General features: G+C 40.5%; 1 protein-coding gene across 2 annotated transcripts; it reads left to right on the top strand.

Annotated features, from left to right (window-relative positions):
- Window positions 1-22,465: 22,465 nt before the first annotated feature.
- On the top strand, window positions 22,466-87,784 carry PRMT8 (protein arginine methyltransferase 8). Of its 2 annotated transcripts, XM_049822164.1 has the most exons (11): window positions 22,466-23,113; window positions 24,021-24,182; window positions 55,295-55,480; window positions 57,628-57,783; window positions 63,783-63,846; window positions 67,481-67,623; window positions 68,016-68,103; window positions 71,695-71,810; window positions 78,673-78,823; window positions 84,241-84,362; window positions 86,193-87,784. In XM_049822164.1, exons 1-11 carry the CDS (start codon window positions 23,039-23,041, stop codon window positions 86,274-86,276), a joined length of 1,347 nt encoding a protein of 448 aa, XP_049678121.1. In that variant the 5' UTR covers window positions 22,466-23,038; the 3' UTR covers window positions 86,277-87,784. The 2 variants fall into 2 exon arrangements, with proteins under 2 accessions (XP_049678121.1, XP_049678122.1); XM_049822165.1 differs by lacking the exon at window positions 24,021-24,182 and having other exon boundaries at window positions 22,467-23,113.
- Window positions 87,785-101,880: the final 14,096 nt, after the last annotated feature.

Here is a 101,880-nt window from a genome sequence, read left to right as displayed (position 1 = left end):
GCTATAAATTGGACAAATATTAAAGTGCTGTATTTTAAGTGTTACAAAGAGATAAGGAATTGGAGCACATCTTTTAGTACTAGTACTGGTTTTGACCACTTTTGACCATTTTGTGGGGAAATGCCAGTTTGTCCGTAATTAAAGTGGAAGCTAACCTAAACCTGATTTTCATCTGCAGTGAAGTTTGTCTAGTTCTTTGGACTGATGATGCTATTAAGCGATTTGTAAGGACAGGAGCTGTGTCAGACATTGTCGTACAAGTATCACAAGAGTGTTACGAGAACTGCCACCTTTCTTTAGACAGTTTCTCAGCAAGTCTCCTTCCCCTTGATACACCAACCGGAACATCATTTGCTTGCCAATTTCCTTGCTATTTGTCTTGTATCTGACTGGCAGATGCATGCACATGAGCATCATTCTCCCTGCTGAATTCTCATCTTATCTCTAAAATGTATTTGTAGTTGCAGAGACATAAATTTATGTAGCGGATAACCTCAGGTAAACATATCTCTAATCACCTGTTTTTATTAATGTCTCAGAAAAAAATTACCTGCAGTAATGATCCTGATCTGGAGACTGCTATACATTGAGGAGTTAGTGATCCACATAACAGTTACCTGAATAGGCACAGGTTTGTGCTGTGCTGTGCTGCAAGTACAGTGTGGCCTTCAGGCTTGTGTTATACTGCACTAATTCCTTCAACACAGGATAAACTTAATACTGGCTACTATGCCACCTGAATGGCCTTTCTTTTATCTAAATGTACAGCAAGAAGTTCTCATGTGAACATCCTTCAGGAATATAGTTGTTTTCTTTGAAGAAAATATGTAATAGCTTGAAAGACCAAACCGGAGGAATCGCTCTCAACAGATGTTATCTGAGTAGCATGCCATGGGGAAGAAATCCATCTGCGGTTTGTCTGATGCTGTATGAATACAGGATGTCCGGCATCTGAAGGGATGCAAGATATACTTGCTATCTATATTCCTCTTCATATTCCATCTTATGTAAACTGTGGTTTTAGTAAGCCATTTGCTGTTGGGTCTTTCTTACTGAGATCCAGAAAGAACCATCTCTTTTGCTCTTCACTGCCCCACAGGGGCAGAACGCCTGCCTTGCTAATCATATATTATAAAAAAAGAACCATTCCTAAAAATCATGAATTTCAAACGCAACAACAGCTTTTCTGTAATTTTTCAGCATCTCCCAGTTACATGGTCTACTTTTCCTCTTGGACCTGTGTTTTGTTATCTTTTGTGTCACTAGTAAAAGGTAGTGAACAACATTTATTTTTAGCCTAGCATGTTTCAGCTATTTTTATAAGCACAAAAATAATCTATGAGATATACAGGGTGACTGGAAGTACCCTCAATCAGTTACACCTTCTGAGAGGAGTGGGGATTTGCAGAAATATCCTGCAGAATTAGGCTCTTAGAATTTTGGGGATCCTCTGAATATTCATTAACTTGGTCTTTGTGAGATCACTTTCTCACTGGAGTGTCTACCATCATGGTCCACATCAAATAACATCAGCAGTCCAATTTTAGTTGTTTGTAAAAAACTTTGGAGTGAATCATAAAGGTTAAGATATATTAAATACAATTGCTAGTCAGACACTGTTGAAATATTTCATAGATCTTTTGTATGCTTATTTATTTGAAATCTTACCACATAAGTATGTGTTCTTTCTCACAAGACCTAGAGTTTGAAGTTCTGCCTCTCATGCCTCTCATATAGTCAGTCCAAAAAGATAAGCACAAAAAGTACTTTCCTTTTATACTTCATTGCACTGTTCTCTTTGTGAAACCTGACTTTGGTCTAAATTGATCCAGTCTAAATACTGCCAATAACAAGAGTATTTTTGCCTCCAGACCTTTGGTAAAAACTTTCTTTGAAATCAATTACTGCCAATCCTGTGATTTTACTTTAGGAAAAACAGAGCGCCTCGTCAGTTCCCATTGGCCAGATCCCAACTAGTTATTCAGCTCAAGGTACTCTGAAAAGACAGAATCCAGTGTCACAAAAATTCTTGTTACTTCCTTTAATTAGTCTTGCTTTTATACTTTCAATAAATAAATCATGATTCTTATTTTTAAAAAAAGCCAGTAACTAATATAAAATAACAGAAATTAAATTGGTTTGACATTATGTTTTGCTTACCAGAAGCATGATTTATGGCAAGTCAAATGTGAATAACCATTTCAATATCTGAGTAAAAATTGGAAGGAAAAAACTGAAGAAGTTGCTGAAGGAAAAAAAAAAAGACGTTTGGAGAAAGTTCTTCTTAAAAATTATTGACTTGCTAGAGCTTTATGGAATTACATGAAGATGGAAGAGCTTGGGTTTTGATGCATTGACTTTGGCAAGGATTGCATAAGCTCAGACACTTTCCAGAAACTTTCGAGGCAGCCCAGAGAACAGCTTCCTTCAAATGCACTGAGACCTAAATGACAAGTAATATTCTGTCTATCCCTTTAGACAAGCAGGAAAAGTTAGATATGTCATTCTGTCACTTTTTAAGATCATTAGTTATGTATGATTACATAAGTTTGTGTTAATTAATGAGTGTATAAGACCAAATGCCTAATTTCCAAATAGAAGTGCTTAATGAAAGACTTAGATTATATGTATTTTCTAACTGGGATTATTGGCACAGCACTTTGATTAGATGTTTTTACTTCTGGATATCAATACATTAACATATTTCTAGCACTTCTTGCTCCTAGATATCAAAGATTGTCCTTAAAGTAAAAGATTTTTGACTCTTAATCCAGAATTTTATTACCTGTGGGGGAGAAATTTTGGTGCATCTCAAAAAGAAATTTTAAAAGATAATGGCTTCAGAATTGCTAAAGGCATCAAAATTGAATCTGTAAAAAGAAATAATAGCAAAAACCAAAACCCCCAAATATGGGGTAGAGACTCAACTAATGAAGATAACATCAGAGGCTTCTCACAGTAGAGAGTGTTCTTCAGTTAAACAGTTGCTCGCTTCTTGATGATACTTTCACATTCCTAACAAAACTGGAGGAACTATAAAAATTAAAAATGGGGTCCTTAGCCTCATTTTCTTTCCTGTCCTCATGCTCATATCAAACATGCATATGACAGTAACCCTGACACTTGATGCATTACAGAAAAAGAACTGACGAACAAACTATGTGGGAATGCTGAATGCCAAGATAAAATCTATAGCTAATATGTGTAATGCAGCGTACCAAAAGGACTCCTATACAAAGCCAATAATTATCCCAACATATTTATTGTAAGTGCGGAGAATGGAGACAAGTTGAAAAGAAGACTGTGTGCCTTTAATGAAAAAACCGACATTTTAGTGTAGTGCAAGGCAATACTGAATAACTGTTAAAATGGATGTCACAGTGAACAAAATGCTTCTCGTCGGTTTTCCCTAGTGAGAGACACTTTACAAAGTAGGTGTCAAAAAAAGCATAGGAGGTTTTATATATCAGATTAATTGTGTCTCTTAATTATGAGACTCCCTCAGAACTCTTGGCAAGTCAAGCAAAAGCATGCTGGCTATTTTAAGTGGAATTTAGGGTTTGGTCAGATAGTGGCCTGATAGCTCTGGAGGCTGAAATCTTTCAATAGTGAAGAAGGAAGCAGCTGTGCAGACTTTCCTACCTCCCTCCTGCAAAAGTGTCTTGTTTCTTTTCTGTCAGAGCTCTCTCAAGATACTTCTGTTTACTCTCTGAGCCTGTTTCATCCAAGGCCTTTCTGATAACTGCTCAAGGTTTAGTCCTGCCACTACACAGAGTCATGCTGCACTTAAGCACATGACTTAAGTAGGAAGTAGGGAGTGCTAAATTTGCTGCTGAGATAATCGAGTTCTTGTAAATAAAGCAATAAGCAATTTCTGAAAATACACAAATGTGTTTTGATCTGCTTTTACCCTGTGAGTGATTACTGTTTGAAACTTAGATAAGAATCATGACTTAAATTTAAATGTAGTCTATGCTCCTGTGAAAACACTGGATTCCAGCTCAGAATTTGTGTCCCCACAGATTTATCAGGGGTCTGCAAATGGAATTTTATTGGCCTTTTTCCAGCTTCCCAAAGAAAGCTTAAAGTGATTCTTAATTTTAAACAGGTTCAACCAATTGGAACATGGTTTTTCTATCTAGCATTGCTGGTGATCCACAGATAGAAATGGTCCAATCTATTTCATATAAGAATTGCAACATCGGCATAAATAAGCTCACATAAATCACCTTTGTAAATACCTTAGTGAGATCTGTAAGAGAAGACTGTTTCACCTCGTTTTGCAGAATAGAATAAATTAAATCCAGATAAATGAAACAACTCATTTTGAGTGTGTCTAAAATATCTGGAAGGAGGAAACTTTGATTCACATGATACTGTTCATTTTGTACTGTTTAGCTACTTTCTTCTATAAGGATGGTTTCTTCCTAGGTTTGTATAATATAGGCCTTTCTTTCACTAGCTAAGAAGACACATTGTCTCCGTAAATTTGCTAAAGCAATCACGCATTAAAACGTGACTGTTAAAGCACTCAGATCAGATTCTTACTTTTGTCATTTTTCCTGTGTTCAGAAATGGTGAATTTCTTATTTGGTAGATGAAAAACCTTCTTATTCATCATATATGTTAAGCAGCATTTTGAAAAGAAACGAAATTCAACTCAAAATTCAAAGAAAGGATTTTAATTGATTTTATGCTTGAGTGAAGCTGCTGTAAAGATGTTAGCTATATAAGAATAAAATAGTTTACCAAATTACCTGCGCTGAAAAGGAATCCTTTAGTAAGAGAGATAACTATTAACTATAGTTACAGAATAGAAATGCATTGATTTGTATCACTATGCCTGACCTAATGGAAAATCAAAAATAGGTATGTTTTGGAGTTGGTTTTTTTTTGAACAACATCTGTCAGGTTTTCCATTTTGGATAAATCAAGCATTAAGAAGCCCCAAATGAACCAACTCAAATTAAGTGACTATTCTTTCTGTATCTAGAGGATACAGAACTAGTTGCCAAAGGCAACTGATGGATTGATGGGAACAGGAGAAACCTGAACAGAAGACAGTGAGACACATTGTCAGTTGTTGTGTTCTACACATAATCTGATCATCACTGGCTTTGATGGATTTTTATGAGGTTGTGAGAAGCTCTATCTCATTTTAAAACATTCATAAGTAGAACATAACACTCGTGAAGAATGATTTAATTTCAGAGTTTATTTTTAGGGGCAAATTCTCAGAGTAAATCTGGAAAAATTATGATCAAAGCTTAATTTGCCTGGTTACATCTGAAGAGAAAATATGTTTTCCAATGGCATTGAAAGCCAAACATTATTTGGATTATAAAATCTCAACCTCTTTTTTTTCCTGAGGGAATCCTAATATTTAACTTACGGCTTAACTTTTTACATTTAAGAGAGTTACATTTTCAGAGATGCACGCATAGCCAATAGCAAAAGTTCCTTTTGTCAGAAAAAGAGCCCATCCCAACATATTTTCCCAAGAAAAGTGATTTTCAATCGATGTCTTTTTTTTCTCAAAAAAAAAAAAGTTTCTCTGATTCACATTAGTTAATGCCTGCACATTTGGAGTCACAATCAGTGACTAACAACAGTAGTTCTCCAGGTAACAAAGTGCTTAGATTTATGACTGGCAGTATATTCTGGGATTAGTCTTTTTAAAGCAAAGGAGTACATGCATATGAAAAGGCCATCCTTTCTGAATAAGTACAGAACTTGGCATTATATGAGATTAAATACTCTGCAAACTAGTTTTTGTGGAGTCTAAGACCTCTGACAGACAAATCTGCTGACTATTGTTTTGTCAGTTCAAGAGATTCCAGTCAGTAACTCACCCTCTTGGCCACCACCCTACTAGCATCTGTTGTGGGAGTAAGGGTGTTGAAAGGGAACATAAGCCTTCACATTAACCACTTCAGTGGATAACCTTGTAGCTTAGCATAGTCTGCCAAGGAAAGTGGTTTGGTCTAAAATGTGCTGTGAACTGGAGAGTTTTAGAAACTGACATATGTTGTCTTCTTTTTATTCAGTGGTTCAATGAAAAGTTTCTAGCAGCAAGGACAGAAGGCAACTGGGTAATGCTATATACTCCTTTAGAAAGGAAACACCAGAGACTGCTTATGAAGACCCAGGTTTTTATTAAGTTGTCACCAGATGTCTCTGCATTGTGAGGTTCTGCAGTGACTTGAAAAAGTAATCTATTATGGTATGGTCTAGCTTCTCCTTTTCCTTAGCTGATTATTTTAATGGCATGTAGTTAATAAATTTTATTATTTGCTGGGTGTTTAATACTGTAGATTGCACTTCTGTTCTTTCAACAGAACTCAGACAAATAAAGCTGTGATCAGTGGTTTTGAAACCAAAGAAATATATACTTGGAGTAGGAACAAGCAGTGTTTTGAAATTTTTCTAAGACTTACGTATGATGAAGTAGTGTGTGTCTAATTTGTTTAGCTCATTTGCTGTGTTAATAAATTGCTGTTTCTTTGGGGTCATGTGTTTTCTCTTATGATCTGATGAAAACTTGTACTCTTGAAAAAGACCATAATAAATTGCATCTCCAAAAGAAAGGTTGTGTTCAATCACTGGCTGTAGAAGACATCCCATTGACAGTGATGCACAAACCACGTTTGTGTTCACAATGCTCACACAGACTCCAAAAGTATGATTCTCTCCACAAAAAAAAGCTTTGTTTCAGATATTCTTTAGCATATTTGCTTAGATTAAAAACTAAGTGAGTTTTGGTGGGTTGGCCTGTTTTTTCTTTCAGAACGAAGAATTTAAATTTCACCTTGAAATCAAAGATGCAAATTTACAATAACGCTGAAGTTATATTGGGGTTTAGTTGGGTTTAAAATAGCTCAGAGCACTAATGATTCTTTCTGTTACAGAGGCTAGAAGGGTCTCAGGAGTTGAGAATCTGGTAGTCTCCTGTGTGCTTTGTATTTTGTATCTGTGCCTTATGTATCATGGGCCCATTCTTTCCTGCAACATTCTCAAGAAGAATATGCTGCATAAGAGCCATTTTTCAATAGCCATTTCTAAAGCAGAACTGCATATTAATTTCTTCTTTAAAATTCCTCTTTGCTTACTCACCTGCAGTGAGTGATGATTTCTGACAGTTAAGTAAAATACCATTACTTACTTTTCATTTTCTTTTTTCCATGGAAAAAGGGAGGGGAGTGGGGTTTGTCCCAACCTAGAGCATTCCATGTGTGCTTAAAGTGAGACAGCAGTGAGACCCTTCTACGTGCACTGCAAAGCTAGTATTCAAACTGTGGGAAGAAAAAGCTCTCTAGCTCTCTTTAGCACCTAGCAAAGAGTGATAGTATTGGCTAACTTCTTCTGTTGAAATCATAAAGTCAGATCTACAAGTTACAAGGTTCAAAGACCAGGGAAGAGCAACCGCCAATATGTCATCTCACTCCCGTGAAAGCACAGACATTGAGAAAAGTTTCATTTGTAGCTTCCCAGCTCATTGGACTAGCATTGGTTGCCAAAACTTTATCATTAGCAGTAGAGTGTAAAACCCTTAGAGTCCAGAATTCTTCTCTGCTGTGTCTGTATTTTCCTTTTGGGGCAGATTTTTCTGCACGGTTCTTATTTAAGAAGCAAATCTCCATTCAAATAGACATTAAGATATAAAAAGGAAGTACTAAAATAGTGTGGGAAGGTAACATAAGAGGCTCTGAAATGAAACGTGATAAAGTTAAGGATCACTAAGGAGTCTCAGAGTTGCTTAGTTTTCATTACTGTGGTTATATTTTTCATTATCCTTGATTATGTTTGTAGGAAAGTTTTAAAAAGTAAGTCTATTTTATGAGGTGTTGCAAAACATCCTTACATAACCAATATTCACTGCCTAAAAGACTGCATTAAGATGTATAATCTGGAAATGGAGTAAGCATTCTCACCATCCTCTAGTGGAGGGCTTTTGTAGCCCTACCTCTTATTAGCTCCAATGGTAGCAATCCCTCAGAAGTGGTGTATGTGAAACATTCTGGTGCTCTCTGGCCTGTGCTTTCTACCTTTAGCTCAAGGGATCTGAGAATCAGGCCCTTCATGTTTAATTAGGATTTCTGCATTTGTCTTTATTTACAGTTGATTGTTAAAATCAACATTTATTTTTGATTGAAGTAGCTAATCTTTAATTTCTGTTCAAGGTCAGCCTACCCACACTTACCTGCCTTTGGACCAGAAATTGTAGTAGGTGATAGAGGTTTTGCATGGAACGAGGGGAGCTTGTAGAAAGGAAGGGAGCAGATGCTGACACTAAGCAGAAAGTACCTAGCAGGTCTTAAAGAGAAGTGGCAGGGCTGAAGGGAGTCAAAATGGAGCTGCATCAACATTTAGCAATTAAAACCGTATTCTACTGGCTTAGATTTAATCAAGAAAAAGATCATGGTAATACAATTAACACAAATAATGCGATTTTACATGGTACAGCTCTACTTTGTAGTCCATGTGGCATGATGAGCAGTTAATTTTTCATTGCTTTTGGGAATGTGATGTTCCCTTGTTAAGGTGCAAACCGACTTGTCATCACTTCTGTGATTGGATTCGGCTATAGTGGTCTAGTATTATTCCCTGGGGTAAATATACAGTGACATTACTTAACATACATTGACAACAGAGTGTGCCTAGTTGTGAAAATGCAAATCCTGAGTTTAAAGACCTCAATATGGAATATCAACTGCAACCTGGCAAAGAAAAATCCTAAATCTAAATTAGTGAGATTGGCAGATTTATTATTCTGTCATAGGAACTGATTACTCTTTTCACTTGGAAACCTTTGAAACTGAAATCTTCTACAACAAAAAGCCAAATTTTAAAATATTTTGTGTCAAGAAACCAAAGAAGATAAAATATAGTTAAGAGTAATTGGAGTCTCTCTCTTTATTAGCCATATTTTAACAGATACTCTCCGGGGTATTCTATAGCACATTGTTAGATGAACAGAACAGTTTGAAACATATGTTTCATTCCACTGTCCATACTTTTCTCTTTACCTACATTCTGCAGTTCGCTGTATGTGGACAGTAAGACAAAAATTATTTACTTAATCGGCCTTGTGGTCAGTGGATCTGATGCTCGCTAGTGTCTCACTAACAAACCTGTTACATCATTCTTACATCATGATAGGTTGGGAGAAGATCAAGCCCATATTCTTTAACTGTTTTTTTAAGCCTCAGTTCAGAAGAATCTGGCCAGGAAGTTGCTTAGGCACATAAATTAGATGAGACCAAAGCCTGATGTTAAAGTGTGTACTTAATGGTTTTTTTAGATCCCAGATATTCCTAATACTCAATGATATTAAGAAATTCATTCACATGCACACTTAAAAATGAACTATTTCCTTTTTTTTGTTTGTTTATGTCTGTTTCAGAAACACCATTTGTATATTGTACTGTCTATGAAATATGACTTTTCATGTCATACTAAGCTCAGTGGCCTAGTTAGTGTTCTTCTGTAAGGAATTTGTGATGCAAGAAAATTTTAAGCTTGAAGCCACTAATAATATTTGTTATATAATAAGATTCAGTGAAATAAAGAAACACTTAGCAGCTAATAATGCAAGAATCATAGAACCACAGAATGAGTGAATGAAATGAACTTCAGAGGTGTCTACCCCAATTTCATTATTGGAGTGGAACTGTTGCCAACACTGTATCAGGTGTCTGGCTTTGCATACCTGAATCTTGAAAATAGTCAGGGATGGAGATTACCTAGCCTCTCTGGGTGACATCTTCCAGTGCTGTCCTACTCAATGAACGTTTTTGTTTCCTGTAAGATCAAACCAGCATTTCCCAAGTTTTGGGAAATTCTCAAGCAATTGGTAGCCCTGTGGTCCTTCTTGTATCATCTATCCTAACTGAGAAGAGTTTTGTTCTCTCATCCTTCTAAACTACCCTTCACGTAATTATAAAGAAATTCAACTCCAACTATAAAATGGGCTCTAACACCCCTAGTCATTGTGTTAACCCTCCCCTAGACCAATCCAGCTTCTCCCCATCTTTCTTGGTCTGGAGGGAGAGGAGAAAAACTGGCTACAGCATTCCAAGTATATCCTCACCAGCATTTAGTGGACAGGGGTGGAAGAACAGGCCAACTCCCCTGGACCCTGCCTGGCCTCTGGGGATGGCAGGCTAAAGTAGAAGCCTGCTCCCTTCAAGGCCACCTGGTCTCCTTAACCTGGCAGGGAGGACACTCCCCTCATGGTCACTCTGCTTCCAGGGCCTAGCTGGGAGGCCTGCTCCCCTCAAGGCCACCCTTCCTTCAGGACGCAACGGGGATGCCCTATCCCCTCAAAGATACCCCGCATCCAGGGTCCAGTGGGCTGACGTAGTGCCCTGCTCCCCTCAAAGCTGCCCCATCTCCCTGGCCCAGCAGGGAGGCCTCCTTCCCTAGTGGCCACACCATCTCTAGGACCCGGGCCACTCCCTTTGAGACCACTTCACCTGTGGGGCCCAGTGTGGTGCTCCTAGGCCCTGGCCAGCAGATGTGGTTCCCTCCTGCTCTTGAGACTGCTCCACCTCTGGGACCAGGAATGCCAGTGTGGTGCCCTGCTCCCCTCAAGGTCACAGTGCCTGCTGGCCATGGAAGCTTGGCATGGTGCTCTCCTGCCCTCTGGGGTGCCTTGCCTGTGGGACCCAGTGGCCTGCGGTGGTGCCTCTCTCCCCTCAAGGCTGCTATGCAGCCTGAGCATTGTGGGCCAGCATAGTGCTCTGCTCCCATTAAGGCCATCATGTCTGCGGGGTCCAGAAGGCTATGGTTGTACCCTACTCCCCTCAAGGCTCCTCTGCCTCTGTAACCAGGTAGACCAGCATGTTGCCCCTCTCCCATTGAGGTCACTGTATCTCCTGGGCACAGTGAGCCAGCATGGTGCCCTCCTTCCCTCTAGGCTGTCCTCATTCTGGGATCTGGCAAGGAGACCTGGTTCCCTCAAGGCTTCCCACCTCCAGGGTGAGGGGGGAAGCCTGCTCCTCTCAAGGCCATCCCATCTCTTCAGCCTGGCAGGCTGGTGTAGAGCTTTACTCCAATATTGGGCACCCGGCCTCCAGGCCTTGAGGCTGCCCCACTCCTGGGACATGGCGTGGCACCTCAGTCCTCTCAAGGCAACCTTGCCTCTGTGCCCTGGTGGGGATGCCAGCTCCCATCTTGTACACCCTGCCTCTGGGGCCTTGCAGACTGGTGTGGTGCCCCACTCCCATCGAGGCTGCCCCACTTTGGGATCTGCTGAAGAGGACACTTGTGTCAAGGCCACCCCAGCTCCTGGACTAGACACACTACCCTCGATGCTTTCCTGCCTCTGGGGCCTGGGCCTTTGAGGCTAAGTGTCCTTGACCCGTCAGGGGGACCTCCAAGGCATGGTGTCCCACTCCCCTCAAGGCTGCCCTGTGCTGGAGCCCAGTGGGACAGCATGGTGCCCTGCTTGCCTTGAGGTTGCTCTGTCTCCAGGGCCCAGTGAAGAGGGCTGCTCCCCTCCAGGCCACCTGGTGTACCCAGCCTGGTGGGGGACCCACTCCCCTCTTCACTGCCCTGCCTCTGGGGTCTGGTAGGCTGGAGTGGTGTCCCGCTCCCATTGAGGTTGCCCTGCCTCGAGGTCCATCAGAGGCCTGTTGTTCTCCAAGGCACTCCAGGCTGCCCCACCTCCAGGGTCTAGCAAGGAGACCACTTCCCTCAAACCTGTTCTGCTTCTGGGGCCTGAGATGGAGGTCTGTTCCTCTTGAGGCTGCCTGGCCAACGTGGCTCAGGAGAATGCCCCACTTCCCTCGAGGCTGCCTTGCAGCCAGGACCTGGTGTGGTGCTCTGCTCCCCTCGAGGCCACCCCATCTCTGGGGCCCGAAGGGAGGCCTGTGCCCCTCGAAGCTGCTCAGTCTCCTTGGCCCGGGAGGTGGGCTGGTTCCCTTTGAGACTGCCTTGTCTTCAGGGCCAGGTGTGGTGCTCCACTCCCCTTGAGGTCATCCCTCCTCCGGAGCCCAGCAGGCTGGTGTGGTTTGCGAGTCACCCATACCTCCTAGGCCTGGGAGGCCGGCATCATGTTCCACTCCACTTGAGGCTGTCCTGCCTCCAGAGCCCAGCTGAACATTCATCCCTAGGGAGTAACCAAGATTAGGCTACTCTATTTGACAATACTCTACTTGACCATGCGCTCGATCTCTTCTCCTCTCTTCCTTTTGCAAACCACAGTCTGAGGACTTTTTGCTTTTTGGTACTGTAAATTGTAAGACTGTACTGGACAATGAAGCACATTTGGTTTGCAATGTATGGGATGATTAGTATAGTATAAGTTTGCAGTGTATGGGTGTTTACAATAATATTACAAATATCACTGTAATACCTGATGATGTCCCATTACAGTACCTGAAATGATAAACCAGGGTGTCTCTCCCATCCTTGTGTCATGTATAAGAAGTGCTTTAAATAATACTTTGTACTTAGGGACATTTTTCTATTGTCTCTAAACATGTATGTTTGTACAGCCATCAACTAATTCTCCACACCCCAAAATGCAGGCTAATATTAACTTAGATATTGGTATTAATATTATAGATTGCAAAATTCAAGATAGATACAATCATCTAGAAAATTGGGGCAGAGGTGAGATGAGAATCTAATGTTCCTAACCATGTGTGTATTTCACCCATAAGTGTTAGAAACTTCAATAAGCTTTCCCATTAAAATTGTTCTTCAAGGTTTATACTTCTGTTTGACCATAATTTGAAGGGACCATTATGGGATTCATTGTGGCTTAAGTTTGTTGGGTTTTTTTTTCATTTATCCTGACAGCAAAAGATACAGAACAGTGTGTTATTTTTGAGATCAGTATGTCTCAAATTCCTTCTGAGTTCATACTCTTACAGAATGAATGTGGCCTTTCACATACCACTTTAAAAATGTGCCTTAAATTTACTTGTAACATGAATCCTCTGTGGTTTAGACTGCTGTAGGTTTCCTTTCTCCTCCTCACCAAGCTGGTAGTCCTCTGGAAGCTGGTACACACATGGATTTACTACTTATAAAGCATCATTTTTAGGTATTTCCAGAAGGTACTAGGTGCAAGGGAGAGAATGTGCTGCTTTCTTACATTTTTTTGTCATTAAGAGATTACATATTTTGTCAAATTTCTTGAGGTCCCAAGACTGCAGTAAAGATAAGACCCTTCATTTGGAGTCGCAGTGGTTTACCCTTCTTGTTAAAACCATCCATTCTATTCTTGTTGTTTCCACACTGTAGTAGGTAGTGTTCCTAATGAAAAGGAATGGATCACACAAATTAGCTTAGTCGCAAGAAGAGTACTAATTCTGCATCACTTTTTTTCTAAATCCTCCATTTTTAATTATGTACTGTTTTGATCCAGGAGCTTGAATTTTGTTTCAAGTTTTTTCTAGCATACCAGTTCTTAGGTTGACAGACAGGAAGATCCTGTCAGCTACTGAAATACACCTGAAAACTGGATCTGGCCCAGCCCTTCTGGAATTTGTTGTATATTGCACATAATTCACTTGAGCTCTGTGGCACAAGTGTAAAGCAAGAATCAAGGAAATAGTGCTTTGCTCTCCTCTACTTAGTGGCAAACTACCAGAGCAGGATCTGAAGGGCAATACCTAGAACAATTGGGTTCTGAGCTTGAAGGGCTCCTCTAGGCCACATCTGTAACAAAAATAGCTAGTATCAAAAGCTCTTTCCTTAAGGAAGCTTTGCCTTGCCTTTAGTAGTACTATTTATGTTCTTGCTCCCCTTCTCTTTCCTTTCTGAGAAGCAGGCTTTCGCTGTCATCCAAACTGTGAACAATTCTGCTGTACTGACTTCTCTAACTTCAACAAATGATACCAAATACACCTGTATTTTTATTATATCAAGCAGGTTTCTGAACACTACAAGCAAAACCATTATGAACTGCTCATAGAATGTTTTTTTCCCTGAAAGAAAATACAAGTATACCACATATAAATTTCATGTACTTCTCAATTTTGGCTCTTTTGCTTCTACCATCTTCTATTTCCTTGAGTTTGAAGAAAGAGAGAAGATGGGCACCATTGACACCTAGGTCACACAGTTATACCTGTATTATGCAGAGTTTAGTATAAATAAGTCAATCTTCAATCTGGCAGGGACCACAGATGACCTAGCAGAATCTCTAGATTCTGCCAAAGTCCACAGCCACATCAATTGCCAAGTCTAAAACCAGACCAATAATCCAGGAGACTGAGCTCTGTTTGCAGCCAGAAAAGTCATCATCTTAGGCACCTCAGAGTGCTGACTCTACACCATAACCTGGCCAAAGCCTGACTGTATTTAATTTATTGGGGACCATCATCAGGCAACATTGTAAAGAAGTATGACCTTGCTTTCGCTAAGTTCTAGACTGGTTCTAGAAAATAAGCTACAGTGCTCTCAGCTCATGAAATAGATGCAGTACTGATCAGAATTTCTTATTTTTCATGTTTTAGTGGGAGGCAGAAGCATTTTGGCAATTTTCCTTAATGGAAGAGGAATGAAAATACCGAACTAGGAAGAAAAAAAATGCCAACCCACTATCATAGTTACAGTTGGTTGCCTGTCAACGGTGACAGCTGAACACATGTGCATGTGTTTGAAGAAAACTGTTCACAACAGGAAAAAGTGAGACACATAGCAGCGTGACTTCTGTATAAGACAGTTATGGAAGAGAAAGCAAGAAGACAGACAGCTATTTGCCAGACCTGACAGAACCACCTAAGTGATTTCATAGATCTTCCATATAAAATGCTTTACGAGAATACTCCCGAAGCCTTATGCATATCACTGAAGAAGGCAAATAAATACCTCTAGCATTTTCCAGTCTAGCAAGAAATCAATAGTCTATCCCTCAAAAAAGGTGAGAGGAAAAAAAAAAGAAAAGAAAAGGAAAAAAAAACGAAGTTTAAGAATGGGTGAAAACCAGAAAGTGACAGAAACCAAGACTACAGAGTGTCTGCCATTGGGCAAAGAAAGAAAAGAGAGGAGTAATCTCAATTGTTGCAACTTAATCTGTGGTCTAGTTAAATTCCTTTAACCCTATGTGACACAGCAATTTAAAAGTTTAAGCGCAGACTGTAGCCTAAGAAGAAAAGAAACAACTAAGATTTTATACTTACAAAGCAACAACACATCTTGTTTGAATGAATAGGAACATTTTTACTTATCTGGTCTTCACCTCGGACTTGCTAAGCATGCTATAATCTAGAAGGAGAGGGAAGCACGGCAGATGAAGCAGAAATGGGTCTTTTATTTAAATATAGAAATTCCATCTCAGATTCCAGCAAACAATATAAGGCAGAAGGTAGCGTTTTCTCAGAAAGGAAAGTTTCTTAAAAGCTATCACACAAGAGCAGAAAGTGCCAAGACAGGATGGAAGCTGGTGATTTGCATTTCATTTCAGTAAAGATGGGTTCGTGATTCTGAGAGTATTACTTCACTTTCTTTCTGATAAGCTGTGTGCCCAGATGCAATATTCTCTACCCATTGATAGTTTATGGGGGATGGCGTTATAATGAGGTTTAGCTCTTCAAACAAAATTACAAGCCTTCTCTCCTCTGAGCACTCAAGAATAGAATGCAAGCAACAGTCTTTCACTTCTGTCAGCATATTTTCCCTGTGAAAGCATTGGCTGCACTTATCAAATCATCTTAGTATGAGAGTATACATATATAATCTTCTCTTTTCAAGACTTCAGGAGTAACATGAAAGAGAAAGCAAGAAGACAGCTATTTGCCAGACCTGACAGAGCCATCTAAGTGATTTTCATAGATCTTCCAGAATCACACAGAAACACATAATCATTGAGGTTGGAAAAGACCTATGGAAATCATACAGTCCAACAGCTATTCAAAGGATTGTCAACCAGAGCAAGTTGCTTGGGGCCATTTGTAGTCAGGTTTTACATATGTTTAAGGAAGACTCCAAAATGTCCTTGGGCACCCTCACAGTAAAAAAGGATCTTTTCCTTCTGTTTTTATGTCCTGTATTTCAATTTGCGCCCATTTCCTCTTGTCCTTTTGCTGGGTACCACTGAGAAGAGTCTGGCTCTATCTTCTTTACCACCTTCCGCATCAAGCGCTCTCAGCCTATCTGTGTATGAGAGAGCTCTCCAGTTACTTAATAATTTTTGTGGCCCTTCAGTGGACTCCCTCCAGTATATCCATGTATGCCAAAATATTTTGCATAATATTTCTTAGGCTTCTCATAACTTGAAGATTACTTTGCTATCAAACTTCAGAGGTATTTTGTTGTCTGTTCTGAGTGCATGTGATTTGTAATGGTTCAAAAAGTTAGGTGGGAATTAACAAGGTTGTATTACCACTTATGCAGTCAGCATCTAACATACCATGACATTATGCCCATTTATCTCTGCCATTGGAGTAATCTCAATTCTCAATAGCCTGCTCAGCTCCTCTAATCCACAGAGGATTGCAGACCCACTTTGGTGGCCTTTATAGAAGTTGTCAGAATAGGAATTTCTTCCAGCTGACCCAGTTACAACTTTTAAAAAGTTTAGCACTCACAATGAAAAAAAAAATGGAAGGAACATTTTGGTTAAATTTAGATTACGTTTTCAGTTTTTTGACTGCAAAATAGAGTTTCTGTTGTTAAATAAAATGAAGGCTACAATCTTAGAAAAATACAAAAATTCTGGTGATGAATCTGCGAGGGACAAGATAGTTCGCTGCTGTTTCATTATCTGTAAGCATAGCTAAGGGTTCAGTTCATGACAAGGTTTCTATAATTTAACACTGAATTATCTGAGCCCTGGACATACATTCTTGGCTTGTGGTAGTGGGTATCTCAGATCAGTTTAGCTTCTGATAAACCCTTCCTCACTCAAACCTAGCATCAATGGTTGAAAAGTGCAGTGATTCCTAGGAGAAGGCTGGAATGCATTAGTGTTCATGAAGAAGGATAAGATAATGATGATACATGGGGAAAAAAAAGTTAATGAGGAAAGCTAAAGGACCAGGAAGGAACAGCATAAATAAAATAAGACATTTAAATCCACAGTGTCAGTTAGAATTCACTTCAGCATCTTCAGAATGAACATGAGCGAATTGCAGGAAATAATAGAAATAGTTGAACTGCTGGCATTTTTGAGAGATATAGTGTGGATAGAAGACGCATGAAGAGGTTGGAGAGATTGCCAAACATAATGTATGTTTTGAGGCAAAGGAAATCACTGTGACTTTCTGACCAATAATATTACCTTCAATAACAGGTAAAGAACTAACATCACTCAAAACCAGTAAATTTCTCAAAATTGCAGAAGAAAAGAAAAAAAAAAAAGAAAAAATTATGAGAACTAGTTAGCCTTGGCTCAGAAGTTATGGCAGTTTTTCACTTAAAGGGCAAAAATCACAGCTGTTATCAATTCGTATAGTGCTATTAACTTGAAAGAACAATGCAAAGTGATACTACAAAAGGATCCTGCCCCATGTCTTCTTTTCGTCATATAACAAAATTTGGTGGGGATTTTGGAGCAGGAATAGATTTTTGCTACAGTATTTTCTCATCTAACTAGGAAGTGCCCAATGGTTGCCCCCAGTCTCTGTGTAAAGACCTTGTCTACTTTTCTAAACAAACAAGAAAGAAAGGCACACAAAGCCCAGTGTTTCTGCTGAAGTCTGAGGTCAAATAGAAGGTAAGAAGTCTTTGCCAGACTGATTATGCCCTGTCTTCTTCCTTTCATCAAGATGCAATGTATTAAGAAAGGTGAAATTTCTTGGTTTAATCTTCCTTATGACCTGTGAAGAAGTGATTGGGGAAGAGGTGGACAAAGCTGCAGAAATGCAGATGGCAGGAGGGCTTGGAAGACCCAATGGAAGGACTCTGTTTTATATGACAGAACATTCCAGTGTAATAAATGTAACAGTTTAACATTGATCCAGACCATATGAATATTACCTGTGACGCAAAGTGCTATTCTATTCTACCTTCTCCTGTCTTCAGCTTTTTCATTGCTGCTTTTCTTTGCCTACCATGGCTACCCTGTGCTTCCCTATGCAGAACTTCACTACACATTTTTTCACCTTCTCTGACAGTCCTCTTCTGCCAGTCCTCCACCTCACCTCCTTCCTTATTCATATTTTCTCTTACACTCCTTATTCATGCTTATATTTCCTGTCCATTGTTTGACAGGAGCACTGGTATTGCTTCCTACTTGAAATGATGCCAAATTGTCACTGTTTGAAGCAATTCTTACCCATTTCAATTGGAATCATCACACCAGCAACTTCATTCCATCTTCTTCCCCAAATAATTACTTTTGGGAGAGAAAGTTTTTATCAGAGGGAAAAAAATGTTCTCCTGTTCATGTATGTCTTTAGCTTTATCTTTAGCAGATCCCATATTTCACTGATGTTATCCTCATGCACAGATATGCAACTGAAAAAAAAAAAAGGGGGGGGGGGTCCTTGATATATAAAGCACAAAGAAATGTTAGGCTTTTTTATGCGAAGGGGTACTTCTTTTGATAATATTGAATCTGAACTTCCCAAACCACAACTTGCAGCTATTGTCCTTTTTCATAGCATCTGACTGTACCAAGAGGAGTTTGGGTCATCTAAGTTACAATCCTTAAAGCTAGTCATAAGTCACTACTGGGCGCCCCTTGACCTCTTCACCAAAGCCCACAAGCCCAACTCTCCTCAGAGGTTAGTGCCCTAAGAGACCACAGTAGTAGTCTTTTACTAAACTTCTCCAGTGTATCCACCTCCTTCTTGAACCAGGGGGCCCAGCACTGCACACAGAATCAAAGATGCAGTCTCACCAGTGCCAATCAGAGAGAGAATCATACTTCCCTTGCTCTACTGGACACTTTCCATTTAAGGTAGATAATTATACAGTTTGCCTTTTATGCAGTGACAAAGCATGATGAGTCATATTCAACCTAGCTCCACCCCTACCCCGTAACCTCCAGATGCTTTCCAGCAGAACTGCCACACAATTTCTCAGTCTGTACCGATGCACAGGATTATCCCACCTCAGAAGCAGACATTTGGATTTCATCCAAGCTAATGACAAAGCTGGCAATAAGTCTGAATCTTCTGAGGGCCAGCACAGCATTACTGCCACACTCAGCAAGTAGCAAAGCAGCCTCAACCACAGCTGCTATTATTGGAAATCTGAAGTAATAAACACTTCCCTTTCCATTTTCTCTTCAGCACCACCCCACTCCATTTGTAATATTTTGTGACCTTCACATGTACTTATACATGATATATTTAAATTCAGAAGATGTTTTGACATCTCCTGGCTTTGTTACAAATGCATTTTTACTACCATGACATTTTCTTCACGACAGTACTCTTTTTCTTGAGATCTAACAAAACAGAAATATGTTCCCAAGCTCAGTTGCAATGGCTAACTATCACCCTTAGGTAACCACAGATGTCAGCAGGATTTTTATTCACATGTCTGAGGGCAGAATTTGTCCCCTAACCAGTATGAAAGCTCATATTCCTCAAGTTCAGTGTTCCTGTGAATTTCAGTATCAAGAGGAAATTGCACTGAGGCCTGTGTTCAAACTGAAGGACTGGCCAAGTATCTGTGTGTGCACACAGACATCTGTATGTGTAAACACACTGCTTTCAGCCTCTTAATTGCTAACTGATTCTTGCAAGGAATAACTTCTACCCATGACTGATTAAAAAAGTCCTGAAGGACAAATAATTTTCCCTTTGGAATAAAACAGATAGAGCAAATGGTGTGTGTTTTCAAAGCAGTTTCCTCAATCACATATAGAACATAAAAGGAGGAGTGGGGACACCAACCATCTGGTAGATTTCCAAAGGTGTTCAGGACCAAAACATTCATCCTTTTATGCTGGAAACCGTGAGACTGGAAGGTTTTCCTGGTATCTGTAAAGCATCAGCACCACGTTCAAGGATGAGCAGTCAAGTATCTGTGTTGACAAAGAGGTGGAGGACGACAAGAATAGGTGCCAGGACAAGTCACGCAGTATCTGAAGCTGAAGAAAGAAGGATATATTAAATCTCTGCATGCCAGTTTTGCCAGTTGCTGAGTGCTTTTGAAAATCTGATGCCTCATTTAGCTGACTAAAGAGTGATTGAGCTGTACCAGAAATACAGACCCAGCTGTCAGAGAAAACTGGAAAATATGCCCTGGAGTAGTTTTGAAAAATCTAAATCTTTTTCTCTATATAGAACACTGGTTTATTTTAAAAGATTTAATTAGGCTAAGTTTAGCTGTGTGTATCACCTGAAAATAGAGAAGACACACTAAAACTATGTAGGTTAGCCCAAATACATACTGACTAAAACTTCATGCACTCACTAACCACCAGATATTCATGACGGAGCAGAGAAAAACATTGTGACAAAGATTGCAGAGACACTAAATTTTTATTTGCAGATTATATTTTTCCCTTATCCTTCCACCTAGAAATCGAAGTACTTAATGAGAAAGAGTTCCTTAGCCCAAGACTGTGAGGGTAGCTTTGGAATACTCAAATAGCCTCTATCGGCAATGGCTATAAGGGTTTTCATGTTTGAAGGGTTTTAAGACCTTCGAGAGCTCTATAAATGTCCCAAAGAAAAGGGGAATGTCCTGCTCCCACTTCTGTCATTATTTGAGCCTCATGCCTAGAAGGTGTGAAATAAAACTCTATAAAAAAAGGAGGTGTGGATGATTATTGAAAAAATTAGCAGTGGTGTGGAGCTAATGAAAGAACTCAAGGTGTTAGATTAAATGTGAGCTGAAAGGAGTAGCAGGAAACCAGAGGCTTGTGAAAAACTGAATGATCAAACGGCTCTGCAAAGTATCTCACAGAGGTCCAGTCTCAAGCTGTATGGCATGTGTGTCTGTCTATAACACTCTCACATTCTGAAGCCTTTTCATATGGTACCATTGTGCCCTACATGGCATACTCTCATTGTCACTTGACATTTCAGCATACCACGCACCTTCTGCTTCCCTGGATTGCCTACTTCTATGTGTTTTATTACAAATACTTGAAATCTATTGCATAACTTCTGATCTGTGTCTGAAAAAGAATTTGTGAGGGTCATCCAAGTAAAAGGGAGAAATTTGCTTATTTAATTTTCTTGGCCCCACCTCCTCATCCCCATGAGGTAGGAGAATAATTTTGCTCTCTGCTCTTTAATTCACATTGTCTACCTCCATTCCCCCACCCCCAGGGATATTTCAGCCTCCTGTGTGCCCAAGGACCTCCTGTTGTTTTGGCAGTACTTCATGGTGTGTCAGTATTCCAGAGGTCAGCTGAGGATAAACTCTAATTAAAAGACATTAAAATAGGCTGCAGGGCACAAAAATTCAAACCCCCAGACCTATCATAATCTGTTACTGATGTAGCAGCTGAGCTAGCTATGTGCTTAAAATATGCATCAGAAGTAATCTTTCAAACCTCTTCTTCAGGTCTCCATTGGCACCCCCAGAGGAAATTATTTCAAACTGTTCAGAGAGCAGCAATCCTGTTCTGGTCCTTGAAATCCTTCGAGCAACACACACCTACACACTAGCATTATTTTCTCACCTCCTCCGTATAAAAACAAAACAGAAACGTGAGAACAGTGGGCTGGAGATGGAGCTGTGGAAAGTGAAGTTGGAAGGATTAATTATGTAATACGCCCCCTCTCCCGCCCTTACCCACAGCAACACGAGTGAGGTAAACCTCATCCTCCCAGCTGACAACTCAGAACTAGAAAGTGCCCGGAGGAGTGATAGCAAGATAAATGTGCGGGGAAGGTGGCAATGCACTCCCACGGCGGAAGATGTCATTAGGAAAAGGCTGAAAAGAAGTTCAAACCACCTTTGGCTCCTTCCTTCCCCAGCAAGACCTCTCCCTCCGCGCCTTCCCTCCCCACTTTCCAGCAGGAGCTGCATCCGGATCAGGACTGTATTTCTATTAGTTCCTGGCTATCTGACAGAGTGTGGATGCTGCTGAAACTTCAAGTAAAACAGAAGCTGGGAGCACACAAATGAGAAGATATATTAAGAAAGCAGGTTTGCTACTTAACTTGGAGGAAAGAAGCTGGAGCAGACTTCTTCGGTTGCTCTCTAAGAGCCTTGCCGAGAGTCCTTGCAAAGAAAAGTGTTGCTGATTCAAAAGAAGAGGAGGGATGGGGGAGAAAAAAAAATCGTGCATGCCTGTGTGAGAGGGAGACAACGTGTGTGCGCGTACGTGTGAATGCGTGCTTGTGTGTGAGAGGGTGTAGGCGACGGGGGGGGGGGGCTTGATATGATGTTTTTTTCTACGAAAAGACACGTGGATGCAATTCCGAGAGAAGGGCACCAAGCTCTACCCAAGAGCAGAAGGGGTAGGGAGGGAAGGGGAGAGGAGAGGAGGGGGAAGGGGAGGGGAAGGGGAAAAGGAGAGGGGAGGGAAGGGGAAGGGGAAAGGGAAAGGAAAGGGGAAAGGGAAGGGGGAGGAGGAGGAGGGATTGCTATTTCAGGCGACATTCATAGAAAGAGGGTGGCAAATTCTGTGACCATCTTTAAAGGAAGTTTCCTGGGACCTAGAGAGAAAGAAAGAAGCCCAAAGAAGGAAAATAAAGGGCTATGATTTCCTTGTCCTGTTGCTTTGTCTCTGGCTCCCTCTGCCTCTGGAAGAGTAGCCACAGGACACAAAGATGCCCAGCTGGTCACTGCACGCCCAAGTTCAGTTTAGCTGGTGCTTCTCTCCTGTTTAGCCCGACTGCTTTCTCTGAAGGGGAGGACTCACAGCCCGACAGCCTTTTAGTTTAACCTGAAGCGTGTGTGCCGCCTCTCTCTGCCCATCCCAAGAGCTCGCTGGAGGTGGAGGAGAGGGGAGAAAGAAGAGGACTCGAAAGTGCCCGAGGAGCTCCCAATGCTAAGAGGAGACAAACATTCCCGTGGACTACGCAGAAAGGACAAAGCTGACTGATTTATTGCTGTTTTCCGTAATTTTTTGTTCTCCCTGTCCTTTGGCGCACACCCGCGTTTGGCGATCTTTCAAAGCACAAAACGAGACACCAACCCCGAAGCCCCAACCCCTTGGCTAGCTCTTATGGGAATGAAACACTCCTCCCGCTGCCTGCTCCTGAGGAGGAAAATGGCGGAGAACGCTGCCGACAGCACCGAGGTAAGGATGCGAGGCAGAGCCCGGCGCCCGAGCTCCCCCGGCCCCCAGCAGACATCCCTCCGCAGAACCACCACGCAGCGCAGATAAAACTTTCCCGGCTCCTTCGGCTGGCCCCGGCCTCCGGCGCCGCTATGCTTTCCTGCATGCGCCTGCCCCCCCCCCCCCCCCCCCCCGCCCCGTTCCCCCTAGGCAGAGAGAGACGGTCGCAGCCCGCCCGAGCCGGCAGCCGCCGCTTCACGGCTGGTTCCCCCAGAAGCGGGCCGGGGGCCGGGCGGAGGTGAGGCGCCGTGAGGGGGCCGGGAGGACGGGGGTGGGGGGGCGGCTCTTTCTGCGTTCGAGGTGGCTGAAAGGGACAAAGACGGTCTCTTGCGACAGCGCCCTGGCCGGCTCTGAGGGCTCTTTGCCTAAAGAACGCCGGGGAGCCTTTGCTGGGGTCGTGCGGGGGGGGGGGGGGGGGGGACGTGAGGAGAATCCGCGTCTCTGCGGCACCCTGGCTATCGCCAAGCGGAGCCGTGCCCGAGGCGGGGGCGGAGGGCGGGAGGAGCGTTCCTCCCCGCGCCCGGCTGGCCGGGGCCGTGCCGGGGATGGCTTTGCATTGCCTTCGGGCCGAGAGGGCACCCTGCGAGCTCTCGGGTTTTCTGCGAGAAGCCCGTCCCCCCCCCCCCCCCCCCGCCCCCCGCCCCGGTTACCTTCGGTTTCCTCAACATTGGGGTCGAGCAGCCCTCGTTTACGTGTCTGGGGCTGTCTTGACCTCACCGAGACTTCTGAAGGGACACAGCAGTGTGGGAAGTCTCAGATCTGGAAAAGCAGAAGGATGCAGGATGCAGTCCCAGCTTCTCTGGGAGCATGTGAGAAGGAGACAGGCGAAAGTGCAAGCGTGTGCCAAACTCCCCGTTTCTATTAATAGACTGCGCCTAGCACTCTGACTGAACGCTTAACGCGTGGTGAAGCGATAGTCAGCGCGGCCGTGGACAGACCCCCGAGGACACGGCACCCCAACCAACTTCAGCGGCTTTGCCCTTACGTGCAGGGGGGGGCACTGACCCTCCTCCCCGGTTGCCCTGCGGAGGTAATAAGGACCAAAAGCACCACTTCAGTGTGAGCACATGACTGTTCTCTCCGTTTATTCTTTCCACGTCCCTGGGAAGGGGATAGATAGCCCTCCCGGTAGGCGTTCTGCTCCCTCGTGAATTCCACGTTTCTCTTACTAATAGCACTCTATCTGCTTGACCTTCATACATATGCCTCCTTTGCCATGCCAGCTGAAGAGCAGAATTTTTCTTAAATCCATGTGATGTAAGCACTACATCAAAGAACATGCTTGCTACTGCATTACAACCCCATAGAGTACTGTTTGCAGAAGAGGCATCTATAAATAGCATGAAGTCTGGCTGCACATCTGTAAACTGTCGTAGTACTGACAGCACATATTGCATTAAAGGTCCCAGGATCCTGGGCAGTATTGCAAGGAGAAATGTGCAAGCACAGCCAGTTCCTTCAAAGCTGTATTTCAATAGAAATTGTCTTTAGACAGGGAAAATAGGTAAGAAGAGCTTCCTAAATATTCCTCTTCTATTTCAGTTCGCTGTTAGTACATTTTTGTTCTTTAACGGCTTTTGTCTTCCTGCTCGTGCAATTCTGCACACACTGCAATGTCATTTTATGGAGAAGGCTTTCTTAACAACCACAGTTTCATTCCAATACTGCATACAGGTTAGGAGAATATTAAAATGCTGTGCTTCCTCTCCTCAGATTATGCATCTGAGGAGAGATTATCCAGTGACAGATCTGTGAAAATATTGCAGATGAGGCATATCCTGCTGCACTTCTACCTTAAGAAAAGGGATACATTCATAACACCTGCCAAGACATTGTCTATTTTGTTAATTTTCATATTTGTGATGTTAAGATCTGTTATGTACTGAGAGAAGTAGTCTGCGTACATGCAGACTTAGAAGTGCACCAAGCAAAATATGCCAAGACCTTTGAAGATCTTTCACTCGTCAAGCATCTATATTTAGCAAAGTCATATGATACCAGTTTGACCTTCAAACCTGTATTTCTCTAACTTTCTCCTGAAGTTAGCAAATGTTCTGTGACAGAAGGAATACAGGACAAAGCATCTCACTTTTGGGCTTACCACAGTGTCAGAGAAAATTAGGAATTGGTATAAATTTGCTTCATTTGAAAACAGTGGGGTACCAGTAATACACATGGTTTGATACTGACTAAATTTCTGAGGTACTTTGACGCCATGGTGATAGGCATGACGTAAAAAATGTCAGCTATAATGAGAGATGAAGAGGTAAAATATTTAACAAATGGTCAAAATGCCCCACTTCCAAATCATTTCAGAAACCTTCTGATTCTTACTCAGATTGATTTGAGCCAATTACTTTTGTTACAGCTTCATAGTAAATTTTTATTTTTTTGTAAATCTACCACAAATAAGAGCATTAATCAAACTTTCGGTCAAATATGGCAAGTATACTGTTTAAGTATTAGGGCAGTAATGTATTTTTAAAAAATACATTAACGCAAAGAACATGAACACTGTATAAGAAACTTGTTATTCCCTTAACTACCTTCTGATGACCATAGCGCTAGCTTATTAGCCTAAAGAGCTTAAAGAAATGATGACAACAAATACAGACAAGGGAATACCAAAGCTACAGTAAGACAATACTCACTGTTTCCTCAAGTGAGAATACAAGACGGTAGAAAAGCAATAGCTCACTAGCATTACTTTCCAGTCAAGGAAGACACCTTGTGTTATCAGGAAACTTAGTGTGCTCCCATGGTACCAGATTGTACACACATTTACATTACCAGTATCCCCATAGCCTTATATCTTGATACAAAACTTAGTTACGCGACTGGAAGTGTTGCCACGGGTGTTGTTGGATCTTGGATCAGGCTCCGAATAGTTTTGTAATTTTATTGTGCTGATATCAGCCTGTCTGCCAGAGTTTAAGTGGAACCAGTATTTTATTGTATGTGTTTATGGCAGCCTGAGGGTACACAATGCTTTGTATAAAAATAAAAGTCAAGGGGAATAAAACCATAAGTCTGCTCTATTTAGAGCCTCACTGAAGGCCATAGGGGTCCCACTAATAGGAAGCTTGCTAGAATGGTTTTGGATCCTTGTTTGGAGTGCACAGGGGAAAAAAGATTCAGAAAATCTTTATTCCCCTTGGCCATCCCATGAACTTTCAGAGAAGTTCCATTGGAACAAAAGCTGTAGCATCTCTCCTTGAGATATAAAAATGAACCTCTGTATCTTTAGTCATGAAAGAAGACTTGTCTAAGTAAAACAGGACAGACTGCATAAATAGCATCCAGAATTGAGTTCTCTGCAAATAATCAAAGGCACTCAGACAGAAAACAAAGTGAAAGAGAAACTGTTCTTTGTAGAACATACGCACGAAGATTCTGCAAAATTCAAGGTGCTGACCTGCTGCTGATTTTGGTTTCTGTGTCTTTTTATTTTAAATGTATTAAATGGGAGCCATATTAACAGTAGGCCTGGTATCAGTGATGGGAAACAAATAGAAAGAAATGAGATTTCAGAAGAAGTGTGCATGAATGTAGCTTGTGAACCTATGCCAGGTGAATGGAATGGAATCATAGAATAGTTTGGGTTGGAAGGGACCTTTAAAGGTCATCTAGTCCAACCCCCCTGCAATGAGCAGGGACATCTTCAACCAGATCAGGTTGCTCAGAGCCCCATCCAACCTGACCTTGAATGTTTCCAGGGATGGGGCATCTACCAGCTCTTTGGGTGACCTGTTCCAGTGTTTCACTGCCCTCATTGTAAAAAAGTTTCTTCCTTAAATCTAGTCTGAATCTACCCTCTTTCAGTTTACAACCATTACCCCTTGCCCTATCACAACAAGCCCTACTAAAAAGTCTGTCCCCATCTTTCTTGTAAGCCCCCTTTAAGTACTGAAAGGCTGCAATAAGCACAAAGTGCTGTAATAATACAAAGTGCCAGGGTTTATGTGCATATGCAACAGACATATACATCTACACCTAACAGGTTAGTTTCTGACTGAAACAATTCTAGAACCTGAAACTGTTGGTTTTGTACAATGGAATTGCACAGTAACTTCATAAAAGGCAATTCTTATGCTAAGATTTCGCAGTGTCTGTAGAGAGAAAAGATGCCTGTTTCATTGCTAAGAATAGAGACATTAGGTAGTTTATTAATGGTAGCAAAATAGAGTCCTTCCTGTATGTCCTATTATACAAAGCTTGGGGTTTGGTTAGAAAAATAAATTCCTTGGAAGATTTAGGCTAACAGGCATAATAGACATGCTTTCCCATGCAGAAGAGAGTAACTGGTGCAGTATCCTGAGATCCAGGTCTGTGAAAGTAACTGCTATTCGAAGTGGGGAGATTACAGTGTCCTATCTGCATGAAATCTAGCCATACCACTACTGAGGGGAGAACAGATAATAAAATCTGTTGAAATTATGAGCTTCTGTTTGTGATTCATGAGTAGGAAGAGGGGCTTCTCCTTAATAAGTTACTGAAGTACAAATGAACAGAAGCAGAGCAAGAGTGTACTAGCAGAGAACAGTGGACTGAATTTATTCAGTAAATGTAAGTTATGTTCCTGGCTATTACACTGGATGATCTTGGAGATATAATTTAATCCCTCTGAGCTTTCCCATTCATACTGTTGAATTCGGTGATTCATTGGTGAAAGGTGCTGTAGAAGATTATTATTTAGTGTTACTAAATTGCTTAGAACACCATACATGAATAAACATTAACGAGTGGGTGATGTTTACCCAAGAGAGAAGTAGCACTGCTGTGTGGTGTCCTTCTTAGGCTAGCAGAAGTCACGACAGATCTGGCATGGTGTCAGGTAGCTCGCTGAAGAAGCAGCTTATGACATATATTTCAACCTTACCGAGTGGTGTGCCACATACCTATGTCACGTAGCTTTGAACAACAAAAGTTGTGGTAGCTGGTGTGTGCGAGTAGTGTAGGTAGCTATAGAGACCAGATCAGTGGCCCATGCTCTAGATGTTTTGCGCTGCTGACAAGGCGGTCAGAAAGCTGACCCGTGATGCCAGTGAAGTATCTTTCACTCTGGGTGTAGTCAAATCATCAAGGGCTATAGAGGCTGCTCTGAGTTAAGGCCGGGAGTGTTCCACTTTACCACGTTTTGATCCTGTACAATGCTCCTACTAGTAACAAGGCAGTTCTAATACAGTCATGGGGGCTTTTTTGGTTTCTAGCCAATTCAGGAGTGGGGGAGCAGAAACACGGCTCTGAGCCATCTTCTCCTACCAACTTCAGCTGTGCAGAACATTAATTTAGCTCAGCTGAAGATCTCAGTGCAGTTAAATGCATTCCATTCGTTTCTCAAATTTAATACTAAATATTCAAGACATTGACCATAATATTTTGGCCCCATTGAAGAAATAACTTTTGGTTGGCATTAATAATATAAAAAGGATCAAAAAATGTTTATGCTTAAATAATAACAGCAATCACTCAAAGCAGAGTTTCAAGATAAAGATATCTTAGTGTGGATTATCATCTGCCAGCATAGGGTTGTTCTAGTGAACAACATTTTAGTGTCAAGAAGACTAGTATTTTTTAGAAGGGGTTCATCTTGGTGACATCATGGGCCAGATCATATTGTGTCATCGTGGCAATGCTAAAAGAGAGGTTCCCTTGCACAGAAGTTGCCCTAATGACTCTTTTTTCCAACCTCAGTTTGTGAAAAGCACCAAATTCTTCAGCGAAGAGTGCAAGAAATTCTGTAGATGACCACCTTTGTAATTGTTCTACCTCCATGCCGAAAGTGAGCTTAGCAAGACTGACTCATGTGCCTTCCAGGGCTTCACCCTTAGCCTGATTGTGAAAGATGAAGGCTTGTGCCCTGGTACAGGCAGAGCAGAGAAATACATAGAGGTAAAAAAGCATTGAGCCAAATCTTTTCATAAGATTTTCTGAGTTTGCAACAAAGTTCAGTCCATTGACAGATGAGAAGATGAACAGCTAATGGGGCCGAATGATCAAACTGGTTGCTCTGACCTCTGATTCCACACAGAATCCTGCTGCCTGATGTCCTGCTCACTACCTTTAATGCCAGCTTTATTTTGATCTAAAGTTTAGGATAAAAGGGGATTGTCTTCTCCATAATTTTCTTTCTTCTTTGAAAATAACCTCCAAGCAACAGAAACACTCATCTCAAGGAAGCAAAGAGGAAATTGCCCACTAAGTGGCTGAGTTGATGGCCACAAGGGTGTCTTCACCAAGCCAGAATGGAGCAATTGCTGACTAATCACAGCCTACTTGGCTCTTTCCTGTGATCTTGAACAGGTACTGACTGGCTCCATGGAGTCTCTTGGCGTGCTATTGCTTTCAAGCTGTTCCATGGGAGCCAAGACAACTTTCTAACTTCATAGTGACTGTGAGAGGATGGGCACTATTTTGCTCTTCGTATTTCAGTGTTCAGCTGAGGTTTAAGAGGTGTAGAAAGATGAAGGATGATGGCTTTATTTCTCATAAGCTAGGCTTTTCAGGTCTCAGCTGTGAAAAATCTATCTCAAAAAATCCAAATTTTAAAAGGTATGTAAAATTTTGTCTCTCATAACCTGCATATTTCTAAAAATATAAATTCAGTTTGAAAATCTGGAATAGAAAATCTATTTATCTTCATTTTATTGCATCAACAATTTGGAGATTTAGCAAACAGAGTTGGAAATAAGGCAGGCTCACTTGAAGAAGCACTTACTGCCAAGTTTGCTTTTCTGAAAACTCTGTTAAATGCAGAAATAAAAAATAATTTTGCTTTGTATTTTGAGTGTGAAAAGTTGGGTGATCATAAATAAAACCTCAATGTCTTCGCTTCTCAAAATGAAAAGAAATTTTCAGTAACAAAACATTTGCAAGGAAATTATGGTGGCAATAAAATGTTTAGCTAAAATTTTAGATGGAGACACAATAAAGAAGGTGAGGAGATTACTGTTCTCCCTCACTTAAAATATCCTGTCCTGCTCTTAAGTTTGCACGTATTGAGGATTGCATTGTACCTGGGCCTTTTCCTCCCAGAATAAATTATTGTTTAAAAAAGGGCATTACCACCTTTTCTAGCCATTATTCACAGAAAAAGCATTCCTTAAGCTTTTCTGAGAAAGGATGGGGAAAAAAACAACTTTGGAAAAGGGGGCATGGAGGTGTGTATTTTCTAAGGCATGGTTTTATACCACTTTCCTCCTCAGCTTTTCCTAGTGGCAAGCTTCATCATAGTGCAGTTGGCAAGCTTCACATTCAGCTTACTGTTTAGTCTGGACCATACAATTAAGTTCCTAGTGCTCTTGTCCTGTCCAAGGATCCAAGTATATCTGAACCATTCTGTCAAAGTTCCCCTCCTCTTTTTAAAAGAAAAAGTAGCATTTGCCTCTCTAGTAACAGTACAATGAAAGTAAACACACTGGTTGGGAAGCAATGGTATATAGTGGTCTCCAAGGTTTAGTGTTGAAGTGTTCCTTCAGTGCTCTCAATGCACGCTTGGGGTCACATGTGGCCTAGCAGTTCTTCTGTCCTTCTTGTCCTTTTCTGACCATACAACTTATGTTTCATCACTTCTAATAGCACCAGAAAGCTCATACCCAGTCTCAGAGCCCAGAATAATGTATGGCCAAGCCAGGGCCTTCCAACAACAGTCCACCAGTCCAAACTTATTTCTGTTGTGGACCGTAACTTCTTACTTAGACAGGAGGAAAGGAGACCCTGCCATCTGTTTCAGTTTCTAGTTGCATCCTTGTAGTATTCATCAATCCATTGCCCTGAAGCTTGACCCCAGCTTGGGATAAAGACCAGCTACCAATTTGCTTTTCCTTAGTCACAAATAGGGAAGTAATTATCTCTTCCCGTAACTCCTTTTGAACTACTTCTATTTGAGGACCATATATCTCATGATTATGCCCTGCATTAATTATCCTGTCTGAAGTACAGGATACTTGTTGTTTTTTTTTTAACTCTACTCTCAGTTACATTGGGATATATCAATCAGGATTAACACCGAGTCCTTTATAAATAGGGATCACACTCAGTGGCATTGCAGAAACACGGACATGTTGGTTAGAAAGGACTTCTATAGAGCATCTCATGCAACTTCACACTGAGTGTAGAACAGTCACCAGCATTACATCATGTTGGCCATTGCTATCTCTAGCCAAGTCTTGTAAATCTCCGAATATGGAGATTCCATTACCTTTCTAGGCAACCTCTTCCAGTGCTGCACAGACCTCTCAGTGAAAAAGTTTTTCTTATTGTCCTATCTGAACCTCGCAAATTGTGACCTTTGCACCTCATTATCTCATCTGCTGCTATTGAGAAGAGTTTGCCTTCATTTTCCTTTTAACTATCTTTCAAGTACTTGCAGGCTGCTATTAGATTATCCATAATAATATCCTTAGCCTCCTTTTCCACAAATCAAAGTTCAGGAAAGTTCAGTAACCTCTTCTTACAGGTCATCTTCTCAGGCCCATGATCACTGTATTATATAGCATCTTGCTTGCGTCCTTTTAACTAGAAGCTGTGCAGAAATGTTACAAGAATGGAAGGGAAGAATATTTTCTTAACTGAAAGAACTTTGTAGCAGAAGACTAACTCATTAAATGCACAAGGCCAGGTAGTGTCAATAAAGTGTATTCTGCAGAAGTCCCTTGTGGCTGAGCCCAGCTGTGTATCTGGCATGTTTTACTTTGGTATTTTAGGTTAGTCGTTTCTTTTTTCCCTAGAAAGAGAGAGGTCAAATTTGAAAAGCAGCATAGCTTCTTACCCACAGTTTGCATCTTGTGTAACTGTACGGGTGGAACAGCTGTTTCAGAAGGAAATCAAATGAAATAGTGTTAGCCACATCATAATATAGTTGCCTCCTTAGGAGTCACGGTGTTAGGAGTAGCTGAATTTACAGGCAGCAGGAGGTGTTCAACAATTGTTAGGGATGCTCTGCCTATTGTATTGTTGAGCCTTAAAAAAAGGTAGGGGCCGTCATTACCCTTTCAGTTCTGTTGGCTTTGATATAACTCACTAGATCCTCTGCAAACCTGAACCAGACCAAGCATTTGAAATGATAAAACTGAGGTACAAGATGGTCAGAGAAGACAAAAAAAGGGGATGTATTTTATTGTGCAAGAAAGTATGTAGCAGACTACAATTTCAGCTAAATCTTTTTCAGCTCTGTGTAAATTTGATGATCTCTTAGGTTTCTGGGATTTGGAGTGGCAAATGTGAAGTTGCCCACAAGTAAAAGCCCTGTTGTGGATAATACTATATTTAGTCATGAAACAGAATGTGCTTTGTAAATTTACTGGAGGTCAGAGGTCATAATGAAATCATTTTGTGAAACTGGAAAAGAAAAGAAAGGAGGAAAGGGAGGGAGGGAGGGTGAAAAGGAAGGGAAGAAAGGAAGGAAGAGGAGGGAGGAAGGCAGGAAGGAAAGATAGGGAAATACAATCAACATCCAGAGAAGCTGCTCATTTCCATAAAAGCAGGAACAGTAGAAATACATACTTAAATTTACTGTCAAAAAGTCACAGAATCACACTGTGACTCCTGAGTGCTGGTCTTAGCAGTAAAGAGCAAAGTGAAGAACACACTGAGTACATTGGCCTTTTCCACATGCTTTGTCACCAGGCCCCCTGCTCCATTTAGCAATGGGCCCACATTTTCCCTAGCCTCCCTTTTTGTGCCTATGTACTTGCAGAATATTTTCTTGTTGTGCTTCGTTGTCCCATTGTTGGATTCAACAAATGTTAGGAATCAAGGAGCTGTAGGTGGAGGTAGCAAGAGGCCATCAGGAGAGAATCAATTCACCCTTTTACAGCTTGTAAAAAAGGAAATAATAGGGGGGGTTGCAACAGCTGGTAAAGTCTAATGCAAACCTCAATTTCTCTGTCAGAAAGAGAGAATAAAACCAACATTGACTGTTTTTTGACTACATTAGTCAGTCATGGAATAAGAAGAAATAGAATGTAGTTCTAGTCCTGTGATTCACCCCAACCAAGCATGAATGAGGAAAGAACACAACCCAGAAAAACAGAAGACTGTTTCTAATTGCTTGTCCGGGTGTGTGTATTAAAGCTTCCTTGAAATTCTTCATAGAAATTTGCTTTTACCAGCATTGTTTCACAAATGGTTAATCAACAGTTAATCTCACAAATAACTGACTTACCATACTGTGAGAGAGAGAGAGACTGGGCAGAGAAAGCTTTTCACCCACTGTCATACCCTTGCACACATACATACTGTTTTCTGAGACCCACTCCAATCACCATTCCAATGAGTAGAGCCAGGAGAAAACGTGGCACTCCTCACGAGTCTCTGCGTCAGGATCCTGAGCAGCAGCTCAGCTCCAACCCACCACAGTTCTACCTCAGGCATCACGCTGGCTCTCACCTCACCTCACCTCATGTTTGATTGCAGTCACATTGTCACTGCTGAACTTGACATATTACTGAGAAGATCTTTTTCCTAGCTTGCTGTTTTAACTACATTATCCTTCTATTAATATCTAATCTGCTGAATCTTTATGTTCTGTTAAATCAAAAAGCTGATTGTCATTTTGAAGGCCATTTGAAGCATGTGTCCTGCTACCTATCATTTCTCATTCAGTACCAGGAGGTTCATTTAAGCCTCCAGTGCCAAACTCCATCTCACACTTCTTAGATTTTTCAAACATACTTTAATGAATTATAATACTTGTACTGTGACAGTGAGTATACAGTTTTAATGAAAGTTAGCCTAGAACTTGTAAAACTAGTCCAATTCAAAATTGGGTTTATGTTTCTGTTTTCTCTGTATTTGACATTCAATTTCTGTCCTGCTTTTCCAAGAGAATTTTTGTTTAAGCAGATAAATTTAATGGGAGACAAAGATAAGGATTTTTTAAGCAAAGAAGGTGCTTTCGCTTATTACTGTGAGATTTTCATGAAAATGTGAAACTATTCTTCTAGGATTTTTTTTCTTTTAATAGAAGACATGCTTTCTTGTAATCTCAGTACAATTATTTTATTGAAGAAAAAGGTCTCTGTGCCATCTTTCTATAGGTCTGATAGGTCTGTTCCTTTCTCAACAGAAAGCCAATAATGCTCCTTAGTGCTCAAAAAATATGTCTTTGTCACTTTTTAAAGTGGAAGGCAAAAATATTTATGCTTGCAAGGTCTATTTCCACCAGGTAAAACTGAGTATTCTAACCATGCCTACTGGAAACAAAGGCATTCTGATCTCAAGACAGGTTTACCCTCAGTAAATGCAACAGTTTCAGCAGAATTATTTGTGATTTATATAGATTCAAAACCAGCTCACATCTATATATAAAATTGTATTTAAAAGGATGAATCACCAGTGGTTTTGCTCAAGAATAGAGTTTTAGTCATTCTGTTTCATGATTGTATAACAATTTTAGGAGTATACTTTCTCATATCCCTTTCTTAACTGGGTCTGAAATAGCAAAAGCTTATTTGCTTGTTAACACGAAGCTATACAAGCCTGATTTATATCAACATGACTATCAAGAACTGCTTTTGACATGTACTATGTAGATAACTTTTCAACAGGTGTAGTTCAGAACTTCTTGGAGTTAACATAAAGTGCTGAAGATCTTTGAACACTTCAGTAAATGTTCTGTTAATAATGCAAGAAATGCTGAACACACTGCTTTGCTCATGTGTGTCAGTAGCACTCAACATGATTATTTATTGTAGAATCAAGTTACATTGACTGGCAGGATATTTAAAAACAGTCCTCATCCAGCTTGTATAATATGCAGCAAAAGTAATTCCACCGGAACAAGTGGGATTACCTGTGTTCTGAATGTTAGATACATATCCAGGTTTCTTAAATAACTGCTGAAAACACATTGAAGTCAATTGTGGTATTTGCAGCCCTCTTGAGAACAGATACGCTACCTAAGCCTGGAGTTGATGGGTTATTAATCTTAGTCTCTAACAATGAAATTTCTCAGACTAGGTAAACCAAGACCAAATAATGTTTAATGTCCAAATATGAGCTAATGTACTTCATTAGGCTATATTTACAGACCGCTTAAGGACATAGATGTTGTCCTTGCTATAAATGAGGACTAGTCAGTCTCAGAAGTATGCACATTTGCCTTTACAGTCTGAAGAAAGATTAATATTTATTTGTCCATTACTAAGCAGACTTACGAGCATCTTTCATTTGCCAGGGTTTTTTTAAACTTGGGATTTAAGTTTAATTAGCTTCTTCAATGTGGTTACAAAATACCATCACCGTTAAAAAAACATTCATATCCAGTGTAGTTCCAGAGTCTGATAATTAATGAATTGCCAACAAGATACCCAGTCACACTGACACAAGTTCCTACACTATTTCAAATCAAGGAAGTTACTCTGCTCCTCATCTTAGAACTAAAATGCAAATGCAATACACAACACTGGTTCTGAATGACCAAGACTGTTGTATTTAATAATTCAATAAATGCCTTAACATTGTGATCATTTGTCTTTTCAGCCACACAGAAAAGTATGCAGTTCCTTAAACACACATTAATATGCCTACTTACAAAATTACTTATCATGTGTATGTGTCTTTATATGTATAAACAGAATGTTTTATGTTTACATAAATTCAAAGTGCATATTATGCTGTGACTTTCGTTTCTTTGTGCACTTAGGTTGTCAGTGTTATTAAAACTATGTCAGGGAAGACATTGCTGTGCCAATGTGGGCTCATATCGTGTAAAATTATAAAATCGTGGTTAAAGTCTTATACCACATAAAATGTGTATATATCTATCTATCTCTGTTGACAGAGAAGCTCTATGTTTAAAAAGCCAGTTTCACAGAAAAGTCCTAGCTTTTCATTCCGTAACATCCTTTATATTCACTGTCTTCCTCTGTACGGGTGTTCTGACAAAATTCAGTTTAGTTGTGGAGAATTACAGGAAGATATAGCCTTCCTTTTCAAGTTAAAATAACAAGCTCACATTTCAAATATAACGCTAAAAAAGTAAGTTTAAATTCAACTAACTTGGTGAGCTGTTCGGAATTCCCAATTCAGAAAGTGAGCATTTAAAAATATTTGTCTTGTTTCAGTTTAGATTACTTCCCAGCATTCACACCTTTGATTCAGCAATTAAATATAACTGGTCTTGTTTTCTTAAATTCTGTAACACCTACATATCTCAGAGTCAGAGAATAAGAGCTCACTTGCAAGTCAGACCAATTCAATTAAAATGCATAAAATGCATGACAGAGGTCATGGATTGGAACATTTTTGCTAGTAAAAATACGTTGAGAAATAAGTGAAAGCCTGGTTCTCAAAAATATTTTTTCTTCAAAACCTCTTCAGAAATTGAGGCACCGTTACTATCATTCCCTCTGAGTCACTCTGTTCAAGCACCTTTTACCATGCCCAGAGAATCTCTTGTAGGCAGAATATATTCAACTCAAACGTACGGAGCAATTATTTATTGTCTAACATATCAAAGGCAGTTAGGATTAACAAGCTATTAGGCAAAGCACTAATATGCTTATCATTCCCAACATAAGACACGCAAAAAGTCTTTGCTGACCAGGTGATCATGAAGCAGGTGGCGAAGGGTCAGATTCTGCTGCTGCTGGGAAGGTCGGTCCCATGTTGTTTCATGTTGCTTCATGTTCATATTTCATGTTGCTGTTGCCATCTTTAGAATCCTCTAGCATGTTATTTCTCTTCACATTATCATTTTTCTTCCTGAATCCTTGAACTTTAAATTTGCATTTCACTTTGTTTTATCTTTCATGGCTCTATGCTACAGGCTTTGTCAAAGCTCCCTCTTACAATTTAGGATTTTTCTCAGGAGTCTGAGCCAGGGTTGCACATCTGTGTAAATTTCTGAACACTTCTTTGCCTACATACTGTTAAGTGATGCAAGAAGCTCGTCCCACCTCCTCCAGCCGCTCTGGCCCGGGTCCTTTCCTGCCTGGCCACTGGAGCCCAGCCTGGTGCCTGGGGACCCAGAGCCTCTGCCCAGGCTGAGGGACGTGGCTGACGCGTTCCTGGTTGCAGGTCCAACAAGTAATGAGGCTGTGCACCTATCTGCCCACACGCACACAGAGGACACCGACATGGCAAGTCACACAGGCTGCCACAGACAAGGCCTTGCCTTCAATGGCACCTACACACAGGACTCACGTAAAAGACAATCCACAGACACCCAAGCCCCCGCCTCTTCTCCGGTGGGCAGAGGACGAAGCGGGCGCTAGTGCAGGCACACATGCACGCACCACTCTCCAGGTTCACAAGCACACCCACCTTTGCAGATCCCTTGATTACCAGCACGGCCCCTCCGCCTGCCCAGCACCCCACCTGGATCCTGGGCCCCCTTACCCGCCCCACAGGGTCCCTGACTTTCCCGCTGGTCCAGCTTGGTGCTTGCTGCAAAAACACGCAGCACTCGCAGACTTGTCCCTGATGCGCTCTGCATTCACAAGTCCCCCTGGGCGTACCTGCATGGACCCCCTGCCCGGGGGACCCTGGCCTGGACCCTAGGCCCCCCCAGGTCACCAGCTAGTCCAGCTTAATGTTTGCTGGTGAATAGGCGTGCGCACCCCAGGCCCGCCGGAACTGGGGAAGACACAGAGCGTCCCCCCGCAGCCGGCACCAGGCACCCGGGCAGCTGGTTTGGGGAACTGACGCCGTTCCCGGCCCAGTGGCTGGAGGTTCGAGACCCCCACTGGCTCCAGGAGCTGACACGGAGACCCCGCTCGCTCCAGGCGCTGGCACCACAGGCCAGGGGTGCCCACCCCCCCCGGTCTGACCCCAGCAGCTGGCACCAAATTCCCCTCGTGCCCACGCAGGTCTCACCGGGAGCGGGCACCCAGTCCTCCCAGCACACGTTCACAGGGGACAGAGAGCGAGCATCCGCAGAGAGACGCTGCAGGAGAGGTTTAATAGGAAGGTACAAGACGCTTGGGCGGACTGCGTCCGTCAGGCACGGGGCTCGGCCAGACAAGTGTGCTGACCGGCCCCGTGCTCCAGCCAGCCGCCCCTCTTACGCCCCTTTCTGCCTCCCCGCTCTGTTCCCCCTGCTGCCCCTTCCCCTGTGCGTCCCCCGCCGCGTGGGTCTCTACAGCTCCGTCCATTCCCGCACTCCTCCTGGGCCGGGGTCCCGCGGTATGCAGTATTATCAGTTGCAAAGTCCAGGCTGGTCTTCCTGGAAGTGGTACCTGTGGTTTTTTGATCGCCCGTCGGTCAGTGTGCCTGCTGAGGTTTGTTTCTTGCCGTAGTCTCCACGTCTGTTCTGTCAGGTCTGTGTCTCAGCGTGTTTTGTTCGTGGTTTCCCCCTTTCCCCCTTAGTTTCCCAACGGACAGGTCCCCAGTCAGGTAACCTCGCTGGAATAAACTTTCTCACACTCTCACGTGCCCTTACCAGTTGATGTGACTGACCCGGCTTGGTTCTCGTCACTCCCTCCCTTATCATGTCGGTCAGGTTTGTGTCCTCCTATGTTCTTGCTCACGGCTTCCTCCTCTTCTTACTACTGTCCCGGTTGCACTGGAAAAGGTCCTTGACCAGATACCCTTAAGGGAGTGACACTCTCCTTCCACATACCTTTGAAATCCTGTCCCTCAGCTTAGTTATAGTGTATGCCTGTACTTGCTTAGACATTTATTCTAGTTCTGCACAGATATTTTTTATAGGTTAAATTCAGGGATTTTAAAAGGTTTACCTGGGATTATACTCCAATTGGAATGGCCAAGTGAATCCTGTAGTTTTTGAATTATGATTGTTCTGCACACCACACACATCTGTATAATTTAAACCAAGTCTGGGACTTGTAGTATAATTTAAACTTTTAGTATCATTTAAACCAAGTCTGTAGTTTATTTAAACCAGTCTGGGACTTACTGTGCATATAGTACAATAAGTTTGATGACTCACACATGTGCTGCATTTAGCACATACAAACCACAATTGTCTGTGAGCAGGTCTGACATTTCCTGAAATGTATACTATTTTTGTCCAATCATAGACAAATATGGTAGCCCTATGTTAAGTGGCTTAAGACTCTAAACCATACTGAAATACTTCAGATAATTATAGATCCACTAAGAGAATGAACGGAAGAATCAATTGTACCTTGTAGATTAACTGTGCCAAATACAGATAACGTATTATGTCATTAAAGTCTTAAAAAATAAGGTGTCTATTTTGCTTCATTTAGAATATCAGTGTAATAGTAATCATGAAGGTAGTGTTACACTCTTCATTATGTATGATCAAGACCTATCTTTCTTAGAAGCCAAAGTTATATCCCTATATAAATCTGTGACCAGTACAATCTTACAAGGACAGAAATAAATGCTACAGGTACGTAGTTATGGTGACAATTTTCAACAGGATTTAGCAATTCTGAATTGTACTGTGTGCACAGAGTACCTTTTGTATAAAGAATGAGAACAGTTGTCTAGCAGCTAGTTTCTCCTAAGTCATTAGCAATACATTTTCTTATAATATGTCATGATAATGAACATCAATATTAATCATATTCTATTAAGCACCATTTATATATTCCATGCTGTATGTTATAATTAGGGCCTCTTGACTGCATCTGACATTTTTCATTACTTGCAGACTTTTCAGAGGTGTGAAAGTCTAATCCCTATTAAAAACACAGAGGCCACTGAGGGTCAAAGTTTCTCTTAAAAGCCACTACCACTCTCAGCTCTACTAAGGGGATTGTGAGTTATAAGGGTATCAGAAGAGTCAATAACAGTGGAGAATTAATATTTTTGCCAGAAAGAGGAAATCTGGTATGTGATTCCTGTTTCTACCCATTTCCTTGTTTGTTGACCTCAAATCATGAGGAAAAATAAAACCAGAAAATAGCTCAAACACTGATTTTACATCCAAATAAATTTGAATAAGCTAATCAAGGCTGGAGAAATGGGCTGACAGGAACCTCATGAAGTTCAACAAGGCAAAGTGCAAAGTCCTGCACCTGGGGAGGAACAACCCCGGAGCCACCCGTCTGGAAAGCAGCTTGGCAGAAAAGGAGCTGGGTATCCTGGTGGCCACCAGGTTGAACAGGACCCAGCAATGTGCCCTTGCTGCAAAGAAGGCTGATGGTATCCTCAGCTGCATTAGACAGATTATTGGCAGCAGGTTGAGGAAAGTGATCCTTCCCCTTTATTCAGCACTGGGGAGGCCACGCCTGGAGTTCTGGGTCCAGTTCAGGGCTTCCCAGTACAAGAGAGACATGGACATACTGGAGAGGGTCCAACAAAGGGCCAAGAAGATGATTAAGGGTCTGGAGTATCCTTCATATGAGGAAAGGCTGAGAGAGCTGGGAATGTTTAGCCTAGAGACGAGACGGCTCAGGGATATAATCAATGTATGTAAATACCTGAAGGGAGGGTGCAGAGAGGATGGAGCCAGGCTCTTTTCTGTGGTGGTGCCCAGTGACAGGACAAGAGGCAATGGGCACAGACAGAAACACAGGAGGTTCCATCTGAACATCAGGAAAACACTTTTTTACTGTGAGGATGACTGAGCACCGGCACAGGTTGCCCAGGGAGGTTGCAGAGTCTCCCTCCTTGGAGATACTCAAAAGCCATCTGGACATTGCCCTGAGCAACTGGCCTGAGGTGTCCCTGCTTGAGCAGGGGGGGTTGGACCAGATCACCTCCAGAGGTCCCTTCCAACCTCAACTGGTCTGCGATGCTGCGATTCTGTGAAATCGAACACAAGATAGAAATAAAATTGGAAATCTAAGATCTTTCTATATATATTTTTATGCATTGCATTCTTTTTCTTTCCTTGGTTGATATTTAAGAAATCCAGTAAATTTAGGAATCTGTAACAAATGAACACAGTCCCTGGGTTTCCTCAAACATTCAGTCCTGTGAAATGCTGAGTATGTTCACATCTCTATTAACTATGTTTTCTTTTACACCTGTCAAACTGAGGTCTCAATAAAATGAAAAGGACCGATGATTTATTACAGTTGCTGGATTGTACAGTCTGCACAATCCAGAACAAAGGAAATCAAGACAATTAATTACTTAATATACTTGCCAGCATTTCTAAATTTTGCTTTTAGCACTTAGCATTAGTTTAAGTCTTTTAACTGCTGGATATGACTTCACTATCTCTGACAGCAACTAAGATCAAAATCCTACTTAATCATCTGTTTTTAGTGAGAAATCCTGTGTTGAATAAAGATGGTATTATTTATTTGGACCTTTTTAAGGAGGTAGGGGAGATGCTGTTGTCAATTTCTTTTGTTCTTCCTTCATCTTTTAATCATTTAGATCTTTCTTCACCGTATGGTCTTCAAAAGAAACCTTATTGCTTGTGATATGCAATTTGTGTCGGTCATGCTGCTGGTGGCAGAACAGTGCATTCCTCTGACTTGCATCATGCTTCAGAATTCTGCTGAAAATTACTGTGTTGTAAGTAAAAGAGAAAAATAAGCACTGGTTTTTATTTGATGCTGAAAGGTTTTACCTCCAGTAATTCAGTGTCTCAAGAAAACCCATTTTTACAAGCATTTTGCAATGCTTAAGTTTCTGAAAAGGTTAAAGAGTTATTCAACTCACTCTTTTGGGATCTTCTTGTTTTCCATGCTATTTTAAGAAATACACACAAGTCATTGGTTAGGGTCCTGATGTTCTCTATCATTGGATCAACAAATCTTTATTATTTTCTATTGTTATTATTTTACTTTAAATGAGTGAACTAGGATCTGGATTCTGCTCACATAAATTCAAATGCTTTAAAAAGGTGTCTGAGTTGGTGGGCTACTTGTCCTGTCTAATCAACAGAGACAAACACCTCTGAATGGCAGCTCTGCCTATCTCAAACCTGGATCATAGTTTGAAGAAGCCTCTTTCTTTCTATTGATCCTAGACAGAGCCTAGAGTGGCTTGGCTGCCAACCATCAGTAATACTAGCAGACCGAACACAGTGCTTTTTCATTTGTATGGCAGTTCTGAAAACATATTCCCCTGATTCATAGTCCTATAGAAAATCCCATTTTTTTCTGTGTTTTTCACATTTTCGGAATGTTCTTCCTGTCACAACTCTGTCCCTCCCTATTAATTCTGAATGCGCAGCCAGTTCAGAAGTGAGAGCTGATGCTGCTTCTCCTCTATCCCACTCAGTTGCTAATCATTGCTTGAAGAGGAGAAATGTTTAAACAGGATCCCAAGAAGTTTTTTATGTTCCAAAAAGGAAAAAAAAAAAGCATTGTTCTGTGTCAATAAAACCTTGAATCACCTTGAATCTTATTCTCCCACTCTCCATGTTAAATTATTGTAGCTTCCAACAACCAGCACTAGACAAACTGGGGAAAAGGTTTCTTTCTTGGGAATGAGGTATGAGTAGTACTGGAGTGAGCCAAATGCTGTTCTTGTGGTCCTGAGATTCATGAAAAAGATAAATCAGCTTTGGCAGATCTGAATTCAGTGACATGGCCAGCAGCAGGCTATAGGGAAACACTGGTTTTGCTTCTATTATTTTTCTCTCTTCTGTTTGGTCCCCCCCCCCCGTTTCTTAAATCATGTTAATGTTCAGAAAACTAGCAAGCAAAACATTCAGTCCTATCCTTTGACTCACAGTTATCTTTGACAATGCACAGATTTTGATGGATTATTTTTTTTTCGGCCCATCCACCAGCATGTCAAAAGGCAAGAGAAACTGAAGGCCTGTTCCACCATTGGAACACAGATGGGGTTGGTGCAATAAAGAATTTTGCATTGCTGTACATCATGCTGTGCCCTTACTGTGGCTAAGGAACAATAATGCCAACCTCCTGTGTGGAAAGGTGCTAAGACTAGCTAAAAAAAGACACTGAATTTGCGTCAATGTGTTCCTTTTATAGGCCTTTCAGCACTCGAAAACTTTTACTCGGTGTTTTCAAGGTTTCGTCACAACTATGAATAGTAAAAACCTTTCTAAAGCTGAGATTCACTGTAAGCCTTTCAGGTTAAGAAAAGTCACATGAATCAGTGAAAATCACAGGTCAGAAGCACTTCAGTCAGAGAACATCAGTCTTCGTGCTGATCAGCCTATTTACACAGCATCAGTGCAAGGCTAATTTGAACAGAAGCCCAGATCTTTCTACTGTCGGTTACATTTTCTGCTCATATTGTCTCTGGTAATTTCCTTTTTGCTCGTGAAGACACTTCTTCAGTCTGTGGTGATTCTACTGCAGTCCTTTGAATTCCTTCTCTATTACTGCATAAGTAAAGGGAAAGATGCACCACTCGTGCACGTACATGCAAATCTTGCTGCCCCTGTGCTCTTGTGAATGCACGAGGCAGACCCAAAGCTTTTCACAACAAGAAGGAAGAATCGGGACCCACGCAGATGTCAACAGAAAAGCTTGAAAGGGTGTGTGGCAGCTACAGAAATGGGGTAGCGGAATGCAGGCTGCCCCTGCGTGCCTGACACCTGCAGGAAGGATTCAGCTTCAGCTGACACTGTGTGGTGCAAGTAGCAGTTGCTTGTTGCAAAGAGGCACTGAACAGCTGTCAGGACAGTCACAGGTTGGATGTTGTGGACAAAGCATTCGACATTGTGTCCATAAATCAGGCAAGGATTTCCATTCAGTCTTAGCCAAGTGTGGGCCCACTCTCAGCACAAAATAACATATGCTGCCTTATGGATCAGCATCGATGGAAGTGCTGACTCAAAACACTCAACCCCTTATGAAAATGGCAACAGCGAGAAAGGGAAGGCGGATGGTAACAGCAAATGCCAGGATGGAGGCAGCCCCTTAATGAATAGCAATGGAGGTAGTTCAGGGTAGACCCTCAGGGATATTTTAACTAACCTGAAACCTTTCAGTATGAAATTCATACATTCTCACTCCAAGGTAAGCCCAGAGAGGGAAGAGAAGATGCACTCTTCACTGTAAATCTCGAGTGGAAGTGTCCTCCTGAACTTCCAGGTGCCCAAGAGAGAACAGAGTCAGAACTTTCCTCCCACCATACAACTTAACCATGCTTGGGAAGCAGAAAAGCTACTATTTTTGTTTTAGCAGCTGGGGCTCCTGAGCACAAGTTAAAGGCTTTCTGTCAGTTTTCTCCCCAAGGATTTGTTTACAGCTGGGCCCTTTACATCCGATAAAAATAAAGCTTTGACTGTCCTCACAAGAGTTTTATTCTAACAATTACAAATGAAAATACTAGTTGCAGATAGGTGTTAGAATCCAGTACTCTCTTGACCAGTTTCTTTTAGATATTCCATGCATGGAAGGTGTAATGTTTAATATCAAATGTCTTATTAATGTCTTATTTGACAACTGTTGATATTACATGGGATTTCTGATTTAGCAGAGTAATACAAAATACACTGCAGACACAATACAAATGGAAGTTACACTTAACAAAGTATAGGAATTGCAATTGCAGTTCAATCATTATACCAATGTGATTCCCATTACTGGTTTTTGTAATGTGTTTACTGTCATGATGCTGTGTGTCCCCAGTCACCACGAAGGAATATGTGAATTGAAGGCAGCTCAAGCCCATTGCTGTCATTGAAATTATTCTCTTAGCTGTTCAACTTTTATCCTTTATGTTGGGCTGAGCCATGTAATCACTTCCCCCACGCAAGTCTTTCTAACTCATGGAGACATTCGTGCTCTTTTAATGAAGTCAGGGGAAACATTTAAACCACCAGTTGATCCACTCAACTGTTGATTGCTGCTTATCTGAAACAAAGGCCACCATCTAATTCCCTTTGTGTTGAGACCGCTGCGGTCAGTCATGCGCTGCATTATTCCCTGAGTTTCATGGGCACATCACCCTTGCCCATCTCCAGTGACCCTTCTTCCATTTCTGGGGTTGATTCATAGAGTCTACCTCTTGGGGTTTAGTAGGTCACAAGAGGATGCAATAGGCTGATAACCCACACTAGGAGATGGCTGACTCCTTCAAGTCACACAGTGAGATGGACTTAAAATGAACACAGAGGACAAAAAAACCCGCCAGCCTGGTTATTACAGGTAATCAAAAGAAAATCTGTGCTATAACATATTAACACCCAGTGAAGTACAGCTCCAAAGGAAGCAGCAGGGTGTCTGCTCTGTGCAGGGAAACAGACTATTTTTTGCTAATTGACAAATGAAAGTGCCAAATGTGGGACTTCTGTTCAGTGTTGGTGCCCATTTGCTGGTAGTTCTGAAGTGGCACTGAACTGTGTAAGTCAGTGTGCTGATTTTCTCTGGCACTTCAACTCAGGAACTGCCATTTCTCAGTCTTGTTCTCCTTTCTGTCCTCATTTATCCTGTAGAGGTTAAAAAGTAATAACGGATAAACCTGGATACTTCTTAGGTAGAGACCTCCTCTAGAGCTGAACTACATCTAAAACTACACTGAAGTGTAGATCAAAAGCTTAGCTAGGACATGGAGTAGGTGATCAGTTGGAAATTTTTTCCTCTCCCCCATCCTAAAGCTCAGCAAAGCCTATAGTATATAATGTCTTCCTTGAACCGTTGTGAAACATCTGAAGCTCAGTGAGAGGGGAAGAGAATGACTGGGATATCAGATGCAAAGGGACTTTCAGGGATCAGTGCATTAGAAATTTGCTAAGCAGAGGAGGGCTTCCATTAAATTTTCTGCTAATTTAAGAAAATAATTTGTACAGATAGAATACTCTGGTTATTTTTGTTAATAATTAGCCTCTAAAAATAGCACAGCTCTACTTTTTCATGTGAATTTCAGCTTATTGCCTGATACTGAGAAAGGGCCTAAAAATAACTGGTTTTATAGTTGATTAGCACTTTCTGGTTCTTGTTCCTGTCACAAGAAAGTCAGTCAAGATGATGATGGGGTGGGGTGAGGTTGTCCAGTGGTACAGCTACTTCCCCTACAAGAAATGCAACATGAGCATTGATAGTGGGGCCTTTTCTCCCCCCACCTTTTCTCAACGGATTTTCATGCACTTGCCAGAGTGATGTAAAGTAGCTTTAAAGTACCAAGCTATTTTTATTTGCTTTCTATTTTGTGTCCATCTTGAGTAGTTTCTCATAAGGGACTGTATCACTTGTTATTTATTTGTACATCACTGGAACCATGATTCTGTTCAGCAAGGCAGGCACTTATGCAGCAGCAATGATAGTAGCAACCAATAAGAAAATCGCCATGGAAAGTTCACACTTCTCTAGCTTTGTGGCTTCATAACTCCTTTATGCAATGGTCTGCAACAAACTCTTCCTCTTCACTGCGTTCAACTTTGATATTTTCAGTATAGGCTCCTATAACTTCTGTTGCTATTTCTACAACAAGCTGTGCCTTGTGATGTGAGGCGTTTTAAAGTAATCTGGCACATGAATATCTCTCTTCACTTGGGGATGAATAAAAACCATCGGTCATGTTTACATTTCTGCTCACTGCTTCCAGATAACAGTAGCATGTCTTCCCTGGCTTATAGTTGATCAAAAAGTGAAAACAACTGCTAAAAAAGCTAGGGTTCCATGCCTCAGAAAATGACATTGTCCTTAATTTTTATTTCTCCCCCCACTCCCCCAAGAGCTGAATTGCCTAGTCATCCTTAAAATACAACTAACTACCATCTGTTAACAGGCCCCTAAGGTTCTGACTGTAGGTCCGTATGCACCATTCATGGCTTCATAGCCATGATGATAAATGGTCTGTAATTCAGAATTTATGTGGAGTTACCTCAGCTTACCTGGGTGACCCACCCCACATTATGGAGGCTTCTTTTATAGAGCCTTGCACATTGAATGTTGGGCTCTGCAGAGAAATGAAAGGACAGTCTTTTTATTCTCCAGTGAGAACTCTACACTGTGAGCTATACTGTAGAAGAGAAGTATTAAGGTGACACTGATGAGTCCCCTCTGATGCACATAGAAGGGAAGGGGCCATCAAACGCAGAACAGTGAGAAACCTAGATCCTCTTCCCAGCTAGTCCAACAAGTTTGTGCAAAGGCCATCCTAGAAAACTGGCTCATTATTTACTGAGCCTCACATCACAGGAAGAAAAGGAACTGAATCATGGCTTGCTAAATAACAATATAGGCTTTGAGCTACTCCCAGGGAAACATAACATGGAACAATTTCTTCGTCCTATTTGATTGCAAAGTGCCAAATCTACCTAAGCAGCAGAGAACATTACTCACCAGGAACCTTGAACTATCAGCACTCAAGTCCACACAGGAAAAACTATTACCTTGTTCCAGCTACTGCCTCACAGTACCCAGGTGCCCTAGAACTGGTGCTGGACTGACAGGGCTTGAAGACTCCATCAGACAGCCACACATAAATCTGAGGGTTTCCATCCCCTCTCAAAAAATGAGGCAAGACTGGTGCCATTTGACTACTTGTATTGCAGAATACAAGGGGAAGGGAAAGACTAACAACTGTAGTTTAAGCCAGTGCTGTTCCAGCAATATGACACCCTCGCAACTTTCTCACTCTGCCATGCCAAACCTGAATGGGAGTTGGAAGTGGTAGTGTGAGTTTGGCCCCTGAACAGCACACCATAGCTGAGTGTTACTTCTTGTTGGTATAGAAGTGCTTGCCTGATCAGGCCAGGTGGGACATTAAAATATCAGCATCAGTGCAAGTAGTAAGCATTTAATGTTAACAATTGCCACTACCAAATATAGAGGTGACTCTGCAATGAATGCCCAGGAATTAAATCAGTATGGTTTATTTTTATATTCCTTGAGTTTGTGACCAATATTTTAAAATCAGCGGGAAGACCTGATGCATTTTATTAATGCAGAGATATTTCTTCCCCTTTTGCAACTCCCTGAAAGGCAAATCAGAAATAAAATGACACTAAACTTGGAAAAGCTCTTTATTTCCCAGAGGCTATAGCCTAATTCAGATCGAATATTCTGCTATCAGCTTTTCCTCTTTGGTCACTCTTGACAATAGACTCGCAGTAGACATACCTCAGACCTTCCCTCTGAACTACCACAAAAGCTAAGCCTCTAATAGCCTTGTCAGAACAACAGGCTGTTCCCCTTCTTATGTCTATGCATCTTGATTGCTTTTGTTCTAGAGAGTTTTGGATGTAATGCTGCAAAGAGAAGAGATCTGTCAAAATTCCTGATAATGAGAAATCTCAGAAGGAAAATCTGTTGCAGGAAAACATACAAGATAGTTTAAACCTACTGGTTTTTTTCTGGGTAATTGAATGGAAGAGAAAGAAAAGTATTCCATGGTGATCAGTCAATTTAAGTGCTCCCTGGCCTTTAATAGCTATTTTAGTTATTAGGTGCACTTCAACTTTTTATAGAAGTAATACCAGTTGTGTAACACATGGCTGGTAATAACATTCTTAGCTCTCACGGTTGACCTTAGTTTTTAATTTTAAATTCCTGTGATGATATCAGAATTTCACCCAGTCAATATTCGTAGGCTGAGGACAACTCATTAAGGCACCTTTCTGTTTTTCTCTACTGTAATGGCTCAGCTTCTACCAAATGAATGGATAATGATGAAATTAAATTAAATTCTCACCTTCTTTAGTCAGAAAAGGAGAGGCTTAAATCAATAGGAAGGTAGGAAGGATTATTTTTTTTTAATAATTTGTTTTTATTTGCCTTTCATGGATCCTTAAAAGGGATGGGATGCCCCAGTGGAAAGCAGGAACATGCAGCCTTACCATGTCAGATGTAGCTGTAAATCTGTACAAGACCAGAAGCTGCAACCTGCGAGAGCCACTGGCCTTGTGAGGCTGCTGGTTGCGGTTGCGCTGCTCTCTGATCTACACGCCAGAGTCAACTTTTCAGACTGGATTCTGGAACAGGAGAAAGGCTGCTGTAACATACAACCACCAAAAAAACCATACTTCTTAGCAAGGCACCAAATTCAGAAGAGCTTTATGAGAAAGCATGCTGTTCCTAACTGTCCTGATACATGGTACTGAGCCAGAAAAAAAAGCTGAGAAGTCTGGAATGTCTGTCAGAAACACCGTAGCCCTCATGGTCTAGCCTTTATTTCTCAGCCTGCCAGATTTGCTTATAGGTGTCAATCTTGTGTCAAAATAACCAGTGTGCTTGAGTATATCCACCTCTTCCATTCCTGATTACACTGAAGAGTGGAAACAAAACCACAGAACATCTAGCCACAGAACAGCACAGCTTGCCTTCTTCATGAGTTTTAAAATTCTCCTCTATTTAATTCTCCACCTTTAGGATTCTTGACTCATGTAACAGAGACCATTACACTGTAACAAATCCATATGCTGTATATTTGGAGGGACCAGCATGGTTTTATGTGAGATTGGTTTCCAGATTATTGATTGCAGTAACGTTGTCTCTACCCCATGAAATGAAGAATGAATTTAGCCGTCTGCCAGCTGGACTTCACTTTTAGTATTATCCATCAGAGGGCGACGGTTCTAAAACATGATTCGCCCCTAAGCTGAAGCTGCGAAACTCTCTGACTTCAATAGAAGGAGGTTTGAGACTTTAGCCAGCACTAGAGAAACTCCCCCCCCACCACCACCCCTTGCAACTTAGCTCACTCCTCATGAGGCTTAAGGGGCTTCAAACAAACAGTCCACTGATAGACCATCTGCTCTACACAACAGAGTACAGGTGAAAGCACAAGGCATCTCTCCAGCTGTTCCTTGTAACAGGGATTTTGTAAATGAAGAAGGTGTTGCAGTTCAGTCTGTGACACGAAATCTAAAACAATAATACACAGTCTGTCACATGCCAAAGATAATAAAAATGCAACCTTGTCCTAAAGAAAGGTACCTCTTAGCACTTTTTAAATAATGCTTTGCTATCCTTTCATGAGGTACTTTGCAAAGAGTAAATTTCAGTTAATAGTAATATGTTTCTCATATTTCCTTCTGTTCTATGCTGAACTAGGACTGTTCATGCCCTGTACTGAACCTTCTACTCTACACACATTGCAAAATCTCCACCTTTATAAAAAGGAACACAACTTCAGTTAAATGTCAACATCTGTAACTACAATTTGTCGCTTGATTTTCACTCCTGTACCCAAGCTGCACTGTAATGTGCAGTAAGCAGTCAAGAGGGCAGGCTGGACGAAGAGCATTTTTATTACCTGCACTGGCACACAGAATGGTCTAGAACTGCTCAGACTTTTGTCACTCCCATCCATACATTCAGTCATCTCATTTCCTATCATCTCAGTCCAATTCTGTTACACAGAGCTTCAAAAGCTTTTCATTCCAGAGTCTCATGTCCTTGTATTCTTCACATAGTTTGCATTCTTTAATATCATGAAAACAGGTTTGGTTCCTATTGTGTGTACAAATCTATAACCCCAAATCTATAACTCACCCCATAATCTACACTAGGCTCAGGTTTATAAGCTTATCGTGCCATTGCCACCTGTGTCTCCTGCATAGTACAAATATAATTGTCCATGTCTTACTATCATAGAATAATATGGGTGGAAGGGACCTCCGAAGGTCATCTAGTCCAGCATCCTGCTCAGATAAAAGATAACTTTAAAGCTAGATCAGGCTGCTAAGGACCTTCTCCAGCTGAGTTTTGCAGTCTACAAGGTTGGAGACCCCACAGACCCTCTAAGCATTTATTTCAGTGCTTAACGTCTATTAGGGAGAAGAATTATTCCCTTATACCCAACTGGAAATTTGTTTGCTTAATTTGTGACCTGTCACTAAGAAGGTTCTGGCTCTTCCCCATCATAGTCCCCATTAAGAATCTTGACAGTATATAGTACCCTGGGTCAGATCCACAAAAATATCACAGTTCCTATCTTGTATTTACATGTAGATATCTAAATTCCTTTTTAGCTTTCAAACAAGTAACAGATTTGCAAACCTTTGTGATCTTTGCATTCCTTCTTGCTACTTGGTGTTACTTCTGCTGCAGCCTCAATAGGCCAACCATGTCTTTATCATATTGAAGACCTGCTTTCATCTTTCACTGACTTTTTGAGGATTTGGACACTTAGTGTATAATCAAGTTCCCTGTATGAGTGCTCAGTCTCAGTTGTTTTGGTCAGAGGCTTTATTCTAAAGCAAACAATAGAGCCTCAGGTCTCAGAACATGGCTCAGTGTTTTCACAATATTTTTACTATCACCATTACCTTAGGGATAACATGTAGCAATTGTAACGTATTCTAAGCTATACTTGTCTGTAAAGGACAATGAATTTCCTGCTGATAATATATGGACAGGTTTGTCTATGACGGGTTGATCTGGCATTGCACATATTCCATGTAGGAAGTTCAGAGTAGTGCTTGACTTTGAAGTGGCTGAAAAAGGAGTAGCTTCAAAGCAAGCAGTTTTAAGAATCAGTTCTCTCTCCCAATTTTTTTACAGTCTGGCTGGCTAGATTTGCAGTTTTAGAGTTTAGAGAGATTTGCAGTTGCATTGAACTCATAGTTATCTGGAATTTAAAATAAACCAAACCCAATTTTTATCAAGCAGAAAGTAGATTTATAGCTCCTGAGGAACTGGCTATTTCATCCTGATTTTGGGAAATATCACAACATAAAGCCTCCACTAACAAAAACAAAATCTACAATGAAAGGCAAACATTCTTTACTGGTCTTTGAAGGCCATGCTTCCTGAAAACTTGTACCTAATGCAGACTTTTTACTCTACACACCTCAGCTTTTGTCACAAAACTCCTAAGAAATGAGTTGTGCCTATTTCACCATCTTGCCTCTCTGTAGGCAGATGGATATATCTAAAAGGCTCAAATTTTCAAAATAGCCTATGATTTTTGAATACCCATTTCTCTTTTGTATTATGGGAATTGTGCATCCAGATAGCTTCGTAAGTCCATGTTGACTTAGGTCCAGTTTTCAAGAAAGAAGAGTTTCGACAGTTTCCATTGATGTACATGGGCAACTCCACATATCTGAAAGTCATATCCATCACTGAAGTGCCTATATGTGTTTTAGAAACCTATGTCAAGATGTTCAGAGGTAAGTTTTTGAGGAATGAGTAAGAGTTATGAAACTTGCCTTTTGTAAGATTTCAAAGCTTTTAAAAAAGTGGTCCTGTGCTAATACCCTTGATGCATCTGTAATCTACCAACCTTGTCCACAAAGAAAGAGGAAAAAAACTGTATTTAATTTTTAAAAGTAGGAAAATATTTCCCTAGTTTTCTTTAAGCATTGAAATGGTACAGAGCAGCAGGACCTAAGTACCATAGCAATGGTAGAAAAAGATTACTTCTCACATCCTTCAGACCTTCCAAGTATATCTTCAGTAGCAAATGTGAGATGGAAAAATAGAGGGCTGCATGTTTGGCACAGTGATGAATGGATTCTGAGGTAGCTGCTTGCATTCTTTCAGACCTCATCTGCATTAGCAGCAGCCAGTGTTCTGCAACAGTGTGCAGCTGGCTGAAATATGTATTTGTAATAAACATGGTTTATTCAGATAGAATTTGTTAGATTTTTTTCATTGATGTGAGGTTTACACCCAGCCCAGATGTTTTCCCTTTTCAGGAGTTACTCAAAAGATGAGTTGTTTCTGACAGGTAGGGTATATATGTGCTGAGCTTGTAAATCACATCAAGGGTTCTCTTCAGTTCTGGAAAGAATACAGGAAGCTGTCTTTCCTTGATAGCTTTTCTCTTGGAGGCATGTTTTCTCCTAAAGCAGTTATACCATACGCCTAAAAGCTTAGTTGTTTCTAGTTTCACAAGCACAGAACAGTACACCTGAAGACTTTATTGTTTCTGATAGAAATAATAGCTTTCATTACATTTCTTTATTTTATAATTGTCCACTGTGTTTATATGCTTTCCCCAGGTATTTGTTGTCACAGGACAGGAGTTACTCTTGACTGCAATTGTTCAGTGTCTATAGCAAATCTATGATAGAGGTATTTCCTGAGCCCCACTCACAAAATTATTCTTGTGATTGTGACTTTGCCTTGGAGTTTCAGAATTACAGTGCTACACACAGAAATTATAGTAGTGGCTATTACAGATGCTGCAAAACAAATTGCATCATTTTAATTTTTGTGTAAATATGCCTAAACCAGAAATGAAGCAGCTGATTTAAGGTCCCTGTGACAGAGTGCTGCTGGCTGAGAAGATCACCACCCCTATCCAGTTTTCTGCTACCCCTTCTGCATGAGGCTATACCTATAGCACAGGATGGACAGTGCATGACCTAATGGTGTTCACAGCCTAACATTGTCACACAACCACCATCAACACATTTTACCACAGGCTGCTTGGCTACAAGCTAAGACAGCTGAGAAGCAGACCTAATAGGCTTCTACTTCTTCTGCTACATGGGATATGTACTCTCTGGCAGAGATGTAGGTGGACGGTTGAGAGCAGTAAGTCTTCAGGTACTTTAAATAAACCTGAAAAGTACTGTGAGACAAAGGTCTAATACTGCTTCAGCAGCTTAATAAAAGTTATCTTGCCACTCCTTGGCTGTAGCAGAATTCAGCTGTCTCGCAGACTATGAGATAACAATGTTAATTCCTTTACAGCAAACAAAATCATTCAGACAGCTTTCCTAGGCTGAGTTGCTGAGTTTAGTTTTGTTCCGTATCTTTAGTCAGTATAAGCCTTGTTCTCATAACCCTGTCTAGACAAATTTATGCAGCCAGGAGCAGAACTGATACTTCCTGAGACCCAGACAGAATATCAGGATTAAATTTGGAAGAGTTGAATATTACAAGCAACACCTTGACAGAATGAGCTGTCAGGGTGTTGCTTGCAATGAACAGGCAATGAAATAGTCTCTTAAATAACTGCAAATGGACATTTTAAAACTAGACAGGACAGAAATACAAATATCAATTGGGAACAATTGTATTCTGTGTGGGAGGTGAACTGGGTGAGGTGATAAAGTCAGAAACGTCAGAAATAGAAAAGACATATAAATAAAGCATTTCTGGATCTTTGGGGATGAAAGGTGTTACAGGAACATAAAACACTAGTATTCATTTTTCACAGATGGACCAAAGAAACCATCAAAAGATGACACATTTAAATCTTCAAATGAGGAATAGAAAAAAATGTGGTGGGTTTTTTTTTTGTAGTAAAGTAAACTGAGCTAGGTTAATTGATGCTATTCAGAGAGAATACAGGGGATTGATGTCTCGCAGTATCAAGCTACAGAAGACAGAGTGAACTTTATGAAAGTAACTAGGAGAGGCTCAGGCAAATCTGGTCCCCACTGGGAAACTACTAAATCTGAAAATTAAAAAAAAGTGCAAGAGGAGGTGACACATTTTAAGTAGGATTGACCTTCCTAATATATGAAGTTGTTGACCCATAATTTGCAGGTAACTTAGTGCATATGTGAAGTTGTAGCATCTTGCTCAGTCTTTCTCAGTTTTCAGCATTTTGCTTCGTGTTAAGGATGAAAGTTGTAGATGCACTTATGGGCCAGACCATGGTTTGTGTCTCATGTTTGGAAATATTCTGGCTTCTGTCTTAGATCCTACAGGTGTCAAATCTGAGTCAAGGGGGTGTAAAAATTCTGGCTCTATTAAAAATTTGGTGTTGCAGATGCAATACGCAAGGCAAAATTAAGTGCAGTGGGCCAGGGGGTGTTGGTAACCCATAACTCCTGCATCTCCCAACAACAGGGAACTAAATTAAGGGATCACATATCCCACACAGCTCCCTACAGTGCTTTCTGGACATGCTGAGAGACTTTCAGATAGTGTCAGGGACTTTCAGATATTGTGAGCATTCTCAGACCTACCTTATCAAGACAGCCAGATACATTACCTGACAATTAAGTATCGATTGTGAATCCTGTCCTTCTTGTTGGCAACACTGTGTTCAAAATCCTTTGATTATGAGCTCTTCTTTGCAGGGGAACTATTTATTTATTACAACTTACCTCTCACAAAGCTGTGACAGTTTGACAGAAAAAGACACTAAAGGAGAAAACCTAGCTCTTAACTGCCTTGTGTCAATGTTTGGAGTCAGCCACTTCAGCCAACACCAATAATTTGCCATTACTTTACACTGACGTAGGTATCTGCAGAGGAACATTAAGGAAAAAGCCATTAAGGAAATTTTCCAAAACAGAGCAAATAAGTTAAAGAGTCAGGGACAGATGGCAGCCTAAATTTCACTTATGATACCCAAGATGTCTTTGGTCTTACTATCTCCTAGCTAGTAATAATAATATCACTATGCTAGACATAGAGAGAAATGTTTTCTTTTAATGATGCCTCTTAACAATATTCCATGTTCTCCTAGGTTTGTCCCATCCCATCCCAGCCTCCTCAGCCTACTGTTGTTCCAAAGCCAGTTCAATCTGTCATACATGTCCCATTGCAACCAAGCTGCCCAGGCCGAGGCAAGATGGCAAAGCTCATCAATCCAGAAGAGATGACATCCAGGGATTATTATTTTGATTCCTATGCTCACTTTGGAATTCATGAGGTAATATTTATTTTTATTTCAGCAATTAATAATAATCAACATCATCTTTTCTTTGATTTATTAGTTATTTATCCCCCTCCCACTTGCTCATTATTATATTCCTCTGCCTTTTCTCAGAAGATTGTATAATCTGGTTATGTGCCAAAGATATCACCCACTTCTCTAGAGACCTGTACTCAAAACCTTTGTCCCACTTAGATCCTTACGTAAGAATTCTCCACAGAGCTTATATTAGCTATTTGTACAGTGGTGATCTTCATGAGCACATCAGTTTAGTGCATTTATGAAGGTTGCAAACTAACCCAACCACACATGGAAACTACCTCATTGCTAAGTTAGGTCTTTTATTCTATTGCATATTTGAGCACAGATGCCAGCAGAACAGCTACTCAACTGACATGAGAAGCCAAGTAATTTCTTGACTCCTCACATGTTACTTGAATGCACAGGCTGCATTAATGGGAACATATAGCCCAATAGCCTCCAGTAAATACACTCCTGTAAAGAATTCAAAATACACAGTGGACCATATTTACCATCAAAAAGTTGACTGTAGACCAATTCTAAAGAAGACACCAATATCTTACATTTACATCCCCCAAAAGGATGGGATCTTAAAGACTAGGATGCAAAAAGGCCAACAATGTGATATCAGTGGCACTTCTCACAAACCACATCACAAACAGTATCTATTTCCATTACTCTAGTAATTGTTTGTGGGGCGTACACATAAACAGATGATTTCTATCTGCCAATTACATCTTGCTAGTGTCTTCAATCCAAGAATGGAAGAAGATAAACAATTGAGTGGGAAGGAGACCTAAGAGAAATATTGAAGTCACATCAGAGACATCAATTCAGATTGAGCTCCTGATGGAAGGATGCAGCTCTGTAGGTCTCAGAGAGTTCAGGGAGTACCTGGGGCCTCTTGCTGAGGCTGGAAAGTGGGAGGTTGCCTCCCTGCCTGCAGGAGGTGTGCACTAGTAGAGGATCTGTGTCAACAAGTAAAGGAGCTGCTAGAGGAGATTGGCAGACTTTGCAGCATCAGGGACATGAGGAAGAGACTGACTGCATCTTCTCCAAGATCCTGAAGGTACAAGAGCCTAAATCCCCAACTGTACTGAAAGGAGGGGCAGTCAGAGTCTCTACTTACCAGGTTTGGAAGTAGAGACTCCTCTGATGGTGAAGGCTGGAAACTTGTGACTTCTGCCAACTGGAGGAAGGCTTCTGATCCACCTGCAGATCTCTAGCTGCAGAATAGGTTCAGTGCTTTCATTGTAGATGAAGGGCAGGAAGTTCTGTCCAATGAAGCATCAGAACCAATTGGCCCTGAGCCACACAGAAGCACTGGGAGGAAGCAACAAGTGATAGTGGTGGAAGGCTCTCTCCTACAGGGGACAGAGGCCCCCATCTGCTGACCTGACCTGCTGTCTAAGCATTTAGACCTGGGACATTGTGGAGACGCTGCTGACATTTGTCCAGCCCTTAGACCAGCCTTGGATTACTACTGTTGCTCTTCCACATGAGCACCAATATGAGACCTGGAGCATATCAAGTGTGACTACACAGCTCTTAGGATGATGATCAACAGCAAGGTGTGCCAGGTGGTTTTTTTGCATCAGTTCTAACAGTGCAAATAAGGAATTGAGGAGAAGTGCTCCTGCAGGTCCACAACTGGTTGTGCAGTTGGTGTCAATGACAAGGTTTCAGCTTTTATGTCTACGGGACACTCTTTGAGGATTGAGGTCTGCTAGAAAGAGATGGAATCCACCTGCCAAACCAGGCCAAAAAGGTTCTAGGTTGTGCATGATTTAGGAGAAAGTGAAACCTTGAATTTTTGTATGGCTTCTATCTATGCCCAAAGCAGTGCTGTGGTTAGATTACATTCTGGTTGTCAATTGTAACAGCGAAGTAATATTTAGAAAAATAAAATTGCGCAAAGGACGTCATGCTTTTTCTTAATAATTCAATTCTAAGTAGCTAGCATTTTACATTTGCTTTGATGTGTGCTCCCCAAAGTACTTGAAAAACTCTTCAGGTTGTGTGTTAATAATGCTTAAATTAGAATAAGGGAATGCATTCAGCAGGAGTGTTGAATGCATATAGGCACTTCAAATAATAACACAATGGGTTTTTTTTCATCACAGGAAATGTTAAAGGATGAAGTGCGCACATTAACCTATAGAAACTCAATGTATCACAATAAACATGTTTTTAAAGATAAGATTGTCCTTGATGTTGGAAGTGGCACAGGAATCCTCTCCATGTTTGCTGCAAAGGCAGGAGCCAAGAAGGTATATGGGGTAAGAAGACTTTCTCTCATATTTTGAGTTTGTGCATTTTCATAGAATCCTAGAATGGTTTGGGTTGGAAGGTACCTTTAAAGACCATCTAGTTCCACCCCCCCTGCCATGGGCAGGGACACCTTCCACTAGACCAGGTTGCTCAAAGCCGCAGCCAACCTGGCCTTGAACGCTTCCAGGGATGGGGCATCCACAGCTTCTCTGGGCAACCTGTGCCAGTGTCTCACCACCCTCATCATAAAAAAATTCTTCCTTATATCCAATCTAAATCTACCCTCTTTCAGTTTCAATCCATTACCCCTTGTCCTATCACTACATGCCTAAGAATTTGGCTTGGTGATTTACCTTTTCTTACTTGTCTTGGTTTGAAATTCTTCTCTCCAAGCTCTTGCATGACTTGATTTACAGTGACTTCAGTGGAGTTGTGTTGCTTTCTATGACTTGCAGTAGTGTGCCTTTTCCAAATCAAGATATAATGTCTTTCCTTGTGTGGAATCTTTGGTGATCTGATACTTATTCACATTTCTTCTTGGTTGCAAAATAATGTTAAAGGGACTCACTCCTACTCAGAGGGGACAAAGGAACTATCTTGCTTTTTTAAATTCTTATGTTCTGCAACTTTGTAGTCTTGGAAACAAATTTCTTTAATACACTTTTCCCTGTACATTACAACTCAGTGAGTCATGCAAGAAAGCACGTGCCTGTTTTCTGTGCCAATAATGCTTTTCAGAGGCGGAAAGGAGTGATTACCTTAAATACATTGAGCTTTAGGAGCATGAATGTGCAGTTCTCTGCAGAGAAGTCATTAGAGAGAGCATAGGTTTGCTTCCTAAGTATATTCAAAGTTATTTGTACTGACTCTAAAATGATAAGTACATTTTCTTTTTGCTTTGGACTTCTGTTTGCCCTGCAGACACAACACAACATAGAAAAGGGGAACTAGATTCTATTTCTCTGTGTACTTCTTTGACAAACTTGTTTACTAAAACTTAGTTGGCTATATCTGTGCATTTGAAGACACCGATGTCACTGAGTATCTAAACTGTGGGTCTTTATTACTGGTAATGATACATGAAATGCAAGGACTCCCATTCAATTCTCAGGCTTATATTTTCAAAATCCAGTGTTAATTCTGAGTGCCTCACCTGAGTATCAGACTAGTGCATGGAAGTATAGATAGCTGAAATCAGAAGGTGCTGGCAAAAGTTTTGGAGTTTAAGCATGAGACTTAATATACAGAATTGTCAGCTAGAATGTTATTGCTTGTAAACTGAGCACAGAATTTATTATCTCAAAGCCTCAGGGAGAAAAAACCTGTAGCCTTCTCTGATGCAGGAATGCAGGTCTCACACAAGGATGTTGCAGTGCTGTAAAAGTATAAGCATATACAAAATGAAGATGCTGTGCTCCCACCTTCCTATCTCCCAGATCCCTGGCCATATGGTCTTCCTCCCTCCGTTGTGCTGGCACTGGTGCTTATCTGATTCCACAGTCAGCCAGCTCACTGGCAGAAAATTCACCCAGTAAAAGAAAAGTAAATACTTTTCCACAGGTTGTTGGTTTTAGAGGGCTTTTTTGCTCTGGATTACTTTACAGTTCAGACTGTACTTCAGGCATTTATAAAACTCAGTGGCACACCAGTGTCAGCTCACCCATGGACTTTTCAGCACTGAAGCTGGGGGTTGTGCTATCTGGGAAACTTAGCTCTCAAAGGAATTCATTTAAGGTGTGAAACTCCTCTGCTATAGTCTTAAGAGTTTCAACCTTCTTGTCACGTGAGCTACCTCACCATGAACCCTGTCACACAGCAAGCTGCAGACTTGTATTTGTGTTGGAAAAGCAGATATTGCAGAGATCTGGCAGTGGCAATCTTACAGTCAAATTCAGACTTTACGGTCCTATTGGCAAAGAGTGCCAACTGAAACTGTGAGTGTTCCTTTTAAAAAAGCAAACATTTGTCATGAGTTATTACATAGAGCTGAGATGTTCCAGTTTCTTCTCTACAGTTAGAAGTGATTTTTCAAATAGCATGATGTGCGAACTGTTGACAAATGCAGAGTGTTGGTTTCCTGACTATAGTGCCACTGAAATCACTCTCGTCTTTCTCACTATTTCCCTTCTTCAGGTTCAAATTCATCCACTACCCTGTCTGGTTCTTTTATCCCCTCTTACTCGCTGTTGGAACTACCTCAGTCAACTGCTAGAACCATCTCTGGGTCTTCAAGAGGCATAAATCATAGAATCACTGACTCATAGAAAGATTTAGTTTAGAAGACCTCTGGAAGTATCTAATCCAACCTCCTGCTCAAAGCAGACTTAAGTTTAAAGCTATATCAGGTTGCCGAAGGGCTTGTCCAGTCCAGTTTGGAAAATCTCCAAGGATGGAGACTCTAAATCCTCTCTCAGCACCTATTCCAGTGCTACAATCAGCAGGAATTTTCCTTGCTGCAGCTCATGATTACTGACTTCCATCCTGGCACCGTGCACTTCAGAGAAGAGTGTGACTGTTTTGTCTGAAAGCGCTTTTTAGATAGTTGAAGATAGCTATTGGATTGGGAGGATCTCTTCTTCAAGCTGAACAGAACCAGCTCCCTCAGTTTTTCTTCTTCTTTCTTCATGTGCTCTGACCCCTAACCATTGTGGGAGGATAACAGGAGATCGTGCAATGATGTTCATCTAACTGGGGAGCTGTTGTAAGACATGTAGAGACAGGATTGACGTCTGGCTGTTGGTGCTTGGGAGGGGTGAGGGAGGGAGAGAAAAACACATTCAATTATCCCTTGAAACCTTGGTTTATCTGCTGCATTTTGTCATACAAAATTCAGGACAGTCACTGCAGTAGAACCATCTGAATTCTATGGTATTTTCAGACAAATGCGACAGTGTAGGTAAGAAGGAGTTAAACAGACAGATAAAATGAAAGCACATGTCAGATGTTAGCTGATTTGGATAAAAAGGTGATGATGAGGACACAGCCCAGGGGAAAAGGAAATCTGGGAATGTGGTGACTGTTTCAGAAAAAGACCCTAGTAAGAGAGGAGACATTTGCAGCATTAGATTGAAGACTGAGAGGTAAAATGAAAGTAGAGATGAATATACACACAGAACTAGAGAGAGGTGAAGAAACTCAAGGGTCCCTCAAGGGGTCCATACTGGGACAACTAGTATTTAGTATCTTAATTAATGACATAGATAGTGGGATTGAGTTCACCTTCAGGAAGTTTGCAGATGACACAAAGCTGAGTGGTGCAGTTGATATACTTGAGGGAAAGAATGCCATCCAGAAGGACCTTGACAAGCTTGAGAAGTGGACCACTTCATGAACCTCATGAAGTTCAACAAGGCCAAATGCAAGGTCCTTCACTTGAATCAGGGCAATCTCCAATGTCAGTACAGACTGGGTGATGAATTGATTGAGAGCAGCCCGGCAGAGAAGGATTTGGGGATACTGGTTGATGGAAAATTGGATGTGAGCCAGCAATGCATGCTTACAGGTCAGAAAGCCAATTGTATCCCGAGCTGCGTAAGAAGAATGGCCAGCAGGTTGAGAAAGGTGATACTCTCCCTCTACTCTGCTCTTCTGAGACCCCACCTGGAGCACTGCATCCAGCTCTGGGTCCCCAGCACAAAAAAGACATGGACCTGTTGGAGCGGGTCCAGAGGAGGGCCACAAAAATGGCCAGAGGACTGGAACACCTCTCCTATGAAGACAGGCTGAGAGACTTGGGGTTGTTCAGCCTGGAGAGGAGAAAGCTCCATTATTGCAGCCTTTCAATATATAAAGGGTGGAGAAAGACTTTTAACCAGGGCCGATAGTGATAGGACAAGGGACAATGGTTTTAAACTGAAAGAGGGTAGATTTAGACTGGGTGTGAGCAAGAAATTTTTTATCATGAGGGTAGTGAGACACTGGCACAGGTTGGTGTGTGAGAAGCTGTGAATGCCCCATCCCTGGAAGTGTTCAAGGCCAGGTTGGATGGGGCTTGGAGCAACCTGGTCTACTGGAAGGTGTCCTGGCCCATGGCAGGGGGGTTGGACTAGTTGATCTTTAAAGGTCCCTTCCAACCCAAACCATTCTGTGATTGTAAACAGAGGTACAGACATATTGGAACACACAGTTTTTTTAAAATCCAAATGCTTTGTAAAATTGAACAGATTTGAGCAGATCACTGACTTGAAAGAGAACTTGGGAAAAAACTGACAAGACTGATTTTTTTTCCTATTTCTTCCCCTACAGAATTAAGTATTTTCTTTTTCTGAAATGAGTTGCTTTTTAAAATAAAATCGTACCACACTATGGAGTCCAAGTCAAAATAGAGACAAACAGCTTTAGCCCCCCTAAAGCAAGTTTATTTTCTGAAATATATATTCCTTCCTGGAACATCTGAGTGGTTTTTTTTTTATTATTTTGCTTTTTTGAGAATGGAGCTGATTTTTGGAAACTTGTAGTCATTCATGGAATAGAACTTTTTATTTCTTTGCATCTTTTTCTTTAGAAAGGTGGGAAAGCCACTTCCAAACACCTACATGCCCATGCTTTATTTAAAAATCACCCAAAACAACCAGAAAGAATGAGCAATGGAATTGAAAATGCCAGGCAGATGTGAATATAGACAGGAAAACTGAGTATGTTATAATGGCTGTAAATATAGACAAGGCATATAGTCTACACAGCTTACAGTAAGGGAAGAAGCAGCTGGATGGAGAAAAAGGACGGAGGTCTCCCCCAGGGATTTCTTCCCTGGACTCTCTGAACTGGCACTCTGATGTTCCTTTCTACACGCCAGTTTTGGTTTATGTTCAGGGCATTTAGTCAGATATCTTGAGGAGCGGTTTACATCCACAGGCAAGCTAAGTAGAATTAAGGCTCACGTTCCCATGGGGACAGGGATTGATATTATGACTGCTATTATGCCTAGCTGTTTCATGGGCTATATAAAAAGAATAAGGGATTTGAGTGTCCTTCCATCCGCTATCCTGCCATCTGCTAGAGCCATCACAGAGGTCAAGCACAGTTTGGCTTTTAGAGATTAAATGAAATTCACTGGACGTATTAACCACCTCATTAGAGATAATATAATTCTATTTGACATTCCAATAGGGGAGTTAGAGAGACAAAGATTATACAAAGAATTACTGGCAGTTTACTGTCAAATTTGAAGAGGTAAATTAGGAACTGATTTGGTGACTACCAGCAATTTTGGCCCTCATGATTTTAAAAGGGCACAAGAACCAGAGGGATTCATGGAATGCAGTATTTCTCTAAAAGATAGAAAAGGTCATTGCAAACATGGGCTTTTATGCTAGAACACAGATTTTAACAAATTTAAGGGCAAATCTAAAACTAGAAGGTACTTTGTAATTCCTTTCTTAGTAAAAGCACAGAACTGGTCGTAGGAAAAGACATTCAGATCTGGATGTTTTTGTAAATACAATAATTTCAGTCATCTCTTATGTGTAAAATGTCTGTATTCTTTTTTGATAGCATGCATTGCCAAAGATGATAGATTTTTCACGGAGAAAAGCAATTGTGTCTTGACATAGAGCAGTATTGGCAGAGTTTGAATTTTAACCTTATTCACAAAGTTTGAATATATTTCGTTTTAAAAAACGTGAGGAAATGTAGCACCATGCTGATTCATTCCCTTCAGCAGATTTTTTTCTGGGGGGAGGAGGCAATATTTGAAGTAGCAGGAATAAATTAAATAATATGATTAATAAATTATGTAATTTTGGAGTTAGGGTCCCTTTTTTCCACATTTCAACAATTTTAAAAACAGTCTTTTCTATATGAGCCAGTTGAACTCAAACACAGATGGCAGTTTAAATATTAAGATATCATTGATCATGATCCTGCCCACACAGGTTTGATTTACTCTTTATCAATGATTACATGCTCTGTAGAGTCTTTGCTGCCTTCAGTAGATTTTGTTTTTATTCATATAGCTGAGATCTCTAACACATAATTAGTCTTCCTCTTGCTTTTCTTTTTTTCCTAGATTGAATGCTCAAGTATATCTGACTACTCAGAAAAAATTATCAAGGCCAACCACTTGGACAACAGTAAGGCATATATAAAAATATTTTCTTCAGGAGACAGAGAAGATAACTGTTTCACTTTTTCTGATTAATTTATGTTGTGTGGTTTATATGTAAATGGTAGTTTTACTTATTTTACTTATGTAAATACAAAACTAAACACCTCATTCTAGGCACTACAATTCCTCATGGGAGACGTTACTTCTACATTTACTTCTAGGCTTACAGACAACTGAAGCAAATAGGACTCATCAGCAGGCAGTTTGATTTAGCAAAGCAGACAGAAGGCCCCATATTAGAGCTGAACTTTTCAAATTAATTCTGCCATTTGAATTCCACCTTATGTCTTAAAATAGAATCGACACACACACACTTACATTCAAATTGAAATAAGGTTCAAAGCAAAAAGTATTCCATATCAATACAGATTTTTCACTAAGAGTTTCTTCTGATTTCCAACTTAAAAAAAAATAATTAAAAAACGTATTGAAACACACACAAATGAAATTGTTCAATTCTCAGAATAAGAGTATCATAGAAAACTTCTTCTTGAAAACTGTTGACATTTCCAGGGATATGGAAACATTTCAGTTAAAAATAAAATACTAAAAATACCCCCAACCTACTGAAAACTCTTAAAAAATAATCATCTCCAACAAGCTCTATTTCATGTCTTCACTCCTTCTCCAAATCACTGCACACAAGATAGCTTCATAACAACCTAAAAAATAAGGGATTTTTTTTTAAACTGAGGCTGTGAGACAGTTCTTGTTTAAACTGGCTAGACTTTGTCATTTGCCCCCACTTTTAGCTGTGTCTGCACTGGTGCTATGCTAGCACATGGCGCAGGAATAGACTTCTGGTTTAGATCTGCTCTAATTTTTATTGCTGTCACTGGCAGCTTCTGACTTACACTGAGCTGTTTGGGAGGAGAATTTTTTGTACAGTATGCGTATTCAAGTGGTGTGGTGTGGTGGGAAAGAAACAGCAGTGACGCGGGCTATAAGAGGCCAGCCAGTGTATGCAACTTTTGGTTCAGAAAAAGAAGAAAGCAAAGGACCAGAAAATACTCTCCTCCCCAGTGGGGATAAAGCACTAAAACAATGAGGTGTTGACCTCAGCTTGGTTATGCTGCACCTTTGGTGCCGAGCCCATATATTCGCAGAACAGCCTTTCATCAAATAGGTAGGCAAACAGCGTACCACAAATCAATTCACGTTTGGATTTCCAGCAACAGGAATTGTGTGTGAAGGGACCATTGTCAGAATAAATAAGAAGGATCCGGCGTGCTCCAGAGGTTGCAGAAGGTATTTATCTCTGCTTCTTCCTCCTGTTTCTCCAAGGAGCAAGTCCTTGGAAAAAACAGTGGAGGAAGAAGCGGAGACCCCTCTCCTTTGGCAGGAGACCTGCCTGCACAGGTTCAGCAGCCTGTCCGACTGCAGCTTGGTCTCCAATAGAAACAAATTACGCAACTGAACCAACATTTACACTTACACACATTCTGCTGACCCACATTCACTTTTATTTTAATGCAACCAGGTACTGAGCCGAAGGATCTTGTTGCTCACGGAAATTTTTCTTTTTTTCCCCCTAATTGTTTAGAGAAATGCAGAGTCAGCAAAAGGGGCTGAACCAAGAGAAAACCCACTGTTTCCAGAACAGATACAATACAGCTGGGGACAGCACAATCTGTTCCCACATGATGCCTTATGAAGATGTTTCATCAAAGTGAAGGGAGGTGGGAGGAACTTGTGCTGCTGCTGCTGCTTACACTGTGACTGTTCTAGGTGTAAACAGAGGGCTTCAAAGTCTGCAGGTGTGTCACTGCCAGCTGTCAACAGTGCTAAAATTCACTCCAAAAGAATTGTGGCAGTGAAAGTTCTCGGGAGAAAAGAGAACTAAAGAGAACTCGTGGCTGGATCTGATAGACGTGAAGAGTCTTCAGTGTAACAACAGATGAACTATTGAGCTACTAACTGTGAAAGGAAGGAGATTAAAGAATGGGAAGGAGAAGAGAACTCTGCTCTTTTCCGATCAGGTTGCTCTTACCAGCTGATACTTGGTGTCACCAGTCTGAATCAGAGTGTTCCCAACTGCTTAGGGGGCCAGTCTGGATTAAAAGTTTGCTATGCAAATAAAGCGGCCACATCTAGTTAGAGCAATACTAGTACTGCATGTGTTTTGGAAGCACGAAACCTCGTTTTCCCTGGGCTGAGTTCTAAAAAATCACTCAAACCGCACTTCCACTCTTAAACAGCTAACCTAGTTGTAGCTAAATGAAAATCATCTTCCTCAAACTGAATGTTGACAACTTTCATCAATAAAAATTGTCATCAGTAAAACCTGCCATTTATTAAGAGTAATACAGTAATCTTATCAATTAGTAATGGAAAGTAAAATATTCCCTGCTCACTTTATTCCTGAATTTCAAGTGCATCAGTTACCTTGTCAAGGAAGAATCCGGAACCATGAGACTTTACCCACTGCAACCAACAATATAAATAGCAGACAAACCCAAGCTGAAAATTATTTCTCTAAAGAATTGGGACTACATTTGTAAATAGGAAATATACTTTTTAAAAAATGCAAGAACGATTGGTGAATTGTGTAGTGATCCTAAAACAAAATTATTTCTTACAACTGAACTAAACATGGACCAGCATCTAATTTTACTTTAAGCAAAATACCTGTTCTGGTATCAACCAGTTATATTAATTGATTGTTGATTTGCCTTTGCAGTGCACACTCAGTCTCCTGCAAGTAGTATACAGTATTGCCAGTAACTTAATGCGCTGTGTTGTAATAGTGTCCCTGAGGATCTGGTATTCTACCACATCAAACTTCTAGTAACCTTTTAATTTCCTTGAAACTATTTTGGTGACAAAATACCTGACAGCATTGTTTTCCAACAGTCAGTTTAGATAACTGTGGAAAGTTATGCAAGTCTACACCACATAGAAGATTCAGAGTGAGAATGCCAGTATGTTATAAAAGATTCAATCATGAAGCAGAAAGGAATGAAAAATTATTTTTTATGAGAGAACGTGTTTGTACAAACTTTCTTGTTTGTGTACTGTCAGGCTAGATCTGACTTTCTCAGTTGAGTCAGCTCCCCAGAACTCATGGAAGAAATAAGCCCTAGTTTCCTCATTGTGAAGCCAGTATAATATATTTGGAAAACAGTTGAGAATTAGATCCTAGTTCCATAAATCTCTAATATCTCAGTGGTGAGATCATGTATCTGTAACCCTACAGGGATGTTTAAAGGATTCTAGGTGGATTCTTTGCATTACTTGGTCAATGATCTAGAAATCTTCCAAATTCCAAAGGGCATGTAAAATGAGATCATGCAGGTAACCAGGTAAGGCCTGTTTTTCTGTTGTTTTTTTATATATGGGTTTTATTTGGTTTGGGTTTCGGTTTGGGGTTTGTTTCTTTTTTTTTTTTTTTCCTTTATACTGATACTAAAACTTCTGTTTATTATGCCTACTGCAAGTAGTTTTAAAATAGTGTAAAATCCATTGAGTCACACGGAATCACCCCTTATCTACAGGCATTCAAGAAGAGAATCATACTGAAAAGGTCAGCCTGACATTCACCAGTAAGGAACTTAGGTGTTTTATTATGTGAAACGTATTTCTTTGGATTCTTTTTTCAGTAATCACAATATTTAAAGGTAAAGTGGAAGAAGTTGAATTACCTGTGGATAAAGTAGACATCATCATCAGCGAGTGGATGGGTTACTGTCTGTTCTATGAGTCAATGTTAAACACAGTCATCTTCGCACGAGACAAGTGGCTGGTAGGTGTTCTGCATGTCATACTCCTTGCTGGAGCAATCATCATTTATTTTCTGACTACAAGCCTTCTCTCTCCTACTGTCACCATAACAAGACACAATTACATCTCCAGGTGTCATTTCTTAGGCTTTAACAAAAAAAGATTAACAAAGGGGATCTCTGTGAAAAAGCTTTACTTTTGATTAACTGCTGGTAAAATTTGCATAGACACTATCTAAGGACATTGCTACAGGCTGCAAGAGTTGCTGAGATTAAAGCTGATGTGACAATCTGAAGGAAAACAATGAAGGCATGCAAGGGGTGCTTGTCTGGTTTTTGTATGTGCAGTTCAAAATGTGATGTCTTTGTCAGGTGAATAGATTACGAGATCCATTTCCCCACAATTCATCAACAGAAACCTGGAGGGCTAATGTTTCCAGACCGAGCTGCTTTGTACGTGGTAGCAATTGAAGACAGACAGTACAAGGACTTCAAAATTCACTGTGAGTAAACGCCTAACAGTAACACTTTTCTATGGTTATTTCCCTAAAATATTTGATTTATAGTAGCCTACTGTAATCTCTTCACTGGCAAAGTTTTGCAAAAGCCAAGAAATCACGCTGTCCAGGCCAGAATTCAAATATAAACACGAATACTGAGAAAACTCTAGTCTGGTGATAAATTCAGGAAACTTGCAGTAGTTTAAAGGGCACAAAGGAAAGATGCATTAATAAATTGATGTAGACCTTGCTTAGATTTATACTGATACCTCTACCTGTGTTTTAAAATGTGGATTTTAGGAGATTTAGTTTTGTTGTTGTTTTGATAAATACATCATCCCACATAACTGCCATTAAAATTGGTAATATTCTTTTGCCATCCAGGTGCTGGGTTTTATTTTTAAAATAACAAGAACAGAAAAATTAGTAAGATGCAAATGAGTTGTAAATGTTAAGAAATAAGCCTAGAAAAAATGGTATCACTATGGTATCTTGTCGAGAAGAAAAAAATGCTTTTTTAACTTTTAAAACACTTTATGTGATAATTTTTAAATTAAAAATAAGGATCAGAAACTTCCATTTTACTTTGATGTGAAAAAGAAGTTTAAACTTTTTTGTTTTACTTTGTAGATGCATAAAATTGACTGTTCCTTTACATTTAAAATGGGGGGTAGGGGGGTTCCTTGAAGTTTCATTGACTAACTGGTGCTATTAGTGACCTCTGTAGGTCACCTAGTCCAGCCTCCTGCTTAAAGCAGACCAAATTTCACAGTTAAAGCAGGTCACTCAGGGCCCTGCCCTGAAGTGAAGAAGTGGGGATTCCATAGCTTCTCTGGGCACTTGTTCAATGCTGAAGCACCCTCGGGAGTAAACATGTTTCTGAATATCCAGTCAGAATTTTCTTTGCTGAAACTTGCCTTCATTGTCCCTTGTCACCTGAAGGGAATCTGCCTTTTAATTTGTTTCTGTAGCAGCAGATAGGATTTAGATCCCACCTTTAGCTTTTGCTGTCCTAGGCTAAGCAAATCCAGTTTTCTTGGACACTCCTCATATCTTAGCGTGTGGTTCACTTTCATCACCACAAGGTCATACTCCTGGTTCACATTCAACTTGTCCCCCAGGTCACCCAAGTTTGGATTTATTTGGTCATAATAGTTTTGATGAAATGAGTAAGTTCTACATCATTTCACTCTTCTTTTTTTCTTTTTTTTTTTTGGCTTTTATTTATTTTTCAGATCTGGTCAATTTCACTTAAAGGCATTTTCCATTAGGGGGAAAAAAATAAAAATCACAAAATTCCTAAGCAGTTTTATTAAGAATACATAAAAAAGCCTAGGTAAAATTAGTGGGTTCAGTCAACCTTTAAATGAAAATGCCTAATTCCTCATTCCTTGCCTCTCAGCTCCTCTCACAAAAGAAACTTTGGTTTTTCTGTCATCAAATTCAGTGCCAATACACAGAACTGCCAATGGGTCAAAACTGCCATTTTGGGTCAAAACTGCCATTTTGGGTCAAAAGCAAGCCCAGTACAGTGGGGCAGTGACAAGAAGTCTGTGTAGGTGCCAAGGAGAATTATATCTACTCCTCAAGCACAGCCTAGATTTTTCTCCTCAGTTATGTGATGACCTTGACAGCTACATTCCTTACAAAATTTACAGATTCAAAAGGATGTATGAGGCATCCATTCTGTAAAGGAATCAAACCCATTTAGGCCTAAAAAAATCCATTATGCCTTCTTTCACCTTGCTTTTGAGCCCCTTCCTTTCTAGGCCTTAAGCCTTTTTCTTTTCTCACAAACAATATACCTGTTTTCAACTCATTTATTTTTTCATCATGTAAAAAAAAAATGTTTCAGGTTCTTTTTCTCTTCTGAAATGTTGCTTTCTTTTAAGACACTTTCTTTTCTGATTTGACCTCTGATTCCGCCCCCCCCCCCCCCGTCACTTTTTATACCTCTGTGTCTTCTTCAGTTGTTTCCATCTCACTACCTATTTGCACCACCATCTTGTCTCTCTTTTCAGTTTATAAATCCTTGATGGTGTCTCCTTACATTTCCATGGTTCATCTTTCTTTTTTCTCTCATAAAGTGGATAGGGTCTTGGCTTCATATGAGATGCAGGGCTGAGCATTTCAAAGGGCACTCAGGAACCATCATATTGATTAAGAAATAATGCAATATGAAGTTTCTAAAAAAAATCTGACTTCTGATTTCTCAAACTTCATTAATGTCACGGAGTACTACTATAGTCAATTACCCTGATTTCCTGCAAAATGTGAAACATATAATTTTATCTTTTAACTCCTGCGACAGGTCTCTGTCTAATACAGACTGTGGCATCCCATGTAGGCTGAAGTACATCAAATGATGGAGGCCCCAACAACTCTGTTAATAAATTGTTCCTTCAGGGTTTCCTAGTTAATCTTTTCTGAGTAACCATGTAAAAACATATGGCTTCTATAAGTATAATCTGAAGTTCCCGCATGCTCATGATGCCTGAAACGAAAGTTTTGACCACCAGCTCCCTGAAATATTAAGCCCAATAAAGAGATGACATATCAAAGAACTGTTCATGTCCAGATTTGTTCCAATTTAGAAATACGCACATTTTTTGCTCATACTACGTTTTCAGTCATAGTCCTCTGGGAACACCAGTAGCTCAAATGCTATGCTCATATGGTCTGAAAAAACGGGACCTTTTGAACATGTTCACTATTGCTGTTTATCAGTTTACCTTGCTTGTGTTCAAACAATTTTTTAAATGTTCACAGTATTCAGTTTAGACTTTCAGATGGAGCACTGAATGGTCCTTGACTCATATGATTCATAAGACTAAGATTTCACTTTTTTGGAGGTTTTTGTTTTCATTTTGTTAAGTAATCTTAAAAGCAAAGCCAGTGTCCTATTCAATGTTTCAATGTTTTCATTTTGTTCAAGAAAAAAAAAAGGAAAAAACCCTCGGCAAATAAGAAGCATTTATCGGCACAATCAGAAGAACAGTTCAAATATAGAAGATCAGCATGGCTTTTAAATCTTTTAGAAAGTGGACATTTTGCTTTTTTGTCATGATGTACATGCAGATTAAAACTTGGATGTCCCAAATATTGAAACACACCTGTAATTCTACTCCTGTTAGTAATTCACTTGCTGAAACTAAGACTACTTAAATAATTAAAAGAGCATGCAAACTGCTGATTGAATAGCAATCTATAAAAAAGGAAATATTAACCAGAATGTAACCTTAGCAGCTATTCCCAAGTCTCAACCTGACATATTATATGATTTTGGGCAACACTCTCAAATGTCTAAAGCCATGAAAATCATTGACAAATCTCATATAACACAGTTTGGGGAACACCAAAACCAAGGGCCACTTGTTCAGAGATATACATTGAGGGGTTATTTTGCCACAATTGCATTATCTGTAAAATAGCAATGATGACATAGACAACTGGGGCAGGGAGCAAAGATCTAAAGAGGAGAGCTGAAAGTTAGGGGATGGTAGAAATCCTTTCAAATGAAAGATGCTTTAAGAAACAAAAAAAAATATTTTTATTATTACTGCTAATCTTTGACACATCCATTTGCATTGACAGGGTGGGAGAATGTGTACGGCTTTGACATGACCTGTATTAGGGATGTTGCCATGAAGGAGCCTTTGGTGGACATAGTAGATCCAAAGCAAGTGGTGACCAATGCCTGTTTAATAAAGGTTTGGTAATTCCAAATATACCTAATTATGAATGTTTACACCTAACTGTAGGATTCTTTGGAGACCTGCTGCTTATGTTTTTACTATTCTTTTTGTATGCTTCTAACTAGCTGCAGAAGCCATCATCATAGAATGCTATCACCCTAAGAAGGAAAGTTGTGCAGTTTTAAATTAGTCAGTACTAGTATGTTGCACATGCCCAATACTGTTACCTGAGCTAAGCATGAACATTGATGCCTTGATCCCTTATGGAACACTCAAAAGCAAGATGCTCCATGTGACTGTACTCATCTGGCTACTGCTCACTGGAACTTAAGACTCTTACAAATTATACATGTGATAATATTGATAAATAGAGACATGGTGTATTTAGATATGAATTTTAATTGCCCTACCTTCTTTTAAATAGAGGTTGGAAATTACTGATGGAATGCTGCTGAGGAGAAGGGGTAAATTAATTCTGTTTGCAGTAAAAAAGACAAGCATCAGTTTCAGAATTGGTCAACTCTGATGGAACAACTCTAATTTACTCCAAAGCATGAGATCAGAATTGGAACCTAATTTATTTGTATAACTTCCTAATTCTTAGCCTTATCCAGAATGTTACTGTGCTTTTCCAGCCCCAACATCTGCAGCCAGAGGTTAGCTTGTACCCTGTTCTATATATAAGACAGAATAGTCACTACTCCCTGTTCACAAGACCAGGTTAAGAATCCATAGCCTGCAGAAACACATGAAAGCTCTAAAATTCCTTCCATGTGAAGGAATCCTCCTCATGTGGGACTACTCTCATGAATAAGGCTGTCCGCTTCGATAGCAGTGGTAGGATCAGGTCAATGAATCCAAGAGTCTGCTCTTTTATCCCAAAGACTCAGGTCTAATTTTTCCCTTTCACTTTTTGCCAGTAGCAAACACAGCATTAAGTATTCCCGTATGCAAAAAGGAAAGACACACCTTTAGTCTGCAGAACGTTTACTGAAAGCAGCAAAAAGGAACAGAAGTAGAAACTCCTGTGCGAGTACTTATGCATGCACAGTCCATCTGCACTGAGCAGAACACAAGATGGTTGTGTCTGAAAAACAGCCTGAGCCAGAGCAATTTAAAATTGCAATACATACAAAATAAACAGCAATTTAGACTGCATAAAATTGGTCTAGAGAGTGAGAGATCAGGTGGCAAAATGGATTGGCTTCTTTGGAACAAAAGTTTATCAAAGCCGCACGCCCTCAAATGAAGTGCAAATCTAATGCTTTCTTTAGAAGGTCTTTGAAAGTAATTGGGTTTAAGAAGACAAAGATTTTCAAGCTGTTTCTGTTCAGGTTTTATATTTAATTCTACATGGCCTAACATCTTTTGTCCATACACTGAATGGTGCTTTACCATGTAATGGCACCTTGGGAGCAAACGACTCTCTTTTCCAGAATCTGTCCCTAATCTCACAAACTGATCACTAAAATCAAGAATGTTGTCAATGAAAGGTAGGAAAGAGGGAGGCTTTTGTTCAAGCTAGCAATATGGAAGCAGGAAAAACTGAGGCTGCATTTCTTTTTTTAATTTAATTTACTTTTGCACATGGTTTATTTATATAAAGTGCATTTCTTTGATCCTGACAATATTTGTGAATTAAGAGAATATTAGCCTAAGAAAACATCTGAGAATAAACAAAGCAATCACGTTTAATTATTCAAATGTTTTATTATAGCATTTCAAGATGGCATAGCTCACTCAGATTCACAGAGTCATTTTTCAGGGGTGTATTAAACCCAAAGCCAGCTAACTTATGGTGCCTACCAGATGTGTCTGGGTTCCTGTACATTAGTCAGTAGATGGACTAGTCGCTAGATGCATTCCTAACAGAAAAGTCAGAGCCCTGTGCTTCTGCAGTTATTTCAATTCCTGATTTAGATGCTCTGAATTGTTCTGCAAAATCAGCAAAATAAGACAACAATGCCTGCATGATATGTAACCATGACACTTATCTAGAATGCTGGAGACTTGAGTAAAATTTCCTCATTTGTACTCTTCAGGAATTGGATGTAACCCAATAGGGCACAGGCGCACTGGGGGGTGCTGCATGCAGGGAATACAGCATCTTCTCTGTTGTGGAAGCAATCCCTCTTTGAATGATCTCTTAAATATATCCCAGGGCCATAGGAATTTTCCTGGCAAGTAGGAGTCTTCTGTTTAAATTCCAAACCAAATCAGCCAGGGAGGGTAGTGGAACCAAAACATCTTCAAACCACCAGAGTCAGTAACTGACCTCAGGAAAAGTGTACAAGTGTCCTTCTGAGGGCGTACTCCTTTCAGTAACGTTGCTTGAAAAAAATGGAAAAGTTTGTTTCAAACTCAGTGAAACAGTTGTGTTTTCTTCTCTGATCCCTTTGCCCATTAGAGAAATACAAATGGGTTTGGGCTGACCCAAACCTTTTTCTCCATGTTAATTTTGATTTGGTGTCAGCACCAGAGACTACGATAACAATAAATCAATTGTTCACACAGCTGTAGAAAAGCCTGCAATGAGAGAGTGGCAAAAACTTACAACACCAAGCAGGAATGGAGAACATGCCTCATCCAGTTTATAATAAAAAATACTGTTGGACTTTCCTGAATATCTTCCCCTATCCAGCCACAGAGAAAGAACAACAAAAAAAGAAATAAATCTACTTTTATGCTCCCATTTGTCCCACACTTTCCAGAAACAGTTTAAAGCTCCTGCAGGTCAAGCACCACTTTGAGATTTCAGAGTTTAATGCTACTTAAAGCACAAACTGCCTTCCCCGCACAAAAAAAAAAAGTGCAACTTTCTTGTTTATCAGAGAACACAGCATAATAGCAAAAAAACATTGACCTATATGCTCAAATATCCAGTTCTTTGAGGAATTTCCACTCTTTTGGAAATATCATGATTCACCTGTACTGCAAAAAGGTACTGTTGCTCAGAGAGATCCATCCACACAGGTGAGGCACTTGTCTGTGAGCTCCGATGAGTCCCATGTTCTTCTCCCACAGTAATCTTCATCCATGAGATTTAGGAGAAGGCGTTCCTCATGAGACTTTTCTCTTGCTCCACTGCATCTTCAGTGAACTCCCTAATGACATTCCTTTCTCCCAGCTTCTCCTAAAGCAAAGCAAGAGGCACCTATGCCGCTCATTTTCCATCTTTCTTCAAACACTGCTATATTTTTCTTCTCTACTCTTTTCTTCACATTTCCCTTCCCTTTCCTAAGTGACTTTCCCTGTCACTCTTACCTTTCCAGCAGTTCTCCCCACAGTCTTTCCTTTCACTTTCAGCAACCTCAGATTTAACTCAAACATTCCCCCCCCCCCCAAAAAAAAAAAAAAAACAACAAAACCCAACCCAAACAAACAACACAGTAGTAATTTTCAGGCATTTCCTTCTATGCAAACAGGAAAAGATGGCAGAAGAGGGGTCCTGGCAGGAGGCTGAGGTCTCTGTTATCTAGAAGCCATAGCTACACTTGCTTCCCTGTTATTTTATCTAGTAGAAAACCAACACATGCTGCAATATCCGGTCAAAACAATAGCTCAGATACTCCATTCTTCCTTTCACTGCTCCCCCGAAACACCCAGAATTTAATGTTGTTTCTTCTCTCCCCACATTAATACTGTAGTTCTCTGCACTCTTTAAAAAAAAGAAAACAGAAAAATAATTTTCTTTTGGAAAAGTGAGCGTGGTTTGGGGGCTAACTGTTGCATTTATTGCTCTCCTCAGAACTGCATGTGTGTGTGTGCAAGTGACAATATATGTCATTTTCTCAATGCTTGTCAGAAAAGAGGGTTTGGCCCTTTCTCCTTTCCCTAGCAATTAATTTTATTTCTCAGCCTTCAGATCAATCCTTTTCCTGAACCTGGCAATACTGCTTGGACCAATGCCACCTGTCCTCCAGCTTCTACATGTATCAGTTACCTGCTATGATTAGTTCTGCCTTCACCATCACATCCTATGTTGGGGTGACCATTTCCCTCTTTGTCCAAACCAAGACAGCTGGTGCAATGAAAGAGAGGAAAGAGGGGGGGGGGAAAACCCCAACTTCAAATCCAAAACCAACCAACCAACCAACCATAAAACCCCACCAAAACCAGACACTCACTGAGGTTTGAATCTTTAACTTATCTCCATGCTCACACAATCCTAGCTAAGTAAACCGACTGGCTAGAAAGAGAATCAGAAAAGAGGTGCAATCTTAAGAGGAAGGCAATCTTAATTATGATTTGCATGAGGAAATGGGTCAGGCAAGCAAGTCGGCAATTTCCCATCAGCAAACCTGCTCAGGGCTGTTCCTCTCATTAGTTAGGTTGCCTTCAGCTGGGGTGATACCATTCAAACAAGGAATACATAGCAGCTGGCACACCGCAGCTCAGCCTCACTTCATCACCCCTGTGATTTCTAAATGATCTTCTATACATCATTTGCTCAGTCCTAAAGCAATTTGTGCCACAGGACAGCCCAAGAACGATTCTTTCTGCAGTGAATGTAAAAACTGGACCGCTGCAACAGGGACATGTAGCAGGGGATGTCTAACGTTCTTTCATGCAGTGTCAGCCACAGTCTGGACCTCCTTATTTAGCTGATAATTCTGACACTCTGATTCTTGGTCAGCTTAATGCTTTTTTATTTATTTATTGTATGATTAAAAGCTGTGTTTTGATCAGATCCCTGCTTAACTATATGCCCGTTTTGTTGTTTTGAAATCTGAATGAAATCTGATAAATCATGACTTTGCCACTTATTTTATGCAAAGATAGCATTTATCCCCTGTGCTGTTAGCTGTAATTAACGTTCAGTAAGCAGTGACATTTAATATAAGAATATATAGGAGCCAGAGTACAATTCAAAGAGGTCATCAAAACAGCATCAGGCCAGTTTCAAAACTATATTAATTAATTTAAAAACCCCACATTTTTCTCAAGTCTTGCATAGTAAAAAAAAGCATGTTTCTGTCCTTAAAAAAACGACTGCAAAAGTGGCCACCATTTTATCCAGTACATTTGTTCAATATTTCTGAGTTTTTTCCCACTAACTTCTCTAATAAATATATTTCCTATTGCTTTTGATTCCACTTTACCCTGCAGAGCCAACAGAGCTCAGAGAGAGGGAGCTAGATCCCTTTCATGTGCCTCATCTTTGGACTTAGTTCACTATTTCCCCACAGTGATACCATGAAAAAGCCACCAAAAATTACAGAAATCTGCATCTATCACCCACCAGTCCAGTCTAGTGTGTCAAAGCAAATTTTGCAGGCTGCTATGGAAGTCTGCCAGGAGACTTCAGAAATTCTTATTCCTAGTATGCCTTTTTCTTTTCATCTTCTTATGAGGAAAAAAAAAAAAAAAAAAACCCAAACAAAAAACCACAATATTTTAAGGCCATCCCAGCTTTAAATGACCACTTATAAACATGGGTCACTTATAAACACCGGTGACTCAGGGTGCCACTGCAATGTAGTAGAATAATTTTCATTTTCGTTAAGTTATTCTTGAACGATGTTGCTTATTAGACAGGCTTCTTTAAATCATCTCACCATAAGTTTTTCAAGTCTCAGAAACACACGGTATGCGGTCCGTGCAAAGACCTCAGTAACTGAAATATGGCTGCATCATGTGCTGTCTATTTTTGAAGACTTCTCTTAGATTATAGACTGCAATTGCTAAAAGAGCCCTTTCTTGTGCCCTAAAAGAGGCTAAAAGAGCCCTCTAAGGGACATTCTAGACTCTGCTTTCCATTTTTTCAGTGTAAGGCTGACATAATGCTGCTGAGGTCAGTGATATGATTCCTGGCTTATGTTGGTTGAGTGGAGGAAATTTGGATTTCTGCCTACAAAGCTTCTATTCCTCTGTATGCATGAGCAGTTTTGTTGTTCATACTGCCTTTCCAAATAATAGAGAGAAAAATATTTTATGGGTATCTGGCTCTTGCGAAATACACCCTGACAAGGACAATAAGGACAGTGAACCCCAATACACTTAGAAGGATATCAGAAAGTGCACTGATAGGAAACATTTCCCATAGCATTAGAATACAATTAATAGTATTTATTTCAGACTTCACATCCTCCTTATCATGACTACGAGTTTTGGAAACAAGCCAGATAAAAGCGATACCTAGCTGGGAAAATCAGATCCACCTAAAAAACCTCAGTTTAAGCCTTGAACAGTGAGATTTAAATATTGATGGAAATAAGTAATCTTGGAGACTACATCATCGCTCCCAAGTACTGCAATCAAGCCATAGTACGATTTACATGATTTGCTTCTGTCTAGTTCAAGAGTAAGATCCCTGTGCTTACTATCTGGAATTGGTTATCTGACAGAGGACTAGAAAGCATTATCAGCAAAAAGCAGGTCCTGCCATGCCTCAGATGTTTTGACTGCTTGACACCGTCAAAGCACATTCCCTTCCAGAGGTGCTCAAACAAATCAGAAGTTTATTTTTATTAAAAACTCGACTGTGCCATCTTTCCTCATGCTGACAGTCCCTACTGATCAAAGGTCTTAGAACTGGGACCTATATCTCCATTTCAACATCCATTGTGCCTATATTTGTCAAAGCACGTTTTTCCCTTGATTTCCTCCAGCTCCCGCAGCCCCTCCCTACCACTCCCAAGGACACACCCTCTCCCCTGAGTGCCCTCTCTTACCGCACTCTGTCAACTTAGATAACGGGATCATTTGCTGATGATTTGATATATTCAGATGTACCATTGATTTCTTACACTGTTAAAGGGCTGCCAGTTGTCTTGTTGTGGATTATTAAATAAAATGCTTAAGCACGTCACTTAACACTTACCTTAGAGTCACAGGCATTTGCATGTAAATGTCTTTTTCTTTCTCCTCAAAACAGGAAGTAGATATTTATACAGTGAAGACTGAAGAATTGGCATTTACTTCTGCATTCTGCCTCCAAATTCAGCGTAATGATTACATTCATGCCTTGGTCACCTATTTTAATATTGAATTTACAAAGTGCCACAAGAAGATGGGATTTTCTACAGGTAATCTGTATTTCTTTTAATTTCATTTCTGTTGCTATCACTATATCAGTGCTACTGGTCAGGTGGTACAGGAAGGTTTACTGTACCACCGGGTTTGAATTTCACTGATAACGATTGTCACTTTGGAGGAGGTGAGCAAGATGGGGAAAGGACAACTGCTTGTAGGAATTCTGAAAAAAAAGAGGCAGGATTTCACAAGGGCTACCACGCTTAAAGCTTAGTGGGAATTATGACCCAGGAGTCTATGCCCATCACCAGTTATATCTAAATCCTGTGTCAAGTTTCTCAGATTAGACAGGCAATTGTTGGCTCAGTGAGAGATAGCCGCTCTGCATCCTAGTTTCCCCCAGATCTGAAACTCAACAAAAGCTTTTGCTTGTCTCGGAGTCTAGAACAAAACCATCGGGTTTTTTCCAAGATATAACCACACACATACTGCTTATGTAAATTGGCTCTAATAACCCAAATGTAAAACTCTTAACTTAGCTCGGTGAGCAGATATTTAAAGGAATAACTCCATTCCTGTAAGGCATCATTTACCAGAGTGAATAAACCAGCCAGTGTTGCAAGAAATGTAAAAACTTCATGACTGCTTTAATGACAAGAACAACAAATTACACTTGGTGCTGGTTAAAGTTAGCACCATTACATAACTCAAACAGGGGTAAATGGGACCTGAGGTAAGTTAAATAGGATTAGAAATCTCTTTTTTTCTCCCTTCACAGGAGCTCTCAACCCTTTACATGAGATTCAGATCTCAAAGTACTTTGTTAGAGTACTTATTTATTTTATATATATTTTTATAAATAGAAGTATAACCATATGGATGATGTTATTTGGTACCTCATATTCTTATGTATTTCAGTAACTGTCTTTCCCTGGTCAGTCTATAAATGTGTTATACTATAGTATTTTCCACACCATGATAGACATCAGAATGTGCTGGGAAACAAAGTGTAAACTAGGGAGACATGGGGCAGTGGTATCCTGAAGTGCTAATATTTCTGAGTTCCGAGTTCGTGCTGAACAAAATTGTCTACGGTGAAAAACACTTTAGGTTTTAGGCATTTGTTTTTTTCCACAGAAGGCTGATTTTTTCAGCAGAAGGCAGCCCATTAATCTTTTCTAAAAGGTAAAATAGTCAAACCTCCAGTTCTCTGTAAAAAATAGCTTTGAATGAAGGGTGTAGTTACTGTGTTGTGATGTTAACTGAAACCTACCTTAGTAAAAGAGGTCTACTTATATTGCCAGAACTACTTGAAAGGTCTTTTATATCATTGAGAATGTGGCTTCATCTGCAAAGGAATAATGGAATGTCTTTCTGTTTTATGTGTGCATATGAACATACATGTTTTAAGAAATATCTGTGGAATAGACTAGGATATTTTCCAGTCAAATGTGTCCCATCAGCAAATCTGGCCCTCAAACCCAGCCATTCTTTGCTTAACTCTCAGACATCCCAGTGAATAGACATCAAAAGTGGCAAGGAAAAGGACCCATTATGTTATTGCAAGGAGTTGCTTGTCTGCAGAGTACTTAGACTTGCTCCAGTATCAGTACAGAAAAAGGTGGCTGAGGTAAGGACTTTCTTGCCTCTTCTTGCCTCCTGGGTGCATGGAATAAAGAGGGCTCACTCAGGCACTTAGAGAGAAAATGTTCTGCAAGACCACCACAGGTGGGCTCAGCGTCCCTTAGCACACAGGAAGTGAGAACCTGAGGAAGGAGAGAGATTAAATAGTATTAGGGAAAAGAGGCTACATTTGGACAAAAGCCTAGGGCAAATACTAAGTATGCCAAATTTTCTTACAGAGACGTTTTTGCAGACCCATCTCGACTAGCAAATGTATGTGCAAGGTATTTTGTGCCCACCTGTCATAAAAAAGAGGGGAAGGGAGTCACAATCTCCAATATTTCTTAACCTCTATCAAGAATGGGGTTCATCAGCAGTGCCTGAAAACCTAGCTCCTCTAAACTATCTGTAGCTTCCACAGGCTGCTACTTCAGAGGTTCTGAATACTTAGTCATACACTCCCATTCTAGGATCCTTTCAGCTTTGATGACTTGCTCTTTCTCATTAGTCTTTCTGCAGCTACATCTCTCTTAGCCGCTTGTGGCTGAGCCTCCTTGGAAGCTTGCTTGGAGAGGTTTCCTATATCTCCAAATTCTGTCTCCTGTCTCTTGGCATATGCTACATTTCTCCTATTGAATGATTTTCTTTGCTTTATTGCCAATTCTCTGAACATCTTACTTCAGTAGCTAACTTCTCCAGCTGGCTGTATGGCCCACCAAATAATAAAGGTTGGATGTCATACATGCAAAGGAGGAAAAGCTGCTAGCCAGATATCCATGCAAAATGAAATTCTGAAGAGTTTTCAAGTCCATGCTCAAGTTCTTTGTGTCTTTTTGACAAGAGCTTCTTCTACAGCCAAAGGTCACTCTGACCTTCTTTGATGCAAATGAGGCTACAGCCGTATCACCAAGTATAGCAGATCTAGGGACCACTCTAAAGCCTGGGGGAGCCAATTGGTTGTGACTCCTTTGCACAGTACTTGGTCCAGGGTTCCCTCTGGGTCCCATGTTGTGCCTCTCTAATTGCACTAAGACAAGGACTGTTTATGTGGAGAGGTTAATTGTTATTCAAAGTATCTAAAATAATGGGAGAGGTGCCTTGCAGCCATTGGAGAAAAAGGGTTTTTTATACCATTAAACTGGTAGTATGTGAGTTGTGCCTCAAGGAATGCCATCAGCACTACAGAACCTTAAACGAGTCCACAGGACCAGACAGGAGGCATCCAGGTATGCTGAGGGTGCTGATCAATGTCATCATAAGGCTACTCTCTAACATCTTTAAAAGGTCGTGGTGATAGGGGAAGGTTCTGGATGATTAGGAAAAGGCAGCTATCACACCCATCTTCAAGAAATGCAATAAGCGGGATCCATGGAACTACAGGCCAGTCAACCTCACCTCAGTTCCTGGGAAGGTTATGACACAAATCCACTTGGAAACTTTTCCAGCTATATGAAGGACAAGAAGGTGATTGAGAACAGCTAGCATGGCTTTACCAAAGCCAATTATACCTGACAAACCTGATTGCCTTCTAGACGACTAGCTGTGTGGATGAGGGAAGATCAGTGGCTGTTGTATCACTTGACTTTAGCAACGCCTTTTATACAACCTTGCATAGCATCCTTACAGCTATATTGGTGGGATATAGACTGGATAAATGAACAATAATATGGGTGAAAAACTGGCTCAAAAATGGCTCAATCAGCAAAATCAAACCAGAAGCCAGTTATTCGTAGCATCCTACAGATGGCCAACAGTGAGGTCAGTATTGTTCCACATCTTTATTAATGAGCTGGATGGTGGGATAGAGTGTACTCTCAGCAAATTTGTTGATGATCCCAAACTGGGAGGAGCATAAGCTGGAGAGAAAGGGCTGCTGTTTAGAGAGACTTACACAGGTTCAAAATGGGATGATGAGAACCCTATAAAGTTCAGCAAAGCCAAATGCAGAGTCCTGGAGCTGGGACCAAACAACTCCATGCTATCGGTTGGGCCAACTGGATAGAAATCAGCTTTGTTGGAAAAGACTCTTGGATTCTGGTGAGCAACAAACTGAACATGGGTTAGAAGTATGCTTTTGCAGCAAATCTGGCCAATCATCCTGACTTGTATTAGCATTAGTGTAGACAGGAGGTTGAGGGAAGTGGTTCTCTGCCTCTATTCAGCATATCACGATAAGATAGGTGCGGAACAAGTTGCTTCATAAAAAGGTCATTTGGCCTTCTGTAACTGAAGGAGTAGACACCACTGTCTAGAAGACTGGTCTGGATTCTCAGCTAGTGTCTGTTGGCAAAGCTCTACTGAATTGAGTAAAATATCCAAGTTTGTAGGACATGAGGAAGTGCCACTTCACTGATATGTCATTTGTTTAATTATGAAGAAAATAAGTGTGTGATTTGGAGTGGACTTGAAGACCTGTGCCTACATTCTACACACACACTCTGTTCATGGAGCACAAGTTTCCAGATATGTCAGGCTTTGCTAGGGAGAAGATAGCTCTGCATAAAGGCATGTGCACATGTACGTGTGTGTACAAGACAGCAGTTATGATTTAAAATATAAGTTCAGTTTAGTTTTGGTCTAACATGTTTTCAGTTAGAAATTCTACAGAGGCATGTCCAAATGGAAAACAGGTTCTGGGTCTGAAGTCCTGCAAGAAGATGTCTCCATTTAGCAACTGAGATTAACAGTCATTAAAACTGTCTAGACACATAGGCAGAAATTATCTGGTAAAACACTTCTCCTTTGGAAGATATCAGTTTGCCGAAACAGTTTCTGACACAAGTTTATTTATATCAGTCTTCTGATTCTAGAATTTTGGAAAAAAAGAACTGTGAAAAATTCCTGTCCTGACAGTTTTAAGAAAGAGCTTCATTATTTTCCCAGTCACAAACAATTTCTAAAGCCAAATATTTTTTTGAAATGTTGATCTTGAAATGAAATTAAATCATTGTTTTATTAAACAGTGTTAAGATATAATTAGCGTGATTTGATATAGTGGGCCCATGTCCGCATCAAAAAAGTGAGTGGGGAAACAAACAGAAGAAAAATAAATGTATCAGAGGATTTTGGCAGGTCAGGAAGTCTCTGAACTTGTGCAGCTATTCTTAGGTTCCTAGATGCTCTTAACTGCAAGAATGTTAGGAACAAGAAATAATGCAAGTTCATTAGGTACTGCTCAAAGATTTGAATTTAAATCAGAAAAAAAACCCAAGTAAAATAAAAATCTGAAATAGCGGAAGGATCATCAAAGCAATTCTGCTAAGCAAGACTAGAAACTAATTAAACCAGTATCCATCTCTGGCAAATTGCCCAGAGCATATGCCTTTTAAAAATCCAAAACCAGGTCAAGGTGCAAGTGGCCTTTCCCCAGCTGTATCCTTCTGGAAACTATAAAATCTGCTGTTCTGGGATCATGAGTCAAAGGTTTCATCTATATCATTGTGATTAATAGTTTTTGATTAACCTTTCTTTCATGGTTTTCTGTAATTGTTTTTTGAACTAATTTAAACTTCTGACTTTCAAAGCATTTAGTGGTAAAGACTTCCGTAATTTGAGTGTATGTGGGTTGAAAGGAAAGCATCCAAAAAGTGCCTATCATGCCCAGTAACCCCTTTGTGGAATCCTTCTTGCTGGGTGTGATTCATATCTGACATATTCCAGTAAAAATCAGAAGACAACCCACTGACAGTCAATAGAATTGTGTTGTTGTAAAGCATGTTGCTGATAAAGTATATAAGTTAAAGCATTCTATGAGAAGAAAGGCTTTTTTCAATTGTTCCCAAGTCTTAATTTGATTTGTAAGACAAAGATGAAATTTCTATAAATAATACCCATATATATTTTTTAGCACCTGATGCCCCCTATACTCACTGGAAGCAAACTGTCTTCTACTTAGAGGACTATTTAACTGTGAGACGAGGAGAAGAAATCTATGGGACTATATCCATGAAACCAAATGCAAAAAATGTGGTGAGTCAGCATCACTGATTCTAAATCCAATTCTATTGATCACAAACTATAATCAACAGTAAATAAAATGCACAGAAGTAAAACAATGAGCATGCTAAAGGCTCTAAATTCATGTTTATTAGTAAGAGCTCTAGTCACAGCTTCACCAAAGCTGGTGACAGCAAGGATAACGCGGTGCTAATGTTAGAGAACTCAGCCTGCAAACAAGCTAGCATGGGAAGGAGGAAATGATTCAAGTACATCGCCAAGTCAGCTGCCCTCTGCAATCAGCTTGGCTCACATTTTGTGACACAAGTAGGCAAGGGTCTCTTCATACTGTCACTAAAATCAGTGGTAAAAGATCCCTTCTGCCAACACAGGATGATCAAGAGTAAGTACTTCAGTTCCACTTCTATAGCCAGATTTCCCACTCAGTGCCCAAGAATGCTGCTTTAGGAGATTAAGTAACAGATTTCTGCTTAACATCTGTATGAAGTCACTCATCAAATGTACTTGGACTCACTAATCGAGTGATAAGGTTGTTTAAAAATAGTGGCTTTCCACAGAAAATACAGATATTTTATTTAAGGCTAAAGCTAAAGCACATTATCATGACTGGTGGAAACATCCTCAATTTCTCTGCTATGGGCAGAATCCCTCACCAAGTATGTCAGTTTATTCAGTGCTGCTTTTAACTGTAAGGAGACCGAGCCATGGTCTGGTGGACAACCCATGCCTGTATAGAAGAGCAAGACATGAGAAGTATGGGCTTCCAGGAAAAACAGTGGCACCATTTTCTGCCAAAAACCTTGAGCAGAATCTCTTCATTTTCTATTACAACATACAGCCATTAAGATAACCTGGTTATAACCCATCTATGCAGTTATTGTAAATGTTGAAATATTGCATTTGTTTAGTGCAGCAAATCTTAACATTTCATTGCATTCATTTCTTGCATTACTTTTCCTTTTTTTGTACCACATACAGATTGGGTATGGTTTTCGTAGTAGTGTTGGTACAGGGAAAGAAATAAACGCAAAATAAATTTGGCATTAAAACAAATACATTCACTCCTGAAGCTACTGCTTGCTGTGGAAGGAGAGGAAAATAGTCTGTTTCCCACCTTTTTGTTGTCCTTGGGGGAATGGAACGTTTTCTTTTGGGCTGAATGTATCAATTTTCTTTTGAGGGAAAAATGAAGAAAATATTTCACATTTGTTTGCACAACTGTAAGCACCTGAATGCAGATTCAGGTGCTAAAATTAATGTGTTCTTGATAGTTATCAAAAGACAGAGAGACCACCTTGGTTCAAAAGGATTTGTTAATGCTTTGTTCTTCTGAAACATGAAGCCTTTCAAAAGCTTGTAGAGACAGCTTCATTTTGTAGGGCTATGTAGTGCCTCTTTCCAAAAAACCATGTCATTATAAGGTGAAGATGACTGAGGGTTTCTCTAGAATAGGAATTTTACTAGATCTGTTCTGGAATAACTCCTAGTGTGAAAGCCCTTTACCCTAGGTTAAGACCATCTCAATGGGGGATACCCTGAAAAAATTTGTTATAAAATACATATGCTAGCACAGCATTTCAGAAGCTTCCTAGTTGTAGCTGGGACAATAAATCAGCCTTAAGAAGAATACACAAATATGCCCTAGACTTCAATTGTATGCTGAATGCTATTACACATCCTGTATCACACTTTTTGGGTGTTAACATTTAAAAACAAAAGAAGCTGGAAATCACAGTAGGTATCTCTTGAATCTGCAGGTCTGTTCGACCTGAGCAATGATAACTGAATTCATACACTAAACTTTTGGTCCTACTTACATGTTACATTTAAATCTTTTTACAGCGTGACCTGGATTTCACAGTAGACTTGGATTTTAAAGGACAGCTATGTGAAATGTCAGTATCTAATGACTACAAAATGCGCTAGCAAGAAGCCTTTCAGAGAGATGAAAAGGAGAATTTTATCAAGTCCTGAACTGCTGAACTTCAAGCTAGGAACAACTGTTCACAAGATTATTATATTAAATACTAGAATGTTTACTCTGATGGAAAGTGGTAACCTGATCTTTCTTGCAGATAGTACAGGGGGCTGGGATCCCACTGTGAATGTACAGTATACAGAACTGTAGCTTTTGTCAAACATATAGGAAAAATAAGCAACAGTCTTGAGTGTTCTGGTTAACTTTAGGATGGCAGAAGATGCATATACAAATTGTACTACTTACTGTGAATTTCTGGTTCTTCCAAGCTTTGCATGTTAAAGATGATTAGGGCAGTTTTCTCACTATGAAAGACCACTACAGCACATTACTGTGATAGTATTACTGGACTTATATTCAATATAAATGAATATATATAGTGTACATGAGAAAAAAAGTAATTTCATAATAGGAATTTGTTTTGTGATTATTTAATTCTCATTACGCAGTTATGGCAAGATAATGATGTTACCTCTGGCACTACTCTAAGCAGTGATACATTCCATTAACTGTCCAAAGTTATAGCTTTGGCAAATATTCCATGCAAAGTGTAGATAAGAGCTGGGCATTTACAGAAAGTTCAACAACTATCTTTTTGAATGTCCTCTGGAAAATATGGACCACTAGTTTTAAAATTCACCTTCATGACTGGATGTCTGTCAGAGCTTTAAAAAACATGAGCTTTTTATCCTTGAAAATATTCTGTGGTGAGTTTTTATAGCTGGATTTTGCATGAGACCTTCTGAAATCAGACACCTAGTATTTAAATGTGACGAATGCAAAATCTCTGAAATGGTGGGTAATTCATGTTTCTTGGCCATGCCTATTTCAGTTCTTTGCAAGATTCTTAATACAAAATAATTTTTAAAAAAATAGGAATTAGTGTTTCCTTTTGGTGATGTTTTAGATAAGTTTTAAATTGCAAATACTATTCTCAAGAGTGCCGTGACTTGCAGGAACAAGCTAATGTCTTTAAAAAAATGTCTATGGCTTCTGATACTACTAAGATGTCTGTAGCTTCCCCAACCCCTTACACCCTTGGTTTTTCTTACAATATCTCCTGCTTATAGTTAAAATATTAACTGCTTATAATTCTTCATACGTATGTATCAAGTCTTTTTACTATATGAATGTTGACCATTTAATCACATGTAATTTGTCAAAAACTGCATCATCAGTCCTATCTACCCATTTTCCCATCTGTCTGGCATTAGGCACTAAATCATGTTCCATCATGTATTGGATGAGATTGACTAGGTTTTTTGCCTAAAAATCTTTTTAATCACCTGCAAATAAAGCATACTTGAAGATGTATTTTGCCAGTATTTGTCAACTTTTCACTTTTTAGAAACGTATTTCTATTGGTTTTCCCTTCACAAAAACTGTACAGTGCCTCCATTTTCTTATGGTCTAAAGATTATGGTCTAGGGATTGTATCACATGGTATCTATGTAGAATGAAATTAAACTGTAATTCAGCAGTAAAAGATACTGTTTGCAGTGTAATTCATCGCTGTTGTTTTATAGTACTTTTTCTTTCATTTTCTTGGAATGAGGATGAACAACTTTCCTCACAAAATGACTAGCATTTTATCTGTGAAATAGTGCTGTCATTTTCAAGGGATCAGTTAATAGCTAGATCGGCTACTCTTTCAGTAATGGCCTGGACCAGAAAAATCTCTAGAAGTCCCCTTCCACTAACACTTCTGTGATTCTAGGACTTTAAGGTAAGGAATTCTACCAGATTTTTTTCTCAGCCCCCTCCATTTAGATACAGATACTCAAACAATGTTTTCATCTTCTCCTTTGCAGTAATCACTGAGCTGACTAACTGAAAAGGACTCTTGCTTTGTTTGTCTAACTGACACTTTGACAGCACTTCAAACCATCCAATTCTCTTACCCACTGCATGACTCTTTAATATCTTTAATATTAAAGGAATAATGAAAAAGGAAAAAAAAAACCCACCTTGTTTAAAAAAAGACAAATCACACACACAAAAAAAAAAAAAAGAATTCACAAGGGTCTGCCTGCCTTTACCGAGAATGTGTCATTTTTGCCCAACAGAAAGCATTGGACAAGAAGCAGCAAAGAAAATGTGATCAGAACAGCTCATTAACCAGTTTGAGAGGTATTTTAAGCACTGCTGTGTACTGTCCTTTCTGCCTCATCTTTCACCTAACGACTGTGAAATGTAGATCTCTCTTCAACAGTGGCCACCTTGCCTAGAAGTGCCCATTCACTTCAGTGTTGCAAGATTAAGTCCCTGCTGATATTGTTAATGGCCCAGTTCTGGGGTGATGACCAGACTTCAGTCACATTCATCCCTGGGAAACCGGCTTATGCTTTTCTTCATGTCAAAAGCATACCATGTATTTCTCTGTCACATAAAAGACCTGCGAGTGCCTACTGCAGTGCTGAGTATCTTCAAATCACAGTGATCAAACAGAAAATTTAGGCTTCCAAGGTGTTACCTACCACTAAGGTTTTGAAAGCATCAATGAGTTCAGATACATAGGATCTGTTCGGTCAGCATTAGTGAAACGGATATGCAAAGGGCTTGCAGGCCAGGTGCAAGTGGCGGACAGGCTTTCCTCAGCAATCCAACAAGTCTGGGTAACTACCACAGAGTCTGAGCCTAATCTTCTCAAGGCTTGAATAAGAAAGTCTATCATGGACTCCAGGGTTGAACCCAAGCCACTGATCTTCAAAGCTTTGCAGTAAATACTAATGACAAAATGACTGTTGACGTCTGAAACAGACATATGTTTAAAGCTTTTCTTTTCCTTCCCACTGACAGGTAATGGCTTTAAACTGAGGGTAGATTTAGGTTAGATGTAAGGAAGAAGTTCTTCACCGTGGCGGCGGTGAGGCCCCGGCACAGGTTGCCCAGAGAAGCGGTGGATGCCCCATCCCTGGCGGTGTTCAAGGCCGGGTTGGTTGGGGCTTGGAGCAACCTGGTCTAGTGGAAGGTGTCCCTGCCCATGGCAGGGGGTTGGAACTAGATGATCTTTAAGGTCCCTTCCAACCCAAACCATTCTGTGATTCTATGAGCATGAGTTGAGGGTAGAGCATGAGAAAGAAACTGAAGTACAGTATTTAGACAAAAGTCTGTCCCTGATGAGTAACAAATACAGCACTGGAGAAAAGAGAAAGCAGATCGCTTCTGCCTTGACTCTAATCTTAAGGCAAAAGTATTAAAACTCTTCTCAGGGATTGTCCTGTCACTTGAAACCCAAAGCAGCATCCCCAAAAGCTAGATAGTGCACAATTCACACTTTGCAGTGCTTGTAGGATTAGGGAGGGAGGTAGTCCCTAATGTTAAGAGGGCCACTCTGTGTTCCCAAGGTTCTCTACAGAACAGTATAGTATGACTGTATTCTCACATGTATGTCTTATTCCCAGCACCAACTAGCCCTCGCCAGATGTCATGAAGTTTCACAGGTTTGGTTTGCTTTCGTTTTTGTAGGGCTTGTTCGGGGGATCTGCCTATGCTCAGAATTAGGTTTAGAGCCTTTTTACACTACCTTAGGCTTTTAATAGGGGTTGAAGTGGTCCAGAATATAGACAATATTGCCTGAGACAAAGCTAGTTTGAAGAACCTTCTCAGAGATAATTTCTTACAGGTTTTGTCTTAAATTTAATATTAATTCATAAATTAATTTACCACATACAGATTTGATTGTAAATAATCAAGAGAAACTTCCTTCACTTAGAAGGTAATTTTATAAAGTATACATGGTATTCTATGTATGGAATGACGAATAAATCCCCTCTTTTAAGAAGATAATCTAACAGTAACTCTCCTTTACCTGTAAAATACATCCCACACGTACTTACATAAAAAAATACATATATATGCTGTCATTTCAACATCTTGTCAATAGCATTATAAATAAGTGGCCCAATTCATATGGATTGAACTCAGTGTAATAGAGGACAATCTGCCTGTGTTGTGTAATCAGTAACTTAAATTACTGTGCATACTGGTAAATGTAATGTGTTCTCTGTGAGAAGAATACACCACAAGCTTTTTTTTTTTTTTTTTTTTTAAGTGTAAATAACACTTAAGAAAGAAAGATTCACTTAACAAAAGCATGTCCCAGTGTCACTGGTATAATAGACAAAACAACACAGTGTTATAATTACTTCCAAATTACAAAGCCCCGTGAGTGTTACAGAAATGGGACGTTGGCTTTTAGAAGGCTGCTGTCACGGGTGAGCATGCTTTGCTTTTGCAGGCAGGAGGAGCAGAAGAGGAGGGTGGTGGAGCAGGAAGGCGCCGGAGTGACCCACCTCCTACCAGGCTGTCAGTTCCCTTGTTGAGGGGCTCAGAACTCCTTTCGCAGCTGAATAGATGACTTTAGCTGCAAGCAATGACTCCTGCTGTATATGGAGAAGATGGGTAAGGGGGGGCGCGGGGGGGAGAAGGCGTTCAAAATGCAAAGAGGACACCAAAAACAGAGTAGCTGGAGTTATTTTGCTATAGAACCTCACAGAAGCTTAGAATAATTTGCAATGGAAAAGACTTCTGGAAGTCTTTAGTCTAACTGCCTGCTCAGAGTAGGGCCAACTTCAGAGCTAACTCATGTTGCTCCGGGCCTTGTCCAGACAAGTCCTGAACATTTCTGGGAGCAGAGACTCCTCAGCCTCTCTGGGCAGCTGTTCCAGTGCTGTACTAATCTTACAAGGGAACATTTTATGTTCAACTGGAATTTTTCTTGTTGTAACTTGGGACTGTTAGCTCTTGTTCTTTTACTATTTGCCCCTGAGAAGAGCCCGGCTCTGTTTTCAGTCAGATACTGGAAGATAGAGTTACTTCGCAACCTTAGTCCCCTCACGGCAGCTCCTCTCTTCCCTACACAAGCCTTGATTGCATCCTACCCTCTCAGAGGACTTATACCACCTACCCACCTGTAACCCTTCCCAGCCTTTTTCCTTCTAACAGAGGCTAGGTATGTATTGCTGCCATTACACACTGCTTACCAAATGTGTCTAAAGGTTTTGCGAAGAATGTTACTCCAAGGGTCGCTAATTAAAGAGAACTTCACGTTCTCTTACCGTGTTGTGTTGGTGGCATGGAGAACACATTTTATTAATAATTTTCAGGTTAGCGTATGGGGTGTAAATTTATGCCAGTGTGTGCACTTGCCTAGTTTGAACATACAACAAAGCCGGGTGATTTCTTTTTCAATAGGCATTAAGCACTCAGAGACTAGTTCCAACTGGAAAAGTGGGAGGCTTTTAGTCTTTTTTGAAACATTTTCTTTCAACGTTTCTCACAGATCATCTCGGATGTTAATCCCCAAAGCACACAGGCAGGTGGGAGGAAGACAAATCTTTTAGATCGTATCTAAACTTCCTAAAAATTAGTGTGAATTTACAGCATTTACAAACCTTTTCCAAAAGCAACTAAAGAAACAGAACTGATGTTTCAGATCTGATCTAACAATATGTTTGTTTTCTAATACCCTCATTGTAAAAGAAAAATAACACATTAAATTCATTTTTCATATATTGTTTTAGTGTAAAGAGGATGTGACTCATCAGCTAGAGATTCCCCAGTATATTGGTATTTCTGCACAGTATGTTGACTGAGGTGAGCCAGGGCAGTAGACTGTTCCCTCAAAATAGCTGCTGCTTCTGAGGATAGACACAAAAAGGGTAAAAAAGACATGTGCTATACATAGCTGAGCTGGAGAAAGAGGCAGATCACTGCTCACAGATGACTGCTAAAGCAGAGTACCTCTCCTTTAGACAAAAAATTATTCCAGGGTCCAGATTCTGCTGAAGGGAAAGGAAAAGGGGTTTTATTATCTCAAAATTGTTACAATCTCTGCTGTTCTCTTTACCTGTCTTTCCAGTCTCTGCAGGTACTGCTACGATTTCCCCGACTCCCTTTCCCTTTTCTGAGTATGTTTGATATTTTTCTCATTTTTCAGTAGAAACAAACAGTGGAGATAAGTGATGATGCAAACAATATGAAGATAGCATTTTTTGAGAAAGCTTGGAGAGAACTATAGTGTGACTGTGAAACAGAAAGAAACAGTCTTAGCTTTGAGATGACAACTACAACCAAAAATCGGTCTTAATTCCTCACAGAACACACAGGTTTGGGCTACAGTCCAAGCCATTCCTCTGAATCATCAAACAAGTTTTTTTAGAAGCACAGGAGTCAGCAAAATCAAGCCTGAGCTGACCCCTGAATCCTCATGTGGAAAACAGAACATCCTCTTTTGCAGTTCAGTTCTGTGCTTTCGTGTCTAGCCATTTCCATTTCCTCAAACGAACCATCAGCATTTCCAGTACCACACAGCCCTAGAACCAGAAATGGACCCCCGTGTTAAGGTCACAACAGAATTCAATCACAAACCATACATGCTCTACAGTTTTGATGCAGAAACATGAAACGGCAGTCCAAAAAGTCATATATAACTCATTGTATTAACAGTAACTTGTAAAGCTGATCAGTTAGCAGAAGTACTTTATCATTATAGTGGCTTATTTTTCACATTTATTGGCATGACAAATCAATGTCACTAGCTAATGAGACCTGATTAAAGCAAAAGCTATTTACTTCCATAATTGTCTGATTATCCTATAATTGCTATTATCACCACTGACAGAGCATCTCAGAAAAATTAGCTCACTATTTTGCTTGCTTCCCTATGGGTAAGTGTAGGCAGGCAAGCAACGTAAGTGTTGTGAGAAGCTGAAGCAGCAGCATGTGATGGATAGCATTTGTATGTCAAGTAGAAAACAACAAAACACATGATGACAACAAATATTGAGCTATGAATTGAGGATATGGAAGTGGCAGAATTCAAAAACTGAAAGTATCCTTTACCAGTAAAGATGTGGAGATAACCGAGAAAAGAACTTCTGAAAATATTCAGAAGACCAGGTAAATTGGTCTGACACCTCCCATTAACAAATGTAGCTGAGACATTAAAGCATAACTTCTTCTGGGAGAACTTTCCACTTGAGTGCTATTGCTAAATGATACCATTAAGTAGGAGTTCTGTTAAGCAGGGGGACATCTGGTCTCAATCTGGGCAAATGCCTAGACCCTTCCAACCTAATATTCATGGGTCCAAATGCAAAATTCACTTCTGCTTGCCGGAACACTGACAGTGTGTTTGTTATCTTCTCCCCATCCTTGTTCTTTCAACAGTACTGACACAATATGCTGTTTCTTTTTCTTCATCTTGAGATGTTTCTAGCTTGTATTCAGTGTTATACAAAAAAGGGAATGTGCTTATAAATCAAAACCAAACCCAAATCAAACTTTTCTCCTAAGCTGTCCTCATCTCTGATTTGCCTCTGTGTCATGTGTTTTTTTTTATTATGGTCCACACTCATGCAATTGCTTGTGGTACTGAGGATAAATCTTGTCAGCCTGGAGATACTGCTAGGCCCATGGGGCTTTGAAAATTATATAGAGTCAGAATTTCAGGAGCCATAAAGTACTACTGTCATCTACAATCTCTTGAGAACATCTTGTCCAACCCCACTGCTGACGCAGGACAAGCTGGAGCAGGTTGCCCAGGACCATTTACAGTTGGGTTTTTAGTATCTCCACAGATGGACACTCCACAACCTCTCTGGGAAAACTATTCCAGTGTTTGACCACCTCCACAGCAAAAAAAACCCTGTTTTCTTGGGTTCATGTGAATTTCATGTGTTCACATGATTTTGCGTTCACATGAATTTCATGTGTTTCAATTTGTGCCTGTAGCCTCTTGTCCTGTCACTGGGCACTCCTGAGAAGAGTCTGGCTCCCTCCTCTTCATTCCCCACATCCATCAGGTATTTACACACACTGATAAGATCCCTCTGGAGCTTTCTCTTCTTTAGACCCTCTGGGCCCAATCATTCAGCCAGTTTCCAAAGCACTTTCCTGTCCAAGTATCTAAGCAGTGAGGATGTTAATGGGAGACAGTGTCAAAAGCCTTACTAAAGTTGAGGTAAACAACATCCATGACTCTCCCCTCACCCACCAAGCTAGCCATCTCACTGTAGGAACTATCAATCAATCAGGTTGGTTAAGCTCAATTCCCCCCTTGTAATTCTATGCTGACTATTCCTGATCCCCATCTTGTCCTTCACGTGTCTGGAAATGGTTTCCAGGATTAGGTGCTCCATCGCTTTCCCAGGAATTGTGGTAAGGCTTGCTGCCCTGTACTTGCCTGGATCCTCCTTCTTGCCCTTCTGGAAGATAGGCCTGACATTTGATTTCTTGCAAATGTCTTGCACCACAGAGTGCTTTCATAGCACCCTTGGATGCTGTGTTGCAGGTGTTGTAGCAGTCTTAGACTAACTGTTAGGCTTTAATGTTGGCATACAGAGCAGACATGCAGAAAGGTTTGCTTAACTAAGATTATCCGGGCTTCTTCCATCTGTACCACAGAAATGCTGGTTGTAAGTAAACCTTGGAGGTTTCTAATACAACTTACTGCTCCACACAGAACTTTCTCCAAAGCTGTGTCAAATCACTGTGGCTTTGTGTAAAATCTGTCCTGAATACTTCCAAGGATGGAGATTTATAAGCTATCAGCAAATCTGATAAAATACATTCCCCTTCACAACAGATCATGCATTGCTTATTTAGCATTATATTTTGAGACCTGCCAGCAGACATTTTTTAATCATTTGATAGATGTCTGTAATGCTGATTTTGTATGACTCCACTTTCTTGATCAATGGCACCCTACAGAAGGTCTAAGTAAACTACGTTTTCACAGCTACATCACCTCCACAGCAATGACAAAAAGATACTTTAGCCACTGTTCTACACAACCCTAAGAATCGTGTCAATGATGCAAAAATATTAAACAAAATGTCCACTACTTAACTATCTGTGTTTATGTTCTCCATTTGCCTTGATGTGAGCAGCACTCAGCTTCCATACGGCACACCCTACATGGGGCATGGACATCACAAAAGCAAGAGCTTCAGACATCCTATCTGAGTTCAGTAATTCCTGGCACAACCTTCCCTGGGGCTTTTAATGGCACCAACGCATTTCAATGTAGAAGGTGCCTTTAGAGTGTGGTTACAAATAAAAATGTCTATAGCATACACGTAGAACGTTTCACTCTTACCATTTGTCTTTCTCTGCTGACAGGCATGTCATTTAATGCAAATCAGTTTCTCTGTTAGAATAATACTTAAAGAAGTCCTGTCACTGAGAAGCAGCATTAGTGATTTATGACTTATTTCAAAGGGATGAGCAACAGCCTTATCACAGCTTCATAATACAAAACCATACAATACAGGGTTGCTATGACAATTGATGAGCCTTCATAGTCTAGACTCAAAGGAACTTGATCAAAACTGTCTTGTAGTGCAGTCCAACATAGTTCAGTCATTTGGACCTGTAACGACTGGGAGCAAGGCAATGCAGAAACGAACAGCGCACTCACACCTACAGGGGAACCGCACCGAGCTCTGCAGCCGAGTGCTATCTCTCTGAGCTACGCAACGGTAGTCCTGAGGCTTTTCAGCCCCTAGCAGAGGTATCCAAACTGGTGGTTGGCTGCAGCAATACTGAGCTCAGCACTGGCCCCTTAAGCCACCCAAGAAGCATGGTAAATCCCTTCACATCCAGTTCCATTTATCTGTATCTAATGATCAAGTTACAAACAGATGAGACGTTTAAACACCTTGCTGCTACTGAAAATGGGCTGCCCACCCCTCTAGACTTCTTTTCTCACAACTGTGATCTTAGCTGCATTTTTCCACCCATATCCTCCCACTAGCTCCAGTATTTTGTCAGATTTTGCTGGGCTAGTTCAGTTCACTAATGCAGTAGAGAACGCTGTCTTCTCTTTTTTTCCTTCTCCTTGAGATTCTGCCAAGGCAGTAACATAAACTGGTTTATTGCAGAGTTCTAATGACTTACTTATAAAAGGTAAAATGGAGGAGTAATGACTGGCAGGGACAGCAAGTTGCAAACCCACCCTGTACTCTCCTACTCTGCCCCCTTGAAAAAGACAGGCCCTGAGTTTTAATAACAGCTATACAGGTACAGCAATATCCACATTCCCGATTCATATACTTGATTTGCTCTGCAAAGGTGAGATTTAAGCTTAGTGAAGCAGGAGCACTGAATCCTGCAAATAGGCAGACTGTGATTTTCCAAAGCTGGTAACGGTCACTTTGCAATGTGGTCATTGAGAAGACGGCAAGAAAAGGTGAAGCTGGATACAGTGGCAAAAGACCTGGAAAAGACCTCTATTATGTATGCTCAGAGCAAAATACAAATCTCGCAACACACGAGATAAAGATGGCACAAGATAAAATGTGGAAACACAGGGCACACAACGCAGTATGTCACAGAGGGATGACAGCTGTGGCTGCTGCTGCTGCTTTTTGCAAGTCCAGCCAAAACTCAAGCTGAGTACAAATTGCAAAGGTGCAGATACACACACAACACTAATGTCACCAGCCACACAGACAACACAGAGGGCAGCGTCGTCGCTGCTCATCACCCCCACACACAGAAACAGCAGCTCAAGTAATATGAGTACTTGAGTAATACTCAGAGACACCTAATATTCTATTTGAATGTCTCAGTTCCACTGGCTTCCCTACTCCCTTCCTGTTCAGGCTATGAAAATCAGTCATTTCCAGTGAGAAAGCCTCTCTGAATCTGGGTTCTTCTGGGAATGGGAAAAGACTTGCCATGATCGTTGTGCTCAGGAGTGGCATGTTGCAGAAAAGGCATCGGAAGGAGAGTGATGATAACTGCAGAGGCTAAACGCAGTTTCCCAGTATAGCTGAACTTGTTTGAAATACTTTCCTCTTCAGTGCTAGAAAGGAAAGAAGCAATGCTTATCGATGACCTTTAACTTCCAGTACATTTGGAAGGAATCAGTGTCACTAGATACAATATTTCAGGATAATTGGTATGTATTTCCCCATATTAACTCAGTAGTAAAGTAACAGGAATGAACTTTATTCCTGCACTGTAAACTTAACCTACAGATTTTTTTTCCTTGAGATGTCTATTTTCATCATACAAAAATCAGGTGTCTTTTACCAGTATCATATTAAAAGAACTTTAGTTGTTTGAGGTATAAACAAGTCAAAGTACCCATCTTTCTGTTTTTTTTCAGGAGTGTATGTGAGTGCTATTGCAATTCCTGTCATTTCAATAATCAAAAAGACCCATTATTTCAACAGCTGTGGATGAATTCAGGAAGTTGCTACTGATGAGCTTTATGGGCATGTTTCTGCTTTCTAAAACAAGCTTCCACTTGTGCAGATGGTGAAGCCGATTTATTCAATAATGATCTCACATGGTAGAAAATTCTGCCAATATACCGATATTGCAAACAAAACCAGTCTGAAGTTGGGGAATTTTACCTGAGTTAATTTACTACCAACCAACATAAATCTTTTACCCCTGATCCAGGTACTGGGGAAAGAAAAAGAATGCAATTAAACATAGCAATGTACTTTTTTTTTTTCTCTCCTCTGCCCCTGAGTCTCAGCTTCCTTTATTTTCACTGTGAGGTACACACTCTGTCAGGGTTCATCCAGTGAGCCAAGAGGCAGCACGGGAGCTGAGGCAGTGCACGTAACGCTTTCTGCCAGCCCAACTCTATGGCTTCTGCCACTCAGTGCCCAATGCTTCCAGTTGTCTTGGGCATAGGGATTCCAGTTGTCCTACTCTTTAGTTGTCCCTGCTCCAGCGTGAGGAATGACCACTGGCTGCAGTTCTCTCCGGAGCAAATTTTTCTGCAGTGTGGTCTGTTTGTCACACATTCCTTATGTGTGGAGTGTCCACACCTTAACAGCTGTAGATTACTCCTTAAATATGTTATGTGGGGAGATGCTGCACACTTCTCTGGGTAAGGTTATACTGTGCAATGGGTTTTTTTTCCACTGTTGCTTGGCTTGCATCTGGAACCAGTTTTGACTGGCACGCAGCAGTTCCTATCTGTCTCCCCCGTGCAGCCCACTGCTACTTACAGCCTGTAACACGTGCCCATTCCAAAGGGCTAGGAGCCCCGCGTTACCCAGGCAAATGGGCTTTGTAGTGTGTGTGATACCCAAAGATCTGCCAGTATTGGGTACCTGACCAGGCTGAGAAAATTTATTTCTCCCACTTTCTCCTACCAACTATCATCCTCTCAAAGAGTTTACATAGGTGGACACTTCTTGTGAGCTGATTTACTGCATGCGGGGTGGCATCAGAAGAAACATTAGTGAGTCAAGGAGTTACATCAGTGAACTTGAGAGAAGGACGAAGCCTGCTGAGTGCAAGAAGCAATTATTCAGCAGAATGTCTCATTCACTATTGTTGGTACTTTTCACTCTAGTAAGGGAAATTTTCAAGGGCAATATACATCCCTAAAAGAAGATACTATGGTCACCAAACTTACACCAGCTCTGAATTTTGTCCAAAGACTATTGGGAAGAGTCTGACAGAAGAAACAAAACAACATTCTGTAGCTAAAATGTTCTGTAGCATTGCAGATACTTGTATTCAAAGATTTCAGTCACTTCTAAATGAAGATGTTTTTGTGCTTTCAGACCATAATAGGGATAGGTGAAATACACTTCTGCTTGGTATTCCCCTGCCTACTACCTTTTGATTTCATTTCTCTTTCAGTACAAAAACATCACCTACATTTCCATAAATCTTATGAAATCCCAAAGAGAACACTTGACCCAGAGTCCAGTTTCATGATCTTGGTTTATCTTTACCAAAAAGCTGCTGCTTTTTTTTTTTTTTTTTTTTTTTTGGGGGGGGGGAGGGCAGGACACCTGTGAACAAGCTGAAGCTAATTCAAAACTGGGGGGGGGGGGGGGGGGGAAGCTTCTGATGGATCTGACAAAAATACTGGCAGGAGGTATAAAACCCTGGTGGAGTCAGAAGACGACAACCAGCAACACAAAGCATCAGTTAGCATCAAGGAACACCAGAAGCTGACAACTCCCACACCAGCTTGATGACCACTGGCCAGCAGAATCTGTCCAGAAGTAAAGCCTTATTAGTCATACCTATCTTCTGTGAGCATTAATCAACAAATAATTGCTGTTTGTCAAGGTGTGCAGACAGATAACTAGGATCTGGCCTGAGCTAACCAAACAGACCACAAGAAACTCTGGAGATGACGGGAGAAACTCTGAACATAACAATAACAGAGTGATGAGAAGCTGATAATAGTTACAGAGAGCACTGTGAGTTACAACTGGACTTCACAGGTGGTTAAGGGGGAGTTATATGATATCTTCGTGACTAACTTCACAGATAACTGGAGGGGAATAGTAGGGACTATTTGGGGAGTGGAAACTAGCAGGGCCAGCAGCTCCTAAGTAACTATATCAACAATACCACTTAAAGCCAAGCTGACCTAAGTAATGGCAGAAGAAATAAAAAATGTGTGCAAGTACAGATGTAGCAAAACTGCAACTAATGGGGAAAAAGCAACTAGGTGCAAGTTGTTTCTTTGGGATATGAAGGGCAGAGAAAGGGAGGGGTCAAGGTGGATGAAGGAAGAACAAGCATGGGAAAAACTCAAGTGAAGGTAGAATAAAAGGGACCAGTTGTATGCAAGCAAGCTGCTGGCCAGAATTTATCTAATTGAGCCCTGCACCCCATAACTGCAGGCTATCCAGTCTTTTTAGTAAATCTTTCTACCAAATTTCTGCATGATCCTGGGGAGAGAGGGAGGGCAAAGGGGGAGAGAGAGCACGGCAAGTCATAGGAGTTGTGTACGTCTATGTTTTCATCAGCAAACTTCAATCTTGATCAGTTGGAAAGGAAGAGAAGGATTGGGCTGTGTTCAAATTTATGGTAATGCTGTTTGTGTGTATATGGGTGACAAGACATCTCTCTGTTGTCTGTGTGGCTGATGTCAGTGTTGTGTGTGTACCTGCATCTTTGCAATACGTACTCAGCCTTGGTTTTGGCTGGACTTGCAAAAAGGAACAGCAGCAGCCACGGCTGTCAGTCTGAGATGGGAGACGCCTCCTGGGTCTTAGACCACACCAGATTTGGCTCTAGTAGATGAAGAAAAATAAATCCCCTTCATCCCAGGATTCAGCTGCTCCTTAGCATTGTCTACCCTCATGTTTTATATATCCTGCTAGCAGGGTCTCAGTGCACACTGAAAGATGTCCAAATAAAAATGATCCTGTAGAAGTCACATAAAGAAGATACACCTCATGTCACTTTCCTCCAAAATGAAGATGAACTTCAGGGAATGAAAAATTAATGAACTGAATTTGGAGTTTTGTGAGGCTAGAGCCAGTGGTAGTAAAGCTGAAATTAAGCCTTCAAACTGTCTTCCTGAGGCTGACAGAGGCTGGAAGAAATATTGCCAGTTCTGATATTGATGGGGTAGGAAACACCATACTGCAGGGGAACACATCATTCAAAGTCAATTAGCAAAGCCAATATTTAAACTGATGACACTTCTTCCCTAATTGAAATTGGGATAAACAGTTATTTTTGTTGAGGTTTAAATTAGAGGTTTGCATCAGTCCAACTCCAGCCCGGACTGAACACAGGTGACTCAATTCTGCGAAGATTTCCATGATGGATAACACATGACAGTCGATAAGGTGACTCATCCCTCCACAACCAGTAATAGACTTCAAGAAGCAACCCTGGGAAGTGAACAGAAAGCCTACTGATTTTCATTAATGGATGCTCATTTTCTCCGCTCAGGTTTTAGGGGTTTGGGGGTTAGGGGTTCTTAAGCACCCTACTAGAAGCAAGGGGAGTCTTTTTCATTTGGATGAGCAGACTCTTAGAAATCAACAAGGAAAAAAAGCCCTAAGCATCAGCTTATCCTGGGCTACTTGGTTAGTTTAGGAAAATCCTGGTTATTCTACTTGATAGGGAAAGGCGTCACGTTTGGATCCCAACTCATAGGAAAAGGCATTTGAGTGTTGGTATGGATATAGGAATTGCTGTAGGGGAAAGTTTGCAAACCTCTATCACATAGTTCTTGGCACCAGATAAATACCTTTGATCAGGCTGAAATCCCAAAAGCAAAATTAATTACTGATGAAGTTTTTATCCCAAAATAGAGTTACTTATTGAGCCAGTGCTTAACTTTCATCTTTAGTTTCAAATTGATTCATTATTCAAATGAAAAATAACTTCTTTGAAACATTTAGAAGATGGGTTGAAAATATGTCTGTAAGCCTCATATAATAAAATCTACAGTTTTGCTTGATATTTTAATGAAATAAATTATGCCATGGGTTCCACTTTCCTAACAAGCTCACCATCATGAATAAAAATTCGTGAATACGTACCACAATAGCTAGATTCAGTGAAGACAAATACCAACAGGAATAATTGTTGATCATGTGCTGGCTGGGTGACCCACTCTCAAGTTTCTTATTTTCATTTGTATTCTACAAAGGCTTCCAAAGGTAATTATGACATTTGGGTTCCTTATGGTCCAGGGTGGGCCATGATTTTCTAAAACATGTGCATATGGGTTTGATTTCTCAAACACAGTATCTCAGTGCTATCAGGCCCTGGTTAAACCAAAGGGAAACGCTGTGTGGCTTTTGAAAAATC

Source organism: Accipiter gentilis, chromosome 18 (genome assembly GCF_929443795.1).
Source record: "Accipiter gentilis chromosome 18, bAccGen1.1, whole genome shotgun sequence".
Lineage (NCBI taxonomy): Eukaryota > Metazoa > Chordata > Aves > Accipitriformes > Accipitridae > Astur > Astur gentilis.
The sequence above is the reverse complement of the archived record's forward strand: the minus strand, read 5'-3'. Positions and strand labels throughout refer to the sequence as shown.

Excerpts from the sequence above, each read along its gene's own strand:
- PRMT8 (XM_049822164.1), top strand. The coding sequence starts at position 23,039 with ATGGGAATGAAACACTCCTCCCGCTGCCTGCTCCTGAGGAGGAAAATG. Across the intron at positions 55,481-57,627 it reads CTCACTTTGGAATTCATGAG|GAAATGTTAAAGGATGAAGT; the intron begins GTAATATTTATT and ends TTTTCATCACAG. Across the intron at positions 84,363-86,192 it reads AACCAAATGCAAAAAATGTG|CGTGACCTGGATTTCACAGT; the intron begins GTGAGTCAGCAT and ends ATCTTTTTACAG.